This window comes from Anolis sagrei, chromosome 5, assembly GCF_037176765.1.
Source record: "Anolis sagrei isolate rAnoSag1 chromosome 5, rAnoSag1.mat, whole genome shotgun sequence".
Classification (NCBI taxonomy): Eukaryota; Metazoa; Chordata; class Lepidosauria; order Squamata; family Dactyloidae; genus Anolis; species Anolis sagrei.
Window position 1 is genome coordinate 122,122,543 of NC_090025.1, and position 144,179 is coordinate 122,266,721.

A 144,179-nucleotide genomic window follows, 5' to 3' on the forward strand; every position below is an offset into this window, starting at 1 on the left:
TGAGTTTTTTCATATGAAGGCAGCCTCCTTTCCTACTTTGCCCCGGGATAGGCCATTTTCTGAGATGTGGATGAAGATCATGAACCCTGTCCGCCCCATGCTAGGGGACTGAGCTCACAGTGGCCATTTGTTGGCAAGGACTAGTTTTTCCCCTAACAATGCTAGCTTCAAACAAGGGGAGCAAAATAAATGCTGCTGGGAATTTGGGATTCAAGGTAGTTGCAATAGAAAGATGTGTTGATTTAAACATGAGTGTTCATTGTGCAAAGGACCACATTCCTTTTGTAACTGCTCAAAAGGATGCAGCAACCCACAAGTCAAGAGTCATTCAGGCAGTAGGAACCAAGGCAATCCAAGTTTCCTCCTAAAGGGCCCCAGCCCAATTAAATTGGAAAATATGATGGGCTGGTTGGCTGAATACCCGGATCGGGTTGCTGCCAACTATTTGCTATTGGGTTTTTCTGAGGGTTTTTGAATTCCATTTCACGGGGATAGGCGGCCTTTTATGTCAGGTAACCTCTGGTCCATTGTTGGAATGGAGGATACAGTTCGCCACAAGATACAGAGAAGTTCAGGAAGGACGTGTGGTGGGTCCCTTTGAGACCCCCCCCCCGTTCCAAACTTGAGGGTCTCGCCACTGGGGATTGTCCCAAAGAAGGCCCCTGGAAAGTTCTGCCTCATACATCACCTCTCATTTCCTAAAGGTGACTCTGTGAATGATGCCATCCCAGGTGAATTATGTTCAGTGCAGTACACTTCATTTGATGATGCTGTCTTGAGAGTTAGAAGGCAGGGACATGGGGCGGAGCTAGCAAAATGTGACATCAAGTCAGCTTTCCGCCTGCTCCCAGTTCACCCTCATGATTTCAAATTATTGGGGTTCTGTTTCACAGGGGCATATTATATGGATAGAGCCCTGCCCATGGGTTGTTCTGTTTCCTGTAATGCCTTTGAGCAATACAGTTCATTCTTGGAATGGGCAATTAGGAAGAAATCTGGCCTGTCAGGGGTAGCACATTATTTGGATGACTTCTTGTTCATTGGCAAAGCAGGAACAGGACCATGTGGATACCTACTGCAGCAATTTCACCAATTGGCCGATCACTTTGGAGTACCTCTGGCACACGAGAAGACAGAGGGGCCAGCCATGGTACTCACTTTTTGAGGGATTGAAATTGATACAGTGGCACAGAGCTGTCGACTGCCGTTGGATAAGTTAGAAAACCTGAAGGGCAAGTTAAATAGTTTTTTAAGTCACCGGAAAGCAACACTCAAAGAATTTCAAGAGCTCATGGGCATCTTAATTTCGCCTGTCAAGCAGTTGCTCCAGGTAGAGCATTTTCACATCGTTTATGTGATGCTACTTGTAGCATCACCAAGCCCCACCACAGAATAGCTATATCTTGGGGCATTCGGGACAATCTGATTACCTGATCAGAGTTCTTAAACTCTTACAATGGTGTCTCATTCTGGAGACATGACTTGCAGTTGTGCGATGCTCTGAAGGTTGCAACAGATGCTGCTGGGTCTGTGGGTTTTGGAGTTTACTTTAATGGCCAGTGGTGCACAGAGTGTTGGCTAGTGCAGTGGTCCTCTGCCGGAGTGTTATCTGATTTAGCTTTTCTGGAATTCTTCTCTATAGTGGTAGCTGTTTGGCTATGGGCTGCTGACTTTGCCAACAGTGTAGTCCACTTTTGGTGTGACAATGCGGCCACAGTTCAGGTCATTAATTCAATGACATCATGGTCACCAAGAACAATGCATTTGGTTCGAGTATTTGTTTTGCAGCGTCTCTGATACAATATTGTGTTTTTTGCCCATCACGTTGCAGGAATAGATAATAGTATAGCTGATGCTCTCTCCCGTCAACAGATGGACTAGTTCAGGGAGCTCGCTCCACAAGCGTCTGTGTCCCCCACGGTGCTGCCTTACAACCTATGGAGCCTTGGCGGGGTGAGGTTAATCGGGCCATCGAAATCACTCTAGCTAACAACACCAGAGTGGGTTCCTGTAAGTCTGCAGAGGAATTTGAATCCTTCCGGTCTACACATAACCTTGGCAATCCTTGGCCTATTCCAGTAGAGCAAATTCTTCATTTCTGCATTTTCTTACACAGCAAAGGTTTGGCCCCCTCTACAATCAGGAATAAACTGTCCACATTAGCATTTGTTTCACAAGCACAGGCGTACCCAAATCCAACCAAAAATTTCAGGGTTAGATATTAGAAGAGTGGTCTCGGGAGCGTGGCACGGTAAACGATACCTGGGTGCCACTGGGGCCAGCCACCTTTAAGGGTTTGGTAAATGTTTGGCCTGGAATTTGTCATTCTCACTTTGAGGCCTTGCTTTTCCATACTGCAGCTCTGACAGCTTTCTTTGAGGCTCTGCGGGTAAGCGAATGAGTGGTAAAATCATGCAGAGATGGCTCAGATAGGGCACTAATGATGCAGAACCTGGAGCTAGGGCCAGAACAGGCAATTTTGCATATTCGCTATTCCAAAACACATCAAACAAGTAAGGGAACGAAAGTGCAGTTACTTTCCTGTGCGGATGAGACCTTGTGCCTTATGAGAGCCCTTCATCGATACATAGAGGCAAGGGGAAGAGTCTCGGGTGTCCTTTTTAGGCATGTGGACTCCCTCCCACTTACAAAATATCAATTCTGGAAAGTTACCTCATAGCCCCAACAAGTTTTGGGCTTGGGTGGGGTCAATTTTGGAACTCATTCCTTTCGGATTGGGGCAGCCTCTATGGCAGTGGCCATGGGATTTAAAGACCAAGATGTTCAGTGCATTGGGAGATGGCACTCAAATGCATTTTAGCATTATGTACGATCATTCCTGACAACGACTCAGTGATGATTGACCCCCTTCTTTTGTTTAGTTCACACATGTAGATCGCTTCACAGGCGTGTCCTCATCTGTGGCCATAGTTTGGTTTTCTGGGCGGAGGGACATGCCCATCGGAGTCACTTTGGGACCCAGTTGGGTCTGAGCAACCAGGTTATAGTGGAATAGTAGAATGGGACTCTGATGGGGGGGGGCTTCTACCAATGTTATTCAAGGAGAGGCGGGGACCTCCTCCTGATGTGTTAATTGTACATTTGGAGGGGGGCAATTATTTGGGTCTATTAAAGGGGAAAGCATTCATTATTCAAGCCCAGAAACATTTCAATCTCATCAGGCAACAGTGGCCTGGAGTTCTGATTGCATGGTCAGTACTGTTGCCATGATTATGGTGGCTAAGGGATTGTGATCCCAAGAAACTTGATTTGGCCAGGAGGAAGGTCAATCAGGAAATGAAAACTGCCATGGGGCAGATTGGGGGCTGTTTAGTTCAGCACTGAGAAATTGTGTTCAAACGATCGGAGTTGTTCAGGCCCAATAGAGTTCACCTCTCGGATGAGGGGAATGTTTTGTTTGTGACTGATTTGAAAGAGGGAATAAAGGAGATGTTGGCCAACCTAGTAGGAAAAAGGGACTAGCCAGATGCCTGCCCCTTTTTGTGGCATGTTAAAGGTTAAATGGTTACGGCAGGCCCCATGGCACCCCCGCCTTAGGGGGTGAAGGGTGGACTCCCACAAAAGTCCCCATACGTTTTCATAAAATGGGAGCTACCCTTGGGGCTGGATTGAGGGTTCTCACTCTTGAAAAACTCTGAGGTTTGGGAGGGAGCGCCCTCAGGATGGCCTTCCAACTATGATTGGCCGAGAGGTGCAGACAAAGAATTTTGCTTGGCCCTCGGGATCCTTAGTGCATGCTTGTCCTTGGAGGTGGTCAGAGGGAGTGATACCTGGCCCAGGGACTAGGCTCACTAGGTGGCCATTAAGCCATGAGTTATATTTTGCATTTTTACAAATTTTCCCTCTACAGCTTATTACAAGTTATTTCAATAAATAGGTCAGAAAATGGCCCTTTAGATCCATTTTCTTGTGTCTGGCTCTTTATTTCATGTTGGGGGTTCAAACATCTTGTCTTATGTGTTATAAGGATTTCTATTCAGATTGTGATTAAGGAAACCTTTGTGTAAAAAGAATATCTCCCATGTCCTTTCCCTGGCTGGAATGACAAATAGCCAGTCTTACAGAAACAATCATTGTGGAATTATGTTTCTCACTAGGTTTTTGATGGAAGTAAAAGTTCCTTTATATGGCTGTCATTAAAAGTGTCCCTACAATACAATAGTCAAGAAAATGCATGGTTCAGAGATGACAGGGCATTACATAAGGTTTTACTTTACATGTATTGATCTTGAGATGAAATACTGGTAAAAATAGAACATATATCTGTATATCAGTGAACCACCATCAATAACGTTTAGTAATAAAAGGGGATATTGATGTTGCATGTAAGCTACCTGAAATATTTACATAAATGAATTTTGTAACACTCTGATTATTTTAATGTCACTACAAAAACAAATCCTCTCCTTATATGCTTTCACACTGTCATTTCTTGTCCATAATATTATAGGAGAAATAAGAATGAGCTGCCTATTTTACTTCCACCTTTTCTCCCACTCCTCAACAACATAAACCAGAAGTATGAAACAAATAGTCTATAGACTTTATACTTTGTCACAAACCCATCGATCCCTGCCACATGAGATATTGTAAGAAAGAACATCATTCAGGAAGGAATTGCCATCTGGTTTCCCAATGGAAATACCAACCCATGAGGCTAGCATTAGTAAGAATATGCTGAGAGAGATTGTATTTGTGTGTCCTGTTTTCTAGAGCAATTGCTTCACTTTTGCCAACAGTAGTGGAGACAGTAGCAGCAACAAGGATTAGCGCTGGTAACAATGCATTAGTGAGTCCCTCTGTTATCTTCCCCATGGACCAACACAGGTCCTCAACCCAGTAAAATTATCCAACCCTGGAACTCAGGCAAGATAAACTGGAAGCCTCTCATCCAGACACTGCAACTATTGATTGGCCTCCCTGCTTGTCTCAAATATTAATGCAGATGTGGAAACCTGTTTCCTCTTTCATTAATCAGAAGGCAAAGGAAATCTTATGTTTTATATTTTTGGAAATGCTCTTTTTGTTTATTAATTGGTTTGCCACTATGAATTTGCTATAACACTGTGATAATATTGATGTATTCATATATTGTTTAGATGCACAATATGTTAGGTTTAGAAATACTGATTTTGCAAATACATGGTTTATATTTTATTGACACACTCCACCTGTCCATTGTAGGGTCTTGGCTATTATCAGCTACTTTCATTTGTTAGGAAAACAAAGAATATTTTTTTAAGCTTTTAAGGGCATGGTACAGACTGCCAAGTAGTTGTTTATAATGCAAAAAGTTCACAGGTTCAAACTTCAGCATTCCAGATAGATCTAAGAAGTTCTGATTAGAGAAACAAGTGCTGATACAACCTTATAGATCTAAGAGCACATGTCCCATGGTTATAAGTTGGTGGTCATTTATAATGAACATCTTCAAAAGGTTGGGTCTCCATGATATACAACTAGCTGCTAGACCAATATTTAGAAATTATTATATGCCTCCACAAAATGCTAATTAAAACCACAGCATCCAAAAAGTCAGCATAGATTTCAAATATGTTACTTTATTGTGAAAGAAAAAAAAATCCCAGTGACAATTCTGCCATTAGTTGAAGGAACAATAAAACAAAATCCTAACTGAATGGCTAACTAAGAATTATTATTTTTCATTAGAGGCAAGAGGAAGCATTACATGAATTCATGGGATTTAAACTGCAGCATTTAGATATTCTTATTGTAAATGCAGGCAGTAAACTAGAAAATTTGTCACTGAGAAAGCTTGAAATTAGCTTTGTAAAATAATTTCCATTTTGGCAGAGACAATATAGCATGTACAAAGGCTCCATAAGAGTGTCAGAAACCACAAAGATAGCTTATGTGTTTTTAATCCATTATTTTGACACACAAAACCCATACTAGATACTGGGAAAATAATTAAAATTCAGTATCAGCCACTGTCAGTTATAGAGAATGAATGGGGAAGAGTCTTTGCAACTGCAGACACTGTGACAAGAATATAACCCGCCATCCAATTACGGCTTGCCATAGGTTGGAGAGGGGGGAGACATTGAGATCTCTACAGTTATTTCATATTGTTTCTTAGCTGTCAGGGCAGCATATCCCAGGCAGTGCCATTGTCATCTCTAGAATGGTTTATGCAGGTTCAGGTCCCACACCAGAAGTTTGTTTTTTGCCTACTCTAAATTTATGCAGCTGGTAGAACAGTATCTGAACTATACAAGTGAATAGCAAAATTAGGGGCACATTGTTCTATAAGGATGGATCAATTTTTAGATGATAGAAATAATTGAAAATTTCAAGTCAGTTCATCTTTATTTTTACAAAAATTATATAATTCAGACTTCTCAATGAGAGTCTGGTAAGAAAAAAATACTATTAAAATAAATATGAATATTTGTCAAGGTTTACTACACACATAGAAAAATAAATCAGATATGGAAGGAAACAAAACTGACAGATTAACTCACTTATGCCCAGCGCTTTGAAAATTTGGCTTAAAAATTGGGTTCCATGTAGGGGTGTAAATTTTTTTGCTAGTCATTATAAGTAGTAGGGCTGGGCGATTTTGTTCGTTAATTTCGTAATTCGTTAATAATTTGTTATTTTTCTTGATAACGAAGCGATAACAAACCATCCAGGAGCAACTAAAAAACGAAACGAATTTTTAAAGCTATTTTGTAATTGTTTTGTAATTGTTTCGTTATTATTTCAGCTCCCGGGCTGCAAAGGGGCCCGAGCAGGGGCAAGGAGAAGGGAAGGCAGGCAAGAGAGAGAGACTGAGCGAGCAAGCTCCCTTCCCGGCCTGGCTTCCTCCCCTCGCTCCCCTGGCTCCCCCCGCCCCCTTCTTCCCCCTTTTCCTGGCTCACCTGGGCATGCACATCCCACACATGCCCGGCCCGGCGCAGGGGTGGTCCGGCGTGCCCGCTCGGCGGGGCCCTGGCATCCACCGCCCTGGGAAAGACCCCCGCCCAGCAGCAGTGGCAAGGCCGATGACGCTGCGGTTGCTGACTCCCCCGATCGCCTCCTCCGCCGGGAAAAGGAAACGCAGGAGGAGGCGCAGCAACGAGACGGAGGCGACCGCGCGGGTGGGAGGGAGGGAGGGGGAGGGAGGGATAGAGAGGGGGCGGACTAAAACTATTATTAAAAACTATTATTATTAAAACTATTATTTAAAACTAATATTTTCATGTTGCGCAACCGCGTCCGCCATTTTAACGAATTGATTTGTTAATAATAACGAAATTTCGTAAATACCGAACTTTTAAAAAGGAAAATTTTGTAATTATTTTAAATATCGAAACGCAAAAACCCCCAAAAAACGAATCGATTTTAGAAACAATTTTTTGCGTTGTTACCCAGGCCTAATAAGTAGTATCAAATTTGTTACATTTGTACTTACGATGTGATATCCAACATGAGGATATCTGACATGCAGGTGTGGCCTCCATCAAAAACTTAAGAATCTTTTGTTTGAACTTTGTAAATCTTGGAAGCTTTGAAAAGTCAGTCTCATTTTCAGTACAAGAAAGCAAAGCAAAGCCAAAAGGCTGCCTTTCCTCTTTAAATGAATGGCCTCTCACCATTAGGAGAGGGAAGCAACAGGGAGAAAGCAGAGTTCAATAGGGAAAAGGCTGAGAAAAGGGAATTCTGGGAAATGTAGTTTGGGTAGATGAGGAGCCCTATGGCAGAGAACTCAAAAGGCTCTTCCCTAAATTGCACTTCCCAGAATTCTGCTGACCATCAGAAAGACCCGATCAAGATAGGAAACAGATTTGTCCTTCCATAGCAGCAGCCAGATTTCCAATAAATTGTTAAATCTGCAAAGAGGACTGACTTTTGTTTGAACTTTTACTTCTACTAAGTAAATCCCTGTGCTGGGCTGAGAATAAATCTCTAAATGGAAATTCTATTGGTTAATAGACATTCAATGAGATAAGTGGTAGATTTTTAAAAAATGTTTTTTGTCAAAACTTTTTTTAAAAATCCCCAAAATCAGTAGATGCATGAATATTTCTGAATCTTAGGGGGAGTGATCCCTTGTTATCTTGTGTCAAATTAAAGGACATAATTCTTGTAGTTTTTTTTTTAAAAAAAAACAAATGTTGTTGATAAAAACTTTGAAAACTCCCCAAAACTCCATGAATAAGTGAAACATTCTGAACCTTAATGGGCTAACAGTGGTAAACGTGTTCTACCATTGTAGCAAGTTTCACCACAATAGCTCTAAAAATGAGGGAGAAAGGAGGCTCTGAAGTTCCCCCACTTTTGCATTACTCTAACAAAAAAGTAACAATGTTGTTACTCTTGTTATAGTAATGAAATTTTCACTAATGACACTGTATTAGAACTGGAACGCCAGTGCCCTCTAATGTTGTAATGAGTTTTGTAACATTTTTTTCATTGATCGCACAGCCCTAGTAGTCAGGTACAGTGCTATATCAGATCTCCCATTTATCTTTTTTTCTGAAAGGTTCCCATTACCTACTTTTAGTAAATGAACACAAAGTCTCCATCATAAGCTTTCTCCCACATGTCCCAATTAGTCAGGAGTACTACCCTATCCATCAAATACCTTTCCTAGAGATGCTTACCTTGTGCTAACATTGTGGTCAGGTGAAAACCTCAAAAATCTCTCAATTGAACAACATTTTTCAGTGCTCTTAGATCAGAAATAGGAAATATATCCTCTAAGAGTCTTGTGTGGCAACAGCCTTTCTTTTTGGACCAACACCCTCACCTCACAGATCCCCCAATATTTCATTATTTATTCTGGCAAAAGATAATGCATACAAAACTGTTAAATTCCATCCGGAGCGCATAACATTATATTCATCACATTAATCCAAGTACAGTTCACACAGAACACTGTCATTTGGCTTCAAATGACCCAAACACTTTAAAAATACAGACCAGATAATATGATTTCTAGGCACATATGAGTTGCATTTTTAGTATTTAAGTGACAGGAATGTGGGAGCAAAAAGAAGCCTCTTCCACCAGAGCAGCTTCCCTTCTCTTTCTTCTGCTTCACTACTGGTTTTGCTCTGTTTTTTATTGAATATACTGCATTGGTGAATTGTTATTGCTGCTTTTATTTTGCCTTCCAGTCATTGTTTATGGGTTCGGTTTGAGAGACTTTTAACAGATTTCAAACCAAGTTTTGTTTCATTCTACCTCCAGTATTCAGTTATCTGCAATAGAGATTTGGTGGGAAAACTTTGAAATCCTTGCAACTGTCTCATATTTCTGGAGGTCTCAGTAAAATTAGATATTTTTGAATGCATTTTTCCTCTGTTTTTGAAGTACACTAACCCAAATACATAATCAGACAAGAATCAGACAAGAATCACTCTTTATTTCTGCAGACAATTATAACCTCAAAAGACTGAAAGCAAGGTTTTTCCTTTTACAGTTGGTGAGTTTTTGGGTTTTTTTTTTAAAGTAGGCATAAGTAGACTATAGGGGACCATGGTGGCTCAGGGGATTAAACCTCTAAGCTGCAGAACTTGCTTATTGGAAGGTCAGTGGTTCGAATCTGCGGGAAGGGTGATCTCTCATTGTTAGCCTCAGCTTCAGCCAACCTAGCAATTCTAAAACATGCAAATGTGAGTAGATCAATAAGTACTGAGTCAGCGGGAAGGTAACAGTGTCCCATGGAGTCATGCTGGCCTAGGAGGTGTCTATGGACAACACTGGCTCTTTGACTTAGAAACGGCACCATCCCCCAGAGTCAGACACAACTAATGTCAAGGGAAAATCTTGATCTCTAGCTTTAATTAGACTATTCCCAGTCAGTTAATTACTGACATGTTGTTCTTTGATTTTAGAAGCTCATCAGGGTCAGGCCTAGTTAGTATTTCAAAGTGAAAATTCCAGAGAATACCAGCAATGGCAATCCCTTCTGGGTATTATTTGCCTACGAAAACTCTATAGTCCCATCTAATGCAGTTTCAGAATGCAATTTAACTGCATTATATGCCAGTGTAGACTCATATAATCAAGTTCAATGCAGTTAATATGCATTCTGAAAGGGCATTGTATGGCAGTGGAGATCCAGTATATGATAGTAAGGTTGGTCATGGAAGCCATACACACATACACACACCATTTTATTAATTCCTTTCATTCAAGAAATTTGCTCTTTTTGTGACTAACAGATGGATTTAGATTATGATTTCTAACAGAGCTGGAAATAAACAAATGCTTAGTGTACATGAAGTAAATGCTTAACTGTGGGATAATGTGTATGACATGTAGTGATAATATTTATGTGGTAATAATTAGATTAGGAAGAAGAAGAAATAAGTATGGTTGCAACTATTGATTTCTGAATAAAAGATCCCGATAAAAAGACTTTCATTTAAGAGCAGCTGCAAGAAACAGAAAGGAGGAGAGATTTTACACCACACTATAGGCTAAGGTACAATTTATATAAGTACTAAAGGGAAGATGAAAGCCACAACACTTCTGAACTCGAGAGATCACTGGTTCAAAACGAGCAAGTAATCAAACACCATCAGACAGCTTCTTCTTTAAATGAAATGTGTTGATGTTTCAAATATATCTTTCACAGATAGGTTCTCCAAATCTCAAAGACAATGAGAGGAGGTGCTGGTGGGAACTTGTGAAATGTCTACTGAGAGTTAAGAATGAAATTGAGACCAGGCCAGGAAGAAAAACAAGGTTTAAAAAGGTAGTAAATGATGTATCGCATTTAAGAACCAGCCAAACTGTCACTGTGTGACAGACTATGCTGTGGCATGTACTATGTGACAATGTGTTGATGGCTCAATATACTCCAGAGTGTAAAAGATGGCCACATTGTAAAAAAGCAAAATAAATGAAAGGTTGCTTGCATCAAACAACCTTTGGCCAAAGTTGAAAAGAAACAAAAAAAAAAAAGCTCAAGATCTGGAATGCGATCATAAAAAGTCAGTATCAATCAAAAAATGAGGAAAACAGTTAATGTAGGGGTATGGATGAGCAGCATACAAATGAGTTGTGGTATTGTAATAAGCCACTAGATTTAAAAAAACCCAAAAAGAATATGTAATGAAAAATGCTATTAGGGTGTCTTACAAAATGTGAGAAGAAAACTAGACTTTGATTAGTCAATGAGAGCAGATTATTGAACACTCATCTAAACACATATAAAATAATAATAATGAAGTTACATCTGAAATATTTTCTGATTGATATAAATCCCAGCATTCAGGATATAAAATTGTTCCCTGAGTGCCGGATTGTTATCAGTTTAGAATCAGTGATATTTCACAATTTTCATAATAAGCAGATATATATGTAGCAATACAATACGTGAAGCAGTGTACTGTGTTTTTATGTTCTATTAATAATTATGTTTAAAATATATTTTAACTGTTTAAACATATTTTAAAAATAATATTTTTGTTTAATTATTTAAACAAAATTCTTCTATTAAATTGTTATAAGCCAACTTGGGTCATATCCAGGTGGAAAGGTAGGTATATATTCAATAAATACATAATACATGCACAGTTGTCAGCCCTTCATTTTGCTAAAAAATGCAAGAATAAAAAAATTAAACTTTTTTTCATAAAATATTTACTGCTATTTACAATTCAGGATAATTGCTTTGTTTTGGACTCAAAATATTTGAAAATTACCATACATCTTAAAGGAAAACAACTGCTGTTATTTCTTTGCTGGAGGACCTAGCATTATCAAACATAATTTTCAATTCTCATAATCTCCACTGAGTGGAATGTTCCTAAATAATACATCTACTTTTGTTTCTTCTAGCCATTTTAGAGACAACCGGAGTTGGTCACTTGGATGCAGAAGGGATCCTTTGAAGCATATGTTCCATGCATGGTGAACCATTTGCCGAGTTTCATATTGCTGCTGTACTAGAGAAATATTTCTTAGGGTTATATTGTTTTATTTTACTTAATGGTATCAACATTAAGACTTCAGTTGGCAGAGGTATCTGTTCTGCATTGATTGAAAAGATGTCCATAACAAGGTTTAACTAATTTTGTTACCACACTGTAATGAACCTGGCTTTCCAGAATGGTGTGCCAGACTGACTGCCCATAGAAATGTCTTCATATTTCTCTGGATAGTCATCTGGTAGACCCATCCTGGAATTCCAAATTGGTGAAAATGTGTTATAACCTACAGAATCAAAATAGTACACTTTTACACCATACATTTTTCAGTTTCTCTGTCATAAACGTCCAGGATGGGTATTTGTTTCTTGAACTGAACCATCAGTAGTCTGAAGCTACTCAAAAATACAATCCATGGATCCTGAAAAATAGATTGTATGAATAACATTTGTTTACCTTTTGTTTAACCTCTTAGTTAGTATGACTTGGGCAGCTTTACACAAACCACTAATTCCAAGGCCAATCTGGAGTGGCAAATGCCAGATCAGCCCCAGGATGTTTTCGATCCCCACCCCATGACCATTGCAGAGGCAGGAGGAAGTCTTGTTTATTCAGTGGCACTGAGTTCAGTTTGGCACTGCCAGATGGCCACTCTTACTGCCCCCTTTTCTACTCATTGTGGCAGCTAATGGGTGCAACATAGTCACTTATCATCTGAAGTGATATCAGCTGGGACACCAATAATCACACTCTTCTCTCCCTCTCCCTTCTCCAATCACCTCATTGTTCTGGCCAGCATTACTTCAGGCAAGGATAGCTCAACAGGAGCTATGTTATTCCTATTGGTTACTGGCTCACATGGCCCAGAGGTAGGGGGTGACAGTAAATGTCATCCCATGCTTCCAGGCCACCTGAGCCTGATGATTATGAGATGACTGTGTAAATAGCTGCAGTCCATTCCATTTCAGCACTAGCCCAATTGTTTACATGAACCAAAAGCCATAGTTTGCTCCAGATTCTCAGGGTGAATCCAGAGAAACCTGCAACTTTGGTTAACACAGTTCAAGCTTGTGTTAAGATAACTTTGGCCTGGACTTCTGGTATGTGGTGATGGAGGCAGGCTGGGGAAGTTAGGAGCTCCTGACTCCCAAATTTCTTTTGAGCCATTGGGTAGAGACTAAGCTCCCCTCCTCCGATGGATCATTAATGGGGGGAACGCAGAAGTCTGACAGGCACTAACCCAAAAGTTCTAAAAGCTGTCTCTCCCCTCAAGGGAGGGGTACCAAGAGAGCCTGGGTGTGCTGGAGGATGCACAGATGGCTCCATGAGAAACAGACCAAAAAGGCTGTATTTACTGCCAGCCCCCACTACCATAACTTCAATGGGACAATGCTAAACATAGGTGAAACACCAGGAAGGTGAAATGTAAGTTTCTAAAAGGAAAATTCTAATTCCAGGTGGTGGAAAATCATCCCCTCCTCATCAGAAAAAAACAAAATGCTTATACCTAAAAGACTCTCTAAAATGCGTTAAAAATAAATAATCAAGGGTAAGGGAAGTTAAATAGTTTACTCGGTATAAAATAACAACATTGGTATACAGCTTATAATTTGTAATGAAAATAATGGATTTAATGCTCTGAGGTGACAAGATGGATTCTAGCTCTCGCCCAAACCTGAACTGACCTTGAAAGCAAGTTTGTTTTGTCTACTGGAGTCCCTCTTCATAAACAAGGCCTCCAGCCTGATCTGCAGAAGGGAGGAGTGAAGCCGGAACAGGAGATATAATCACCAGAGTTCCAAGAAGGCTCTGGAGCCCCAAAGGAGAGGAGATAAGAGGTGGAAGAGGCGGAAGTGACGTGGCGCATAAATAAGAAGCCCAAACATTAAGGGTGAATGAAGGGCAAGTAGGGTGAAAAGAAGGGTAGAAGAGGATAATAGAAGTGACAAAAGGGCGGAATTAGCAGAACAGCGATGGCAGGAAAGCAGAGAAGGACAGAAGACACAGAATTGGGTGGAAGAAGAAGGAAAGACAACAATAAGAAGAAGATGACAAAAAGATCACAGAGAGGCAATTTGGACACCCCCAGAGGAAGAGAAAGCACAACCCAACAGGAAGGAAAAATAAATAAAGAAGGGACTGAATTAAAATATGTTTTAGAGGGACTATTAACCAATTAAGGTATAAATTATAAGAACGGGGTGACATTACATACAGTGGACGCTGGAAGAGAATAAGGAAAGGACAGTGGAGGAGACAGGGAAGGAGAAATAAAGGTACAAAAGAGGTACTAAAGAAACAGCCAAGAATAAAATAGAGCAGGGACAATGGCAGCACATAAACTAAAGCTAGACAAGGAAATGAGAGACTCCAGACTTCTAGTGCGAAGAAGTTCTGGACCAGACAAAATTAATATGAAGGATATAATGAGAGAAGTACAAAAAATAGCAGACAGACAAAAAGAAAGTCAAAAAGAATTTAAAATAATGAAGAAAAAACACAACCAACATCATGTGCAAATGGGAGACAATTAGGAAAGAGCTAAAAGAGGATATTGGCCAGATAAAAAATGAACTTGCAAAAGCATTTAATGAAATTAAAGATATAAAGATTGAGAGCAAAAATCTGGAAAAAATAAAAAAAAGCTCCAAAAATATTTGGATGAAATACAAAATAAGAGTGAGAAGATGGAAAAGAATTATGAAAGAATGCAACAAAGTGAACTGGAACATCAATTAAAGTTCAGAAACTTACAAGAAGAATTAAAAGTAAACTTAAGATTGAAAGTAATAAAAATACTAGCTGCTCAACTAGATAGACAAGAAGAAGATATTAAAAAGGAAGTGGACCGAACATACTGGATCCAATCAAATTATGCAAAACAAAACATTTCTCGAGAAGTAATAATCTGCTTTGTCCGAAAATCAACAAGAGATGAAATTATCAAACAAACAAAAAAAACCTCATGATTTACCAAGGGAAAAAGATCATTGTCCTGAAAGAACTCCCACATTCAGTCTTAAATTGATGTAAGATATATACCTTCTTGACACAAGAATTAAAAAAACTTAAAATTAGATATAGATGGGGGAAAAAAACAAAAGGCATAATGACAACCTACAAAGAACATAGGTACTGGATTACAAGTGAAGATAAAGCTAGAGAGTTTTATAAGATGATAAAGAAATAAAATAGCCATGGCTGTCCTGAAACACCACCTAGAAAAGGTAAAAAGAAGAAAAGACCTCAGTTCCTCTCCTCTGATGAGGAGGAAAAGAAAATGGATCAGGCAGCTGCAATCACAGACGAAGCAGAAATTGGGGACGATGAGATAGATGAAGAAGAAAAAATAGAAAACGAGTGATCAACAAATGAAATTATACTCTTTAAATGTAAAAAGACTTAACGCCCCTAACAAAAGTAAAAGAATATTTCAACAAATTAATGAAGGCTATTACCGTATCTCCCACAAGCACATGGCACACCTAACACGAAAAAATGGTAAGGATTATTATTATTATTTTATTTATTTTTATTTTATTTGTTTCTATTATTATTATTATTATTCTTTTTCTTGGTCCCCTTGTTCAGTTTGCTATGCTCCAACCCCCCTCATTCCTTCTCCCTTTCCTCATCTGATTTCAACTCCTCTTTATTGTTTATATTTGAAAAACATTTATAAAAATTATATGTTTTTTAAAAAGATAACTTTGGCCCATGTTAACCCAAATCATGTCTGTGTGTCATTTAGCCAATATGGAGCTGATTAGCCTCTACTTCATGCTAAACAGTCAGTGTAGATGTGTCCTTAGTTACTCCAAGATTTCATGTTGACTTTCACACACTCTCTAACAGGGACAATAGATCATGGCCTCTCAATCCATTGTGTCTTGTTTTTAATGATCATAATGTAAAGAATGTATTCTGAAAGAAGTTTGAAAGCTTTTAATGCTATTTATTTGTATCCTTCAATTGACTTGGGCATATTAAATTATGTCAAATAAATAGTCTATGCCTTTCTTAACCAGGGTCAACCATTCTTGCCTCTCATTATATCAAGATTAAAACCTTTCTGAACAGGTTTAGACAAGTACAGTCTTTTGAACCTCTCTTCCATGTGTACTCCCTGGTTTTTTCCACAAACTGTTCTTTATTTCTGTTTGACCTTGACAAATTCCAAGCACATTTACTATGGAGCAAAGTATCTCCATCTTCAGATTGCCCTAAGAGTCATTCTGAAATTGCTGTTCCAGAACTTCATTTGAGATAAAACATTCTGATTTCATTGCATTTCCAGACTGGAGATCATGAAATGGAAAAACAGCTATGACTAGATGTAAAATGTGCCTCTTTTTACTCATAACTACCTATTATTTGGAAAATAATGTCTGTTACCCATCCAAAATCACTATTCTGGAATCACATTTACTAATCTCACTCATCCCAATTAATGCATAGCAAAATCATTTGGAAATGTATACATAGTACAAACTTTTATTATTGCTAGAATACCCATAGCTTTAGTGTCCAATGACATTGGACAATATTGCTTCCTTCAAAAACAAATTAGCACATAACAGCATCACCATGAGAGATCCTTCATCTCTTGAACTAAAAATAATAATAGTTTAAATTGCAACTACCTTGAGAAGGAATAAAATCCCACATTTCACATTTTAAGCATTATTTGAATGCTTAACAACTGAATAATTATATTGGATTATGTGTGTTCTGCTCCCATGCTATCTTAACTACTTGGAAGGTGAACTGGCTGCGCAGGGAACAGATTGGAGACTATATAGTTGAATCAAACAAAAGTTTATTAACTGACAAGAATTTTAGACTTTCTCTCCTCCTGAGTCTCACTACAAAGTTTTTATGAGAAGAGGTAAAGTTTTTGAGAGATAGACACAGTTCTGGCCAAACAGAGGCTTTTGGATCTTTATTTCTACTTATTGTCTCTTTCTTATATGGTGTTCAACCAACTCTAAGATGGTCTCAATATTTAATTCTGACTGGACTTGAATATAGATCCAACTGGATATGCTATTTGTAGACCTTACAGCTTTCCTCTTTCTTCACCTTTCAGGCATGAAAAGGCTGACTATTCCAAGAACCAGAAGTGCCTTGCCTGAGACTCTGCCCCTGAGGGGATTCTTAAAGGTGAAGCAACACAGGGTTCAAATAAAAAGACGCTGTCTGGACTGAATCCCCAGAAACTGTACATAAAATATTAATCTCTGTAACTAAAAAGGGCTTAACTAGGAGTAAACAGTGAGGATCTTCATGGAGCATGACAACATTAAAACTCTCATGCTAAAATTACAAAACCAAGCTGCCAGATTATTTGGGATTGGCAATTGCATCCTTTAGTCTAGCTACAGTTACTAATAAGTAGGCCCATGAAATCAATGGCTAAGTCAACATTTATGGAAATCTTATTGATTCAATGAACTTACTCTATTTAGGAATAGCAATTGACTTAACAACTTAATATAATTACATCAAACTAAGTCTCATGGATTAACAGTTGAATTTAATTGAAAATAAACATGTCTTAGATTCATACATATGACATCTTGTATTAAAACTTGACTATCTATATGTAGTATTGGATCTCCAATACAGCATATGTAATTAATTGTCTAATTAATAATGTCTCTAAACTTTTTCAGAGGGATGAGGAGTATATGCTACACATGCTCATTAGAGATAGGAGAAGCATTTTTGGATTTGCATTTCTTCATTAAAATATGTACTGTACGTTGCCTAAATATCAATTAGACTGGCAGTTCATTGCCTCAGAAATCTTTGCCTGCACTAGAAAAATGTGTATGAAGCAATAGAATATCATAAAATATACTTAAATGTGCTGCAATTCAAATCAGAAACAGGACAAAGCAAACATTCTTGTGAGCAATAGAGAAACTCTGTAAGAGCAAGGCTGACACATTTTCACATCCCTTATTCTGATGTGAACACAATATCTACTTTTGAGGAGAGGTGTCTCAATTACATGGCAGAGTTGTGAAAGGAATCAGTGGTGAAAAAGCAACACTTAGACTGTTGGACAATCCAATTTCCAACTGTTGCTGATATGAAGATGATTTTTTTTTAAAAAAATCCAATGCTTATACTATATGAGGATATTAATTATATCTTCTTATTATGAATAAATATTATAAAGTTTTAATGTAAATTCTAGATCATGATGCATATCCAATGTCTCATAATATGATCGATCATATTGTATGTGGATGCATTTCAAATGAGGAGAATCTTCCAGATTTGTAGTAATGTTGGCAGAATGGATGAGATTATTATTGGAATTTAGCCAATTTTGTATGTGAGGCAAAATAATTTTGCATATTTTACATTTCTTGTATATGCATATCCAGTTGCTACAATCTCTCTCTCTCTCTCACACACACACACACACATGCGTGCGCGCGCACTTATTCAAGTCTCAGTGGAGAATTACACTGTTTCATATGTACTGAGATCAACATATGCAAAAGTCAATTGATTCACAACAATTAAGGGAAACTGTTGTATTTTTTTGTTCTGCATCATTTTAGGTTACAATTTTAAAACACTTGTGGCTAAAGTCTTCTGTGTCATTATAGTGGTAGCTAAAGGTGCATCTACACTGTAGTATTAATGCAGTTTAATGCAACTTTATCTGCCATGCTGAACTCTATGCAATCAAGTGAGTTGCACTTGTATGGGGTCTTTAGCCTTTTATGGCAAAGAGTGCTGGTGCCTCACCAAACAAAAAATCTCATGATTCCATTGTAATTGAGCCATGACAGATACAGTGGTGTCAAACTCTTGGTACTATACAGAGATGTTGCAGGTAATTTGAGGATAGGGTACCAAACTATCCATGAAAAAGCAGAAAGGAAGCAGAATGAATGTAGCAGTACCTTTAAGATTAACTGGTTTTTAATTTTGCATGAGTTTTGTGGCTATAAATCACTTTCTTTGGATGCAGTACAGAGTTATATTATGTTTATCTTTCCCTCCTTTTTATGCTACAAAAGACTAACATAGGCATTTATTTAAAAACCCTATCCAGTAACAAAACCCCATCCCTCAAATATGTGCAGCCTCTTGGATAGCTTCATTAAAGTAATTACTTGTCCCAGTGGCATGAAAACGACCAGCTACCACTTCTGATGCCCATTTTTTAAAATTCTTTTTTAATAGAAATATAATTGGAAAAGGTAGTTTTGTATAGCTGATACATAAAGGATGGCACTTATAGTTGGCTTGACTCGCATTTATTTTTTGATGCAGTCAAGACTCAAGTACAGTATGTGATAAGGAAAAAAGAGAGAGAAAAGAACAGAAGGGGAAAAAAACTTTGCAGTATTGAACTCCACTTGCACCTTAGTTTGAATAATTAAACTCAATGCAATTCTAATTGTAGTATGAGCAACTGCAGTATGAGCAACCAAAGAAAACAAGGCAATTTCTCCCATTTAGTGACCCAGAGGAAGAACAGACATCTTATTCTCTGCAGCTTCTGTTTGCAAATATAATTGAGAAGGGAGGTACAATCCATCCACTCTTGATACTTAAGTGAAAAATAAAATGCTAAAGAACTCAGGGAAATTTGGCTGCTGCAAAGTGATTATTTTGATTAAAAAAGAGACTGAATGATCCACTGTTTGCCTGTAAGAGGGAAAATACTTCTTCCCTACCATTTCTCTGCCTTGTATATAGGCAGCTCATACAATTTTTTTATGCATAAATGAAGAAAAGGGGTTATACTTTATGAAGATCAAATAAATAGAACAATGGTGTCTCATATGTAAGAACCCACTGCAGCTGCAGCCTGGAATCACCAGATCTATTTTTTGCTGTTCCTTTGAGTGAATCATTTTGGATCCTGGCCATTATGTACTTTGAGAACAGTTAATAGTTTTTCCTCATCATCAAGCAGTAGCTGCCAAGGTTGGGTCAAAGACTGTACAGTAATTGTGTTCTTAAAATAGAAACACAATGTGGAGAATCTTTTGGAACAGTGCCCATAGATAACTGATTTTCATTGGTTCTTAAACCTTATCCTCATTTGAACATAGATGTTCTCTAGAGAGGGGTGGGATCTTTGTAATACACTATTCCACATATTTTTAAAAAATGTCTGGAAGGTAATCAAAAATTTAAACTTAGAGGAAAGACATTTTTCGTCCTTGGGAATACTTGTTAGTCAGATATTCTGATATTCATGCACTTCAAAAAGGAGACTATATGTATTTTGACTATAAAACTTGGTGTATTACCAGGTGGGAGTGAGAGTGGGAAAACAGTTTAAAATGTACTGTCAAAATACTGAATGCGCTACAACTTTCCTAAGAATTTTTGAGAAATGCAATTAATTATAGTATCTCTAAACAAGAGTCCCAACATCTCAAACATGATCCCCAGAATATTTTTTTTTCAAATTGCAAGAGCAAAATTAGGGGAAACAATGGCATAGCATAGCTTTGGCAGTGTTTGATAGCTGTCATGTTCACTTCAGTTCCCATAACTCTTCCAGAAGCAATGCCAGTACATTACTCAGTGTTGTTTCTATAGGATTTATAAGCAACAAAATCTTGCACATTCGAATTCACACTCATAAAATCACAGAGTAAAAAAATATATATAGTGTAATGGCAACTGCTAGTGGTGGCATCTGAAGCCTGAGAATACCTTCAACTCCTTGTGTCTTCATATCCCCAAATCTCCCCAAAGACCTGCTGGAAATCTTTAATATTGTTACTCTGATGTTGTTTCAATATTGGTACTTAGAAATCCATGCCACTGTGGGTTATATTTCAATTAAAAATGAAAATAAATATTTTAAAAGTTTGAACTAAAATACTCAAAGCTCACCATCATCCCAGTTACACCTGGAAAGGTACAACTGGCGGACACCTTTCTCTTTATAGATGGATAAGAATGAAGACTATTGCTCACAGGTAGGCCCGTAGCCAGGATTTTGATTCAGGGGGAGCTGAGTTTGATTCGGAGGGGGGGGGGGCTGAGTCTGAGTGAAAGAGGGTCTACCCTAGCATATCTTTTGTATCATTACCCCAATACTCCCATGCATATGGGATATATTGAGCATGGTGATCAGATCATGATATGAACAAACATAACAGTTTAAATAATGTACCAGTAAAGCCTTCTCAGAGACCACCATGGGAATTTAGGGGGGGAGGCTGAAGCCCCTCAAGCCCCCCCCCCCCCCCGCCACATGCCTTCCCACAGGCAATCTTTCATCAATTTACGCTTAAGCATCATAAAGGCCTGAAGAAAATATTCATCCTGCGATGTAATGTCTTCAGAAAACAATTTAAGAAATCTTGCAGCCATGTTACACTTCACCTGCACAGACTTTTTCATTTCAGTCAGGCAATTCTTGTACACAGCAAATCGAAAGCGTAGTGTAAGAGGAAGGAAACTACATGCAGAATAAACATTGAATTCCAAACTAGTTAAGATTTGACTTTCTGACTATAATATAAGACTTAAATCTTTATTTAGAGTCAGCGACCAGTATAGAATCCCACCTTACAATCATCCACCCACATCAGTACAGTGTTTACATTAGGTTAAGATATAAATTACAATTTAACACAATTTAAAAGATACTGGCAAGACCTTACACCAACTTTAGTATAGATCTTAAAACTATATCATGTTAAAATTACAAGATTAATGGCCCGCTTCTGTGCATCAATTTGTAAAAAGTGACATCCAGCAGTCAGATAGTACATGGCGAGATGAGTTTCTGACTATATAATGCTAGCTCTGTACATTTACTAATGATGTCATAAACTTTGACCAGGTAATTTGACTATGATACTGCATAGATCAAGCAACAGAAATGATGAAGACAGAGTTTGACTCTATAGCCCTTTTGAGCAGAATTAAGGACGGCATGCAAGAAAACTACTTAGGTTTAGAGTCTCTCTCTCTCTCTTTATCTAAGAATAAACTAACATTTTCCCTTCTTTAAATAGATAATGGAAACCTACTGAGCATGCAGGTCCAGCGAACATGAAGATGAGATTATGCATTGCCAAAAATTTCCTTTCTTGACTGGTAGTATTGTGAATATAAATTCCCACATGCTTAACGATTCATATCAACAACTCAGTTTTAAAAAATAGGCTGCTTGTTACAATGATATAAATATGTGCAGGAGAAAATGTGTAACTTCTTTTTCTTGCAAGGTTCACAACTGCTATAACACCTACCAGGCGGCTGTAGGGAATCCATACAACATTCAGGAAATAATGACCAAATCAAACCAAATGTGGGTACCAATTTCAATGATTTCAAACTATTTCAGAAATGTTGATTACCAATATGAATACAAAAGGGAACAAAATACCAGCTACATTGAGTCCGCAGAAGACATGGGAAACACAAAGAAAGGTCTTTCCAATCATTATCAAAATGCAGGTAGATGTTTCTTCATCTGTTTCAAAGAAACCCAATCTATGTCAAAGCACAAAACTAATTATCACCCACTAATTTACCATATAGTAACAATTTGTTATATTTTCTTATGAGCTCAGGCAAAGTTCAGACTTCAATATGTATAGAAGATTTCGATTCACCTTATGTGAGAGGCTATATTATTAATGGTATCTGCTATTCATCAAGGGGATTTGTCTTTATTTGTGTTACCAGGCATCTATTAACATGATAATCCCAGAGCACAGCAAGTTAAGCAGGTCATATAATCAACATTTGGAAAAAATTACCTAAAACCAGCTCATCTATCATACCCAGGATGCATTTGCCAGAATCAGTCTCTGCAGAAAGATGGCACCACATGAATGGCTTAATGGCTTTAGAATGCTATTGAGAGCCTAACATGAAAGCCTTAGCTACAATGAACTTATTTAATATTTGCCATCATTCGTTTGCTCTGCTTGCATGGAATAATTGAATAATCTATTTGCTATTTACTCTAGCAGCAAAGAATCCTATGGCAGAGCTGTATTCTGTGTGAATAACTGTTTTTGATAAATGCTGAATGGGAAAATGCACTGGAGTGGAACCAATGAATTGGAAAAGCTCATTTGCTGCCTTATCCTGCACAGTAATTCTTCAATTGCTTAGTTTCTCATCCCAAGCAATAGAGGGCTGTGGCTCAGCACGAAGGAAGAATCAGACCTCATAATGACCCTCAAGTCATAGTTGATAAACAATGCTTGTGGAGGAAAAATGAGAAATACTTGATATTAAAATGTTCTGAAAGGCAAAGTTTATTTGCCTTTTTCTGAATTGTCTCTCAGTTACAGAGAGTTCGAAAACATGCCGTGAGATGAGAATGACTCAAGACATTTTGAACTCAGTTCTTATCTCTCTACACTGTTAGCATTCAATTTCTCTGTCAGTGCAGTTAGATATTCAAGATGCTACTGTGATTTGTTGCTGCTTCACTGACTGTTTTATTGTCTTAATTTTTAATTAATGAAGGGAAGGAAAAAATAACTATAATAGAGCATATTTCAAAGGCAGGATATTAGATACATCAATCATGCATATTTTATTTCATGAGTACAGCCAATTTTCTAATTTCCCAAAGTAAGATTTGCATACAGGGGTTCAAATTTAATGAGAAGGGAACTTTCTTGTATTATCAGTAAGTTAGTTCTATGAAATGCACACAGAGTGTGTCTGAATCCTTCCTTTTATATGCAGTAAGTTAAACTCATCTCAGGGATTTTATGTAGGTGTTGTAGAATATTTCTAAATGGTGCACTGCAGTGAAAAAACTTAAAAGATCGTCATGTTTATCAGAGACAATCCTACCTAAATCACTGGTGTGTGTGTGTGTGTGTGTGTGCGCGCACATGCATACACACACGTTTTTGTGGACTCATCTCTTCTTTTAAAAAAACTGAAACATCTTTCCCTCCTTTTCTCATTCATTTACAATTTCCTGAAAACTCCTGAGGTCCCACTAGAAAGGATGAAATGCTGTTTGTATGATATATAGGCTATGCAACTGAACCATATGTCAACATAATGATGCAGGGATGGGAAGCTTCCTGAAAAAAAGGAAGGGACTGTGTTGTATTCTCCCACCCTAATCATCACAACAGCCTGATGATATTTGTGATTCTGCTGAATTTGGGCACTGTAGCACCAAAAATGACACAATGTCATTGCTAAAACAACACATCATGTTTTAAAGCTCTCTGCCCTGGAGTGAACTCTCTACCCAGGAGTGTGGTGGAGGCTCCTTCTTTGGAAGCTTTTAAACAGAGGTTGGATGGAATCTGCCGGGGGTGCTTTGACTGCTTCCTGGCAAGGGGTTGGCCTGGATAGCCCATGAAGTCTCTTCCAATTCAATGATTCTATGATAGCAAAATACTAGGGCTGGGCGGTTTCGTTTCGTAATTTTGTAATTCGTTAAAAATTCGTTATTTTTTTTGATAACGAAGCGATAACGAACCATTCAGGAGCAACTAAAAAATGAAACGAATTTTTAAATTCGTTTCGTAATTGTTTCTAATTCGTTTTGTATTTGTTTCGTTATCGTTTTGAAATCGTTTCGTTATTATTTTCGCATGTCTGGGGCAAGTTTTATAGTTGTTGTTTGTTTAATCAGTGAAAAAAAATTATAAATATCACACCAACAGTCAACAACAGAGGGAGAGGGAAGCTTCAGAAGTTCCCCCTGTCCCATTTGGAGGTTTTTTTAGCGTATTGCGCGGTCGCGTCCGACATTAACAAATCGATTCGTAATTGTTTCGTAATTGTTTTGTATTATTTTGTAATTTACGAAATTTCGTAAATATCAAACTTTTTAAAAGAAAAATTTCAGAATTCTTTTAAAAATCAAAACGCAAAACCCCCCAAAAAACGAATCGATTTTAGAAACAAATTTTTCCGTGGTTGCCCAGCCCTACAAAATACACATATAAAAAGCAATATGTGCATCACAAGGCACCTAATAACATGATTCTGCTTGAAAACAAGCTGTGTGCTCACTTTATGTGTAGTTTTGCTGCAGAAATTCAGTGCTGGGGCCAGCAGACTCATCAAAACCAGCAGGGCTACACTTGACCTATGGATGATGTTTTAGTTTCCCCCCTGAAGACCTATCTTTTCTGAAGGCCTGCCCAGCTGATTTTAAAATATGAATTTAAAGTCACATCCCATGACTACTATTTTTAAATCTTTGTTCCATGTTTAGAAATGTTTTAATATGTGAATTTTACTGAATATTTTTATGATGATGTGTTTTAATTACATTGTGCCCCACCTCAAGGCATGAGGAGAGGCAGGTAAGAATTATGATTATGATTATCTCTAAGAAGAAGAAGGAGAAGGAGGAGAGGAAGAGGAGGAGGAGGAGGAGGAGGAGGAGGAGGAGGAGGAGAGAGTTATAGATAAAGATTTTTGCTGAAGTCATTATCAACCTATTGTTTGTTTGACAGTGGTATGGGGCGCGGAAGGGATAAAAGCATTACAGGTGTATAAGTCAGTCACCTGTCAACCTATCGCAACCCTATGAATTCTATTGCACTCTTATTGCAACTTCTCAGTGACATCAAGCATATATTTCTTTAAAAAAAGGTTATGCCTACAACAAACTTATTTAGTATTTGCTTTAATTTGTTTGTTCTGCTCAAAGATGTTACCATGCCTAAATAAGAGAAGAAGCTATATGTGCCTTCAAACTAGTCATTCATCTACAAACTTTATACTTCTTTTGTATTCTGTCTTAAATCACCATATGATTCCAAGAGAAGAGTCAGTAGAGGCATGGGGCAACCTTGAGGTCAGTTCTCACACAAGAGCTTTTTCAGCACACATGGCTTTTTTTGGCAGCTGAGGAAAACCAAGTTGAGCAGTCTTGCTGATAAACAAGCTGCTTACTGAGTTTTTTAAATGAACCAGATGATAAGCCAGCTCTAAGCAGTTGGCAAGGAAAACTAAAATGAGTCCTAAGTGAGTACAAAAATGTCCATGTCTGCCTACTTTCCCAGAATGGTAGCCCGTCTGTTTCTTCCCTATGAAAAAAAAAACCCCAAGACAACAAACACTCATAAGTAAAAAAAAGAGAGAGAGTTTCTTTAGGAGCCAAACCAATATGGATTGTTTCTGAACAGCTTTAACCTTCAGTCAAGTTTCAGTATTGAAAAGTGCTTGAGGGTAGAAAACACAATAAATTGAAGAGGAGATTGAACTGATTAGATGATTGGCATCACGGAGATCAAGTATTTGTGTTCAAATTATTTGAACGTGCCTAGTTGTAAACCAGAGCATGCTGAAAAAATGAGATAATGCCAGTTTTTTATAGGATAAGGAAAGAAATGGGGGACAGAATCTAGAGGCATGAAGAGTATTACTAGGATGACACACTTCTTTAGAATAGATCATTTTAAACATGCTGCTACTGGACAGAGGGCTTAATCAAATTTCCAACTCATTTCAGAAAAAAAGTTTACAAATATAGATCCCCATGCTGTAGTATAATAATGACCATTTTTCATATTATAATATGAGTTCCATATTCCATATCCTAATCAATATCCTGTACTTAATTGCAGATCACACCTTTAAATTTATGTTCAATTAAACTGATAAGTAAAGTGCATTTAGAACAGACAATAAAACAGGAAATTGAATGCAGCAGAATGTAACCCTTTGACTTCTGTAATGTTTTGTTTCATTCCCCCCCCCCCCCCCCCCAGGAATCAGTGGTACATTCAAAGGAGTTGGATATGCCCTTTGGCACTGATGTTTTGAGGATGACATAACAGCAAGGGTTACCCAGTTCATATATGATAAGAACAAATGAGATTTCTAATCTGAGAGCCCTGGTGGTCCTTTTAGGTGAATAAAAGTATTTGGCTACTGCCATGATTGACTGGCTCAAAATTTATAACTTTTTAAATTTGTGTTTATGTTACAACATGGCTGCTAAAAATTATGATGTCCTTTTGGTTGCTCTCTGGAAGACTTATAGTCCTTTGTGTTACAGCTATGAGCTTGGGAAATTAATAGGATAACTTCATTGGGGATAGAACACCTGGTAATCTACTCAAGAGATGTTATGCCATAACTAAGAAGCTCATTAAAAACAAAAGTGTTTACTTAATTCTTAATCCTGTACTTTTTTCTGTATTCCGCTGTCCAAGGAATTTCTGATGACCTTGCTCATTTACTGTCTGGTCATCTATTGCTATGGTTGATAGAATTTTCAAGTTATGATTTCAGAATGAATGAGGAAGCTAAACTGGTTTACTTTGTTGAGATCCATTATCAGGACTGGAGGGCTAGTAGGATACTTTCGGATGTGCTGTTTCTGGTGGCTTGATATAATATCCATGGGGAACTAAGGGAAAGTTATTGTGCTGTATCAGAACTCCATCTCTCTTCTTAGGCTTCCTGTCCATTTACCTAAGAAATCATCATGAGTGTCTGTATTGTCTGCCAAGCACTTGAGATAGCCTGAGGAGTCCATCTATTTGAGCTGAAAGAGGTGCCCTGAGACTTAGAGTGCATTTACAGTGTAGCATTAATGCAGTTTGACACCACTTTAACTGCCATGCCTCAATACAAACATGGAAGTTGTTGTTTGGTGAGGCACTAGCAATATTTGACAGAGAAAGCTAAAGACCTTGTAAAACTGCAACTCTCATGATTCCATAGCATTGTGCCATGGCAGTTAAAGTGGTATCAAACTGCACTCATTCTACACTGTAGATGCATTCTTGATGCTAATGCCATCTAGATTGGTGGTTCCGTGCGACCCCAATATGTGTCTGCTAGAGCGGGAATACCTGAAGATTTCATTAACCAAATTCATGAACAGGATATATTTTCTTGATTTGTTTTTCTAAGATGATTAGAAAACAGAGAACTGAAAACGGGAGGAGTTAACATCATCTTGTTATGGCCAGATCAAATCAAATCTTTATTATAATCATAGACCAACATATTGTGGCCAGATCATTTCCAATAGTACTTTAAGCTTATAGCAGACTATAAGATTAAACTTTTAGACAGATCCATTAAAAAGGCCTAGTCTAAAAGACTAATGGAGCCAGAAGTATTCTACAGGGTTTCCTGCCCCACAAGTTTGGGGTTTACATTGTTCTTCTGGAATGCATACATAAACTGGATAGTTTACATAGTTATTTCAAGGTACTTTCTATGATGCACAGTTGTAGCACTGTGGTTCCAACTACTGTCATGACTCCATCCAATCGAACCCCCAAGATTTTCAGTGGGGAGTAGCACTTTACCCATGGAGTTCTAATGACTTACTAAACTACAGTAAGTTCAGTGAAGTACCTCTTCCTAAAATAAAATAAAAATTCCCAGGATCCCACAGATGAAGCCATGGCAGCTAAAAGAAAACCATAGTACTATAACTGTATACTGTGAAAAGGCTCTTGTTCTGTTTTTTGATGTATGTCTGAGCTGTGACAATGAAACAAGATGGAAGATGGCTAAACTATAAATGGATGAAGACACATGCTGAGCACAGGTTAGAGCTTTTTATCAACCTATTGTGTACATGGTAGTGCTGTGGTGAGGAATGAAAGCACTATATTTCACTACTATTGCAACTTCTCAGTGTCATCAAGCAGAAGGTTGCTTTTCAAAGTCAGAGGCAAGTTATAATCTGGCCCTGCGAGCAATATGGTAGAAAACTTGCTTGCATGCTGTGACAAGTTTGAAAAACACTTTGAAGATAAAGATGCTCGAATCCATCACAGCTCTACCATTTATTCATTTATGATTTATTTATTAAATGCATTTAAACCTGTCTTTCATCCTAAAATATCAGGATGATATATAAAAGGCAACAATGAAAATACATCTCTAAAGAGTACAACTTTCCAATAAAAAACAAGCCAGGAATTGAAAAACAGCAAGAAAAGAAAACAGCATCCATGAATACTTTAAATGTCTGGGCAAATATGTCAGTTTTAGCTTGGCACTGAAATAACAGTAGCTTCAACCCCTTCAAGCTGCAATATAGAGGCCAATCCCGAGGTGGGGTGCCATCACATTGAATGCACTAGTTAATACTTACTTGGTAATTTGGGGACAGCAGTCTGGACAGTAATTACAGGTAAGGTGTTCAGATCCTTATGTTATCAATTACAAATGTATCTTGGTAGCACATATCAGGCCGAGCTTGAAAAGTTACTTTAAATATAATTATTGTTAAAATGTCACTCCTCTCCAAGTAATTAATTACATTCTCTCTTTTTAAAAGTCTCAATATTCAAAAGAAGCTTAAATAGATATATTTACATTCTTCCTTTTTGTTATATACAGGAACCAGAATGCTATAAGATACTCTGGTAAAAATCAAACCAAAATATGTTAAAATTATTAAAATGGCACAATATTTTTGTATTTCAGTAAATAATATTAATTGGGACAAAAATATCTCTTAAAGGGAGAAATAACCCCTAGAAATAACCTAGAGTATATACCATAGGTATTTCCCCTTGATGCTTGTAATAAGGTTAACTGATGATTCAATTATGAATTGCTGCCAATAAATAAAAAAGGAACACAGATATGTCTCAACTCCAAAAAGCAAATAGGTTTGGTCACATTTTCTCCTTTTTTATTTATCTACAGTTTTAGATATACATTACAGACAAATAATTCTTAGTCGCAGGTGCAGTGGCAGAAGATGTCATGTATAGTGATTGCTAGCATCCTGTCAGTTCATTTTAATGCTGTCAGAGTCAATTATCTATAGTGAAGATGGTTGGTGCAAGTGTCATTGTCCAGAAGTAACTAGATTGAACAATATGACTGTCTGACACAATAATGTAAAGCCTTGAGCCAGTTTGCAGATTGTGAGACCTTCATGCTTAGCTGAAAGATATTTCTCTAAATAGTAATAAACCTAAAGCCATGTCAGTCACAGAGATCGCTCAAGTATTCTATGCAGTATTAGACTGAAATGCCTGTTAGGTGGAGGGCAATGATACTTTGCTTTAGCACATACCAGGATAGTGACTCTGTCTTTCTGTCTGTCTGTCTGTCTGTCTGTCTGTCTCTCTCTCTCTATGTGTGTGTATACACACACACACACACACACACACACACAGTGCCCCCCCCCCCCCCGGTAATCCAATAAAATGATTGTGAAATACTAAATGAGTTTTTGAGACAGAGAGCCAAAAAAATAATAGATATAGACAAATTCAAGCCACTCAAAACACATTGTTCGAAGGTCAACAAAATAATTCTTTCCACAAATAAGACATGAACATGAATTTCACGGGGTGCATGAGCAATGCACAGATATTTCTATCTATTTGATAGAAAAAATGTGAGCTATTAAATAAAATAAATGAAGTGAAAGCAAAAGTGATAAATTCATCCATCCTAGAAAATGGTGTTTTTTTTTGGGGGGGGGGGATAAAGAAAAGTGGGTTTAAATCCCATATGTACAGGAGCAACAAGTTCTCAAGTAAATGTGGAAATCAGCATTTTGTTTACAATAACAGACCAAGACTCACATGTTGGATATAATAAAGCCACAACTTTATTGTTTATAATATAATTGGTTAGCACATCACATGAGTTGAGGATCCTAAAAAGTATGTGACTGGCAAACTTGGTCCTGGGCAACTGCTGGGTCTGTCCCATGGTCACCACCTATCCACGTCAGGAAAGACATAACTGCATCTACCTGTCCCTTTAAAGCTTCCATAATTTTATTCCCATAATCATCTGAATGCTGAAGCATCCTGGCATATCTTTCAACATTTTGCAAAGGAAAACCAGGACCCATGTAGATCAGAATGTGAACAAGATGACAAAATGAATGAGAAAGAACACATTACTTCCTTGAGAAATGAAAGGGGAAGTGGTTTTCCTCTTTCCCCTTTCATTTGTCAAGGAAGTTTGCAATTGAAGTAAGCCAAGCACAAAAGAGGCAGTGGGGAGATGAGAGAGAAACATGCATTTTTTAAAACCACAGAAAAGGTAGCAAGACAGATAAATTATCAAGACTGGTCCTGCCACTTTCAGACCACTGTACGGTATGCCCCCTTGCAATTTGTGTTGAAAGAAAAAAAATGAATACTTCATACTTGTGTGGAAAGATGCCTTCAGTATTGTTGAATGTCTTCCAATAGAATCCACCCAATGTTCACAACTCCTAAATATCTGGAAGTAGATCCTAACAAATATATGGGTCCTCTGGACAATTCAAGCACTTTAAATGTTTGTAAAAGTATTCACATATTTAACACATTCCATTTTATATTACTGTTTCATTTCAAATGATTTATTTGTTTTTTGTTTTAATGTGTGTAAGTTTCCTTGATTTTAACTCAAGGGAGTATAAGCCTGAAAATAAGATTGAGTGTCGATTCTTTCAGATAAAAAAATTAAAAGCTGTCATCTCAATATCAAACTTAATAATGGTCTGAAACTAAGAGAGTCCATAAGGGAGATAGCCAAACATGTAGTTTTGAGTCTAAAGCCAGCCCAAGGAGAGTACAATAAGAAGATGCTTTACCTTTAGCCCATGGAATGGCTTTGGTAAAGGCAGTGCAGGGCAGCCAGCTTTTCACTTAAGCCTCCTTTGCTCCTTATATCAATATTTCATAAGCCCTTCAAAGGAGAGGAAGTTTGAGAAAAGTCACTTCTGGAATGCTCATCTCTACCACATACATTAGTTTAAGCCTACAGATAACCTGCACTTAGCAAGGGCAGGATGGGAGAAGTGTTTAGGAAGATCCCAGAGAAAATCTAGCCCAGCAACCTGTGGGAATTAAAAGCAGTGCTCTACAAGCTATTGAGTTCCTTAGCATGTAAAATACAGTGGTTATTTGAACTTGCAACAGTTTTGTTGTTGTTTTGTGTTTTCAAGTCAAATCTGAATTAGAATTTCCTAGACTTTTCTTGGCAAGATTTATTCAAAGGTTTGTCATTACAATCTTCTTAAGAAAGTGAGGTTTGCCTCAGCCTGGGCAGTGGCAGTTGGAATAGATGAAGGACCTTTCATCTGTTTCTGGGTTTAGTCATGATGGAGCTGTTTGTCCTCCCACACCGAAATAACGAGACCACACAAAGCATTTTGGGTTAAATATGGGCAACTTTATTTTGTTACCTAAATTAACTTTAACTAGTTTTGTCTCAAACTGAATTTGGTGAGGGAAAGCCGAGGCAGCGTCCCTGCTCGTCCACTCCTCGGCAAGCTGGGGAAAATTCTGCTAGCCCTTTAATAAAATCTGGGCAAACTCCAATTCAAAGTGCAGGGAACCAAAATTCAATGTAACGAAGGCCATAGTCTCCCCTCTCCTTTACAGGCATTTCTTTATCTCTGTTGCCAAAGTGAACCTCCTGAGAGAGTTTTGTTAATAGCCTCTTAACCTTGAGAGGGGGTGCCTTGCATGTAACTGTAATATCAAACTTTTATCTATCTATTTACCGTGAACCCTATTTAGAACCGCACCATCCCAATTTGTCCAGTGACAGCATAGGGTAGGCGAAAAAACCCCCTAGAACATAGGGGGGAAAAAATTCCTACCCGGCCCCCTATTGGCAACCATTATGCTGTGACATAAAGGGCGGGCGTGGTGGGTTGACGATCGCCGGCGGAATGACTGGGAGGGCTGGATGGGCCAGCGTTGGCTCCGCCCCCTCCCAGCACTTCCGCCGGAAAAGGATCTCTGCTTCGGCGAAGGGGACAACCGGCTTCACCTGCCCAGCTTCGCCGGTCAGGTAAAGCCTCTTGTCCTCCCACACCGAAATAACGAGACCACACAAAGCATTTTGGGTTAAATATGGGCAACTTTATTTTGTTACCTAAATTAACTTTAACTAGTTTTGTCTCAAACTGAATTTGGTGAGGGAAAGCCGAGGCAGCGTCCCTGCTCGTCCACTCCTCGGCAAGCTGGGGAAAATTCTGCTAGCCCTTTAATAAAATCTGGGCAAACTCCAATTCAAAGTGCAGGGAACCAAAATTCAATGTAACGAAGGCCATAGTCTCCCCTCTCCTTTACAGGCATTTCTTTATCTCTGTTGCCAAAGTGAACCTCCTGAGAGAGTTTTGTTAATAGCCTCTTAACCTTGAGAGGGGGTGCCTTGCATGTAACTGTAATATCAAACTTTTATCTATCTATTTACCGCCACAGATTGGGGGCAAATGTCAATTTAGTCCCCATCCCCCACCAATTTGCCTATACTGTTGATAATCCCTGCCTGTAAATTGGCCAGAAACATGTCAATACCTGCGTCTGAAAGGTGCACCCCATCAGCCCGATAGAGCGAAATGTCTTCGTGAGTAATTTGCTCATGCGGTATGTAAGAACCGTTAGTTTGTGTCAACAAGGCTCTAATGGCCCTATTGACCCTCTTTCTGGCCTTTTCCAGTTTACGTACATCACCGCCACCAGGCCACCTCAGGCGCGGGATAACAGCGGACCAAATAATGTGCGTATGGGGCCAACGCTCCCATATTTTCGCAAAGTCCGTCCGTGCATGCAAGTATAATGCCCTTCCTTTTAGGAGACCCAAATCATTTCCTCCCAGGTGAATCAACAAAATATCCGGTGCTGGGCAATCACCGTGCAACGACAACATGGGGATCAACCCATCCCATCTTAAACCTCTTAAACCCCTCCATTCAACTGTGGCTAAGGAGGCAAGCCCCAACTGCTGGCCATAGGGACCTCTTCGTGCGTGGCGCTCTGCCCAGTGAACTTAACTGTGTCCACAAATCAGCACCCTTCTTCTATGGCGCAGCAAAACACCATCTGTAAAACAAAGAACAACGTTAACGGGGAACAGGGCGAACGTAGCCCTTATATGCATCCGATTTCCATCTCCCTAAACTTTTTATCCTCTCTGTGGCATAACCAAGGTTGGCTGCTGTCGATGCCGCACCTATTCGAAATGAATGAGTACCAAATTTAAGGTGTCCAAGGCCTAACCGCTTCAGCGCTTTGTCCGTGATGGACCAAAATTGGAATTTAGTAAGCGGTCCACCATCCTGGTGACAAAAGAAATAACCAGAAGTGGGGCCCCTCATAACTCTGAACTGGGTAATGGCCAAAACTGGGCAGATGTCAGCGTCGCTACATGGTGATAATGAAATTAAAGAGCCCTTGCCCCGTTGATCTGTTTTGGAAGATCTAACAAATATCTGTAACTGATGATCGCTGATGGTGACATCAGAGAAAAGCAGCGCCCGCTGAGAGAAATCTTTCTTGTTTGCTGGTATTAACTCACTTATTCTCATTGCTCCAAAAAATGCGGTCAACGCCGCTGCATGGAACAGCCGTTGCTCATAAACTGAGGAACACACCTGTACCCAAATTTGTTTTAGGCCTTTTAAAATATCCGGAGTTAGGGGTTGCCTATCATCCGACGGGCAACGGCTTTCTCGTGACCAGCCTGTGACTAACTTGTGTAGCCTAAAATCATTAGTATAATCTGGAAGACCTTGGGCTTTGAGCCAGTATGCTAAAGCAGCTAGCTTGGATCGAATAGTTTGGGGCGCTAACCCTCTTCGCCTGGAATATACACAATATTTGGCAATGTGATCATAAGGGACGGGGCTCATGTTGGGAAGGCCGTAATCTAGCCTAAACTCTTCGAACTCCTGAACTGTTTTAAGATAAGACTTCCTGGTATTCGGTGCTAACGCCAGTGACATCCCCCTCAATATCTCTTCGTTCCAACCTGCCAAAGATGGTCTGGCATGGGCTCCGGTCGGGCGTCTGCTGCGGGTGCTAGCTGTCGGAAACGCTCCATCTGCATACGAGACAGAGCGTCCGCCAGTGAGTTATTTACGCCCGCGATGTGAAATGCGCGAAAGAGTATATTAAAGTTCAGGCAGTGGAGTGTGAAAAAACGAACCACCTCCATCACCCTGGGGGATCGGGATGTCAGTTTATTTATGACTTCAACCGTGGCTTGATTATCGCACCAGAAGTGGACCGTCGAATTTTGAAAACTTTTATACCAAATTGACACGGCCACTAATATTGGGAAAAATTCCAGAAAAGTTAGATCAGAGGTCATTCCCAACTCATGCCATTGCGTTGGCCACGTCTCGGCACACCAGTGTCCGTTAAAGTAAATTCCAAAACCCACTGATCCTGATGCATCTGATGCCACTTGTAGTGCGTCTTTCAACATCAGATCATGTCTCCAAAAAGATATGCCATTAAAATTGGATAAAAATTTCAACCAGATAAACAAATCCTCCCTGATCGAACGTGTTAACCTGATATGATGATGAGGGGAAGAAACCCCCGCAATGGCATCGCATAATCTGCGCAAAAAAGCCCTACCCGGAGCAATTACCTTGCAAGCAAAATTTAAATGTCCAATTAGTTCTTGAAATTCCCTCAGGGTAGCCTTTTTCCGCTGAATGAAGTGTTGAACTCTAAAGGTCAGGTCCGTTAGTTTGTTAGGTGGCAGGCGGGAAAATTGCCTGATAGTGTCGATTTGAATCCCTAGGTAAGTTAAAACTGTAGTAGGACCCTCCGTCTTTTCTTCAGCTAATGGCACCCCGAGTTGATTTGTGAGGTCTTTGAATGAACCCAGCAAGAAATTACACTCGCCAGAGCCGGACTTTCCAGCGAACAGAAAATCGTCTAAATAATGAACAACTCCCTTGTTATTGGATTTGAACTTTAACGCCCATTCCAAAAATGAGCTAAACTTTTCGAAGGCGGCACATGATACCGAGCACCCCATGGGGAGAGCCCGGTCCATGAAGAAGGCACCATCAAATTGAAAACCTAATAGCTCGAAATCTTGGGGATGAACCGGGAGTAAACGAAAGGCAGATTTAATATCACATTTTGCCAATTCGGCTGCGTGCCCACGGTTCCTCACCATGCGGATTGCTGCGTCGAATGACGTATATTGTACAGTTGAATGATAATCCGGTATTGCGTCGTTCACCGAGCTGCCCTTAGGGTAGGACAGATGGTGAACGAGGCGGTATTCACCTTGAGCTTTCTTTGGCACTATGCCTAGTGGGGAAACACGCAGCTGCGCTGTTGGAGGTGAGTCAAATGGACCCAGGACCCTCCCTTCTTTAATCTCTTTATCTATTTTGTTTTTAACTACCTCTTCCATGCCAATTATAGACCTCAGATTACGTGCCCAAGAACTAACTCGGGGGCCATAAGCCGGGATACGGAAACCATGAGTAAAGCCATCCAGCAAGTAAACGGCGGCTGTCCTATCGGGATAGTGTTGCAGCCATTCCTTCAAGGGTCCCAACCTAATTGGGCTGGGGCCCTTTTGGAAGGAAGGTTGAGGCTGGGTTTTTTCTTGGACCTTGGTTATCGTTTGTGTTTGTTCTGGGTGACTTTGCCCTGTTGCAGTTTTTTGAGGAATGAGCTCCAGCGCAGATGGAGCATGTGTGCTGGAACTTGCAATTTCGACGTGAGCATGCTCCCTGGGCCACGAAATCCCAACACATGGCCTTTTGGCGCTGGGGCTGTTGTTGGGTGGCCCACTGCCGAAAGGGCTGTCCACCTTTGTTGTTTTGTATAGTGTGACCGCTATCGGCCTTTTCGCCTATGTTTGGCCTAGGGGGAGTTATGACGTCCAACCATAGCTGATCATCGATGAGGTCCCATCGACTAGATGGATAACGGGCCGCATCAAAGCGGAAACGCTTGTCGTAAGACAGCCATGCGTTGCCCGTAAAATTGACATAGGCACAATAAATTATATTTTGATATTGTAGCAAGGATTTACCTCTAAAAGGGTAGGCTTCCATAAGGACGCCCGCATAAATCATGTAACATGCTAGCCAATTTTCCCAGTTTTGAACTACCCTTCTTTTCTTAATTTTTTCCTTTGTTTCGTCATCGAGGTCATCCTTGTCTTTCTTGTCAAGCTCTCTAAAGTACAAGGAGAATATGTCTACGTACTCATTTTTTAGGATTTTATCAATCGTTTTCTGGGCCAAATGTGATCCCAGAGCAATTGAACTCATCTTTGGGGGGGATGGCAATGGCCATTTAGCTGTGCCCCAGAACTGGTTGGCGTCCTCAGCTCTGACTAGCGCCGAGCTTGTTAGACCTTGACAGGGTGTTTGTTGACCTAGTTGTGAAGCAGGGTGAATCGTGGCGGATGCGCCTGCTTGTGTATGTTGAGTCAACGGCCCCCCTTGTGCCTGACTGTTGTCCCAAGGCCACCCACCCGTGGTGTTCATACCTGTAGATGTGGAGGCTCGCTGCACCGATAGCGTGTCAGATGTGACATCAACTACTGTATCTCGTTGGCTGACTTCATCAGACTGATGCTGTGCTGTTAATTCTGCCTGCGTCACGGCCTGGACCTGGGGCTGTTGCGGCTGTGCTGTTGGGAGCTCTTCGTGGATTGGGCTAGCCTCTTCGACTCCTTGAAACTGTTGTGCCAGCCGGCCAGCCTCTAAATTGGAAACACGAGAAAGAAGGGCTTTAAACATTGCCGCTTTACTTGCACGCCTTGTTGGCCTAGGGCTGGCAGATGCTGCCAACCCCCTTTGTTTTTCCAGCCCATTAACGCGCATGAGCAATGCGTTGAAATCTTCAGCCGATACGCCTTCGTCTTCTGATGAAGTAGTATCTGGTGGAGGAGGGCGCTTGGTCGGCGCCTTTTTAGCGGGGCCTTTGCCCTTGGGGCCCCCAACATTCTTCTTAGCCGGCATCCTGTAGAAATAAAGCATAGAATAGGTCTCTTAGTTAGCGTTAACGTAATATTGAGTGAACAGTGTCCTATGAATGGCTTTATAGCCAACACAGCATGTCCATTGGAAAAGTTGCCTTGTATTAAAAGAATAACTTATGAACAACCCGTTCAGCAGTGGGACTCTCCGCCCGTGATGTAGCGAGGGCTCTTTCTTTGGAAGCTTTTAAACAGAGGCTGGATGGCCCTCTGTCAGGGTTGGTGACTGAATTACTTACTCAAACTATGGCATTGAGGTTGGCCTTAACTGTTTGTATGTGACAATTGAGTGAAATCAGCATCTTCCCCCTCTTTTATTATTATTATTATTATTACTATTATTATTATTATTATTTCATTTATTCATTTTAAATATTGATAATATTGTATATAGCATCGTTATTAGTATAGTTTAAAACACCTTGTAATTGATAATGGCGCATGTGAGAATGGAGCCCCACATGTAAGGGAGGGAGGGGTGGGTAAGCTTTATCAAAGAGGCTCCCACTGTGTCGATACAAGTTTTAAAATGGCCGCCAAACCCAGCAATGAGGCTTCTGGCCATGTGTTGGGCTCTAAGATGGCCGCTGCCACGTGGCCAACATGGCCGCTGGGAGGAGGGGAGGGGGGGGGCGGGGCGTGCAGCAGGCAGCCGCCATTACTGGGCCGGCACTAGATCCGCCTGCATATGCCCAGGAATGGGGCCGCGCCACAAACGCCAAGGCTTGGTGTCCATCCCGAGGCACAACCCGCTTGCCAGGGTTAAAATATAGCGCTGGGCCGGAAGTGAGGAGCGCCAAGCATAAAGGCTTTTCAGGCCCCAATCGTGCCGTAAATTAAGCTCAAGGCTGAAGGCCCACCCAAACAATTGGCGCCTCCCGACCCCATACGCCTAGTCGGGCAAGCAACCAGCCAACGCCGACGAGCCGCAGGGGCCGGCGGTACCCAAGCGCCAAGGCGCCAAAGCCCCGAGAACCACCCGCAGGCGCAACGCTGCGCCACGCGGCAAACACCGCGTGGCGCTGCGGACCCAGCGAGAAGGGACGGAGAGCAATCCCCCGCGGCTCAAGGCCCACGCCTTCCCGCAGGGGCCAGCCGCTTCTCCGAAGGATGGCGCGAGGAGGGGGGAGGAGGGCCCCAGGCCCAGCCTCCCACCAGCCCCGAGGCAGACCTGGAGCCGCTTCTTCAGGTGCTTGTCCCTCGACGATCGCCGGCGGAATGACTGGGAGGGCTGGATGGGCCAGCGTTGGCTCCGCCCCCTCCCAGCACTTCCGCCGGAAAAGGATCTCTGCTTCGGCGAAGGGGACAACCGGCTTCACCTGCCCAGCTTCGCCGGTCAGGTAAAGCCTCAACTGTCTCTTCTTCTATCGAGAATACATGTAACTCATATTTAGAACATTTCCTGTTCTGGTGATTGCATTATTTCTTACATTGTTGAGTATGACTTAGGGCCCTTCCACACAGCCATATAAGACACCCTATAAAGGCAGAATAACCCACAATATCTGCTTTGAACTGGGTTATCTGAGTCCACATTGCCTTATATCCCAGTTCAAAGCAGATGATGTGGGGTTTTATTCAGTTGTATGAAAGTGGCCTTAGTTCTCCACTAACTTTTTCCTTCCAGAGCAGAGTTATCTCATTATGAACTATACTTTCTATTTAAATCTTTTTTTGTTTCTGAAAAGTACATTTCATTTAATTGCATCATCATTTGATTATGATAATTTTATTTTATTTAATCACTTTCATTCCATAGAATCTACAACAACATTTCTCAACAACACCCAAGAATACCTACCAATCTGGACTTTGAAAATACTGTCTTTTGCATTCATATGTTAAAATTCACTGAGGTGTTCATTCCCTCCAGGATGAGAAGAGAAAAAAATTAGATAGACTTATTTCTGAATGTTGAAGAGACATTGTGAATGGTACCCCATTTGTGTATTAATATATGACTGAAATCCAACATCCCCTTGTAGCTCAGTGTTGTAGCTCAATAGCAGTCACAGCAGCCAGAGGATGATGAATTCACTGATGACACAGAGTCAGAAGGGATTGTGGGCTTTCCTGGGATTCATAGTGATTCAGGCCAAGAGAATGATACAGGACAAGAAGATGAAACTGCTTCAGATAGTGCTACTGGGCCGAGAGAATATCAATGGCTCTGAGCCTCAAGGTCAGTCTCAAAATTTGAAATTATCCTCCCTAGATAAGGGGTCGAGCGAAGATGAATTGACAGGAAATTCTCATGGGCAAGCACCTGATGATATAGACCTAAGCAAAGAAGCATGTTTGCAGATTAGGGCAGATAGCCAGCTTCGTAAATCAACATGGCTTCGAGGGAAACAGAAATTCTGTGGCAGACATAATGATTTCACATCGTTTATTAAGAGCTAACACACAGCCTGACTTCAGTTCTGGCAATGTGGCATTCGTTAGAAGTTAGGCTTGAGTTCTATGGTTCTTGTTTCAAGCCTTGGTTCTGGGTTTAAGTATTCTGGGAGATTTCCATGTTCTTGTTTTGTATTCTTATTCTAGTTTTGCTAAGCATACCTTTTGCTTCTGGACTTAATCTGCCTTTGCAGTTTGGAACTATCTTTAGACTGTGTTTACTTTAGATTTATAAGAGGCATTTGAATTCTTGTTTGGTTATCACCTATTGGTGACATATTTGGATTTAACACCTTATTTCCTTATTTCTGATTTTTTTTTCATATGTGTTTTTACAATAAACTGTTTGCTTATACTCTGGACTCTTGTGTGATGCTGTAGTCATAGGTGGCTTCAGGCCTGGGGTGCAACACATAGCCTAAATATACATAAAGAGATGCTATGCCAATACAGTTGTGCCTCCTTATTTGGAAAGGTTAGGGATACAAAGTCCCCCTGAAAGTGGCAAACACACATAGATTTCAATACAAACAATAAACCTTTTTTTCATTTTTACTGAAAGAACACTTCTCTATGCATATCTAGGTCCACTAGTATGATGATCAACTTCTGTTATAATCACACGGGAGATGATCTAGAAATGGCTAGGGAAACAAATGAATGGGGCAGCAGCTAGCATGAGGGGCAAAAACAGCAACCCAATAATAATCAAATCCATGAAAGTTTAATCCATAAATCTGGATGGATGATACTACTAATTTATATATTCATATTTTAACATCATATGTACATGGCACTTTACAATAAAACAATGAAAAACATTGGGTTCTGCCAAAGGGGTGTCATCTAAGACGTATGTGTATATACATACATACACAGCAGGTAGGCGGAACAATAAATCACAACAGGGTACAATACAATTGCAAAACAAATCATCCAGATTGTACTATTCAACAGCAATGTAGAATGGTAATATTGTGAAACTGGTTGTCTTTACAAAATACATAGCCAGTGTGCAAATCCAGTGTGCAAATGCAGTGCACGGCTGTATGCATAACACCACTTCTTTTGTTATCAGCAAAATATGGCTGTTGAGGTACATTAAACAATTTGTCCCAGGTGCATAGTACCACATTGCTTACCCATGTGCATTTCACTAAAAGGATGTCATTCTATGTGTGTAGATTCTGGATGTATAAGCAGGGATAGCAGTTTTCAGGACTCTTGATCATACGGAAGAACTGTTTCCTTGGTTCCGTGATTAACCACTTATGGTCAATGCAGGAGAAGAGGATTCAGGAGCAAAAACTATTATGGGGGGTGGGGAGAGACTGGGATGTGTTGGAGGTGAAGGATTGCCAAATCATGATAGTGTGTTAGACTCAGTCTGGGTTAGTTGCTTTTAGGTATTGGATTTATGTCACAACTAACTTGTTCATTGATTTCCATGGGACTTGAATTCAAATAACTTAGTCTCAATCGATGAAAGTGAGAAGAACAGCAATTAGACTATTGTCTCCTCCCCAATGTAAAATTAAAGTAAGTTCCTTCTTCCTAACCAAAGTCTGTACATGTTGAAAATCTATACCAGCATTTTAAAAATTCATACAGTTTCCCACTAAAACTGTCTGCTATTTCGATTTTCAGCCTCACAGACTCATTGGATTAGGCAAGGTTGGGAAAATGGTATGTAGAAAGCAAGATAAATGGCCTAAAATGCTCACTTTCATTCCACAGAATATATCTAGTGTGTGTGTGTGTGTGTGTGTGAGAGAGAGAGAGAGAGAGAGAGAGAATGTTCAAAAAGTCAAAAAGAAATCCAAACCATTTCCAAATAACTATATTTTCCCCTGCAAATTCACAACCTTACTATTTATTTGGTTCATGCAACAAAAAGAAAACAGGGATTGTATTTAAAATAGTCCCTCCAGTAAACCAAATTGAAGTATTGTGTATGTGAGAGAGACATTTTTCAGCATTTCACCTATTAGGGCAATTGTTTTCTACATCTCTAATAGTCCAGATGGCTGTGTTACCCTAATACAGACCTCGTTGGCTGATGCTCTTCATGCTGCCAGTTCCAATGAATGCCTAAAAAGCTGTCGCTTCAACAGGTATATCCTTGCTATTTTTTCTCTCCTGCTTAATCTTGTGAAATAGGGCACAGGGATTACTCTAAATCTCCACATGACAAGATGAGAAAAATCTGCTTTCGTGCCCAAAAGATAGAACTACTGATGCAGAAAATCACTAAACTGCCAATTTTTCAATGGAGCTGAAGGTTTGGAAAGAGTGAAAAATCCCAGCAAAGCAGGAGGTGGACGGGGGGAGAGCTCATATTCCAGAGCTAACCCAGGATAATATATAAAAAGGAACTTTGGTAAAGTACAACAGGACAAATTTGAAGGAGGGAAATTGAGGTCCCAGGAAATTTTTATCAATGCATTTTAGACTAAGGAATAACAGAGTCAAGTCCTTACATATTATAGGGAAGGGAGGAGGGAGAGGTTTAAAGAAAATAACGTTTATTCACCCACCTTTACTGTCAAAGACAAAATGCCAATTTCAGGGATTTTGCTTAACAAAGACAAAAACATAAGCTATACATTTCTCTCTCTTTGAGCTACTCTTCATTCTGCTATGCTATCAAAATTCTGGATAATGACACTTTCTTTTAACTGATGCCATTAGCATGCATATATTCACAGATCATCTCATTTTCTGTTATTTATTCTTTATCCCCAGGAAACTTGGGGCTGAATGAAAACATGGATGCTTTTTCAATGGAAATTAACCAATGTATTTCCCACAGCACACATAACCCAAAAGGTTAGTTCCACTTACAACCAAACTTATTTTTCCCCTCTCATCCAGGGCATGGGTCATATTGTCCCTAGGGGATTGGATAATGTGATCCTGTTTTACAGAAATGTTTCAATATATACATTTTACTGAATTTTTACATGATTTTTAAAAATTATGCTGTGTCCTGCCTTGAGCTGTGAGAAGAGGTGGGTAAAACATATATTATTTTATTATCATTACTCTATCAAACCAAGACAGCTTGAAAAATAAGTCACATATACCCAAACTGGAAGGGGAGGAGAGAGTGTTGATCAAGTACCGGTTCAGCGCTGCTCAAGATTGCTCATACCACTATGTTCCCATTTTTACATAGGAAGATTCCTCCACAGGTCAGTGTTGGTGTCCTTCACGTGATGCCACGTGTCTCCAGCCTCTCAGCTTATAGTGGCCTCAGCTATTGCATACTTGGCATTGCTATGGTCCCTTTTCAACTCAACCTTTCCACACACCAGCTCCCACAAGTGATTCGCTACAGTGAAAACAGTAAAAAATATATGCCTGGAGTGATTCTAATTCCACAATAGACCCAGACATAAATAGGCTGTAAAAGCCTTGAACTTCCAATGCCCAATCTTTTTATAACTCCAGTCAGGACTCTTTTAGCAGCCACTGTAGTTGCTGACCTGATCCTGAACAAGTGGCCCCTGAATTCTGCTTGTGGCAAGCCAAGCACGCTGAGTGTGCAGAAGAAATTGGCCATAAATTCACTGGTACCTGAATAGAGGGTTCCCATCCTGATGTATAAACAGGAAACCAGGGCTAGCCCTCCCCACCCCCACTTCTTTTTCTTTTCTTTTTTTTTTTTTTTTTTTTTGCAGATAGTACAAGAGGGTCCTGACTGGGCATACTTTGCCCCTCCCTAGACTGTGCATGGAAATACAAGTTCTCCTCTCTGTTTGATCAAGTTTTGATCTCCTGATTAGAGAGTGCCCGATTCTGGAAGGAAATATCCTGATACTGCAATGCCCTTTCTGATCTGTCCTTTTTTGAGCCAGTCACCAGGCTCAAACAAGTTAGCTTCATAGCTGGAGCCGCAGATGCTCCCAAGCTGCTTGGTAACTTTCTTAAGGACTGTATAAGAAACTGGTCTTCTGTTATCCAGTTGCCGAGGAAAGTTGCAAGCAATCTCATTGTTCAGGCCTGAAACAAAACACGCTGAGAAAGTAATGTTTGCTTTTAAACATGTCAGTACAGATTGTACCAGTCTCATAACCCTGCTGGACTTAGAGGATTGCTTGTTAATAACTCTTACAACCACCTGGTTGTTGTTCCAGAAGAGTACTTGATTGTTTTGGAACCTATGGGTTCAGATGGAAAACAGTTCCAGGAAGGTAAGATCCCAGAGAATGTTGTACTTTTTCCAAGTCTCTGGGCATTTTTTTTGGCACACCAGTGTCCTTGCATGTAGACCCCAAAACCTATGCTATGAGCTTCATCAAAGTGGACTTGCAGCTCAGACCCAGGCTCAAACTTGTTTTGCCAAATGGAAATCCCATTGAACAAGCCTCTGAAGGAAAGCCATACCAACAGGGCCTCCCATATACTTTGTGAAATCTGAATTTTAAGGTGTGGTGCCTGTACTTTTGCTGTGCCTCTGGCCAATTATGCACTAAATAGTCTCCCAGGGGCAATAACCTTGCAAGCAAAGTTAAGGTGACCTACGAAGGACTGCAACTCCTTTAAGGTGATCTTGGGCCTGCCAAGGGCAAACTGAATGCAAGATTTCTTATGGGGACTAGTAAGATTCCTAAATAATCCATCTAGGTGGTAGGACCCTTGTTTTTTTCTTGTGCTGATGGGATGCCAAATTTCTTGGCCATTGAAATAAAGGATGCTAGATTGTGAACAAGTCTTGGATGTCCCTCTTAACCACCAGAAGGAAATAATCCAGGTAATGCACTATCATCCTGGAGTCCGTACTACATATTGCTATCCATTTGAAAAAGTTGATTAATGCTTTGAAGGCAGTGCAGCTTATAGCACACCCCATAGGCGTGGTCGTATCAAAATAACGATTATCATTGAACTTGAAACTCAAAATATTAAAATCTGCCAATTGAGCCTATCCACTCTTGTACTCTTCCCCATTCCTCATATCTTTGCAATAAACATTAAATTGAAATAAATTACAGAGGGTATAATTATTTACAAATTATTATTATTATTATTATACTACATTTATACCCCACCCTTCTCACCCCAGTGGGGGCTCAGGGTGGCTTACAATCCATGGCATACAATGCTGCATTACACATATAATAATAAACATAACATATGAATTTAAACAATAAACATATCAATTTAAACATACAATAATAAATATGGGATAATAATTCAAATATAAATACAATAACAAGCTTAGAAGTAATTCAAATAGAAATACAATAAAAAAGCTTAAAAGTAAACATTTAATCCCAACCAAAGTGGGCTGATGGAAAAAGTGGTCTGAAGCAACAGGAGAGGCAGGGGAACCCCCCGAAAATGAGCACCTGCACAGGTGTTCCAATGTCCAAATGATGGGCAGTATGGCTATGGAAGCACCCAGCGCAGGTATTCCAGAAGACGGACAATGGGTGGCGCGGCCATTAAAATAGCAGCGCGGCGAGGTTGCGGGGGCCATGTTCTCTCCCTGCTGGGTCAGCTGGCTGGAATGAGGGTGTGGCTGTAGGTCTCCTCATGGGTAAGCCCAGGGCTGAGCAGGCAGCAAAGCTAGATGGCAATACTCAGGCCCCAGGGTCCCTCTTGGAGCAGAGCCCAACACAGCTCTTCCAGGCCTCTAGGTCAGACCTTTTATGTTCTCTCCTTGGAGGCTGCTGGGACAGCTAGCTGGAATGAGGGTGTGACTGCAGGTCTCCTCGTGGGTAAGCCCAGGGCTGAGCAGGCAGCAAAGCTGGATGGCAATACTCAGGCCCCAGGGTCCCTCTTGTAGTAGAGTCCAACACATGAAGAACAGCTTCTTGGCATAATCTGAATTTTCATTCAAAATATTCTAATTTTATTTTATTTATTTGGAATAAATATTGTTATGATTAACTTGTACTCTAAATGATGTCAAATTATTTCCAAACCAGAAATCAAGACAGATTTCCAAATATCTCATTAGCTGACAATCCTATTGGATAGTACTGACTAGAGTAAAGTCCTTAAATCAATCGTTGAATGGAGACCAAAGTGTAGGCAAATCCCATTGATTCAAACTGTCTACTGTAGCACTAACCATGGGATTAAGGCTTATTCTAAGAACAGAGTACATATGGTTCTTACTGGATTTAATGAACATGGACCAAAACCATGCTGTTTAAAGAAGAGTTTAAGATAAGTTCTGAATCCGGAATAGCATGTGCTGACATATCCACATCTTATTTCCTTGCCCCCCCCCCCCAAAAAAAAAATTATAATAATTTTTTTACTAATGCCACACTCCAGAGAACACCAGCTCCTGGTGCAAAATTACAGAATTACCCTACTTTCTTGCAGACCTGCCTTGGCTCAGATAACAAACATGGTCTGGAAATATCTTTCAAAACAACTTCTCGTTTATCCTCCAACTGCCATTTCCCAGCTGCATTTTGTTTCTATGCATGTGGATATAGCTTTTCTATTGAAACTAAGAAGCAATGTTTTAACAAACGAAAGCACACCACACACAGATCAATATCAAGAATGCATTTCTTTCCTACTGAAAATGTTATTGTTTTTCCAATTCCTAAATGCCATTTGGGCATTTGAATTTCCTCTTTCTTTCTTTCTTTTTCTCCAGCCTTTCATACATGCATAGCATATCTCCTTTTATCTAATAATACTGTCCAGTAGTTCAGTACAACTGCATTTTACACTTCAAATATCCTTATATCTGTTCCTTATCAGCAACTGCTGTTTATAAGCAGGGATTTCATTACTGCTAAATGTTCACACTCTCTTGCTCCTTGTTAGATGCAGCATTTACATTCAGCAGATCAGTGTCCAGGTATTCATGAAATAATGTTTATTTCCTTCTTCCCTTTTCACTCTCTCAAAACAACATAAGTATGATTTTCTTTCACTCTTGTCTCCTGGTTTCCTTCCCTGTGGAACAATGCATCTCTTCATTTTTATTCATGTCAGGAGCTGGAGAAATGGGACTCACATCTTTCCCTGGACTCCTTTTAGAAGACAGATACATTTATCACAGGTTTCATATACTACTTAGCAACCCCTGTCATCACCTCCTCTTCTGCCTGCTGTGCTTTGCACCTAAAAGGTCTGTTCACCACAACAGGCAGGGGAGATGACATGACCCTCCCAAGGCATATTGCTTGAGGCAGACAAGATGGCATCCTCTTGCCTTCCATGTTCAGAAGCTTTTCAAACTGGCAGGTGAATTTTGCTCCAACACTTCAATAAGACAAGTCCCCCAACAGCAACAGGTTTGCTGAGAAGAAGTAGAGCACATATGTCAAACTCAAGGTCCACAGGACGAATCCAGCAGACCATGTCATTTTACTTACCTGCCCTTTAGATGCGCAGATGCTGGACTACAAGTCCTGTATTCCTCCTCATTAGACATCATGACTACAGCAGATGGGAGTTGTGATACAGTAACATTTGGAAAGCTGTAGTTTGTTCTGTTTAGTCAGGATAGTGGAGTATGAATTTAGACTCAAGACTTGTGGATATGATGTCTGTAACATGTCCTTTAATATTTCCCAAACCTCAGAGCCACAAGGGTTGCAATTCCTATTATCACCAATCCACATGATGAATAATCAAAAGTGTTGTCAATCAATAACATATGGGGATCCAAACTGGACTCCCCAGATGTGACTACTAAAGAGAAAACAACCAAAAACTAATAGTTGGCTCTTTGTGTCTACAGATTCTCCATTCATGGATTCATAGGTCCTCTGAAGGTAACATAAGGCGGATGCGGTCCTCCATGAAAATGGGTTTGATACCCTTGAAGGAGAGGAAAGTTATATGGGGTATTTTCCATCACCTCACTGCTTCTTTCTGTTACCACCACCTGCTGAATGAGGCACTGCAGGTCAGTAAAGAAAAAGGACTCATAAAAAGCCAAATTGCAATTTCCTTCACCATATTGGTGTTTAAAGGTTGATTAAACATCCTCAACCCTTTCATATGTTTGAAACAGTAATCACAGACAAACTAATTGATCCCAAGAAGGTTACCGAAATTCCCAACAGAATCTTGTGATAAATTAAAGACTAAGGCTTTCATTAGCTCTAGCCCATTTCATCAAATATATCTGATAAAATTGGTGGTCCCCACAAAAGGTTCAGTCAAATATGTAAGTCCCACTCACAGAAGGTCTGCTTGGCCCCCTCCCTGTTCTATTACTCCCAGCAGGTGAAAACATTTTTATTTGTGTAGGCTTTTGAAGTGTGAGTTTAATAGGCTTTAGAAGTGTGTGTAAGTGGTTTTAATTATGCTTTAAGCATTATAACTGTTTTGAATCATATTTTAATCATGATGACATTTAATTCCTTTATAACTTTTGTATCTTTTAGTTGTTTCTTTTTGTATATAAATTATTGTAAGCTGCCTAGAGTTTTATTTCATGAGAAATGTGAGATATACATTCAATAAACAAATTAAGGTGCCAGAAGACTGTCTTCTTCTTGCTACCACAACCTAAATATATATATTGAATTTCTCCCTCAATTAAGGCAGGCCCATTGAATGATGAATGGTTAAAAAAACCCACTATATTAATGCATAGATTTAATGGGTCTGCCCTTTTAATTGGATGTAGGCCTAACATGGCTATGTATCCTTGTAGATCACAAAGGTTTCAGTCCATTTGCTTCCAAATAGTTAAAGGCAGAATAGCTGTCCATAACAGCCAGGCCTCTTAACTTTGTAGAAAAATTAGTTAGCTAGTAGGCATTAATCTCATAGGTGCACAAAACAGAAAATACGTTTAACAACACTGACTGGCTTATTTTAGAAACCTGGGGTGGCTTTTGGGAACATCCCATTGCTTATGATACAGTACAAGAATATATCCTGGCAAGATATTGAAAGTATTGAATGAAAGAGATATGGATTTTACTTTTATAAAAGCCATACCTGTCATCTAGTACTTTCAGAAGAAGTTTGGGCTACATCAGAAGGAGGATAGTGCCTAGACTGAAGGAAGTCATGGTGCCTGTCTATTCTGCTTTGATTAGACCTCACCTGGAATGCTGTAAAGAATTCTGGATGCCACAGTTTAAAAGACACATTAACAAGCTGAAAGGTGTCCAGAGGAGGGCTACTAAAATGATCAAACATCTGGAGACCATGTCCTGTGAGAAGCATCTTAAAGAGCTGGGTATGTTTAGCCTGCAGAAGAGAAGTTTGAGAGGAGACATTATAGCCTTGTATAAATATGTGAAAGGATATCAAAAGAAAAAGGGAGTAGGCTTGTTTTTTGCTGCCCTGGAAACTAGGACTTGGGGCAATGACTTCAAATTACAGGAAAGGAGATTCCACTTGAACATTAGGAAGAAATTCCTGACTTTAGGAGCTGTTCAGCAGTGGCACTCTGCTTCAGAGTGTGGTGGAAGCTCTTTCCTTGGAAGCTTTGAAACAGAGGCTGCATCGATCAGGGGTGCTTTTCCTGCATGGCAGGTGCTTGGACTAGACGGCCCATGTGATCTCTTCTAACTCTGTGATTCTAAATTCAACCCTGTTAGACCATGGGCATCAATTTCTATAGAGTGAATATGAATATACATTACCTCTCTATGTAGTATTGGGCATGATCATTTTTAAACTTATTCCACGGGGAATTTAATTTGTTGCCTGCATTTTTACCTTTTTATATCCAAGTGAACATCACTTTTTAAATCAAAAATACAGAAAATGGAACAATTGTCTTCTTATTTTAATGGAGGGACAAGATCACACATATGCGCTTTATTGACCCTAATCAATGTCCTGGGAGAAGTGGAGGGAAACAAATGCATGAAAACTAAATTGCAAAATCTATTATATCATCTATCCAGTACACAGCCGTTATATAACAAAATCCTAGTTCTTACTTATTTATTCATTCAATGGAACATTTGAAAAGCATTATAATAGTTCACTTTTTCAAAAGAACAATAGAAGAATGAAATAAAAGTAATATTCAAAACAAACAAGTAAATGGTTTCTGCTAGAAAATACACTTTTCCAGTACATATAATATTACACAACTGGCTTTCAATGGAACAAGAACATGGAGGTCTATACTTGACCTTCTTGCAGGTAGAAAAACTAGTGACAGAAATTGCTTTCAGAAGCGAACACTTGAAACTTTGTTCTTCTGAAAGTGTTAAGCCTTTAGGCACTGTGATTCATTTCAGGTGAACTATGAAATGTTCTGGCATGTTTGTGAGAGAATATTTGGCTCGGAGACCGATTACCTTCTGGAACATTCAGATGAACCGTACTCCTGGGGGTTAGTACCATCTGTAGGTAACAACTCCTGGCTAAGCAGTGAAGAATAGGGACTTCCAATATAATCCCGCGCAACTGCCCAATTATTCATATAATCCTGTGGGAAACCTGTCTGCAACTGAGGGCTCTGTGCATTTTCCCGTTATCTTTTTGAAGCATGGTTCTTTAGAGAAAGTCATATTTTAGTTCAGAGCAGATATCAAACGATAGATAATGACCCAGTGGTATGTGCTTGAATCTTAAAGCTTCTAGTATTGTCAAAAGGATAGATGTTCTAATGATGGGTAGAAATTTGCAAAGAAAAAGAAAAATATTGGAGAATTATAAAGAAAATTCATTCCAAATCACTATTAATAAAACTAGATACTTATACTGGTAAAGCAAGGTATGTCCAGAACCTTTTTCTTTCTTAGATATAAAATAGGAGACTCAGACTTGGATGGGCAGCTATGAAGAACTCTGAAAAGTTTCTGAAAGGAAAGATGTATAACTGAATACTGAAGTCAGGATTATGCATGCCATTGTCTTTCTCGTTTCTATGTTTACTTGTAAAAGCTGGACAGTGAAGCTAAAAAAATCAACTCATTTGAAATGTGGCGTGGGAGAAGAGTTCTATAGACACTGGATTTCTGAAAAAGCAAAGACATTAGTCATAGAGCAAATCAAGCCTGAATTCTCCCTAGAAGCCAAGATGACTAAACTGAGACTGTTATACTTTGGCCATATCATGAGATGAGACATCACTCATTAGAAAAGACAAAAGGTAAGATATAAGGCAATAGGAAAAGAGAAAGTCCACATTCCAGGATTGATGCACTCAAATCAGAAAGCCACAGTTGTGAATCTGTATATCTTAAGTAGAGGTGTAGGTCTTTCAACCATGATGTCGCCATAAATCCAATTGGTGGCAATTGACAACAACAAAAACGTAGTATAAAATTGTGATATACTATATGTGACTTTTCCTACTGAAAAAGGTTTTTAAATGTAACTTCACTTTAGGCTGAATCTACATTGCCATATAATCCCATATGTGATCCCAGATTACCTGCTTTGAGCTGGATTATATGAGTATATATTGCCATATAATCCAGTTCAAAGCAGATAATCTGGGCTCAGAAGCTGGATTATTTAGCAGTGTAGAAGGGACCTTAGAGAGAAGATCATTAACACACACATATTGCTGATAGTTAAGTAGTTGCATAGATTGCAATGCTTCACTCATATAGGAATCCACAGTCACGAGGGATAAGAAATTTAATCATAAATTAGAACAGCCTGCATTCATATCTTATCCCCTATGACTGAAAGAAGCAATGCTCTGTAGAAAGCATTTGCACCCTTTCCTGTGCAGTTCTATAAAAAGAGTACCCATTAGGTTAGGGTGATCAAATAAATGGTTCAAAACTCATTTCGGATGTAGGGGGCACTGGTGGTTCGATTCTAAAGTCACTTTCAATTTTTTTCCATTTTTTAAAAACTTTCCAAATCTTCCAAATTGATTCATTAATGCGGACATGCATGTGCAGTAGGAAAAAAAAACAGCTCTGGCACTGGGAAAACTTCAGGGGATTCTTCCTCCCTCATTTTTAGACCAATCCTGATGAAACCATGGATTTTTGATGAATTTTTAAAGTTTTTTTTATAAAAAGAACATTTTTAATAATAAACAAAATCTGTTCCTGGTTTGAAAGTGTTATTTCCTGTTTCATTGGGTGGTCTTTACTTTGAAAGTAGTTGTTCTACTCCAGAAACTTTGTTTGTATGGCACAAACTGTGTTAAATTGGTGGAGAATAGAAATAATAGTACAGACCCCATCAAAGGACATCTAGACTGACCCCTTCTTTTCTGGGCAGAGAGGCGCCATCCAAACTCTCCTGACATCCAATTGCTTCCTCTAGTGAGTCGGAGGGGACCCTCAAGACACATCCATCAATTTATTCCTTTTTTTGCAGATGCAATCAATCATTTTATTTTATCATTACTTACTGATGTAAAAGGCTGACTGGCTGGCTGTGGCTGGCTACCCCAGTGCCTTGTCCATGGCAATCAGGCAAAAGTAAAATGATTGATTTTAAAGTGGTTTATGTTCTCTTGGTTTTGCAAAATTTGCTTGTTGCTTTGCTGCCTTCTTTAGACAGCTTTGTAGATTCAATCAGTTTATTTTGTATTTAGATGAAGACTGCTAAAGACAACAATTTTTGGATCCTTCAGACATTTTGGCTAATGAGCAGCCAGGCAGTGTGGGAAAATGTAGTTTAACAGCAGGGCCTTTTGTAATCTCTACCAATCTCTACCATCGGGACCCTGGCCTTCACAAACTACAGTTAAAGATGACTGTGATTAGCAACACCCACCTCATCCCTCCTTGTATCACTGGCAGAAAGCATGAAACTTTACCAAAGCTGCTTAATTGTTGTGAAATTTAAAATAAACTTGGGAGACATCCGAACATTATAGGATATTTCCAGGGGGAAAAAAGGTAAGTAGTTCAAATTCGGATTCCCCCCCCCCCCCCACCTTACCTGCATGGTTCAAAACTGCACCAGAAGTCTAAATTAATGTTTTCTTTCAACTTTCAGGCTTTTCCAAACAAACCTATCCAACCCTAGTACCCATCTGTCTCACTGCAAAATTGGTGAAATGCATAGTTTCAAAGATAACTTAGTTCCAATTCACATACTGTTCTGGAAGTGGAAAGTTTGGAAAGCAGGCATTAAAATCTGAATCATTTAAATTATAACAACCTAAGTTGGCTCCTAGCTGTCCCCATGATGGTTCTCTACATCCAGTAACTATCACAGGTTGAACAACGTTAATCTAGTTTGGCCCTATGTCAGGAAAATCAGGGGTTGGTCTGGAATTTGCCTATAACTCAGCCTGCCATTCACATAGGGAACTGACACCATCCTCCTTTTCCTATGCTTATCTGCATGGGAAAATGGGGGTGGACAGTACCCATGTCATTGCCATCACAGGTGCCCAGTTCTGATATCAATAAAGGCACCTATATGACCAGGAGGAGATTGGAGAAATTGGTTATTTCCTGGTCATGCAGATGTCTCTGCTGATATTAGAATGGGCACCCAAAATGGTCAAGAGCTCACCTGGAGCTTTGCAGCTAACTGGGAGTGGTGACCATGACATAGATGGTGAGGTGACAATCCAGTGAAGCAATCTAAGGCTGACGAGACCATGTACATTCTAACCCATCCCCACAATGGGTTCAGGAAGGTGAGTGTAGCATTTATTGGACAGTGTAGACACAGATGTTGGGAAGGAAGCTGTAGCTGGCAGGCTAACAGTGCAAGCAACAAACACAAATGTAATATTGCTATTTATTTCTTTTATTTACTTTGTTTTATACCCTGCCCTCTCTCCCTCATTGAGGGACTCAAAGCGGCTTATACTCGGCTTATATCATCTTCAAAAGATGAGAAACAGGAACAGACCCAGGAATTTGGGAACAAGGGCTGTCCCTTATAAACAAACATCTCTGAGTTGTATGTAATCTCATTTTGGATGCATCCAAAAATGTAACACAAGGGCTGGATCATTTGCACTATCGTTAATCTATTACGTTTAATTATGTTATTAAAACTGCAATTACTGTTAATGTCATATCTATAATTGTGAGGGTGATTAAAATAATTGTTAACATTATGTGTATCAGTTTGAATAGTATCATTTTTTTCTTTGCCCTAGTTTGAGGACAAGTTAACACTGGTACATATTGGTTGCATGGGGAACCAATGTAATAACAGTGTTGCTCCCTCAGCACTACAACTTTGCTCAGCTTGAACATTAGACTGAATCATATAATCTAAAATGTGTTATGGAGCAACTCTTCATGATTTGCTAAAAAATGTTTCAACCCTCCTCTCCCATTTTTTTCTGGCTATAGAAAAAATTGTTGAGAGATTACACAAAACTTGGACATTATTTTAATATTGTTGGACTGTATACATTTAAATGAAATTATAAACAAGGGAATAAGGGCAGGATTGTTTTCCATTATAGTCAGCAGAACATACAATTCCACTTAAATTAAACTTCATTTTTAATACACATCATGCTCATTGGCAGATTTATGTTATGCTATCTTCTTTTGACAGTTGAGGCATTCGTTAAAAAGGCAAAGCAAACACACACACACACACACACACCTCCCACCCATGATTTATATAACCTCTTATGGTACTGTTGAGAAAACTCTTTTGTATTTTTCAACAATTTTCAAAACATACTGACTTCAGAGAAAACCATTTTGAGGTTGCTCCTCCCATGGGGTTTTTCTCAGGAGTGTTGGGTGTCATGCAGGCTATAGAGTGACAAAAAGGTGAATAATGTCTAAGAAGAAAAGTAAAACATATTGACCCCTAACTACATCAAGTGATGTAATAATCTTAAAGAGAGAGCAAAAATACATTCAAAAGACTATACAAAGCACTTCAAGAATGAAGTAAAGCTCATACCTATATGAAGATAGAGAGGTTTCAACATTTCCCTCTAACACGTAAGCCAATCTCTATGCTGGGCTGGAAAAAAAAAACCCTAAATGGATAGCTCTTGGGTGTCCCCTCCAACTCAATAGGGAAAGCATATTAATTGGATATCAGGAGAGTTTGGATGGTGCCTCTCTACCCAAAAGAAGGGGGTCAGTCTAAATGAACCTTGATGGTGTCTGTACTATGATTTTTTTTCCTGGGTTATAAATGGCAGTTCCTAATTGGTTCTGTCATATAAATATGTTGAAAGGTTATTACACTGCAAAAGCTTTGCCTTTGCACAAAAGCAAAATTTCTGGAATAGAACAACTACTTTTAAAATAAGGACTACACAATCAAACAGGAAAAAATATTTCAAAGTTGGACAGATTTTCTTTATTATTAAAAAATTGTTTATAAATTACTTTGAAAATTTTCCAAAACTCCATAGATAAATGAAATGTTCTGAAATTTGGTGAGCTAACAGTTGTAAATGTGTGCTGCCATTGTAGCATTTTTCCCCAATAGCTTTAAAAATGTGGGAGATAGGAGCCCCTAAAGTTTCCCCAATTATAGTAATTATGAACATGCACAATTACTGTAACAAAATAGTAATGGAATTTCATTAGTCTCATTACAGTAACAAAATTTTCACTAAGTATACTTTAGAAACACTTTAGAAAAGAAGCACCAGTGCCTCCCAGTTTTGTAATGACCTTTGAACCATTTTTAATGGATTGTACATCCCTAGTGTTCAGGATGTCACCAGGGTAGACCTGCTGGAAGAGATAGGTCTTCAGTTGAGTCTTAAATTCTGACAGCTGATTTAGCCATTGAAGGACATGATGGGTGGATATTATCCTTGAAGTGGTTGGCTTGAACTTGAAGGAGCTAGGTGTGGCGATGACTGACAGCCAACAGGGAGCTCTGGCATGGGCTCTTCCATGGGGTCATGAAGAGTTGGAAGTGACTGAACAAATAAACAACAAAAGGGCACATTTATGCTGACTACTTAGGCTGGTTTAGAACCAGCATGGAAGAATCTGGTTTTGGAGTATGGGCGATTAAATTGGTAATCCTGAAACACGTTCAAGGCCCAGATGGTGATTACACAAATTGCACAGGCTGGCCTCATAACAGTTCCAGGATCTGCAGTGTTTATGGCTTGTATGCTGTGGAAAACGTGGCTTTTACAGTGTATGTCATATAGCTGCTGCATTCTGAAGATGACTTCAAGCTGCATCAAATGTTCAGTATAGATGTGTCCAAAGTTTGTGTACATTGAACAAACAGAAAGTAAATGTGCTACTATATCAGCCACCAGGTGGACAATTTGGGATGTTGGACTGTTTTGGATTAGCAAATTCTGGATAAGAGATGTTCAACCTGCACAATGATGTATTTCCCTGAAAGTCACACACTGGAGAAGAACTCATTCAACACCTTAAAAATAACTTTAAAGTTACATAAATGCAAAAATCTAACATGATCTGAAGTTTGCAGACCTGGTAAACCAAGCAGCTAGTTCTCATACAATAAAAAGATGAACCTTCAAAAGATTTTGAGTCTTTGCTTCATTAGATTCCCAGCTTGCACCTAATGCCACATCTGCTGTGCTTGTGCAAGAATTCTAGGAATGACTCTCATTTTCGCTGTAAATGATTTCTTAATCTATTGAGGCTTATTAACCAGTAGAAATGCATAGCCCCTGATTCAGCAGCTTAGCATTTTCATGAAAGGTAGCAATATTTGTTGAGATATCTTACAGGGATGTCTGAGAAAGTAGCCCTTTCATGATAATGGATACTGGAGACTCAGGGAGCGTTAGATTGGTGTACCATGGCATTGAAATAAGGCAGGAGGGAGAAAACCTACCTGTTTATATCCAGTCACTGAATGCATGCACAAATAGGAAGCATTTTACAATGTTTTGAGAAGCTACATGAGGCTAGGTTTTGACAAACTGTCAGATGGGGAATGATTTTCTTTCTACCTGCATTGTACAAACTTACTATGCAGTCAGAATCATCAAGAGAATACTCTTCGACATGGTGACACTGTGTTGCAGACACATTCGCTATTGTTATTTTTGAAATAGCAGTATGCTAGAGTTTGAAATATTTTTTCTCTCTCTGCTACTGTGTTGTTTTTTTCCTTTTTTGTTGTTTCTAATTTAGATTTCAGTCCATTTAATGCCCAGTTATCCTCATGTTTGTGTTATTGTTGTTGTTGTTGTGTGCTGTCATTTCCCACCTATGGTGACCCTTAAGTAATCTGATCATTTCCCAAGGTCATCCATTGTGTTTTGTGGGTAAGTGAAGGTATGAGCCCTGATTTCCACAGTCGCAATCCAAAACTCAAACCACTGTCTCAATTTAATTATAAACAGTCATATAACATTTGTCAAAAGGGGGTTAATTGACTTTCACTAACTGATCATTCTTTTCCTTTTTCTCTCCAGTCACTCTTACCTAGTATCTTTCCATTTAGGAAATATAGTTTTTCCATAACAGCTAAGATGTCTTGCTATAAAACTGGAACATAATGAATAATACATTTTGTAGTTTTTGAGGAAGAGAGGTATAAATGAAGTTTATGATCATCAACAGCATGATCACCACTAACATACATGTAACTCATTACTTTTTCTTTGATGGTAATGAAGTTGCATTCTAAAGTAGCAGAAAAGGCATTGAGCATGTTTTTGAGAAATGAGAGGAGCAATGTTTTCTAGTTAATTTTATGATTATTTTTAAAGAGGCATTTAAAGATATTTTATTTCAGGTTTTATGCTATTTTATGAGTTTCTCCCTTTAAAAAAGTTAGAAAATAACACAACGATTTACTCCTTAATGAATACTTTACATTAGTTTTTAAATCATCTGTAATGCTAATGGCAACACATTATTTCTGGAAAGTTGTGATGAGATATACAATTGCTTATAGGTTCAATACTCTGGACTGCTATGACATGTGAAGGGATCTTTTCTCTGACCAGGTAATTAATCTGCTGGATGTTTGTGTGCAAGAGTCAATACTGTAAGTGTCATGCTTAGAATGTTGAAGGAGGTCTTGAAGAAATATGAAGCTGCAACTGATGGAGTCTATAAAATTATGCTACCATTCCTTCTCTCCGTTTCAAAGGCCATGCAAGATCACATAATGAACCTCACTGGATAGTCTACTTTAACCTACCTTTGAAAACTTTTCAACTACATGATTATGGTGCTATGGTTCCATTTCTCCAGCAAAGGATCACTGCCTTGTCGTGGCATTGGAGCTTGAGCACCTCAATGATGTCACGAGCAAAACCGTGAAGGGCCACCCAAGATGGGATGGTCATGTCAGAGAGGTCAGATCAAGCATGATCCCTGGGGAGGGAAATGGCAAACCACCCAGTATTCTTCCCAAGAAAACTAAATGGACCAGTACAAACAGAGATATGTCGGTATGCCATTGGAAGATGGGATTCCCAGGTCAGATGACCAAAATGCTACTGGCGAGGAGCAGAGGATAAGTTCAACTAGCCCCAGATGTGATGACGCAGCTAGCTCAAAGCCAAAAGGAAGGCCTGTGGTCAACAGTGCTGAAGGTGAACAACGAATCCGATGCTGTAAAGATCAACACACCATATGAACCTGGAATGTAAGGTCTATGAGCCAGGGCAAACAGGATGTTGTTATTGGTGAGATGTCAAGACTAAAGATAGACATTCTGAGGGTCAGCGAACTGAAATGGACTGGAATGGGCGACTTCACATCAGATGACCACCAGATGTACTACTGTGGACAAGAGGAACACCAAAGAGATGAAGTAGCCTTCATAATTAATAAGAAAGTTGCTAAAGCTGTGCTTGGATACAACCCAAAAAATGACAGAATGATCTCAATTCGAGTGCTAGGAAAGCCTTTTAGCATTACAGTGATCCAAATGTATGCTCCAACCACAGCTGCTGAAGAAGCAGAAGTAGATCAGTTCTATGAGGATGTGCAGCACCTACTGGATAAAACACCAAAAAGAGACATTATTTTCATTACAGGAGACTGGAATGCCAAGGTGGGAAGTCAAATGACAACTGGGATCACAGGCAAGCATGGTCTGGGACAAAAAAATGAAGCGGGACACAGGCTGATAGAATTATGCCAGGAAAACTCACTGTGTATAACAAACACTCTCTTCTAACAAACTAAAAGATGGCTTTATACATGGACTTCACCAGATGGTCAACACTGAAATCAGATTGACTGCATCCTTTGCAACCAAAGGTGGTGGACATCCATCCAGTCGGTGAAAACAAGACCTGGAGCTGACTGTAGTTCAGATCATGAACTTCTTATTGCTCAAGCTAGAATAAAACTAAAGAGATCAGGGAAAACACACAGACCAGTTAGATATGATCTCACTAACATTCTTAGTGAATATGCAGTGGAGGTGAAGAACAGATTTAAAGGACTAGATTTAGTAAATAGAGTCCCAGAAGAACTATGGACAGAAGTCTGCAACATTGTTCAGGAGGCAGCAACAAAGTACGTTCCAAAGAAAAACAAAACCAAGAAGGCAAAATGGTTGTCTGCTGAGACACTGGAAGTAGCCCAAGAAAGGAAGAAAGCAAAAGTAAACAGCGATAAGGGGAGATATGCCCAATTAAATGAGTAATTCCAGAGATTAGCCAGAAGAGATAAGGAACTTTTTATAAACAAGCAATGCATGGAAGTGGAAGAAGACAAGAGAATAGGAAGTACAAGAGACCTCTTCCAGAAAATTAGAAACATTGGAGGTGAATTTCAGGCAAAAATTGGCATGATAAGAAACAAAGATGGCAGGGACCTAACAGAAGCTGAAGAGATCAAGAGAAGGTGGTGAGGCTATACAGAAGATCTGTATGGGAAGGATAATAATATCAAGGATAATTTTGACGGTGTGGTGAGTGAATTAGAACCAGACATCCTGAGGAGTGAGGTTGAATGGGCCTTAAGAAGCATTGCTAACAACAAGGCAGCAGGAGACGACAGGATCCCAGCCGAACTCTTTAAAATCTTGAAAGATGATGCTGTCAAGGTGTTGCATGCCATATGCCAGCAAATATGGAAAACACAAGAATGGCCTTCAGACTGGAAAAAATCAACTTATATCCCTATACCAAAAAAGGGAAATGGTAAAGACTGCTCAAACTTCTGCACAGTGGCCCTTATTTCTCAATCCAGTAAAGTAATGCTCAAGATCCTGCAAGGAAGACTCCAGCAATACATGGAGCTAGAGTTGCCAGATGTACAAGCTGGGTTTAGAAAAGGCAGAGGAACGAGAGACCAAATTGCCAATATCTGCTGGATAATGGAGAAAGGCAGGGAGTTTCAGAAAAACATCTATTCCTGTTTTATTGACTATTCTAAAGCCTTTGACTGTGTGGATCATAATTAATTGTGGCAAGTTTTCAGTGGTATGGGCATACCAAACCACCTTGTCTCTCTCCTGAGGAATCTGTATAAGGACCAAGTAGCAACAGTAAGAACTGACCACGGAACAACAGACTGGTTCAAGATTGGGAAAGGTGTATGGCAGAGTTGTATACTCTCACCCAACCTATTCAACTTGTATGCAGAACACATCATGCAATGTGCGGGGCTTGAGGAATGCAAGGCTGGGGTGAAAATTGCTGGAAGAAACGTTAACAACCTTAGATATGCAGATGACACCACTTTGATGGTTGAAAGTGAGGAGGAGCTGAGGAGCCTTCTAATCAAGGTGGAAGAAGAAAGCGCAAAAGCTGGGTGGCAGCTAAACATAAAAAAAAAACAAGATTATGGCAACAAGAATGATTGACAACTGAGAAATAGAGGGAGAAAATGTGGAGGCAGTGACAGACTTTGTATTTCTAGGTGCAAAGATTTCTGCAGACGCAGAAATCAGGAGATGCTTACTTCTTGGGTAGAGAGCGATGACCAATCTCTATAAAAGAGTGAGACATCATACTGGCAACAAAAATCTGCATAGTTAAAGCAATGGTATTTCCCATAGTCACCTACGGATGTGAGAGCTGGACCATAGGGAAGGCTGAACGAAGGAAGATAGATGCTTTTGAACTGTGGTGCTGGAGGAAAGTTCTGAGAGTGCCTTGGACTGCGAGAAGATGCAACCAGTCCATACTTCAGGAAATAAAGCCCGACTGCTCATCGGAGGGAAGGATATTAGAGGCAAAGTTGAAGTACTTTGGCCACATCATGAGAAGACAGGAAAGCTTGGAGAAGACAATGATGCTGGGGAAAATGGAAGGAAAAGGGAAAAGGGGCCAACCAAGGGCAAGATGGATGGATGGCATCCTTGAAGTGACTGGCTTGACTCTGAAGGAGCTGGGGGTGGGGGGTGACAGCCGACAGGGAGCTCTGGCATGGGCCGGTCCATGAGGTCCCAAAGAGTTGGAAATGACTGAACGAATGAACAACAACAATTGTTCCATTTTCATTGCTGCAGCAACATTTTATGGAATTATGGGGTTTGTAGTTCAGTAAAGAGTAGAAATGTTAAGGCAGAGAATTCCAAATAGACTTCAAATCCCAGGATTCCATGGGATGTTGCCATGCCAGTAGGTGGAATGATATTGCCATAACTATTGACTTTATCACAAAGCGATAAATTTGGTGGCATGTGCTGTTTTAGCCCAGGTCACCCATGGAGTCTGTCAGCTTACATCAAACAATGTGAGCAGGTTTCTGTGCATGAAGGAGGATGAAACATGTGCTGGAGGCTTCCCATGTTGTCATTACAAGCAATGGGGGAAGGCTGTGTGGTCCATGCTTCCCCCCATGGGATCAACTTACGAAGGAGCTGGGCAATGTGGGGTGTGGGGCGCTGGGTTCCCCACACCCCCCAAAGAGGTGAATTGATTCTGGTGGTCGTGTGACAAGGCTGTACATAAAGGATTACCAAGTACTTTGTACGTATGTGTTAAAGAAAATTGAGAGTTTGTAGAAGCTAAGATTAAGAGGATACATGATAGTCATGTTTAAATAATTGAAAAGATGTCACATTGAGGAAGGGGCAACCTTGTTTTTTGCTGCTCTAGGGGATAGAACATGGAGGAGTAGATTCAAATTGCAGTAAAAGAGACTCCACTTAAATATTAGGAAGAACTTCCTGATAGTAGGAGCTGTTTAACAGTGGAATATGCTAGATACGTTTTATTGATTGGCCTATTGGCCGTATCAAAACATTTAACACATAACACAATTAACACATAGTCATACATAGTCATACATACAACATACAACCCTCGGTATAAAAGAAGTTAAAATAAACAAGCTGTCAACAGGATCTCGTTCAGATCAAATGTCTGCGTCACCTCCACAGTTTACCCCAATTGATTCTAAATGTGCAATTCTCAGCTGTGTTGCTTTGAATAGAAAAAGGGCTGTTTTGTGTGTTATTTTAGGGTTCTGTCCGGCCAACAAAAATGAGGTTTTAATATATGGGTCCCAGTGTGTTTTTTGAATAATGTATGGTCCAAGGCAATGGTCTCTCTCTTTCTTATACAGCTCACAGTTGAACAATACATATGTGATATCCTCCACCTCTGGTGCTCCACAAATACAAAATCGTTCGTTGGATGGGACTTGATTAAACCTTCCGTGCTTGTCCATTGTATCCAGCTGTTCAAAACGAGCTCTGGTAAATACCCTCCTAAGGTGTTTAGGCATTTCTGTTTTTAGATATCGAGCTGTTTGGAAAGTATGTTTAAAGCGGCCTAACCATTTCAGTGAGCCAGCTTTACTGAGGGTAGCGATGTCTTTTTGGCCTTCTATATCCAATACTCGTTGAGCAACTATTTTTGGGTCTAACTCTTCTAAGAGATTCGGATACCGAGTCGGAAGTCCACAGCTCCTGATGTATTTTGTCAGGAGAACTAACCAAGAGGTCTGATGTTGATTTTCTATCTGCTCTAACAGGCACAGTTTGGGGAGTCTATCATTTTCCATGGCCATCAGTTTTGCCCAGTAGTTGTAGGCCCTGATTTTGGATAAGCCATCCACTGTGTGTACTCCCAGTTCTGCTCTTACGAACAGTGGAATATGCTGCCTTTTAATGTGGCGGAGTCTCCTTACCTTAAGGTTTCTTTTTTTTAAAAAAATGGCTCAATGTGCTTTGATTTTGTGTTCTTACCTGGTAGAGAGTTGCACTGGGTGGCTGTTGTGGATATTCTCTAACTGTATCATTCAAATGAATGTCATAATCAATTAGAATTGGAATGCAAAAGGAGGATGTTATAGATATGCTAGTTCATGGACCAGGCAGGAAATCAAGGCACGGAAAAAATGTGCATCCCTGCAACTCATTTCTGCGAAAGTAAACACAAATAATTATTGCAGGAAAAACCAATAACAACTTAAATTATATGACACAACACATGCTAATTAACAGAGTGGGGAAAGCTTGCATATAAAGAAGCTGAGAGGTCCTCCTTTAGAAAAAGAAAACAAAGGCAGAAAGGGACAGATGGCACAATGTAATAGAACATAATCTAGGATGACATTCCAGGAGTGCCTCTGCTGTGACATCTACAGTACCATTGAGGTATTTAATGAAACTCCTTAAAAGGATAGTTTAAAGAAAGATGACAGCTTTAAAAAGGAAGACACAGTATGCCTCTGTGGTAGAAAAGCTGCCAAGACACATTGTTTTCACAACAAAATTGTGAAGTTCTATGGGAATTGTCATGACAACATCTGGCAGTGTGGATGGCTTCTGAACAATGTGGCAGCAGGGAGTAAGTAAGCTTGGGTTCTTCCCCAAAAAAGCAATGGTGACAAGATCTACAATGATTTGCCCATTGGTAAATTCAGACACATGATGGACAGCATGCTAATCTCACCACTGCAGAGGCTCAGAAAAAGAATGAGCTCAGAGTCAATTTGTAACTTTCTTAGCAGTTAGCTTGTGAAGACAAGAGTGGATCCCTAAAAGCATTTTTAAAGCACCGAACTGCCAAGTGGCCTTAAGATAAGCAAACCATTTAAATAAATAAATAAAACCTAACCATTTAAATAAATAAAGCCAGTCAATTTGCAGATGCTGGGAGAAAAACGTTGGCCTGAGAGAAACATGGCAGTAATACATCCTGCAACTTAGACCCACTGGACTTCCCAACAACATGTAATTTCCAGAAATATACTAGAAAGCAAAACAATTCTGAACGGACGCTGTGAATATGAGAATTTGGCTTTTTCATTTATTCAAACAGTTGTTGATGTATATCTACAGGGAAGTGTTCAGGTTATGTGCTGGTGTAAATTATTGTCTTTTTCATGTCCACAAGCAAAAACAAACAATTCTTGCAACCCTTCTATCTACTGGATGAGTACCTTATATGCTCATGTATAAGTCTTAAATCTTTAGTCAAAATGAACCTAAAAAACTGGGCTGACTTCTCCATGAGTCACTATGATAACTAGACCTTAACTCTTATTTTAAAAGGAACCATTTCCTCCTGGTAGTGAAAGGCAAGAGCTTAGTCCGTTCCAAGATAACCTAAAAGAAGCACTGACCCTCTCAACTCTTTCTGCTGCAAGCCACTTCTGGTATTTTTAATGCCTGCGTATGTATTGTACATAAGGTTTTCTGCATTGCTCTTGGTCACTATTTCTTCAGAAAGTATTAGTGCAGAAATGCAAGGAGCTTTTTTTCTGGGTAGAAAATATATTTTCTTTTCCCCTCTTTCTAAGGAGATAAATGCACCATCTGTTGGAAACACTCAAACTGCAAAGTCTATATGCTCACAAAAATGGAGTTAATTCATTTTGATCATGGCAGGCATGATCCTAGAAGTGTGCACTCAAATTTAATCCAGTACTTCCGAGCGTTTTTTTTAAAGAAAACAAACCAAAACAAAATTACTTTCCTTCTGAAATGGGCACAAAATGTATAGCACAAAAATCACAGCATTTCTTTATTTTCTAAAGGTTTAGGTCTTCACTGCCATATCATCCAGATTATCAAAACAGATAATCCACATTATCAGGTTTGAACTCGATTATACGAGTCTATACTGCCATATAATCCAGTTCAAAGCAGATAATCTGGATTTTAAATGGCAATGTAGAAGGGACCTTAGTGTCCCTCCAAATTTGGTCCAGTAAAACAAACAAAAAGATAGATCAAAAAATAGTTACTTATTTTTGGTTTGTTTTTTCAGTTCCAGACAGCAAAATTTAGATGATAAAATTTATATCTTGATTCATATTATAGATTCAAAACCCATAAGATGAATCAAGCTGCTTCCAAATCCGTCTGAAGACAAATCAGGCTGTTTTTTTAATCACAATTTCTTGACAGTGTATACCAAAATACATACACAGAATATTGTAATGCTAAATTCTGATGCCTAAGAATATATTACCATGTTAGCTTCAGCAAGACAGACACTAATTTAAATCCCCCAGGGATTTTATGGCAAAAATTGGGTTAATTCCACTAATTTTCTCAAAAACAGATGGCTCAGATCAACACTTCACATATGTTCCCCTGCACCTGTGAAGTTTTAGTGTGCATAGAATGCCCCTTTCAAGTCATTACATCTTGTGGTAGAGTATTCCACAGTTCAACTATGCATGTTTGAAGTACTTCTGTTTCCTACACATTTCATTAAGTATACCTAAAATATTTAGACCCTGTAAGGCAAGCTGAGAAAGTCATCTGAATAATCCAGCCCCACAGTACTCATGAGATAAGTAACAAGAAAACCTATTTCTACCTCGAGTCTGATATATGATTGTCACTATGTTTTCCAGTGTTTGGAAAATATATACTTTGGAATAAAATTCATAGAATCATCCAGCTATCATAGCCTATGGACATGTTGGTTGTGAGATTCTGTATGGACACATCAGAGGCACTTCTACACAGTCAGATAAAATCTAGATTAATTGATTTGCACTGGATTTTATGGCAGTGTAGACTCATATAATCCAATTCAAAGCATGTAATGTAGATTCACTGCTTTGATATCTGGAAATAGTTTGGGGTGATCCAAATAAGACATTTTTTTAAAAAAAAAAACTTTATTTTTAAATCCTGCCACCATCTCCCCAAAGGGACTCGGGGCAGCTTACATGTGGACCAATCCCAGCATAAACAAAATTTACTAGCAAAAACCCAGTTAAAAAAATTAATAATATGCAAACAATCTAAATTAAACAATTAAAACTAGCAAAGTATAAAATATCATAGAATGTATCAAAACCAACCTCAACCATCAGTAACCAGAGTATTGTGGGCAAAATCAGATTTAAGAGGGATAATTATCATGCCACTGCAACTGTAATTTTAAAGAGCCTGTATATAGAATAAGTTTTAATGTTTATATTGGAAAGTGCTTATTTTACCTTTAAAGGTTGTATATTATTTGATGTCATGGCCTATGACTGGTACAATAAACAATGCATGCATTCATTCAATACTGCTTTGATAATCTGAATTATCAATACAGAAGGGGCCTAAAATGGAATGTTGGCCTGTGATTCTAAAATTATCATTTAACCTCCTGTATGGTTTTCAACATTTTTGCCTGATAAAGAAGCTAGTTAAGCTTCAGAAGTTTGCATAATGTATTTTATGTTTTGGAATTGAATGAATAAAAGCACTGCTGCCTTGTGCATTTTGGATTCTGTTGCATTTTTTTTGCATGACCAACACAGCTATGATTGGAAACATGTTCACTTCACCAGCATAGGTACCCACTACTGGGGATGAAGATAGCAGAAGTCATAGGATGAAAATGTCATGGATGTAACAATGGCAAGGAAAGTATGAAAAATTCATTGCTGTTGTGATGGCCCACTCTGAACCATCAACTGTCCACTCTGAACCACCCATTTCCAAATGCCTTGCTTTGGAGAAAGTATTTATTTATTTATTTATTTACAACATTTATATGCCGCCCTTCTCACCTTCAAGGGGATTCAGAGCAGCTTACAAGATATATATACATACAATATATTATTAGCATAGTATAATATCAGTATTGTATATTACTATAGTGTACTATACCATTATATTGTAATATTATTAGTAATATTACATGCAATATAAAATATATAATTTTAATATTGTATTATTATTAGTAGTATTATATTGTATTACATTATAATATTATAAAGTAGATTCTTAGAGCTGAGGATAAGCTTGAACAATCGTTTATGCCATAAAACAAGCAATTGTTTAGGGCACTTCTACCTGAGCTCATCAACTATTAAGACCTCACTTCCTCCACCACAACCCAGAAGTCAGGCATTCAAAAATATATGTATTAGAGCAAACACCCATGGGCACCTATTGATGGCTACCCTACCACTACTGCCTCTATTAGAAAGCACAGTCTCTGGAATAATAAACCTTCTGCTGGCAAAGTTCACCAAAAAGTTACACTGGACCAGCCCCTGGAATAGTCTCCACAGGAACTCTCTTAGATGCTGTAGAGGTGGAAGTGATTCCTCACTGCCTAGTGTGATCTAACATAGTTCAGCACTACTGAGTGGTCCTAACTGTCATTTCTGCCCTCCGTGACACAGCAGTCTCCATCTGTGACATAGGTCCTACATGTTCTCCTGTGGGTACCATGATGTCAGCTGTGGTGACATCATGGTGACAGGGAAGGGCGGGGAGGAGGAATCTTTCTGCCTCTCGCCCTTTCCTACGCAGCACTCTCCATCATTCCAGCTGATGTCATGGCATGCAACAGAGAATAGGTAGGACCCATGTCAGGGTGGGAGACTACTGTGACATGGGGTTGAGAAGGTTGTTGCCATCCCATATCCCCAGGCCAACTCAGCCCAGGAAACATGGGTTGACAGTGGAGAAAGTTGGAAAATTGGTCCATAAATTCCCGATGGCCCTAAATTTGGGGAAAATCCAAATTATGTGGCAGACTTCGGACTTTCCTCTGACTTTGGATAATAGATCAGCCCTGTGTGGCATTTGTCCACTGCAGTGGTGATTCTCATCTACACAGACCTAAGTGTAGATGGGCCAAATGCGCTATTAGATTTGTTTGCATTCTGCCTCTGACTGACTGGATACGCATACAAATAAATAACTTATGCCTTACAAAGAGTCTTGGTAGTGTAACTCAGATGTTATGGTAAGGATATCTTTCATGGTCAGAGATCAGAAGGTTTTGCAATAGGTCCAAGTGTCAAAACACTGCATGTGTTGAGAGCAGAGCCTGCAGCCTATTTAAGACCTGACTACTCCTCAAATGCCTATTAAAGTTCCAAACATGGCCCATCTTCTCACTCTCAGTGCAGTTTAAGTTTATCTGGTCACTTTGGGGTTAGTTAGGAATTTTCTCCCCTTTTCCTTTTTTTTTAATCTACCCAGGCAAAAGGGTAGAGGATTTTGATGATTGGCTGGACACCTCAGCCTTAGCTGGATCTGCATCAGGTTGCTTCTCCCCTGGCCCCGGCTCCTCTCTGGTTCAAATCAATTAAATAGGATATAGGAGAGATAACATGTCCCTTATTCATCAGTTTTTGTGTTTGGGCTTGTTATTCCATGCTTAGCCAACAAAGATACTCTGAATTTTCTTGTAAAAGCCTCAAAGTAAGTACATGTAAGTCAATATGTGCCTTCTTCAAAGCCTGCATTTTAGCCCTAATTCTTGTCTTTTGTAATTAACTCTCCACTAGATAAAGCTTCTGGCAAATAGTTTGCTATCATTTTGTGTCATCTAAATTAATTGACATGTTTTCTGATCTTTTAAGAGATGCACTACCTGGAAACAATAAAGATAATTTTTCCACATTATATCCGAAACTGCAAATGGGTTGGGATTCAAACATCCATTACATCCTGAAATGATTTTATTACCAATGGAGAAATCTCAAATATACCTAGAAGTTTATCTGTAGACTATAAAATTGATATTTTGATTGATAATACCTGCTGAGGAAGAGCAGGGATGAATTTATTTTTACTTGATCTAAGACAGTGTTCCATTTTTCAGGATGTCTCCAGCACATATGAAGGGAATGACAAGACTTCAGTTGATTTGGGGATTTTTTTTTAAAAAGAAATAATGAAACTATTCTATATTGGTTGTTTCCAATAGCTTGAAAAGGTAAAACATGATTTTATCAGTGCATATATTACACTATCATAGTACTTTAGACTCTCTCTGATGTTCTTATCTCTGGTACAAAGGATTTCTGTGGATCTGAAAAGAACATAATGCTTTTTATACCTCTGTGTATAAAACCAATGCATGTTTCTTTCATACTATAATCATTCTGAAGTGGATTGGGGCTCTAGTAAATAATGACTTGCAACCTCTCTTCTCATTTATTTTAAGGAATTCAGATGCAAAACTTGTAAGCTGTATTATTGCCTTCTCCTTGCAAGATTTCAAGATTCATGAAGTGCAATTGGCTAAAGCTAGATTCCCTTTGGTGACTTATGCTGCATAAATAAAAATACATGTTATAACTACTTTTAAAGCATTATTCAAGAAAAAAATACAGTGTCACCTTCAGCAATGTATTTTGCTTTGGCGGAGCAGTGACATCACTACACAGCACAGCCCTATTTCCCACTGCTTGAATGAGGGGTGCACCCAGCTGCCATTGCATGAGTAGGAATGGAAATTCAGCATTTGCCATAGTGTGTGTGTGTGGGGGGGGGGGGTTCTTCCCAGTTTAACAATAAAGGCAAAGAGTTTCCAAGCATGGCCTCTTAGCTAAGCAGTGGTTAGAAGCACAACTGCACGCAGGAGCCTTCCAACAGTTCTTTCACTTGACATAGTTATAGCCATATTATTCTACTATAATTGCCATGGATGTATCCTGAAGAACCCTGGCATTTGTAGTCTGAGAAGCAGTGGAGCTTTCTGGATAAGAATTCTAAATACCACTCCTCATTGAATACTATCAGCATCTTCAATATCCCAGCAAAGGTTTATACTCTGCCAACAATCCAATAGGATTATTATCCAAGAAAGGAAAGGGTTATTCCTTTTTAAATATATATATATATATATATATATATATATATATATATATTTCCTGCTTTTCTGGTAAGAGACCTAAGGAAGGCAAGTAACATTCACTTCTACACTAGCTTTACCACTTTCAGCAACATCATGTAGAAAGCCTTCATGAATTTGGGGTGTTTATTTCTCTACAAACATTCTCCCTTGTGTTGATGACAGAAAGGGCCAGGGCTAACACACAGCTCTTGTCAAATGTTTAGACTGTCTATAATGTACATACAAAGCTTACAAGGAATCTGAATGACAGCTCTTTAACATTATATCATTATAGCAGAATGATTCAAGTTTAATTGCCATGGTTTATAGTTTGGTGAGACCCTTGATCTCGCTAAGAACTCTTAATTTCCCACTTTAAATGGCAAGGATTCTAAGCAAGGAAACTCTGGTGTCTCATCAACTTGCAAACCCTAGAATTCTATAGGATATTGCTATGATAATTATTTTCAAATATGAAGTATAATTGTGAATGGACCCCCCCCCCACACACACACACACACAGTGTTACCCACTATTGTGAGAGGTACCCCCCTTTAAAATAATAATAACATTTTAAAAAGAATGTATCTCCACCTATAAAAACATCAAGTGGACATTTAATGCAAGTCTGTCATCTTTTTGATGACACATAAGTAGCTGCCCTCATAAGAAACTGACCACATATAAACAAATGGAAGAGGTGTTACTGGCTATTGAGTGTCTTGTGAAAAGGAAAATTGTATCCAGGTCCAGCTTTATTCACTCTTGCAAAATATACCTCATTTGTTAGTCATACAAATGCTTGTCAGTTGCACATCCACATTTGTGGATTGTACTTTTACAGATTTGATAATTATTTGCAGATCTGATAAATATCTTAGCTCTAGAAACTTTTAAGTCATATAGTGCGACACTACGATTAACATCTGCTGAAAACCCATCTAGAGTTGTGATGTAGGGCCTTGAAATGCCTAAAGAGGTTTCTCTTAGGTTACAAGTGTTTTATTAATTTTTTTTGCACTTTCGCAAAGGGCCTTCACCCCTAACCCCAGCAAATGTGGAGGATTGGTTGTATTTTCTATATCCTCCTATAATTTTAATAATCTTGAATTGTGTCTCTCTTTATTTTACTATGAAACAAGACATTCATGCCTTCTGTCCTTCTTTTTTTGTCAAAACATAAATATGTCTCAAGGAATAAGTCTGGTAAGCTACAGCTTGGCCTTTTTAAAAGCTTAAAACATTAGTTATCTCCTGCCTTTCTCCAAAGCTGGTAATGTTTGAGTTTGCCATATGTGATTTCAGGTGTAGCGAACATATTACACAGAATACAATTATGTACTCTGTTGAAAAGAGCTCATGATAAGTATCACTTTAATGAGTCAAATAAGGAACAAATTAAACACTTGAAATACATTAAAAGCACCACAATTAGGATTCTGGCATGCCATCCTCACAGTCATAAGGGAGGGATCCAAGCAAACCACTTTCTGAATCCAGATGCAATTCTAACAGTGAGAAGACTCGGAGAAAAGCTTAACATGGAAAATGCAGCATACAAACAGGTTCACAAAGGAAGAAACGGCCCACCAGATAACATGGTACCAAGAAATTTAGAGTTTTATCTATAAACAATTATGCCTGAAAATGAATCATAAGACAATGGGGATGAAAAACAGCTGATGTGACCTGCCATGAAGCTGAAAGACTTTTCTGCCTACTATGTTTGGCATTAGTTATTTTTGTTAAGTTGTTGAACACTGCAAGATCAAACTCACATAGAGCATAATGTAGGACTCTATTCTAAATGTAACCAGAATATGAAGTATTCTGAATATATGATTGCAGAAAGGATGTATTAGGCAAATATCAATCCAAGAAAGGATGTAGCTTGTATATGAATGGAAGATTAGTAAAAATATTGCTGGTCAAAACTGTTGTGTAGCCTAGCCATATTTTAAGAGGAACCCTATTCTATCCAGCAAAGAGTGGAATTTCAAGCCCAATTAGATGAAATGTCGATTTAGATAACTACTTGTTGTGTAGATTAGATGTTGTTGTAATTGCCTTTTGTAAATTGTCTTCTATATGTGTGTACACCGCCATGAGTCGCCCTGTAGGGCTGAGAATGGCGGTTAATAAATGCATCAAATAAATACTTACCGCAATTGGGAATTTAATCCCACTCATGATTGCAAATGATATAATTTGGCAGCAACAGTGGAGCATGTGAACTTCGGATTTACACTGATTTTAACTTGGAAACATCCTTCTAATATTTCTGATACTAATACTTCAGTCAGCATCAACAACCAATATGAAGTAATAATATCAGTAAAGCATCAGATATGACAAAAAAATTGAACAGTTGCTGTAGACTACATTTCAGAGGAAGAAACTAGAAAAATCGTTCCTAAGAAAACACTATGAAATGTATGAGGCCACTGAAAATCAACAGGTGATTTGAAGGTGCTCTCTCACTAAGAGAGGTATAAATCTAAAGGACATGGATCCTGTGCAGAAGGGGAACTGCATTTTTGAACTAGGAACATCTTTGCTTTCTGAACACAGAAAATTAATAGGAAAAGAAAAGGCTAGGCTATATTTGAAAAAGAAAGACTAGGGTATATTTTGATCCTGACAGTTGAGAACAGATATATATATATATATATATATATATATATATATATATATATACACACACACACACACACACACACACACACACACACGCACACACACACACACACAAAATAGTCATATTTGCAAGTTGAAAAGAAAGGGTTGAAAAAGGCATTAATTAACATGCTGTTTGGCCTTCGATATTTTCCAGGGCTAAGATTATATAGATTCCGATTTTCAAAGCTTAATTTATGAAAAAGAACAATCTCCTATAATGTTATAGAGTATAATAACATGGGGGCGAACAAATTGAAATTGAATCCAGACAAGACAGAGGTACTCCTGGTCAGTCGCAAGGCCGAACAGGGTATAGGGTTACAGCCTGTGTTGGATGGGGTCGCACTCCCCCTGAAGACGCAGGTTCGCAGTTTGGGTGTGATCCTGGACTCATCGCTGAGCCTGGAACCCCAGGTTTCGGTGGTGACCAGGGGAGCATTTGCACAGTTAAAACTCGTGCGCCAACTGCGCCCGTACCTTGGGAAGTCTGACTTGGCCACGGTAGTCCATGCTCTGGTTACATCCCGTTTAGACTACTGCAACGCTCTCTACGTGGGGTTGCCTTTGAAGACGGCTCGGAAGCTCCAATTAGTCCAACGGTCGGCAGCCATGATACTAATTGGAGCAGAGCGCAGGGAGCACACAACTCCTCTGCTTCACCAGCTCCACTGGCTGCCGATTTGCTACCGGGCTCAATTCAAAGTGCTGGCGTTAGCCTTTAAAGCCCTAAACGGTTCTGGCCCAACCTACCTATCCGAACGTATCTCGGCCTATCAGCCCACCAGGACCCTAAGATCTGGGGAGGCCTTGCTCTCTATACCGCCTGCTTCACAGGTGCGGCTGGCAGGGGCGAGAGACAGGGCCTTTTCTGTGGTGGCCCCTCGGCTCTGGAACGCCCTTCCCATGGAGGTAAGATCAGCCTCCTCGCTGATGGTATTCTGAAGAAGACTAAAAACTTGGATGTTCAAGCAGGCATTTGGTTAATTCGGTGCAATGAATGTGTTGATTACGGATTGGTAATATGGATGATGAAATTGGACCAGGATTTTAGTTAGGAGATGTATTGGATTGTGATTTACGTGTAATATTGTGTATTATGTTTTTATGGTTTTAATTGTATACTGTGCACTGTATATTTTGTTGTAAACCGCGTTGAGTCGCCAGTTAGGCTGAGAAACGGCGGTATACAAGGACAGTAAATAAATAAATAAATAAATAAATATAATCAAAAGCAGTCCCACAAACAATCTGATACTGGTACATTCTAGGTCTGATATTATGTCCAGATAACATAATTATTAGAATATCTCAACACAGAGCTGATAGCAACTCCCCAAATTGCCTTTATTTTAGATATATGTACAATTTTTAATCAGTGCACCATTTCCCAGCATCCATATTGATATTCCTACTTTATGGTGAATGCATAAATGGAGAAAGAATTTGCTTCTGTATGGTGTTGGTTCCATAAAGTTGAAGTAGGCAAAGTTATTCCTAGAACATCACAGGAGAATAATCAGAGCTTTTCTCTTATTCTTATCTCCAGTCAGAGATCAGAGATAAAAACTGCAACTCCTAAGCCATGAAGAAAGAGACCTATTTGCATAACCACTGAGTTGTGGGAAGGATTTTGGGAGATGGAAACAGTGTTTCAAAGATTCCAGTGTGCCAGACTTTTGGTCCCAATCTAGCCTTGATCTTATTTCTGAGAAAAAAGATGTACAAATCATCATCATCTTCACCACCACCATCATCATCATCATCATCATCATCATCATCGAACATTCATGGACCATATTTGTTAGAGAAAGGATTGTTTTGACCATGAAAAAACATTCTTTTAAGATTAGCTTCTTAGGGATATTACTTTTTAAAACCTAATTAAAATCCCGCCTTTCATCTTTTAGATTAGACCCACTTTGTGCATTTTCTCAGCTTCTTGCTTCCCGTTCCTTTGTGTTCCCTTCATCATTATAATCAGGTTTCATTTCCAACATATGTTATAACAAACTAACACAAAGTATACATGTTAAAAAAACATTTTGCACATTAACTTTAATGACACTGGGTCTATAGGATTATCAGCTGAAAGTATTAGGCGGATGCAGTGCCAAGTTCACATCAGTGCAAAGACAACAGGATAACATTATTTTAATGGAATTTTAATTGATGCTTAATTACATAATGGGATTGTGCATGGCATCCAGTGGAAACATCACGCTCTCTCTGAAGTAAATTCAAGTGTATGTGCTAAATTGCATTCCCAGCATCCCACTGCTTCTGTTGGTAAGAAAAGGCACAAAGGCTGAATAAGCATAGGTATAATAATGCAGGACTAACATTTTTCTTCCTTGCTGGCACTTTAGGATAGTAATGATGAAGCGTTGAATGGATTCCAAACCAGCTGGATTCTACTGTTCAAATATATAATCTAAACAACTCTATCTGATACATAACAACAAGCTCTTACACTAGGCAGCTTTGAAAGATTGTTGTGAAAAAATATAATACTAGTGAACAGATATTTAGAAAGTAATTCAAAGGATGAAGATGAAGGAAGAAAATATTAGAGGGAGACATCCATGGTAAAACCAACTCCTGGTTCCTACAAGAGGTAAGAAATTGGTGTTAGGCTCTTAGGGAAAGTGATCTATTTGCAACAAATCAATGCCATTACTGGAAATATAGTTCACTTGTCATACAGCATTCTATGCAATCAGTTTTAGCTTAAGTAATAACTTGAAATATATGCATCATCCCTCCTCCCCTCATCACATGGTGGGGATGGGAAAGGGTGCATTGGCACACTTTCTTTCCCTCATCAGATGGCAGGAAGGGCAGCAATATACATTGTCCTACTGCCCTCTTTGCCATCACACAGGGATTTGGGGAGAAAAGTGTGGGTGGCTCTGTTGGAGTTACCCGCATGGTGGAGGACAAAGCAACTTTGGGAGAAAAGTGGGTGGAGCCTGCCATGCATCATGTGATGGCACATGGCAAGCCCCATCTAAGTCGTAAAATTAATCAGCAAAATGGGGCATTATTGCCCCATGTGAACAGATCCTTAGAATTAGGCTTGTGTGATCTGGGTAAATAGCAATCAGTTTTGGTGTCCCGGATTTCGGTGGGGGTCCCAATCCATTTTTGGGAGCCTCCTGAATTCCATTTTTGATCCGGGAAGCGCAAAGATTTGTTTTCTATTTGGCTAATTATGGGGGACTCCCCTTCCCATTGTTTTATGCATTGTTTGTCCTTATACCCTTCATTAGGACCTGGATTAAAAGAGTTACGATACCACTCTTTCTGTGATCCTTTTCCTTCTGTCTGTAGAGGAGACCTGAATTTAATAAAGGGCTTAAGAAACCTCGCTTCCTGGGATCCTTTTCTTTCTAGTGGCTGCCTCCCTCCCCACACTTAATGTGTAACTGAAAAAAGAAAAAAAATGAAAGTAGCTGATCAAGAAGTGTTAACATTGCAACAGATCCAGCCTATCAGCAGAGTATTCCCAATCCTGGTCTACCTTAACTCCATACAGGGCAGATGTATCTCATGCAGTCATGGTTCTGCTTTCCATATGGACCAAGCAGTCGGTAACAGCAAAGCTGGATGATAATACCAGAAAGGGGGCAGAATGCTCCAGGGGTGATGGAGGGAAGGGATGGAGCAAGGTGGGGGAGATGCCACTCCAAGGGTTCCCATGGCAAGAACCTGACTACCATTAGTCCAGCAGTGGTGGCCTATGCACAGTAGAGAGGTGATAGGTGATCAGTTGCCTGGTTTCTCTGGGATGTCCTGCCCAACAACAATTCCAATTACTCAACCACTCTGATGTCCATGCCTAGGCCAGTCAGCCTGGCACCAGGGGAAAGGTGCAAGTGGGGTTGCACTGGCAAGGTACAGGTGAAATCACGCTAATCACAATTATATTCAGGAACATTGAATAGTGCTGGATGGCTATGGGTGGGATATTACAGAGTCTACTTAGCAGAGTCTTAATAGCAAAGCATTAATAGTAGCTAAGTCTTGATAGTAAATAGTAAATAACAGTGGTTACTGCAAGGTATGACACTCTTCACCCAGCCAAGACCAACCAAATCTAACCAGCCTAGTAGCCAGCTTTTGTGTAGAGGCTAGGTTTGGCAATAGAGGTATCAAGCTCCTTGAGCTTCACTAGCAGCTTTTGTTGAGAGAGTGGGAGTTATCCCCCTCCTTTTCGAGCACAATTCTTGTCAATTAAAGCACCAGCAAGATCCCATGAGTACTGTAATGCCCAGTGTCTGGAGTTTCCTGTTTCTGAACTCTTCCTGTTTTCCAGAGTAAAGAGTTATTATTTCTGTTTCCAGTATAAAAGGTTGCAGTTGGAAACTCCTTCATAATAAATGCTGCTTATCGGGTAAACGGAGATAAGTCCGAACTACAAGAGTCAAGGGCAAGGCAAGGTAAGCAATCTAAGCAATGTGAACAAACCCCTGGAGTTCCCAAAACAATATTGCAGACAACCAAGGTTACCAAAATTCCAAAACAATGTCTCAGACTGTTCAGGGGATCAGATTAGAGCAAATCAAAGTGAAATAATCAAATAATAATAAAAATTATATAAAGACAAAATACCAGAGCTCAGTTCAATGCTTCTTTCCCTGCCAGCAGCATCTTAATAGTCTAGCTATGCGCTCTTTGGAAAGTATGCGTAGTTTATACGTTCCATTCTATTAACAGTCTCAGGAAGTACACAATGAATACTTCCATAGAGGAATCAAATCCCATTATTTTCTTTGCTATCCCTGTTGTTTTGCTTAACAAGTGCATTTTCTTTTATAGCACATAATTAAGTTTGTGGCACATACCCTTCAAACTTCCTATGTGGATTGAGCTTATAAGAAATTTGTATACAAAAGCCATTGTGTGTATTCCCAGTTTTAAGAGTCTGTAATTATAAATGAAAGTTCTTCTGGTGGTAACAATGTTCCAAACTCAGTAGAAGGAACTGGGGGAAGGAGCTTTAATTTATTGTAACTTTTATGATTATTTTATCATGCATTGGTGGAACTTTTCAGCTTTTTTCTGTTTATACTGTGGCTTTAGCTACTGTATACTTTTATGATCAATATTTGATTGTCATGTTACTTCCCTTATTGAAACCTTTGGTGGATACAGGTATTTTCCTTCTTTTATTTTGGCCATCACTTTATTTACTGCTGTTGTTTATTTATGATAATCCTGCCACCTTCTGAAAGGCTTCTGAAAGCCTGAAATCTCTACTGCTGTCTTTTACCCAAGTAAATAATTGAGAAAGCTCCGTATTGTCCAGAATGCTGCAGCCAGGTTACTCACAAAAACGCCCATGAAATGCCATATAACACCAGTGCTACGGCATCTACACTGGCTCCCAATTGAGTATCGTGGTTTGTATAAGATGCTGGTCCTGACCTTTAAAACTTTATATGGCCAGGGACCATTGTATCTTAGAGACCGTCTCTCCTTCTCCCATCATCGAAGGTCACCACGACCATCCCAACGCGATTTGCTCTATATGCTGGGTCCTAGGGAAGTGCACTTGGAAAGCACCAGACTCAGGGCCTTCTCTATTTCTGCCCCTGCCTTGTGGAATTCCTTGCCTCCCTATTTGAGAGCCATGCGCGACTTGGGGCGTTTTGTTCTGGTGCTTAAGACCTGGCTTTTTACTGAAGCATTTGACTCATGTTAATTTTAATATTTGTATGTATGTGTTTTATCCTGTGTAATTTCTGCAGTGTAAATTTCCTGGAGCATCTTGGATGGAGGGCGATTAATAAGTAATTAAAGATGAGATAATGAGAAGAGAATGCCAGTTATAGTATGGAAATTGTTGGGTTTTTTTTTTTTTTTTACTTCTCTCTTTCGGTAGGTCTATTTGGGGTAGAAATGCCAGGTCTAGATTGTTTTCTGGGGGAAAGTTTAAAGCAGCATCCCATCATCATGAGGGAATCACTTTTGTGAATAATGGAGGATTCATCTTTTATATATTAATTTGACAATAGAAGATCAATTTCCTTTATAGTCTCCCTCTAGGTCCAATTTCAAGTGGTTGAGAGAGGTTGATCTATTTTTTTTCACACTATGTCCAAATTAATATGTTCCTGTTAGCTTTATTTACTGTTATGGATCTAACCACTACATAGTTAATTTTTGATGTTTATGTTTGTATTACATGTTAGAACAGAATATAGAGAAACAGTATGGATTCCAATTGGCAAGAGAGTCAGGCAATGCTGCATTTTTTTCACCCTATGTGTTTCACAATAATAGGAATTAGATTCATGAGAAGGAAGTGTGAAAATTTGAGGAATAAACAGCAACAATGTAAGATATTCAGATGATACGATGCTACTAACAGAAAATAGTAAAGGCTTGGGATGATTATTGAAAAAAGCCAAGACAAAAGCTGCAAAGGGATATTTTCTGCACAGATAAAATGTGCAGTTATTGTTTTCTATGCAAAAACCAATATATTACTTTTATGAATGAATACTGTACTATCCCCAGCATTCTCAAAACAGCATCCTCAGCACATTAAATATTTCAGCACATAGATTTTTTTCTTCAAGAAAAACATTCCATTACAAAAACCTTGTTTTATACACAAATAAGCATACTAAAATTTGGCATAGAATGTCCTTAATTGTGAAGATTCGCTTCAGTCCAAACATCTTCTTGAAAAGGTTTCTTGACATTCAAGAAACATTTTTGTATCCTTTAGTATTCTTTTCATACATAAAATGCACATTTATTTATTTATTTATTTATTATTCAAACTTATATGCCGCCACTCCCCTAGGGCTCGGAGCGGCTTACAAGAAACAAACTTGAATCTAACACAATTTAAAACAACATATCAAAGATCGAAAGCCTGTCAAAACAAATATGTCTTACAAGCTCTGCGGAAAGCTGATAAATCCCGCAAGGCACGGACTTCTGCTGGCAGAGTGTTCCAGAGCGATGGTGCTACTGCTGTAAAGGCTCTGCCTCTAGTTGCTGTTAGATGCAAGGTTTTAAAACTGGGAACTTCCAATAATTCTTGGTCCTCGGAGCGGAGAGATCTCTGGGGTTGGTAGGGGGTGAGGCAGTCCCTCAGGTACATCAGCCCCAGACCATGTAAGGCCTTAAAGGTAAGTACCATCACTTTAAAAGTGATCCGGTGCTCAATCGGTAACCAATGCTGCTGCAGTAAGATTGTGGTTATGTGGCATCTCATTGGAGCTCTCGCGAGGAGCCGAGAAGCTGCATTTTGTTTAAATTAAATGAATTTGGAGAGCTGAGGGAAATTTGATAATCCAGTTGTGACTTTTGACTTCTTTTTTGTTACATCTGAAAAAGGGGAAAGAGTTAATTCAAACTAGTGATGAAAATGCATATTGTTTTCTAATCTGGATTTACTATGGAATTTTAGCAGATTGGGTTACTTCCTCATTTACTCTCTATCCCTCCATTGAATTCACAAGAAAAACAATCAATATAATTCTGCTCATAATGACTGTGCTTTTTTGGTAAGTCAACAGATCTCCTATTAATTAACTGGTGATTAAAGTCAGCTTGTGAAAATTAATCACAACCTAGAAAGTCATTTGTCCATGTGTGCCTGATTACAACAGCATTTGCCCTTCAGGCAAGAAAGCAGCGAGTAAATGCCAGGGAATGAGCAGTTTAAACTATCGTTATGTAGCTCTCTTTGCCAGTGATTCTACCTCTTTCCTCTCCTAGGTTATGGGCTCCATGAAGTGTTTCTGTTCAGCTTCTTCTATGAAGGAAATGAACATTTTTAACTGGCTTACAAGAATGTGCCATCTTAATTGACCAAGCACATGCTCTGAGAGCTTTAGAAAAAGAATCATGAAATTCACCCAAGACCAATAGTGTATGACATTGTTGGAACCAGAACATCTGACAAAGATTTGAATATCCTTGTGAGCACTATCCAAATTATTTCGGCCAATTTGCATACTTTAAAAATGCATTCTAACTCCACCACAAATATCAACATATGTTGAATTCTCCAATGGGATAAAGGGGAGCTTAAAAATATAAACATAACATTAAAAATCATGTTAATGAAAAAATCAAAAAGTTGTTTTTACCATAGATCGATACCTCATCATCTTCAAAAGCAAAGCAACACACCCACACATATCTCAATATGACTAAGTACAGATGTAAGGGGCCCTAAACATATTAATTACTATGTTCCACAAAAGACATACCTTAACATTACGATATGCTATATCATTGTTGCTCTCAGTCAGCTATGTGGTCAATAAGATAAACGTGAACTAAGAACTCAGTTCCTTCACAATCTCAAAAAAAAATGTAAGCATAATTGTTTTACTTTATTTCTGGAGATCTTCCATATTTGCTCCTCATCACAACTTTTCAAAATGACAAGTGCCCTACTGCTTATTTCCAGTTTTGAAAAGAATGACGTAAATACCATACATAAATGTTCTCCTGGTGATGGACAATGGGCCATATCTGGCTACTGGAAACATGCAACTGCCCACTTGTTACCTGCAATTATGCAAATTGTACAGGAAACATATTTCTGAAAGCATGTCATACTTTAACGACAACAACAAAAACAGAAGGATACTCACACATTTCATTGACTTTATATTATCATATACTTTCTCTTTACTAAAAACAGCCATATTTTCTTCTTAAAATGGCCTCAGAAATTATATTATGATACAAATTTCATTAGGAGTTCACACTTATGAAAGAATACAGCCAGGCTGCTGAGTACAGATGAGCCATCATTTGCAGGATCACTTGGCATTATCTGAAGATGCAGGGAAGAGAATCCTCAGCTTCCTTAGTGAATCTCAAAATACTTTCAGATTTTCATGTGAACAGCTCAACATGTACAGTCATCCCTCCACATTCACAGGAATAAAATTAGAAAAAAAACCACCAATTAAAAATCTACTTTTTTTACCTTTGTAGGAATCTCTAGGAGTTGTGCTGTAGAAATCTCTATTTCCTTCAGCGCAACTCTAGAATCAACATCTGGTAGTTGACCATAGATTCACACTGGAGGACTTAGAGATTCATTGTCCTATAGCATTTACTACTGAGCATCTATTTAGGGGATCATAATTTTTCCAAGATGATACTCTAGATGTAATTCCCCATATTGTTTACTCCCCTTGGCTCATCCTGTCTCTGCAGAAGCCACTTTGAAATGCAAATATTTTTTGGCGTACAATAGAGACACATTCTTGGATCACAGTACTGTTCGTGGGACCAGTCCAGCTGTAGTTCTACTCTATAGCACAATGATTAATTTGGCCTTCTGTTTCCTCCACAGCATTTGATGGAAAGTTGCAGCTGCTATCCTCACTGCTCTATACTGAAAGCCTTCCAACAAATGAAACAACATAAAAAGCAGGGAAGAATCCCTCTTTGTACTTCAAGTCTTGCCACATCTCTTCTGATTGATGTATTCTATCTAAAGTAGGTTAGCAGGGTACCACATTAAACTCACCACTTTCTGTTCCATCTGTTAATCTTTACAAACACACTAAACCTAGAATAGGTTTCCTGTACCTATCAGACTACTCCTGCCTCAATAAGACAGCTTTTATTTAATAATAGATCAGTGATTATGGATCATTTTATAAATATGGTTTCCTAAAGGGGTTAAGGGGGATCTGTGGAACTTGTGGAGTCTTTGTAAAAGTGATACACATAGGCAAGAAGGTGATTAGGATCAATTGCCATGAAGCCTTGTGATCCATTAGACAATGGGTAAACCAATCAAGAGGAACCCCAGGGGTACAGAATGTCACCCAGGGAAGCAAAAGGACTTCTGTATGCTAGAGGTTTTAAACTTCATTTCCTCCACTTGTAACTTTTGTTATTTGTTTCTTTCCTTGAGGAAGAGAAATGCCTCTTCACTATAGAAAGCTGATTCCTCATATACAATTATCAATACAGGGAAAAGTCCAAAGTTTAGGAGGAAAGCTTCACAAAAGAGTATGAAACTGGCAAAGTTTATAGAATTTTTGACCACAGCTCACAGACAACAGGCATATCACTTTGACTACTCCTTTACTGACATAGCCAGAGAGGTAGATTTTTATGCCTTATAGTCTCAAAGTTGTTATTTTAAATGCAAGACAATTAAAAGCCACACATCAACATAATAAGGAAAAAAATGAATATTAGAATGCAGAAGCGACTTGTAAAAAAAAGTTAAATCATGTAACCCTAACCTATAAAGAGACAAAGAATAAACTTCTGGAAAGCAAATTGGAAAGGGAAAAGATGAATACATTTAGAAAATGGTGTGGACAAATACCAGAGATAGAAGGTCTTCCCTAAGTATATGGAAAGCAAAATTATACAATGAACCAAGATGTATAAAAACTTTCTTGTAAAACTTGACTAGATAGTTAAGAGCATTGTATAGAACAAACACTGGCCACAGAAGAGCAACATTTTCTACAAAAAAAAGGGTGAATATCCCCAGTAGACTCAATTTACTTTCTGCCTTGGATGTTAATGGGAGCCACTCATTCCTCTATGAGACAGTTAATCTGAATGTGGTTTCACAGGTCAAGTGCTACCCAATGTTGGCTATTGTAAAGAGCACAGAACAGATGTTTCTCCTTATCTTCATGATGCCACAGACAGCTGGTCATGCCATTAATTCCGATCCCAAAATGTAAAGCAAGGGGATCTTGGCAAGAAACAAATAAAATGTTTCACTCTGGCATTTAAAAAAAATGAGGTAGTGTTTTTTTGGGGGGTGGGGGTGGGGAGATAATACAGCTTTTGTCCCAACTCCATCAAAATACACAGATCAAAACAGATGAAAGTATTGATGATGCCATAGTAATTCCTTTGGCTAATAAAACACAACATTTTGAACAAATGGTTATAATAAAGAGAAATGGGTGAAATCTGTTCAATATTCATGACTCTTGTAAAAAAGCACTACGAACAACAATGTTACTTATTTCTCAGTTCTTGTGGGTTTTTTCGGGCTATATGGCCATGTTCTAGAGGCATTTCTCCTGACGTTTCGCCTGCATCTATGGCAGGCTTCCTCAGAGGTCTGCTGGAGCTGGGAAAAAAGGGGGTTTATATATCTGTGGACTGACCAGGGTGAGACAAAAGGCTTTTGTAAGTTGGGCTAGGTGTGAATCTTTTCAACTGACCACCTTGATTAGCATACAATGGGCTGACTGTGCCTGGAGCAAACTCTTAATGAAAGGTGCTTAGAAGTCCCTGCCTGTTTTTCTCTCTGCTGTTTTAATTTTAGAATTTTTTAATACTGGTAGCCAGATTTTGTTCATTTTCATGGTTTCTTCCTTTCTGTTGAAATTGTCCACATGTTTGTGGATTTCAATGGCTTCTCTGTGTAGTCTGACATGGTGGTTGTGAGAGTGGTCCAGCATTTTGGTGTTCTCAAATAAAATGCTGTGTCCAGGTTGGTTCATCAGGTGCTCTGCTATGGCTGATTTCTCTGGTTGGAGTAGTCTGCAGTGCCTTTCATGTTCCTGGATTCTTGTTTGGGCGCTGCGTTTGGTGGTCCCTATGTAGACTTGTCCACAGCTGCATGGTATACGGTAGACTCCTGCAGAGGTGAGAGGATCCCTCTTGTCCTTTGCTGAACGTAGCATTTGTTGGATTTTCTTGGTGGGTTTGTAGATTGTTTGTATGTTGTGTTTCCTCATCAGCTTCCCTATGCGATCAGTGGTTCCCTTGATGTATGGCAGGAACACTTTTCCTCTGGGTGGATCTTCATCTTTACTCTTGTGGCTTGTTCTTGGTCTTTCAGCTCTTCTGATGTCTGAGGTGGAATATCCATTGGCCTGGAGAGCCCAGTTGAGGTGGTTCAGTTCATCTTGGAGGAGATGGGGTTCACAGATTCTTTTTGCACGGTCTGCCAAGGCTTTAATGGTGCTTCTTTTTTGACTTGGGTGATGGTTGGAGTTTTTATGTAGATATCTATCTGTGTGTGTGGGTTTTCTGTAAACGGTGTGACCCAATTGTTGATCTGGTTTACGGATGACTAGGACATCTAGAAAAGGCAATCTTCCTTCCTTTTCTTTTTCCATAGTGAACTGGATGTTAGGGTGGATGCTGTTAAGATGTTCCAGGAACCTGTTGAGTTCTTCTTCTCCATGGCTCCAAATGGTGAAGGTGTCATCCACATATCTGAACCATATCGTGGGCTTTTTGGTTGCTGTCTCCAGGGCTTGTTCTTCAAACTGTTCCATGTAGAAATTAGCTATGACCGGGCTGAGAGGGCTCCCCATAGCTACTCCATCTTTCTGTTCGTAGAATTCATTGTCCCACTGAAAATAGCTGGTGGTGAGGCAATGGTGAAACAGCGCCGTGATGTCTTCTGGGAACCTCTGGTTGATGAGTGCCATGGTGTCTGCAACTGGGACCATGGTAAATAGAGACACCACATCGAAGCTGATCAGTATGTCATTTGTATTTAGCTTGAGATTGCTGATTTTTTCAATGAAGTGGGCTGAGTCCTTGATGTAGTGTGTTGTGAGCCCAATGTGGCTTTGTAACTGTGCAGCAAGAAATTTGGCTAAGTCATATGTGGGGGACCCAATGGCACTCACGATTGGTCTGAGTGGGGTGGAGTCCTTATGGATTTTGGGGAGTCCATAAAGCCTGGGTGGAAGGGCTTCCGATTTACATAGCTGCTGTCGTATGTCGAAGTTGACTGAGGAGTTTTTAATTTGACTGCGAGGAATTTGCTGCCTCACCACCAGCTATTTTCAGTGGGACAATGAATTCTACGAACAGAAAGATGGAGTAGCTATGGGGAGCCCTCTCAGCCCGGTCATAGCTAATTTCTACATGGAACAGTTTGAAGAACAAGCCCTGGAGACAGCAACCAAAAAGCCCACGATATGGTTCAGATATGTGGATGACACCTTCACCATTTGGAGCCATGGAGAAGAAGAACTCAACAGGTTCCTGGAACATCTTAACAGCATCCACCCTAACATCCAGTTCACTATGGAAAAAGAAAAGGAAGGAAGATTGCCTTTTCTAGATGTCCTAGTCATCCGTAAACCAGATCAACAATTGGGTCACACCGTTTACAGAAAACCCACACACACAGATAGATATCTACATAAAAACTCCAACCATCACCCAAGTCAAAAAAGAAGCACCATTAAAGCCTTGGCAGACCGTGCAAAAAGAATCTGTGAACCCCATCTCCTCCAAGATGAACTGAACCACCTCAACTGGGCTCTCCAGGCCAATGGATATTCCACCTCAGACATCAGAAGAGCTGAAAGACCAAGAACAAGCCACAAGAGTAAAGATGAAGATCCACCCAGAGGAAAAGTGTTCCTGCCATACATCAAGGGAACCACTGATCGCATAGGGAAGCTGATGAGGAAACACAACATACAAACAATCTACAAACCCACCAAGAAAATCCAACAAATGCTACGTTCAGCAAAGGACAAGAGGGATCCTCTCACCTCTGCAGGAGTCTACCGTATACCATGCAGCTGTGGACAAGTCTACATAGGGACCACCAAACGCAGCGCCCAAACAAGAATCCAGGAACATGAAAGGCACTGCAGACTACTCCAACCAGAGAAATCAGCCATAGCAGAGCACCTGATGAACCAACCTGGACACAGCATTTTATTTGAGAACACCAAAATGCTGGACCACTCTCACAACCACCATGTCAGACTACACAGAGAAGCCATTGAAATCCACAAACATGTGGACAATTTCAACAGAAAGGAAGAAACCATGAAAATGAACAAAATCTGGCTACCAGTATTAAAAAATTCTAAAATTAAAACAGCAGAGAGAAAAACAGGCAGGGACTTCTAAGCACCTTTCATTAAGAGTTTGCTCCAGGCACAGTCAGCCCATTGTATGCTAATCAAGGTGGTCAGTTGAAAAGATTCACACCTAGCCCAACTTACAAAAGCCTTTTGTCTCACCCTGGTCAGTCCACAGATATATAAACCCCCTTTTTTCCCAGCTCCAGCAGACTTCTGAGGAAGCCTGCCATAGATGCAGGCGAAACGTCAGGAGAAATGCCTCTAGAACATGGCCATATAGCCCGAAAAAACCCACAAGAACTGAGTGATTCCGGCCATGAAAGCCTTCGACAATACATTACTTATTTCTCTTTTAGGAAAAGATTCAGAGGATATGATTTGTCTAAGTGTGTTCCGTATTACTTGCTGGGTTGGTATCCTCCCCAAATGTAAATTTCTTCTTTGGCGGGCGGGCGGGGATCACAGAGGTTAGAGGCCTTTCAAATCCAGGAAAACCTTCTCAATGTTGTCTAAGAGTTCCAAATAATTTTTTTCATGAGTTAACAGATTTTTCAAAATGATCACCAATTTATTCATTCATAAACAACTAGGAATGGTGATACACTCTATGGAAATTTAGACTGGAATCATGTAGGAGGTCTTATATCAGTGTAATGGTATGTCATGCCAGCAGGAGACACTTGTTGAAGACACTTGCTGCATAATGTTGAGCAGAGACAGCTGCCCCCATCACCAGGGAAAGTTGCCCTTCTTAAACATGTTAGGATTTTGCAGGGCAATTTCTCATGCTTAAAATTACCATAAGTCAAAGTCAACTTGAAGGCAGTTAACAGCAACAAAAGAGATGATTTTCCTAACACAGAGTGTATCCACATTACACAGTTGCATGGGTTCTGTATCATTTCATCCTATAGGATTTTTAGTTTTGTGAGATATTTGCAATTCTTTAGTAGGTAATTCAAATGCTGCTGTTGATAGCACTACAGTAAAGAATTCCAAGTCCTTCACTAGATTACAATCCCATAGGTTGAAGCCATGACAGCTAAAGTACCTTTTGTTATAAGCTGCCTTGAATCCCCAATATTAGGGGAAAGGTGTAACCTATATCACCACTATGACTATCGCCAACTGTCAACTTACCACTGGTCCCAAACTAAATGTCCCATACACAACAAATGAGCCATCTTGAGTCTCTATATCAGGAGAAACATGGGATGAAAGTTAAGTAAATAAAATAAATAAATGCAAATAGTGGGCCTCTGTGCAATTTGGCGATATCTGAAGGACCAAAAGATGAGATAAACCAGAATGCTCTCAGCATCTCTGAGTGCACTGGATGGAATAATCTCCAAGTTCTACCATACATTGCACAATAATCTAAAGGTAGACACTTTTGATGGTGAAAGATGGTGCTTTCAGTAGTATCAAACATGAAAGTAAATGAGAAATAACAAGAAAATAAAGAATAAATGGACACTGGAGAGAATCAGCTGAAGAGTATTGGACTCCTTTGGATATAGGCAATTCTCACAGAAATTTTGTCAGCTTCTTGTACTCCAGAGGATTTTAGTGACCCCTGACTAATGTTAAAACCCATCTGCAAAATCTGCAAGCTGTGGGTACAACAAACTCTCTCTTTCTTGGCAGGGTGCTTAGCAATAAAAACAAGAAAGAGGAAAATGTGGTAAGAAAAAAAGAAAGCGAAGAGCAGGAAAAGAGGTGCCTTACCCATAGGGGTGGGTTTCTTCTTCAAGGAAGTAACAAGTAATTTTGACAATTTTATTCCTGTGAGAAAATCTTTTTTAAAGTGTATTGACAAACTGGAGCATGTTTGGAGAAAAGTACCCAAAATGGAAAAAACACCTGAAAGAGCAGGTTAGGGAGTTGGGTATGCTTAACACAGATAACAAAAGATTACAAGGTGACATGATAACCATGTTTGAATATTTGAAAGAACATCAGTTTGAAGATTGAGCCAGGTTGTTTTCTGTTGGTCCAGGAACTAGGGCACAAATCCAGGACATCCCTAAACATTAGGAATAACTTCTTGGTGGTAAGAGCTGTTAAACAGTGGAATAGGTTGCCTCAAAATATTATGGAATCTCTTTACTAGAGTTTCTTTTTAACAGAGATTATTAAAGCACTGTATTGGGAGTGCTTTCAGTGTAGATTCCAGCATAGCAGAGGCTTGAACTGGATGGCTCTTGTAGTCTCTTCCAGGTCTATGATTCTGTGACTCTATGACACCATTTTCTAATTCTTTTTGCAATTTGAGATTTATTCTGTCCAAAATATAATTTTGTTTTATTATAGAAAATAGCCTTTTCTGCATGGGAAGGAGCATTTCTGCACAATGAAAAAAAAATCTAACACTGACAATGCAGAAGTGTCTCCAAAACTGTCACAGTGGCAATTTTGGAAAATTACTTGAAATAATTTGTCATTGTGTCAAAGTAACTTCCTTCTTATTTTTATATTACTTTTGAAATGCAACTTTGCTAATGTTCTTTATAAAAAGGCATTTCATTGCAGATGACAGTGCTGCTTGTAACACATTGCAGCTTCTTGCAAAATATTCTAGTCTGACTTTCTTTTCACAAATCCTGTGATATTTTCTCACAGATTCCCCCAGAATTTCCTCACCAAACTCTTCCCAATTATGTTCAGAAAGATATCAAATCTTCTTTTTCCATTGCCAAGAACCACAAAGGGCTATGCTTCAGACACCCTGCAAAAACAACATTCTAAAGTCTTAACACTAAGTTTTACCCTCCTGTTTTACTTTCAAATTTATGTCAACACACCGTAGAAGGGCAAAGGAAAAAGATTCCTATAGAAACATTGAATTCTGGTGAGAATCTTAATCTGATCAAGAGAAACGATGCCAACTGTAAAAGCTATTCTTCTCCATTAATGTTTGGTACGATTGCCTTTGTTCTCTTTGATATGTACTCACTATATCCTTCAACTTCAAACAAATGGAATATTTAAGATATTATTGTTCTCTCTCCATTTGAATCTTTTAGACTACTTTATTTTCTAGAAGAACTGCACACAAAAATTGGTCACACCGATAAAAGAACTAAATTACTTAGAATGCAAAGATAAGAATGATTTTTTATTCTGAATTAGTCATTTCAATCTGTCAAATGATATTTTAAAAAGAAAGCAGAAACATGAATAAATCCTGCTGGCCAGAAACATCATAATCACCAGCAAATAATGAGTTAATAAAATCTCTGCTTGTAGCTAGACAACACATGTTATCTGTTATACAGAAAATGTTGAACAGGTTAGGGAATAGAAGATGTATTTTTTTAGTAGAATCATAGGATTATAGAGTTGGAAGGCAGACCAAGGGCGCCCTGTCCAGCCCCCTGACATGCAGAATTATGCGATCAAAGCACCCCTTTGAAAAGTAAGGAGAGAAAAATACAGGACAACTGGGAATCTTTATGATCTATTTATTTTATTATCTATACATTTCTACCCTGCCTTTCTCATCCCAGAGGGGACTCAAGGTGGCTAGGCTCTCTATGATCTATGGTTTCTCCTTACTTTTCATTTCCAAATATTCCTGGATATTTTTCCACAACCCTGCTAAATGGCTTAAACTTCACTAACATTTTTCCTTTTCTCATCTATTCTTTCCATTTCATTTATTTGTCAACTTGCCTTCTGAAGAATTCTTTACAAATAAAAAGTTTGCACACTAAGATTTCATTGTATGGTATAGGACCACTTCATACGGGAATATGCTGCACTTCAGTGTGGAGTCTCCTTCTGTGGACAAAAATCAGTTAACCAGCACCCATGGGGATTGGCAGGCTTAACTAAAACTATACCCCATACTATACCATATCATAAAAAAATGTATTGATTTGATATTAATATTGAAATACAGTAATTAAAAGCAAATAAAGGCAAATAAAGGCAAAATAACTTAACGTTACACAATTTTACTGTATTATAAAAACAGCTTTGTGAATGCATGATTGTTGCTTTGATTTTTTTTTGCCAGTTGCTTGAGAGTACTGGTTGCTTGAGTTCCAGGTAACAGAGAGTCTACTGCGTGCATTGGTGTGGATTTTTCACCAAATAAATCAAAGCCTGTGAATAACATCTGAAAAAAATGTAGTTTCTGACATCAAAGAAAAAAATATTAAATTAGATGTTAATGTGCCTAGGAAGAAAAACTGGTAATCATTTACACCCTGCTATAACTATTACTGATAAAATCCTATAAAATTAACAGAGTTCCATAAGTCGACAGATGATTTGAAGGCACATAGATACACATGTAGTTTGCATTTAGTTATACATTCAAGGAGGAATGTGATAGGTGGCTAGAGACAGAGCTTCTGGTTTGCAAGGCATTTTGTGAAACTGGCTTTTGTACAGGAGAAACCCAAGAAGTGAGCAGACGTTAGGAGCTATAGTCAAATTAATAAGCAGAGGAACAGGTTGGTGAGGATACAATAATGCAAAAGAACCAGAAAGTTTCTCTAAATACTGATGCTTCCATTTATGGCACTGCTATTTTGGCAGCTCTGGTACCTCTTCACTCTAATCATAGCACCTTGACACCATTTCAAATACTATGGTTCGATTCTACAAAACTGCTGAATGTGGAGTTTCATGAGGCATTGAGAATTGTCTGCTGGAGGGTTTTCATGATTCCCTGTACTACATATCCCATGATTTCATAGGATGCATCTTGAGTGGAATCAAAGTACTATTTTTGTATAGAAGGATGTGCTAAATGGGTGTAGGATTTGACTCCAGAATCTCTAGTTAACTGCCAATAACTGTGCAGCAATATTCATTTGGGATATTGGAAATTCAAAATTAAAAGGCAATGTTGTTCTAGGACAATAATGGCCTACAGTCAGGGGCAGCTCAACCCATTACGCAAAGTAAGCATTTGCAGTATAGTTGATTTTGCCCAGGGGCATTCTTGAGGCGCTCGTGGGGGAAAATAGACCTTGACATATGCGAGTTGTAGTTACTGAGATGTATAGTTCACCTACAATCAAAGAGCATTCTGAACTCCAACAGTGATGGAATTGAACCAAATATGACACACAGAACTCCCACGACGAACAGAAAATATATATCAGTGATTGGTTGGGGGGGGGGGGGCAAAATACTGTTTGCTTACCATTGAAAATTACCTAGGGCCGCCTCTGCCTACAGTCCATATGAGATTACAATTTATGACCTTAAAGAGTGTTGGATATCAATATTGCATACTGAAATAAAACAACCTCAGAATTGTTCACATCTATAGCAGAGATTCAAATGGCTTCTGTTAAAGAATCTTTCTACATTTTCTCTTTAAATTAGTGCCGTGGAAGATGTAAATTGGACCAATGATTGCTAAAGAATTGCAAGATTTGGACCTGACATACTGAAATTCAAATGCTTTGCTCTTATCATTGATACATAGAAAAAGCAGTGTGAATTGAGGCAGGTGAATTAAATATGGAGAACTGCGATTATACAGGTAGAAATTCGGTGGAATGACTTATGCATATAGAAACTCTTGAAAGTTATTGAAACAGGTCACATCTCTTTCCACACCAATTCTCAATGAAAGTTCCATTTTAAATATGCATTCTGTTTTGTGATTCCCTTCCCTGCATGCAAATTTGCAGTTTGATTTTGTTGTGCTGCAAACTTGTTCAAGCAGTGTTTATAAATGCTAAGAAGTATGATTCAGAATCTCATAAGCATACCATTTGTTTAAGGTTCTGGAAATAATTTCTAACTTTGATTGGTTTCCTCTAACTCCTTAACCTAAGAAAGATGTCCCTGTCATAGTGTGTGCTAAGTATAGATGGCAACACTGAATATGATTCAAATTAATTTTAATAAACCAGTGCTGCCTATGAAAATTCATGAAAAATTATGGCTTGGAAAAAAAGTGGTATATCAGGATGGAAAGGTACTGACAGTAGAAGAAATTTAGCCTCCATTCCTCTTTTTTCTTTTCTTTTCTTTTTTCTTTCCTTCTTTCTATCCTACTTCCTTGCACTCTCCTCCACTCAATATCTCTTTTCCACAGTAACGTCTTCCTCAACATGGACATCATTATCATTCAAAATACATGACCACAGAAAGCAGCAAATTGTTGCTTGAAAAAGGTAGAAAATTGTTTGGTATTTAATTGTTACGGCAGCATTTTTACCATTAGCAACAGGGCCTTCTATTTCAAAGATATTTCTGCCTCATCTGTGATTTCCAGAAGAGTTCCTTCTGTGTTGCTCCAGTGGACCTAATCTACTGGGAAACGTGTCACTTCCATCACAGTGGAAACTGGTGGTTCTGATATCAGTGAAGAGGTGAATACATTTTAAAGTATGGGCTGTAAAGGACCTATCCACCTTGGATAATTCATTCAAATTTTGGAATAAAGTATGTAACAGATTAATTTCCTCACTGAATCTACCAGCTTCCACCACTTTAGTGTCCTGGTGGAGTAAGCAATATGTAACAGAAGAAATCTGGTCAAGGTGAGGTGAAGATGATTTAGATTTGGCTGAAAGCACGGAGAACAACATTACTCCTTCCCATTTGGGAAAACATATAACACCACAGTAGGCCCTCCACTTTTTCAGGGGTTGAGGTGCAGGACCCCTGCAAAAATAAAAAAAAACTGTAAATAAAAAAATCCCCAAGAGAACAGATTTCTAGATCCTCCATAAATCCAGAAGTTTTGGTCAACTTCCAGTAGAATCACACTTATATTAGAATTGTGCTGGAGGACACCTCTAAAACACATTTTTAAAAAGTCACCTGAATGACATAAAATTCTTAGAAAGAATATCATAATCAAATTCAGAAAAATAAAACCTACAAATGGGCTGTTGATATATTTCTCACCTCACAGCCAGAGACTGGCCTTTTGCTCATTTTAAGGCAATCCTTAAATTGATACATGAGGCTATCCCAGCTCATTGAAGCAGCATGCTGAAATTTCCCAGAACAAAGGGTCTAAAATCAGAGATTCCCAACTTTTCTTTTTTGGCCATGCCCCACTAGAGCAGTTCTACAATCCCTCCCCTCCCTGTGTGACATATAATTCTTATTATTCAGAAAGTGAATTATTCACATGAAGGAAGCCTAGAAGGCCATTTATTTATCATGTCAGTATCAACCAGACAATTGTATTACATTTTAAACAAATTTTTAACAAACAGACATAACAAAGTTTGCAAGCTTGGTAGTTGGTTAAATGTCCTTTGACCAGTAGCTGGCCACTTGGAGTGCCTCTGGTGTTGCTGCAAGAAGGTCCTCCATTGTGCATGTGAAGGAGCTCAGGTTGCATTGCAGCAGGTGGTCTATGGATTGCTCTTCTCCACACTCGCATGTTGTGGATTCCACTTTGTAGCCCCATTTCTTGAGGTTGGCTGTGCATCTTGTGGTGCCAGAGCCCAGTCTGTTCAGGCCTTCCAAGTCGCCCAGTTTTCTATGTGCCCAGAGGGGAGTCTCTCATTTGGTATCAGCCATTGATTGAGGTTCTGGGTTTGAGCCTGCCACTTTTGGACTCTCGCTTGTTGGGGTGTTCCAGCGAGTGTCTCTGTAGATCTTAGAAAACTATTTCTTGATTTAAGTCGTTGATGTGCTGGCTGATACCTAAACAAGGGGAGGGCTGACTTTGAGTGAAAGCAAACCTTTTGTATTGTTACCCCAATACCCCCATGCATATGGGATATATTGAGTATGGTGATCAGATCATGATATGAATAAACATAACAGTTTAAATAATGTACCAGTAAGGCCTTTTTGCAGACCACCATGAGAATTTCGGGGGGGGGGGGGCTTCATGCCTGGTCCACACAGTAATCATTATGTTTTAAAATTTAGCTTTAGTTACAGTTCCTGACTTCCTCTAGCCCACTGGTTCCCAACAGGGAGCGATTTGATTTTTAAGGAGGCCAATTCAAAAATATGTGTACCTCACAGAGAACCAGGGGACTAGATGAAGATAGGAACTGTAACTAAAGCGAGATTTTAAAACATTGTGGATTCTGTCTGGATAGTGTTTCAAACAGCAAGTGTCTTAAGTTAAATCTGTTGGTGGAGAGTTTTAATAAAGCCTTAAAAAGGTATCAGAATCTAACATATTCACATTATCACTATTAGAAGCTGCACCTATATGGCTGCTGAACAGCCATGAGATGAGGTGAGGAGTCAGGTTCCCTACACTGGGCCCCACTGGATTAATCCTTAGTTTTTATTGGAATAGGTTCTTCAGTTGACCTGGTTGTCTAGCTTTATGATGTTGTGGGTTATCCATGAAAGACAGGCAAGGGAGGATAGGTCAGGACATATATATCTCATGTATTCATGAATCTATGTGAACACGCCAGTGGTACTTTCCCTCTGTGGTAGTTGAAGCAGGCTCTGTTGTAATATATGTTTTAAGTTTTAAAAAGAAGCAACAACTATTTAAATAATAAAACATAGCACACCAAAAGTGAGCAGCAGCAAAGGCAAAGTAGAAAAACAACCACACCCAGGTACTCTACTGAGATTTGTAAAATAGGGAGAGAAAAAATCTCCTAAGAGCAATTAGAAGCCTGGTAGAACAGCAATGCCTGTACAAGGTAATCCGAAACCTGATCACACACCACACAGAGGGAGCATTTGGTAGCCAAATAACAGTTTCCCTGGCAACAGGGATGCATTCTGTCTTCCCTCCAATGCCCCCTCTCTGCCAGGAACAGCTTCATGAACTTTCATGAAAGAAAATTACCACAGGAGGCTTTCCTGTTTGAAGGGGAGGTGAAAACATATCCAAGATGCACCCATGCCATTTCAGTTCAACATTACTTCTGATAGCTGAAGCAGACTGTCTGGGTGCACTATACTCCTCTGCTTAGAAAAGTTTACTTTTAACTAAGGCAGAGGTAAAAGTCCTCAATAGAGATGTTTCAGTTTGAAAATAGAAGGCATGGAAAGACAATAAAATGTCTAGGTATGGGATTTCCAGTTCTACAGGCATCAGGAATCTTAAAGGTCTGATGGCCTTACTTTTTGTTATCAGTAGTCAATTTCCCTTTTCCATTTCTTAAAACGTATCTTCCATTCATCTCTTTGCTGAGATCACTCACCAGACTAACTGCTTTTGGAGTCATGTTATATGAAGATATAGGACTTTTTTGCATGAATGTGGCATAGTGGCATTGAAGCGGGACTAGCATCTTTTTTAACAGTTTCTATTGTGCAGTCTGAGGATATGAACAGGATCCTTGTAGAGATGAGAGCTACCATATGTGTTCTAGATCCTTGCACCTTCTGGCTGATTAAACAAGCCAGAGGGGAACACTGGCAGAGTGGGTGAAAGTTATGAAAAATGCCTCTTTGGAACAAGGCAGAATGTCAACTTGCCTAAAGGAGGCAGTTATGAGGCCCATATTTTTAAAAGAACATCCCTGAAGTCTTCCATAATGGACAACTATTGGCCAGTGTCCAACCTTCCCTTTCTTTAGCAAAATATTGAAGTGTGTAGGTTCTTGTGGGTTTTTTCGGGCTATAGGGCCATGTTCTAGAGGCACTTCTCCCATTTCTCTCTGGGAGAAATGCCTCTAGAACATGGCCCTATAGCCCAAAAAAACCCACAAGACCCTAGTGATTCCGGCCATGAAAGCCTTCGACAATACATTGAAGTGTGTGGTGGACTCTCAATTCCAGGGGTTTCTGGATGAAATGGATTATCGAGATCCATTTCAATCTGGTTTCAGGCATGAAAGTGCTGGGAGAGGTCATCCAAAGTTTTAGAGTTCGGTGCCATCTATATGTAAATATTATTCCTTTTCACTTAATGCCAAGGAAGATGTTCTAAACCAGTGTCTGTCATCAGTAATGAACTGGATGAGGCTAAACAAATTAAAACACAATCCAAAAAAGATAGAGGTGCTCTTGGTCAGTTGGAAGGCAGATGGGGAATAGGGATGCGATCACACTTCCCATGAAGACACAGGTCTGCAGCTTGGGAATACAGGATTCAGTGTTGAATCTGGAAGCCCAGGTTTCTGCATTGGCCAGGAGTACCTGTGCAACTGTGCCTATTCCTTGAGAGGTTGAATCTGGCCATGGTGGTAATGCCTTCATTACCTCCTGTTTCAATTTTTGTAACACACACCACATGGGCCCGTTTTTGTAGAGTGTTCTGAAACTTCAGCTGGTACAGAGAGCTGCACCCAGGTTTCTAACTGAGGCTGGCTACATGGAGCAGACAGCTCCCCTGTTGCAACAGCTTTGATGGCTACAAGTTTGTTTCCATGCACAACTCAAAGATTTGTGGCTCAGGTCCAAGCTATTTGGCTGACTGTATCTCCCTGTATGAACCTGCCTGGGCTCTGAGATCCTCAAGAAAGGCAGTTTTCTTGGTCCCATCTCCATTGCAAGCTTCGTTGGTCAGAACAACGGAGCACACCTTCTCCCTAGGTGGTTGCCCTTCAACTCTGGAACTCCTTTTTTTCTAGGGAAGCCAGAAGGCCCCCTTCCCTGTTATCCTTCTGGCAGCAAATTAAAACTTTTTATTCAAGCAGGCTTTTCAAGAAGGAGGTTTTTAAGATCAAGTTAGGGGATGCTGTGGTTGTAGCTATAAATAGGTGTTTAATTGGTTTAAAATGTTTATTTTTAATATTGTTCATGCTTAATTCCATTTTAATGTTTGTATATGTTTAGATTTTTAATGTATTGTACTTGGTTTCATTGTGAGTTTCTTTTTAGAGTAAAAAGTTAGATATAAATTATGATAATGCTTTGCACAACCCATTAAAAGTCTGCCAAATTCCCATAACAAACATGTCCCCTGTTATTGACAGGTAAAACCCATCAATAGCCCCTGATTGTGCTATGATGCTGTAATTTACCTAATCCCCAGATGCTTCTGCATCACAATGTCAGAACAGAAGTGATGCCAGGGGATGAGCCACATTTTTCAGAAGTGGGCTGGATAAGAACAGGCTAGTGTGGCCCTACTGGTTCTTTCCTTTGCACTGCAAAATGCTGTGATTATGATGTGAAGTTGTTGCCATTGTCATCTGATCATTTTACCTCTCCTACAGGATATCCTTTATTCAATCCAAGGATGAAGACTTCAGTTTTCTCTCTTTTTGTGATTCATTTTCTGTTCTCTTTTTGCTGTTTGAATAAAGATGTAAATGTCACACAAATTGACAGTGGCCTTTGCTGTTATCTGTGTTGTCATGGGCACTATCTGCACTGTTCTCCAAGCTACATTGTCTTCTTTGGCTGGCACAATTACTATATTATACTCCGTAATGATGTGTTTCTCAAACAAAAGTACTGATGCCCAAGCAGTGATGCAAGAAATGTACTCTATTGATATTCTAAATGATCAGTCTGGAATAGGCATTTGAAATCAGGCTCACTTTCACACTGTACTAGTATGGAACTATGAATCTACTTTCAATGGTCATGACAACATTCTACAGAGTCCGGGGATTTGCAGTTTGGGGAGGGGTATTTAGAATTCACCCCCAGAATGTGTCACCAAACTATAAACCTACAGATTCTCTAGAATGTAGCTGTGGTGGTTAAAATGGAAGTATAATACAGTGCAATTATGTATACAGTTGTCCCTTCACATTTGCAGTTTCAACATTTGTGGATTTGACTGTTCACGGATTGGATTAAAATATTCTCTAGGAATCTCTAGGTCCTTCAGTGTAAACCTATGGTCAATTTCCTCTTATCATGATGGAGGACCTAGAAGTTTCTAGAGAGAACCCCTCTCAAGGAATCTCTAGGTCCTCCAATGTGATCCTATGATCGGCTTCCAGTGGAAGTGACCATAGATGCCTACTACAGTAACTAGAAATTCATGTAAAGGTATTCTCTCAGGTTAAAAAATAGCAATTCCTTTATTCACAGTTTTTCACTTTCAGGGGAGTTCTCTGCCCTAACCTCAGTGAATGCAGTGGGCTGACTGTAAATTCCAAACACCACTAAATTGTAGATGATTTCGATTTGGGCACCAGTTACACATGTGGCTGGCTGGTGCAGCATCCTTTGGCATAGTGCAGTAATAGCAGTGAGGCCATGAAAAGCTGAAGATACAGCTGGAATAACAATGCCTCTTTGATTTAATGCCAGTTCAATAACTGAAACAAAAGCTATAAGATTTTTAATAACTTGATCCCTAGCCAGCCTTTCTGAAAAGACACTAAAGAGAAAGAGATATATATCCCTATTTGATGGAATACTTGACACCAGTAGTTCAGCTGAATCCTGTCTTTATTTTCTCACCATGAACTAGCAAAATCACAAAAGAGTGGAGCAGAGGGGAGGGAGATGAAATGATAGAATCCCACATAATAAGAGTTAGGAAAGCGAGCATGTGGTTACTTTTATTCTTCCCACTGATTTATTGAGGGGAGGATACACTAAGTGCATACCAAGCAGATTTAACTGGATAGATTGAGCACATGTTTCAGAATCTGACAATCCTCAAATTTGAGATTGATGGATTAGTGCCTATGGGTTAACGTAGCTGGCATAAAATGGCTGTCGGCTGAGAAATCTAAAGAGAGATGCACCCGAAAATGAACCCAAAGACGCCCTGGGAAACAGGATACTGGTTTTCCATTATACAGCTCTTCCATTCTGCTGTATCCACAAGATATGTATAGAATATCATTATGAATGGACCTTCGAACATTATGAATGGCATTTCCATGCATGGAAGTACCCCTTTTGTTCTAACCTTTCACTCTGCAGTCACATGGTTAGAGGGATAGAACGACTGCCTTGTGGAAGTCAGGAACACATTACAAACCTCATATTCATGGGACTGGCATCTATGATTTCATTCAAAATATGTCCTCTTTAAGAATTTTCTAAGTCCTCTAACAAAACTCTATAGTGTACTTGGGCCAGAGCTCCTGTATTTCAGTAGGTCTCACTATTAATCACAATTTTACATATACACACAAAGTCCAGAAAATATATCCACTGAGGATGAAGGGATAGTATTACATATCTATTTTCAAGACTACAAGCTGTGTACACACACACACACACACACACACACACACACGTTTTTGAAAGGGAAATGTTTTTAATGCAGTTTCACACATTCGAAAACCTGGCCAATGGCAGACGTTCTCTTGCAATTTCCAGATGAAGCATTTAGGTCCTCTAAAAGGAGAAAACCAGCATACTAAATATCTTAAAATTTCCAATTCAACAGAATAATTCAGACTAATGTTAAGCAACATGTTCCATATTTTTGTGTTCTGCTTACTTGAATTTTGGAATGCAGGCTACACAACTGAGCCAGATGTACTGATAAATTGTTCATTTTTAGAGGTCTCCCTTTTCCATCTTTCTGTGAGGTCTATATATAACAAAAGCCTTACTTAAGTGTTTAAAATGGACGCAATGTTTTGAAGAGATATCTGGGTTTTCAGTGTGTTTTTCTTTAATAAAACTTCCCTGTGCACCTGTCTGCGTTGTGCTTGTTTTGGGATTTCTGGAAGCAGATGCTTGACCTTTGTCAGTAGGAAAGCATATGGCCAACCAGACTCTGTCATCGACTAAATCCATTCCTGTTAGTAGCTCTGACATTTGCACCTAAATGGAAATAATGTTACCACAATTAGGAGTGAGGGGGAGTCTTTGAAATAAAGGGTTGAAGACACATTAAATTGAGGTTAATTACAAAATGTGCATAGACTGAAAACATTTCAAATGCATAAGACATTGGTAATGTCAGTGGTGTGACCAGCCCAGAAAACATTTAAATCCCTTCTTCAGTAAAATTTGATTAAGCAAACATGAATATGTTCTGTAACAGAAACCATGAGATCCACTTCCCAATGACTATTTTGTTTGGTCTCAGTGGATATTAGACTGTGATACTGTGGGAGAAAATGCTGTGGGCCTGCTGTGCTTGAGAATACACTTTGTTTCAAGGTCTTATAACAAAGGTAAATAAAGGTAAAAACCACCTGCCATTTTCATGCAGCTTGTTTCTCCAGCACCATACTTTCTTCAAGGTCACTCTCCCTTGTGGATTTCCTATTCCTGTTGTCACCCCTATGCAGATACATCTATGCTGGTAAAGTATGGGTGGGGACAATGGAGGAAGGTATTCGTTATTAATGTGTTTTACTGTTTACATATTATATCAAAATATAACATGTTACATATGTCCTTGAAAGTAAAATACTTTGGTTATTGTGTTTTTTTCAAAAATATACGTAAAATAGTAAAATAGAACCCTTCCCCCCCCAAAAAATGAGACAACCTCTTTATCATTCTGAAAAAAATTCAGAAGTAACACAAACAATTTTAGATTGTATGATAAATGCTTTAACTTATTGTTTCTGGGAGCTGGCTGAAGTCCTGCTCTGGGAGAAAGGTGGCATATAAATGAAATAAATAAAAAAACATAATTATCTTTACAGTAAAAAAGCAAGAATATTAACTGATGTCCTATTGCCAATCATGTTATTTTTATCATGTTCCTTTCAATATGAATCTACAAGAGGTAAAGGTCTAAAAAGTGGCATAGATTTTTTGTACATCTCTATTGGTTCTCAAAAAAGTTTCACATTGATGCAGAATTGGAATGAAGGATTTAATGGGGGGAAAATGATAGACATGTGGAATCCAAGGGAAGCATATTAAGTCACCTTTTTGAAAAGGAAAAAAAAATCTACATGAAATGATGGCTGAGACGTGACAGTATTATTAACAGTGTGTGAAGATCTGCCAGAATACTTATGATGTGCTTCCTTTTCCCTAGCTGTTGTTACTAGGTATGACCTCAGAGCATATGCTTTAACTCAAGCATGTTTTGAGTACTCATGCCTACAAGGAATCCTGTGACCTTGGCAACTTAGGTCAATTGGAATCAATAAACCACATTCATACAAAATTGTCTAGAAAGGGAAAGATATGCACAATAATTTCACAGGGGAATAGCAAACACTATGAGAGAACTTCACAAATATCAGATAATACATAGAAGTACAAACAAATATCTAACAGAGTACAGTTGCTTCAACCTGTTAAGATTTAAAATTAGGTGAAAGAAAGTACCGAGACAGCTAAGAAGAAGGAGAAATGAAGATAAAAAAACAGTTGGAAAAGAAGGACAATATAACATTTGCCCCAATGCACACATACACCAGGGAGTAAGGAGTTCTCTTGGAGAATGATGATGTGCAAGGAACAAGAAGGAAATAAAAGTTGAAGAATGCAAGTTAGCCAAAACCCTCTATGCCAGATCAGGTGTTTTAAAGCAAGAATAAGCTAACAAGATTAGTTGGCCAAAATCCTGGTTTCTGAGGTCTAAATGGAGGACTTCACTTAAAAAGAAGTCAATGATTTCAGTAAGAGGTCTCCAGATGAAAGAGTAAACTCAGTTAACTGTTATGGAGACAGTCTTACCTAAGTAATTTTATCTTTGACATAACATTGGATCTTAATGGTATTGAATTTTAATAGGCAAGACCTGTATGCCAATTGTTTTATGTGGTGCCTTTACTATGCTTTAGATTGTTGCTTTTTTTTTTTTTTTTACAAATTGTGTTTATTTGTGGGAATGAGAATGACATGTGGTATATGCATTAATAAACGAATGAAACTGGTGAAACTGGTGCTTTGTTTTTTATATAGATGTGGTCTCCAGGATCCCTCTCATTATGAGTTTGGTTACAGACAGGGTGTCAATGGTGACAGCATTGAGGGTGGAAGGGTTGAGTTCTGTTGGGGACAAAATTGGGAGTAGCGGTATACAAGTTGAATAAATAAATAAATAAAAAGTAGTATAAATCTTCATAGAAACTTCAAGGGTATTTAGATTGGTATCATAGTTGGTGTCACACAAGGGTGCCAGGAGGAGGTTCTCACACAGAGGTGGGGAGCAGGGAAAGGCCTCACATTGAGTGCTTGCAGAGAATACAGGGAAGGTTTCACATTTGGTGTGTTAAGTGTAAAGGTTCTCTGCCTCTTGGCACATTAGTGGGTTTGAGAGGAATTCTCAATGTTTGTGGAGCTAGTAGACTTTAAGAAGATATTTCCCACATTTTGGCAATCAGTAATGGAACAGTAGTTGAAATTCTCACATTACAATCTGTTTAACAAAAGGTGGTAATATCTCAAAGAAGCATCCACTTAAGAAGGATATCACATAAGCCTTAAGCTGATCATCCTTGTCCCCAAAGTGACATTTTGTAAAAATGTCATTTCTGCTCTATAACACATTGTTTGCCAACTTCAGAATGACATACTGGAAGAAAATTGAGGTTTTCAGTTTTTCAATAGTTTTTAATCTGTAATCTTAGCAAACCCAAGCATTAATGGAATAATGGAATGTAGTATAATCATTACTGGCTGCTTCAATAAAGGCCTTTGCTGCTAACCTTGCTTTCCTAAACCAGAAAGTCAAAGAAATTCCATTTTGGAATAAATGCATGTAATTCTTGAGTGTTGTATAAGTATGATTGTCTTCTCACATTATGGAATGCAGTTTGATAATCTACGTGTGTCTGATCAGTAGCTTGAGGAAAGTTGTACATGCCTAGACACTGAATTGCTACAGTTCAACAGCTTGGGGAGGGGGGGAGGATAACCTCTACCCACCCAGAACTCCAGTAAGTATTTTGGTTGCTCCTTTTTCCTCGCTGTATAACTGCACCAAGAGGGTGCACTGACATATATCCCTGGTTGTTTATTGGCCAAGGAGGTAGCCCTGGTGGCATCAAATGAACAGAAACAATAGCCAAAATAAATGAGTTTTGAAGAGTAAAAATATGGTAGACAATTGTCTAAAAATAAAAACAAATGCTATAGCAACTGTGAATAAGAACAATAAAGTTTATGCCCAAAATTCCTGTTATTCTCTTTCACACTGAAATTGTTAATATTTCATGCTTCAAAGACCACTCTGTATGAGAGAAATATCTGTAAACAGAAAATGTAAGTAATTGGATTGGCTTCAGATACCAACACAACCAGTTTCATTTGCTCAAGAAAATCTATAGCTTGTGTGTCTCAGCTTTCCATGCCATTGTTATAAATTGCTCTTGTATCTGAGAGGACTTTCAAAAGTGCTATTGTATTTGGCACGGAGCAGCATTTTCCAAAACAAAAAAGAAAGAAAGAAAGAAACTTAGGAGACCTTCGACAGCACAGCCTAGGAGGTCTTACCAAGGCTCCTGAGTTTAGTGAAAGTAGCACACAAAATCCAAGTCAATGAACACATTCAGAAGTTGAAGCAACATATCGCTAACATGTGCAGTCCAAATAATGTTATTGGACTGGCTTCCAGTATTACTTAGAATTATAATCAGATAGCAAACATCTCTCCCAAGTGAAAAGAATACAATTTCTTTCAATATGTGCTTATTTTGAAAAGAAAAGTCATATTTCAGATGTGATATCTCTTTTGAGAATGAACATTTGGGATACATAGGTGTCTCTTTTAAGAATAGATAAAACCTGGTTCATATTGCTTTCTGGTTCATATTGCTTTCATTAAACTTTCTTTTTCACTTATTTCCAAATACTCACTAGTCTTCTGAATCTGGCTGTGGCACAACGATCACTTATTTTTTTTCTGCACTGACTTAGCACAATACTAATGAATTTAGAGCATGAACATGCCATCAGGTTTACATAACATTTGCTTTTCCCTTTTCCATATTCAACATATTTCTACTTCTTATTGGGTTACATCTAGTCTGAGAATGGATAAGATAAGAGAAAATGCATAAAAATACAGCCAGGCCAGATTCTTCACGAATCTATGAAAATGGGGAGAAGGACAAGGGATTTGTCAACACTGGCCTTATACACATTTTTGATTATTTATTTATTTATTTATTTACTGTATTTGTATACCGCCTTTCTCAGCCAATTGGTGACTCAAGGCGGTTTCCAACAAATCAGTACATATAAAAACATAATACAGATTAAAACATTAAACAATATAAAACACCACAGAAGCAATAAAAAATCATTAGTCTCATTATTATCAAGCATTGTCCTGTTCCATTGTGAAATCGTTCGATTTCCTATATTATCTAGTCTGCATTTGTAAACGCTTGCTTGAACAGCCATGTTTTAACTTGCCTCCAAAATGTTAAGAGGGAGGGAGCAGGTCTAATCTCCCTAGGGAGGGTGTTCATTAGCCGAAGGGCCACCACTGAGAAGGCCCTGTTTCTCGTCCCTGCCAAATGTACTTGAGACAAAGGCAGGATCGAGAGCAGGGCCTCCCCAGATGATCTTAGAGTCCTTGATGGTTCGTAAGGGGAGACACGTTCGGACAGGTAAGTTGGGCCAGAACCATATAGGGCTTTATAAGCCAAAGCCAGCACTTTGAATTGGGCCTGGTAGCAAGCCAGCAGCCAGTGGAGCTGGCGCAACAAGGGGGTTTGTTGCAACCCAGAGCAGGAAACGAGACCATAAGATAACAATCCATCACACTTGACTGTGGGAAAAAACAATCCCTTTTTATTGATGAAAAATGGTTACAAAATAGAGGAAAATGCAAAGTCAAAAAGCCACAGTAAAATTCAGCAGTCAGGAATATCCATGAATTAGGTCAAAATTCCAAAAGCCACACTGTAAAAACCTGGAATCTGTTAGCAATTCACTAACCATACTTGGAGCACTAGAAGCCTCTTGGGATGTAGGCCACAGGAAACAGGGAAATCTGCCAAGGTAATGCCTCGGTCTAAACAATGCCTGATCTAACGAGACAACCCGGCGAGAGGTACTTAAAACCGAAGAAACTGTTTTCTGACATGCCTCCTGGCTTTGAAGCCTGTTTTTCCTTTTTCCCTTAATCTGCTTGACCTTCACAGACTCTGCAATTCACTCCTGTTTTTCCAAATCTGTCCTTTTCTATCCTCATTAAGGAAGCCAGGTGTTAGCTCCACTGGAGAGCTATCACCGCTTGGCTCTGCAACATTCTCATCAGAATGTGTAGTTTCACTTTCCAAGCCACTGACCTCAGAATCAACATTTTCATTACCATCAGGGAAAAATACATGTTCAGTAGCATCAGGAAATACAATCAGAGAATCAGGTTCAGGTTCAGCAATCAGAGAATCAGGTTCAGGTTCACACACAGGCTGAACCCCAACAGGGTTGTATGCTCCCTGCGCACCACTCCTGTTAGCAACTTGGCTGCTGTTCATTGGACTAGTTGAAGCTTCCGGACCATCTTCAAAGGCAACCCATGTAGAGAGCATTGCAGTAGTCTATACGGGATGTAACCAGAGTGTGGACTACCATGGTCAAGTCAGACTTCCCAAGGTACAGGTGCAGCTAGTGCACAAGTTTTAACTGTGCAAATATTCCCCTGGTCACCGCCAAAACCTGAGGTTCCAGGCTCAGCAATGAATCCAGAATCACACCCAAGCTGCTAACCTGCGTCTTCAGGGGGAGTGTAACCCCATCCAACACAGGCTGTAACCCTATGCCCTGTTCGGCCTTGCGATTGACCAGGAGTACCTCTGTCTTGTCTGGATTCAATTTCAATTTGTTCGCCCTTATCCAGACAATCACAGTGGCTAAGCACTGGTTCAGGACTTGGACAGCCTCCTTAGTAGTGGGTGGGAGGGAGTGACAGAGTTGGACATCATCTGCGTACAGATGACAACGCACCCCAAAACTCTGGATGATCTCCCCCAGCAGCTTCATGTATATGTTGAACAACATGGGAGACAGTATTGAGCCCTGAGAAACCCCACAAGACAAAGGTTGCGGGGTTGAACAGGTGTCCCCCAACAACACCTTCTGGGTGCGACCCTCCAGCTTAGACATTGCTCCTGGATATCCATGGACATTCAATCAGTTACACTGGGTAAAAGTTTTACCCCTCATTAGGGAAAGTCGGGGAGTGCTGTGGGGTTTTGCCAAGGGTAGAATGGACAGTTGGGCCAGCTTTAATTGGAACCAGTTCATAATCCACATGGCCTGGCACTATCATTCTCTTTCCCTAGTACTCCATTGTGCAGGGAAAAGTGGACAAATGAGAGCCATGTTGCCTCTGTTGACACATCAGCCAGCAAAAAGAACTGGAGAGCTTCTGACCATTGGTTGAATGACTTTGCTGGTGTCACTAAAGGAGCTCCATACCAGCTGCTGCAATGTCAAAATTAATATTTCAGGTAAGGGCAACCATCCAGCACAACAAACCAGATTTGTCCCAACTGGATGGTCTGGACTCCACTTTCCTGCCACTTTGGCTTAAGGATGGAACATGTAAACAGATCTGCTGAATTCAGGGCTAGTCTGAAGCAGCAATGATCCATACAGTCTCTAAATTATGGTGTATCTGTAGCTGAGCCACATGCGTTTCTGTTGTATTGTCATGAAATGCCTCTGTTAAATAATTTTGCTTTCTTGTGAAATATCAGGCTGGATCTGTTCTAGGACCCATTGATCTAATTTTTTTTTGTGGTAAATGAAAGCCCTAGAACATTCCTGGTATATACTTGTATAATTTTAAATATATCGGCTATTGGACTGCTATATTTTTTCTAAGATATTTTCCTAAAAGAAATCAGAACTAGATAATCATCATCCCAGAAGTTCTCATGGAAGTGCAGAATCCATAAGGATATAGGCCAACAGAAAATGAAACTGCTGCTTCTTTTAATCCATGCAATAACTATTCAGTGGGTGCATGCCTGACAATCTCCTATGGAAACTGAAACTGATAGTGCACAACATTGTGGCAAATAAAAAAGTAGTTAGGAAATATGTTCAGTCATGTTATGGGTTAACATGTTTGGAAGCCCCCAAATTATATTATTCAAGAAGTAATTACACTTATATATCATGGTTGCTGTTTTACATACAAAAAAATCATTGAAGTGTTTTCTGTATAATGAAAAGATCATTCACAGAGCTTTGAAACACAGCATAGAATGAGTTGCTCATTAATTACACAGAAAACTTTATGTTCTCAGGCACAATTTTGAAAACAAGTCTAACTGCGGTACCTACTTAGTAATTGCTCCCAGTGAATTGAAATCTCATGTTCCAGTGGCTGCTTCTGTGTTTTTATGTACTGAAAAATATCTGTTAATCTGTTGTAGCAAATACAATAGAGAGTCCTGAGGCATCGTAAAGATTAGCAAATATATTGTGGCATAACCTGTCATGGACTTAAGAGTCTGCAGACAATTGTATATAAATGGAGCAGGTAAGATAAAGAAGCAAAGCATTAGTGGTTCTTGGTTGGCTTAGATGGTGATTTTTTTTGCTGCCTCAAAAAAGGCAAGATGGCACTAATGCTGGTCCCAAAATTCTTTCTGTGTCTGGAGAGTTGGAATGCAAATTTGTGTTCTGGGGAGTCTTGACTGTATTATTTGGAATCGAGTATATATGTATATGTTTAGTGTGAGGTGCATGCTCTCCCCAGGTACATGGACCAAGCATGACTGACTTGGTGAGGAACAGCCGATAGTTGCTAATTATATAATTGCTGAGTTGGGTACATCTACATTAACCAAATGCTGCATAGAGCTGATCCTGGGTAAAGTGGGACACCTTAATGAAGACTTACCCCACATTCACTGAAGTCAGAGGATAGTCCAAATTCTGGTTCAGAACTTTGGGCCAATCCAGAGAGGAACTAGCCATGACTGTTCTCACTGTCATTCTATGTGTCCTAGGTTCAGGTGGCCCAGGAACATAGGATGGCAGTTCCCCTCGCCTCCAATCCCGTATGTTGTAGTAATATTCAGCTGTGACATGGGTTCTACCTGTTGACTATTGTCTGCAGAAATATTGGTCAGCATGAAAGGGAAATCAGGGAAGGGGGGGGAAGGGGAGGAGAGAAGTGAGGGAATCCTCCTGTCCCACCTCCCCTTCCCTCATTACTCCATCACCCCATTGACCTATCTGATGCTACTATACATGACAGACAAAGTGTAGGTCTCAGTTCACAACTGTTAACTGCAGCAAAATGGAGAGCAGGAGGGGGTGGTAAGAATGGCCATCCAGCAGCACCAAACTTAGGATTCACTCCCACCTCTGCAGTTGCTAGGGGAGTGCCTATGTGACCCATAAAGAGATTTATATGGCATACATCATGCTGGATAAGCCCTGGTTTATCGCTTTAGTGTACATTTGCTCTCAGTCTCCCTTAGAGACAGAAAAGAGCGAGCTTCTGGTTTGGAAGTAAAGATTGGTCATTTGCCTGAGTTGTGTAGATGCTTCTATTTCTCTGTTATTATATATATAGACCATATGCTTGCCTTGATCACAAAATTTAAAAGGTTATGAGAGTCACTGACTAGGTTGGGGGCAGACCTAGCTCTATGTAGTGACTACCTGAATCTGTTGAGTAGGATATACAGCAGGAGGAAAACAGGCACTTTTCGGAGTCATTTTGATATTTTAAGGAGAGCCCTTTTGTGCTGTGTTGAACATAGAATAACACAGCTGGAACAGTCCATGTGGGGCATTTAGTCCAACCCCCTGCCATGCAGGAAAAGAACAATCAAATCACCCCGACAGATGGCCACCCAGCCTCTGTTTAAAAGCTTCCAAAGAAAGTGCTCCTGCCACACTCTGAGGCAGAGAATTCCACTACTGAGTAGTTCTCATAGTCAGGGAGTTCTTTCTAATTACACGAGTCCATGTTTCACTTTATTTCAGTTCTGGGAATAAAAACAACAAAGACATTTGCATGTGTGTGTGCAGGAAGGTTCAAAACTGTAAAGATTGTCATCATGGGGAAATATTCATCATGCTTCCTGAAACCCAGGAAACCCCATTTCCATCAAGATAGAAAATAGTTTTGAATATTACTCCATCAGATGATTCAATGAATTTGAATTGGTTTCAAAACAGGATGCATATTCCTTGCTTAGCTTTTTTTTAAAAGGTGAAAGTATGGGATGTATCCATTTTATCAGTTGAGAGAGTGTGAAAGTGATAGAGCCTATAAAAATGAAAAGAGCAGAGTTTACCTGTCCGAATGAATCTCTCTTTACAAACCACCACAAAGACCAAGATCTTCTGGGGGGGGGGGGGCTGCTCGCGATCCTACCACTGTCACAGACACATTTGGCGGAGAATAGAGACAGGGCCTTCTCAGTGATCCCCCTCCCCCCGGATATGGGACTCCCTTCCTGGCAATATTAGATCAGCCCCCTCCCTCCTGTCCTTCTGAAATATAGTGAAGACCTGGCTGTGGGACCAATCCTTTGGGGCAGTGCAATGAGACAATAATAGAATGATGTCCTGAGATGGTTTTTAAGCAATTGATTTTAAAGTGGATATAAGTGATTTTAACGTTTGTGTATATTTATGGTTTTATGTCCCAGCATTGAATGTTTGCTGTATGTATGTTGTGCTCTGCCCTGAGTCCCCTGCGGAGTGAGAAGGGTGGAATATAAATGTTTCAAATAAATAAAAAACAATATTTTTCCATTCTCAAGTAGAACAATATACTAAATTGCTATGATATTCTAGAATATAAACCATCCATTCATTCATGTTTACATATACAAAAACAGTTCACATGTTTATTTTTGAAATAACACGTTCTGGTCTCTGCTGAATTGTAGTCATGTGCATAACAGAAGCTTAATGGTTCACAGTTTCCTATTGTATGGCCCATGTGATTTTTAGCAAGAGGAAAATGGGAAAAAATCTTTAGAATTTTTCAAGGGCTCCATTAATTGGAGTTGTTTTATTGTGTATCCAGGCACTTCAGTCAAAGCACCCTTTTCACAAGATGTTAACCTGAAAACCACAGTTTAATTTACCGGCTTACCCAGCAGAATAATTTATTGCTACCTAACCAGATGTCATTAGGCAGGTGTTTTGCAACTTTAGTCATTCTTCATGGTTAAATTCTAAGCTTAAGGAGGGAAATAAAGAAGAATAAAATATGGTGCAAGTAGCAAAGTCATAGCCAAAAGAATGCTTTGACTCTTAGAAATTTTGTTTATTGTTATGATAGTAATAATATCATTTCCAACTTGTGGCATTTTTTGTTTTGACATGATCTGTTCAGAGAGGGTTTTGCCTTCCTCTGAGGCTGAGAAAGAGATCACCCAATGGGTATCTATGTTTGAATGGGGTTTTGAACCCCGATCTCCAGAGTCACAGGCTGGATCTACACTGCCACACAATACAGCTTTCACTGCATTATACAGTTGGTGTAGAGTCACATAATGCAGTTCAATGCTATTTAAACTACATTATAAAAGCATATACTGACCATATAATGCAATTCAAGCTGCATGGTATAGCAATGTAGCTCCAGTTGTAGCCCAACACTCAAACTATTATGCTACATTGGCTCTTTGCTTTCCTGGTTTTTAATAAGGTCAACATTCATTGCTTTACTGGTTGTATGCTTCCTTTTTTCCCCTATGTCAGACAACAAAGGATGAGAGCATGCCATCTTCAGCATCTGGAGCCTTTGCCAACTCCTATTGGACATCAGAGCCCCTGCATCAAAAAAACTGACTTTCCTTGGGGGATGAGTTATGACAGTGTGATTCACTGACATATGATCTTATCAGACAAACCAACATTTGGTGGTATACACTGATTCCTCTTCAGTTTTGCAATGGAGCCCATTGGCTCCTATTCCATGATGTACAGCTACTTCCAGTGAGGTTCTGTAGTAAAATTGAACAGAAATTGATGTTTGCCACAGCAGTAGGAACACAGGAAGCTTCCCATATTGCATTGGCAACAATGGGGGGAAGCTGGGTGGCAGATGCTTCTCCCATGGAATGGGGTTAGGAGTATGTTGGACGATGCATGAATCGATGAGTTCCCCCTGTCAGGCACCACCAGATTCAGCATAATCTGTGGCGATTCCAGTGGCAAATGTGATGAGATCCTGTGGAAAATACTACTGTTATAGGAGAATGTGTGTCTTCACTTCAGTTAGTCCACAGGAGAACACAAAAATTAGTTTGATTTTCTTCCTACTTGGAGCACTTTCAAGCATATACATAAAAACAGCAGCAGCAACAACATTTTCTTTATTACCCACCTCTACAAAAGGCTCGGTCTTGTGATCACAGAGATACACTTGCAATCCAGCAATCTCCTCTTATGTTGCATTGTAGCCCTGGAATACTTTTCCACCCAACACCACACAATGTTCAGATAATCCAATAAGTAAAAGTTTATTAATTAATAAGTATAAAAGAAAAAAGGCAAGTAAAAAAAAAGCAGCAAAGGTACAATAAGTAATTCCAACAAAATCAAGAGTTCCTCAGCTTTCAAACCAAGACATCAAAGAGCAATCCACAGAGACTTCAGGTAAAAAAAAGCAAAAGAAACCACAAGCAGGATATTGTTCAAAACTTATATCCATAAACATGAAAACAGGAACACAAGAAAAGCAAAAACCCCAAGAACATGGAGTTATAAACAGGAATCAAACCAACTAAGTTACAGAAACCAGGAACTTAGGTCAAGAAACTGGGAGCTGTTTCCCTTTTTTACAACGTTGTTCCCACTAAAAGCCTGAGAGCACAGACACAAACTGAAAAGGCCTCACTCTCTCCCATGACATCACTTCACTCATGCCTGCCTTTTCTTTCCTTATCTATAAGCCTCTCAGAAAATTGAGTTTGTCTTTGTTTTACATTTTGCCTCCTAATTTCAAGGTTATCTGTTCTGGAAAAACTTTTGTCTCCCGTATTCTCCTATGAAGGCCACTCTAGTCTATTCTCATGGAAACTGATATCACTTTCTCCCATTGCCTATGAATGGCCTGGAGATCCCAAAATATCTCTCTCTAGCCCCTGCTATCATCCACACACATTACAGGTTGCAATCCATCATCCACTTCCTCATCCTTTGAACACTCAGAAAGCTCATCCATGCTTGCCAGGCTACAACACCTCAGCGCCTTGAAGACCCATCAAGAGCAATCACTCCAAATTAGGGATGTTGGAAGTCAGAAAGCAAGGATGGAATCTCCTCACAGCTTCAGACTGCAAGCCCTTTCCAGCAGTCTGATCTTGAACCTTGCTTTTCTCCCCAGTCAGGCAGGCTAGCCTCTCATTCAAGAAGACTAGCTCATTGCTGCATTGCTTTTTGATTATCCTCATCAATTCCCTTCTACAAAGCTGAGTTTGCTTAAACTCACCACCCAAGGACCCTTCTACATATGCTGCAAAACTCAGAAGTTATTGGACTAAAAGGTGGGGGGGGGGCTAAACATTTTAGCCAAAAGTACGGGAGGAATTGAGTTAAGAGCTAAAAAGGACATGTTAAAAAGGTGCACTTAAAACCCAATTCAGCACGTTTGATGACAGTATATTCCTACAGTCATGCAAAACATGTGCTTTAAAAACAAAATCCAGCATAAGTTTTTTTTCAAAAAAAATCTTGTTTTGAGCGAACCTCATATGCACACATACAACTCTGCTTGTGTTTATGTTAAGATATTGATATGTGCTCATATATGATCCAGCCATAACAGAGGGATTTTTTTCTTTAAAACAATCTTCTGCCAGATGTTCCCTACTGCCCCCTCCCCATCTTGATCCTCTTCAAATGAAGACTGTGAGAATGGCAGGGGACCATATCCAAGAACTGACAGGTTTGCATTTAGAGCTGCTGTCAGTTCCTGGGATTTTTTGTCCTAGATTTCAAACATGGATTCTGGCACAGTCTGGAAGTGCCCCCAGTCTCTTGCAGTGTATTCCAGTCTTTCAAGTCTTGCAGAGAATCTGGGAAAGCTGGGAATGAGAGTGTAGCACATGAGACTGTATCAGGTAATCTGCAAATAATTAAATCATCGAATGCCAAAAGCATGGAATTGTTACTATGGTTTCTTTATTTATGTTAATTTATCAAAATTACAAATTTCCTTGGAGCTAAAATGATTTAGGAACTTCTAATAGGGAAAAGATTGCAGATCAACCCTTTAGTGAACATTAAAGTTTAGTGACATTACCTCGATATAAATACTGTATAAGTTTGTTCCTTTAATAGTGTTTCAGAACCAGTTTGTAGTAGTCTATGTGAATTTAAAGGAGTATCTTTAGGAATGATGAGCAAGCAAGATTTTATTATGGCTACAGCAGATGTCAGAAACAATCCTATTTGAATAATAATCTGTTTTATTAGAACATAGCCCCCACATAGCTGAAAGGTAAATATACCCAAGAGAAAATTGCAGAGTAAATGCTTTAATATCTAAAGTCCCAACAGCATTATTCAGAAATAAATAAGGAATAATATTGCCATGCTAATGTATGGGAAAGGGAAAGTAGTTAGCCTGGTGTTTATTATGCTACAAGGCTGGTAATGAAAAGAAATAATATTAAATCAATAACTATGAATAAATAATATGCTCCATCTCATCAATAATTCTTTTAGGAAAAATACTGGCTATTATACATGTTCATAATGAGTACTTGCTTCACATGTTGAAAATACATTCATGGCAACTCTGATAAAAAGGGTTGAACTGTATAAATCTTGGGTTATTTGTCATTTGGAAATATATAAGGAAAACGCTAACCTGCTATATATTTCCCTTGATTTCTAGCTATTATATGTTTGATTCAGAGAAGTGCCTTTTATCATTTCATTACATTTTAGAATAGAAAAACACGAGAGAATCTGAAATATATTTGGGATAGATCCAGAGTCAAATATCTCATATTTTACATGAATGCTGATTTGTCTTGAATATCATGACCTATATGACAATCCAACCACAATGACATATCACAGAACCTGTTTTTAGGTTGCATGGCTATGACATATTTTTGGTTTACCATTGGAGATAATAGTGAGTGAACCCTTATGATTGCAGAGGGACTATGTAATGGACTGGCCTACTCTGAAGGGTTGGTGTGTAAAAGGGTTGATTTAAAAAGCAGAAGCCAGGCCCCAGCTTGCTGAAGCTTAAAGCAGAGCTCCGGAGTGGAACAATCTATGCAGTCCTTAAGGCAGAAGTGCAGTTTGATAGACTGATCTAAATTGGAGGAAAAAGCTGGAGATGGACAGAACCAGAGCAAAAAGAAGACAGCAGCCATTTTAAGATCAGTTAGGGAAATGGTAATGAAGAAGAAGGAACTAGGAGACTGAAGGGAAGGAAGAGATTTGGGAACTTTTCTTTGTAATAGGGAAAAAATCCTCTTTGAGGAATAATAGTTATTAGGCCTCTAAAGTGTTTAGTGTGTTCTGAAGGAAGGGAGAATTCAAAAGGGTTTAAAGGATCCCTGTTTGAATGTGTCTATGTGTGGAACTTTGTTTAAAGGAACTGAAGAATATAAGTACCATTCCTCTGTTTTGAAGAAAGCCTGTCAAGTTATTGCAACCATTAAGCATATTGACTGTTCTAAATAAATAGCATTTTCCTGTTTTAATCCAACTGAAGTCTCCGTGTGACTGTTGAACATTTCAGTAAAGGAGGTGGCTTATGAAATAATAAAAAAGTGGGCAGCTAAAGTAATCTTTAATAAATACTCAGAAGGGGCAAAGGCAGAATAAAAATATATAGTGGAGTTTTTTTCCACTGACTGGCTTACTGTGGAGTGAAGGTGCATATGTGCACTGATTTCTCTCACAGCCTCGCCTAGGGCCAAGTCTTGTTGTTTGCCTTTTATCCTCCATCTTGTGTGGGAATGTGCCTGAGGCAGTTACTCTCCTCAGTCCTCCATTGCGTAGGATCATTGGTGGGCTGATTCCTTTACAACTGGTGGCATCTGGTGAACTATTCCTATATTAGGTGGCCAATGGCCATTGTTCTCCATAATTGGCGTCAAGCGATGGGATATCCCTAATTGGGTGCACAGACCTCCATAGAGCACTTCCCATTAACTTTATGTTGCTGAAAGAAGACCCATCAGTAATTCAAACCAGATTTCCTTTAGTTGCTTGAAACTATTCTGAAACAGATCTTTGGTATTTTGGTTCCCTTGCGCAGATGTTTTATTAGGAGTTCATATTGGGTGTTGCATCTGGAGACTGGAAAATCTACTCACACTTACTTCAAGGGAATAGGACCAGTTGTTACATAGAGTTATCCTTAGCAACCCCCATACCATCAAAAGCCCAAGCAACTTGATATGGCACTAAACAAATATTCCCAGTGCTTTAGTTTTGCAAGTCTTTACACAGTGGCTCTGTGGACTTTGTGGTTCACATGTTCTGCTATGTAATATTTTTATCAATATTATGTTTGGGGACCAGGCTTTCAGACAATAGATGTAGCAGCACTTCAGAGGGACATGACTGGAATCACGATATGGCTGACGAGACTGTTTTACTGTTTTAATGATTGCTTATATATTGTTTTAACTATGATTTGTGTCCAATTGTGATTTTATTATTGTAATTGTCATGTAGCGGCGTCTTAATGGGGCACATCGTAAGCCGTCCTGAGTCCCCCTTTGAGGGTTGAGAAGTGACAGGATACAAATACAGGAAATGAAGAAGAAGAAGAAGAAGAAGAAGAAGAAGACATACTAGAGGTCTAAACTTAGATATCTGAGATTGATTATTATATATATTAAAATATACAATATCTATCAGATATCCTAATATTTTATTATTTAATGATACTATTGTACTTGAAGTCCTAGCAGAAAGAATCTAAAGACTGAATGGGTCCATATGAGTTAAAAATCTCCATTAGATTTGCTGCTGCTAGGCAGTTTCATATTCATGTTTAGCACCACTGTGATGGTTTAATATGCATGCATAGCACTCCTGGTTTGTTGCATATTCCTGACCTTTATCATTTGTTTGACAGCTAGTTGAATTTGACAAATGCAATTTCACCATCTGTGATGCAGCATGAAAGATGGAACAGAACTTCTTTCAGCCATTTGGCTGTTACAAAAACAGTGTCCAAGTATTCCACACTTTAAAGTGAAAGCAGGGATGGTACTACTCCCATTAGATGTAGAGGAGTTGACCACACCAGCAGTTCTATCTTTGTTCAATGTGAGTTGCTTTCATTACATTTCAAGATAAAGGCTACTTTAGGGAAAGAAGTAGAGAGTGAAGGACACAATGACACTTCTGTCTATCAAAAATGTAGACCTTCTTTCTTTGTCCTGGTTTATGGTGCCCAAGAGTGATAAAAGGTTATGAGACTGCCAAACATGAAAAATCCCATTATTCTGCTCCTTGAATGCAGATAAAACGAGATAGAATGGATTTTCCATAGAAAATACTGTTTTTCATTAATAAGAAGTTCAGACAGAAGGATATTTTCTTGAAGTATACAGTATATTTATCTTGTTTACTTTATTTTAAAGGGTTTTTTTATTTACCGTATATACTCGAGTATAAGCTGACCCGAATATAAGCCGAGGCACCTAATTTTACCACAAAAACTGGAAAAATGTTTTGACTATAGTATAAGTCAAGGGTGAGAAATGTAGCTGCTACTGGTAATCATCAGGAGGTTAAATGTTTTGAGTATTTACATAAAACTGTAATTTAAGATAAGACTGCCCAACTCTGATTCAACCAGTATTCTAACCTCCTTCAATGTAAATGTGCTTACCTATTACCTATAATGATAGAATAAAATAATAAATGTAATAAAAATAATAATAAAGTAAAAAATGGGAATTTAATTTAATAACAATAGTAATAATAATAAGGTAACAAATGTAATAATAACAATAATAGAGTAAAATAGTAAATGTAATAAATATAATAATACAGTAAAATAATGTAAATGTAATAATAGAGTAAAATAATAAATGTAATAAAAGAATAATAGAGTAAAAATGTAAATATAATAATAATAATAATAATAATAGAGTAAAATAATAAATGTAATAAAAATAATCCTAATAGCAGAGTAAAATAAATAAATAACCTTGACTCAAGTATAAGCCGAGGGGAACTTTTTCAATCTAAAAAAGGGGCTGAAAAACTAGGCTTATACTTGAGTATATACAGTATTTAATGGATTTTTATTGTTCGATTGTTTTTAAGATTTTTATTATTAGGTTTTCAGTTGCATTTGCTTGAATTAATATTGTAAGCTGCTGTAATTAGCACATTGGGAGTAAGGTAGAGTGTAAAAAGGATGGATGGATGACAGGTCAAATCACTTAAGTTAGGGACAGGTCATACCCAGATATCTGAAACAAGATCTGGTGTCTTGAAAAGTCAAAAAGCTGTACCTGAAGTCAAAAAGCTGTACCGGAAGCTTTGGAAGGTAGTCAGCTCCTATGTTTTGCTCATCAAACTTGAGCTCACAATTTGAAGCGTTCCCTTCAATGGAGCATAATTTTACACACTAAAAACGTTTCATGAGAAGATGAACCCTTTTTGAACAGCTTGTATGCTTTAGAATGACTAACTAATTGCCATGTGAAAAATTACAGCATTTCTGATACTCTACCTAATTATCACTTCTGGGCTATTTTCATTAAAAATGATTCTCATAATTTATTAAAATAACGTCTCTAATTGTGTTCATGCATTAGTAATTACGATTTTTAGGGTTTTATTCATTAGATCTGAGCAGCTGAAAAAAAGAATAGAAGAGGGAAATAGCTCTGTGGCATAGAGGCGGTTGCAGTGCAGGTGAAAATGAAAACAATAAAATCTTACAACAGATTGAAATGTCACCATTTAATTGCTCACAATGCTTAAGGTACTGTAAAAACAACAACAGCAACAACAATTTCCTACCCAATTGCAAACTATAATATTCTGGGGCTTCATTTTTGGTCAAGTGGATATGGTTTGCACCAGCAATGACGAATTCCACAATTCTCCATCTTTTTGTCTACATCATAAATGCTCAGCATTGGGATTCTCACTGGTTCATCAGTCTCCAAAGATGCATTCCACATGTTGCACTTTTGAAGCTCATCAAGAATTGCAGGAACAAAATGAGTCATTTGTCACTCAACCTATTCCTACCTTATTCATAGAATTATAGAGTTGGAAGAGACCTCTTGGACCATCCAGTCCAACCTCTTGCCAAGCTTCTATTGTCTTGCTTCTTTCTCATAGTTTTATGGGTCATCAACGGATGTCCATGTCATAATAGCTGAATGAAACAGTGGATCAAAATGGATGTGAGAAACTGGAATTCCACATATCTTACTACATCTGGAGTATGTGTTCATTGTTTGGACAGGGCAGGTCAACTTGTATAGTCATTCTGAAACTGGAATAAGAAGGATGGTGGTAGTACAAATTATGTTAGCCCAAAGGCATGGAAGACAGTTAAGGGCCAAGTTACATGTTTCATATGCTTCTGTTTTTGGCATAAAAGAATCCCAAATCCCATATTTTTCATCTTGTAGAATAAGGAATAGCAAATGCTATCTGTGCTCATGACAGACCAACCTTTGAGCATTTCACACACAGAAAAATGCTAGGTAAGCCTGCTCTCTCTTCTTCTGCCAACACAAAAAGTCCTCCCATTTAGAAAGTCCATTTCAAGATTCACTTGCTATTAGCCTTGTGCATGGATTCATTATGGACACTTGCCTTCAGCTTATCGGTTGGTTCGGAAGCCCGTAACAACATGTATTCCTCCACCACTTTTTTACCTACTGCAACAGAACCGTGACTTTCGAAAACCAGCTGCTTTCAGTTACACATGGAGTTCAGGGAGGGCGGCAGCTGCTAAAAGGGAAAGCATGAGGGGGGAAAAAGCATCACTCCAGTGCTTCCAAATCAAGAGAGAAGAGAGGGCTTTTTAAAGAAAGCCCAGGGTAGTATACCTCCAGATCGATCCCCTTTCATCCCCGGGAAATGGGAAGCCTCCTTCAAGTGCCTTGGAAAACTGCTTGCTGCAGGGAGAGAGCAGGTGAGCCTACTTCTCCTTTCTCCTCTAGAGTAGAAACAGCATTAACAAAGTATTAAACCCAGTCTCCTCTCCAAACAGAAGGGAAAGGATCGCAGAAAGAGTGGTATCTTAACTTTGAGGCTTTTAATCCAAGTCTTAATGAAGGATATAAGGACAACATGGTGGGAAGAGGAGCTTGTGGGAAGTCCCCCCCCCCCCATTGCCAATAATGGGCCAGATAGAAAATGATTTTTTTGGTTTCCCAGATCAAAAACTGATTTCTGTCCTCCTGAATTCAGGAGGCTCCCGAAAAATGAATCAGGATCCCCATTGAAATCCGGGACACTGAAATGGATAGTAGTTTACCCAGATTGCACAAGCCTACTTGCTATACAGTTAATTTTTCACTTTTTATCTTCTATATTTTAAAGCTTTTAAGGTGTTTCAATCAATGTTTCTTACTGTATATTATTTTGTATTTGGTTTTTTTTTAAATAAAAAAGACTAATTTGATTGATCCTCTTCTACTAGTGTTGTAAGCCATCTCAAATCTCATACTGAGACATGGGATGAAAGACAGAGATGAAATTCATAAGCAGAAATAAGTAAATAAATCATCATGTGTTATCTACTAGCAGCTATTTTACCTGACTTCAGGAAATGGAGTGATGACCCAGAAGATCATATTCTACCAGCTCTGCTGAAAAAGCAGTTCTCTTAAGTTTGTATCCTTCTTCATCAGTCAAGTATAGTATGACTACCATATCCACAGGGGATACATTTCTGTACTTCATATAGTTAAGTGAAAACATTAATAATAGTGAACTATATTGAAATGAAAGACTTAAAATTGATGATGGGGGTATTTATCAACTTTGGGATTCATGAATCAGAGTGTTATTTTAAGGAGAAGTGTGTTTACTAATAAAACATAACAACCATTTGGATACAGAATGGAAAGTGTGTTTTTATAGTTACTCAGTTGTAGTATATCGTATGTAGTTGTGTATCCTTGTTTGTTTTATGTATTAAACATATCTATTTTTGTTTATGTTGTGTCTTCTTGATATTTTTTTTTAAAAAAGACAAAAAATGGAGGATTTCCAGTCCATGAATCTCTATCTATCTATCTATCTATCTATCTATCTATCTATCTATCTAGGGAGGGCATTGCTGGAAGCTCCTCTTTGATTAAAAACCAAGTGCTAACAAATCTATTGATATTTGTACCTTTCCCACCCTGGCAAAGCTAGGGGGAGAGCAATTTGCCTCATCCCCCAAAGGAGAAGATGGTTGGTTCCACTGGAAATGTCTGGAAGGAAGGGTGGGGCTGACACATGGCCTCAGCCAGCCTCCCCTTGTCAATTGTTTCCAGCCGTCAAACGAAGAGGACACATGTAGGTAGCTGGGCTGGGGGATGTGGGGCCCTGGCTCGCTGCTCCCCCCACCCTTTCATCCCTACCCGGATGCTCAGAGTGACCCCATCCTTCTCGGCGCGTCGTCATCCTTCCTTTTCCCTTGAGCCTAGTGGTCTTGGGTAGGCCAGAGCCGCCTTCCTCCCTGCACGAGGGTGGGGGGTGCTGGCCAAGCCCTGAGCGCACGCGCCTCACCGCCCCTTTTCTTGGGTTTTGCGGCCTCGATTAGGCCGGTGCCACCTTTCTGTGCTGCAGATGGGTTGCTGGCTGGGCCCTGCGCATGCATGCTTTACCTCGCAGCCTTGAGTAGACCGGTGACACTTTCCTCCCTGAGCTGGGGATGGGGTGCCGGCCAAGCCCTGCGTGTGCACCACGCCCCCCCCCCCTCTTTCTTGGGCCTCGCAGTCTTGGATAGGCCAGCTCTGCCTTACTCCCTGCTGGGGAGGAGGTGCCAGCCGGGCCCTGTGCACTTTGCCCTTCCCTTTTTTCTCCTGGGCCTCGGGGCCTTGTTTAGGCCAGCACCGCCTTCCTCCCTGTGTAGGGGAGAGGGTGCTGGCTGAGCCCTGCGTGCGTGCCTTGCCCCCCTTTCTCCTTCAGCCTCGTGGCCTTGGTTAGGCCGGTGCTGCCTTCCTCCCCACTCAGGGATGGGGGTGCTGGCCTGACCCTGCATGCACACTTCTCCCCCCTTTTCTCTTTGGGCCTTGCGGCCTTGGTTGTGCAGGCATTGCCTTCCTCCCTGCCAAGGGAGGGTGCTGGCCGGGACCTGTGCGCTTCGCCCTTCCCTTTTTTCTCCTGGGCCTCAGGGCCTTGTTTAGGCCAGCACTGCCTTCCCTCCTGTGCGGGGGAGGGGGTGCCGGCTGAGCCCTGCACACACGCACTTCACCCCCTTTCTGGACAGGCCATGTTCTATATAGTTACACTGTTTATCTTTGCAGAAACCGGGCATAGCTACATCCACTGGGCGGAGTGACAGGTCCGACGGACTCCCTATGGCCACCATCTGGGCCTTGCCTCTATAGCCTCCATCGAATGGAGAGGAAGACACAGTTTACGTTGGGACAGTTTGATCCCTTTGTTATTTGAAGCCAGGAGTGCTTCAAATAACCTGGCCAATGATCAGTTTTTAGCGGATTTACAGGGGGGAATTAGGTGTTTTAGAGGACTTGGTGGGGATGGGGGCAAAATAGACATTTGCCCCAATCTGTGGCAATAATCCAAGAAAAAGCCTAAAGCTGGTGGACATCCAAGGCACTCCCCTACAAGGTGAAGGCCAACAACTAAAAACACTCACCTGCTATGTTACAGCTTGAGGTGAGGCAAGATTTAAAGGCCTTCAAGTAGGGAGAGTTGAGCCTCAATAACCTTGAGGAAAACCTCTTCACATATTTACCTTAGTGGTCGCCCGGGTTTATGTTGCCAGGAGACCCAGGTGTTCCGCTCAAATAGTCAAGGGTTAGGCCAGAATGGACAGTACCTTGACTTAGTTACACCAAGTTCTATACACACACAAGTTAGGTCAGTTGAAAGTAAAATAGGTAACCATTTAATAACGTTGCCCTAAAATTAACCCAAATCAAATGTTGTGAGGTCTCGTTATTTTGGGGGTTGGAAGGAAAATATTGTCATCAACATTTTGGTGTTACTTGAGTAAGTAAGTAAAAATGCACAGGAACAGATTGCAAAGACTGCATCACATTGAGGCCCTTGTGGTTCAGCCAGATGAAGATGAGGGGTTTGGGGGTTCAAGACCTTTGGAGCAAGATGTTTCTCCAGCAGAGGAAACAGAGGGGGGTTTTGGAGCATGATGCTGTTATTGAGACAGAGTGTGAGAAGCCTCCTCCTGGAAGCCAACAGGCCAGGAGGGGAGGATAACAATAGCTCATCCAAGGAAGCACCTGGCTTAGAGATACCAGGCTGCTTCTGAGGGGGAGCGAGGGGGGAATTCAGGTTCAGGAAAGCCCATGAGAAAGAGAGGCAGAAGCAGGCTTCTCAAGGCCAAAGGAATGTGTTCATGTTTACAGTCCTTAAATTAGTGAGAGAGTTGTTAGGATTTTAGATCAAGCAACATCACTACTGGAGTCAGAAACTTCTGCCTTGTCCCTGGTTCATGACTTATTTGAAGGGCCTTTGGGACTTGCTTCTTTAATAACGTTTTGGATGTTTACCTTTCTATATGCTTAAGCTGCCTTTGGCCCTTTTTATATGTGTTTTATCAATAAACTGTTTATTACCACGTCAAGTTTCTTGGTGAGTAATGTGAGCAAGATGAACTCTTGCTGAGGTGCAACAGTCCTTAAGGCTGGGAACAGAGGGGGAAATCATTGAGAAACTGGAGAAATCCATCAGGCAGTGGGGGAAACAGGCATTAAGAGCCCCACATTGCCCCTTCCCCATCACACAGGGGAAACCATCACTGCCCGGCTTCCCCCTGTGCTGTCCCCGGCTTACCTAATGCGAATACAGGTAGCCACCTATGTTCTCAGGGCTCTCTTCTGCAACACTTCTAGGATGAGCCAGGATGGAGTCCTGCCAGAAGTATCCCTGCTTTATGTGATGGTTTCCAGTGGGCTATGTCCTGGCTCCATCCTGGAAACATTGTAGGATGGAGCTGAAACCCCATGTGATGAGGTCCCTAATTTCACTGAAGTTGAAGGGATAAAATGGATCCACATATAAATATTTCAGTTCTGCTGTCTTATTGGATTTTGTAATCATCCATGCATTAAACTTCTCTACCACCATTCCAAGAATTCATCACAAGGAGCTACCATTTTTGAAACTGCTTCAGGGCAATAAACATATCAAGTCAGCCTTGTATTGCAGAAGTTATTCCATTGTCTGGGAAATCAGTTCTATTTGTCTCAACCTCAACTTGGCTTTTTTCCATTCAAGTAGTTTAACAATAAATTTTATCACTTTACAAACAAGTACCTAGTGGCTTTTTTCACTACCCCCTTTCCTCCTCCCCCCGCCCCAATTTGTATCATTCTTTCAAACTTTGAATCAAAATAAAGGAACTATCTTATTGATATTGGTCTTATGTGGGATTGTTTTCAGCTTTTCAATAGAGTAACAGTGTTTGCAAATGGCAAATAAACACATGTTTCCTCAAAAATAAGTTTATCTCCTATGTGCATAAGAAAATGGTGTTTCAAAAAAGATGACTGATATTAAGTGAAATGGTTTGAATGCTCCAAAGTGCTACGTAAAAGCTGCATTAGAGTCAGACAAGTAATACACCACTTAAACAAACAAGGGCATATCTAAAGGAGCAGAAAACTGTGACAAGTCTCTATAGCAGGCTGACACTACAACAGAAGCATTTGCACTATAAAAGTTTTGCAAAGCCCCTCTTATAACAAGCTTGTGGCTATGGCTTCAGCTTAAAGTTGTTTATTTCTCTCATAGTCAAATGAAGCAGTAAAGTTTAATTCATATTTAGAAGAGATGCTCTCTCAGGCCAAAAAAATAGCATCAGTTTATCATAGCATATGATTGATCTCACTAACATATTTTGCATTTAACATGCTTTGTTTTGTAATTGATTATTGAGAGGTAAATAAGAGCTTACTTTGCAAGACTAACTTTACTGGAATGAAAATGCATTATTTCTAGGCAATATGTATCCCTCTTAATGTCTGTTTGACCCAAGCATTACAAGATTATGAAAGGCAAGTAGGATTTAAAAATGGAAAACAGTACAAGAAGGGCTACCATGAAATGTAGTTCAAACTTCACTGTGGCAGATTGAAAAGATTTAGAGACCATCAGACCAGCAGTAATTATTGAAACACAAGTCATTGTGTCTTCCTTTGCTATTCAAATGAAATAACAGACAGCTATATTGCTCTTCAGATTTGTACCCCTAGATCTGGATGAAACACAGTTGGACTCAGAATTATTCTTATTAGGACTGTTTTATTGTTTTTATTGTTTACCATAGAGATGATCTATATTGTCTAGCATTATATGATTTTAGCAGCAATATTGTATTATGTTCAAAAATGGAAAACAATACTGATGTCCCAGCAACAACAACAGCAACAGCAACAACAGCAACAGAAATCAATAGATTGTGAAAACTTTGGAACTAGCTGGATAAACTGTTCATATTGATTAAGAGAAAAACCAGTGAATAATGTAATCAAAGATTGGAAAGCTGTTATTCTATATATGGCAAACTGGCATAGAAGCAGATTGTCGCCAAAGGTTCTAAAAATATCTTGCATTGCAGACATAAATTGAGGCACCATGTCGTGAACAGATTTTGCCTATTAATAGCAGAGAACCAAAGATAATGATCCCTATCACATAATGTTGTGCACAACCTGTTGTTGGTTTGCCTGCTGTCTGCGGCTAATGTGTCCTTTGCTATTGATTTGCAAAACCCATAAGTAGCCTATGATCATGCCACAATGCTGCAACGTATCTATATAATTATCTCCAGTTACATTTGTAGCCCAGATACAAAGAGATTTTAAGGAAAAACATCAAAAGCTACACCCTGAAGACACAGGAAGAAATCAGAAAATCATATGTTATCATGGTTTCAGTATAGACAGCTGAATGAGGCCTTCAACAAAAATTAGAATTTGAAGCAGGAGATAAACTATGGAGCAAGATAATGGCATCAGAAAGGAAGGTGATCACCAAATTATACAAAGCCCTATTAATCTGGTCAACCAAAGGGCCAAACAAAAGACTTCATGACAAAGTGGGCAGCAAACATTGGACATTCTACTAGAATTACAGATTGGGAAAAGATTTGGAACAACAGAATAAAATACATCAGCTTCTACAATTTGAATGAAAATTGGATCAAGATGATGTACCAATGGTACATCGCACCTAGTACATTGGCAAAATGTTATAAAAATGTATCTGATAAATGTTGCCAAACAAAGATAGGGACTTTCTTCCACCTATGGTGGACATGTAAGAAGAGCAATACATTTTGGAAGGAGATCCACAAAACACCACAGAAGGTGCTAGATCTAAAAATGGAAATGAAACCAGGGTACTACCTCCTGAGAATGATAGACTTTGAATTAAAAAAGAACGAGGACATTTTATTTTTCCACATGGCAACTGCTGCAAGATTAGTTTATGCAAGAAAATGGAAGACTAAAGAGATACCAACATTAGAACACTGGACACTTAAGATACTTCAAATTATGTACATGGACAACAACACAATACCTGAGAAACAAACAGAGGACTTCAATTGAAAAGGCAGATTGGTCTCCAATTAAAAACTTCATCAATATCAATTAGTTCCAGGAATAGGATGGGGGAGACAGGAAGACATTGAAGAATATATTATTACTAATATGGCTACATCAGAAAAAAACAAGTGGCAAACTTACAAATCCTATTTGGGCTCTAGCTTATCTATAGTGTCTATCTCCTCTTTTATTATTTCTATTACTAACACTACTATATTTATTTTTGTTCTTTTTTTAACTTTCTTTTTTTCCTTTTCTCTTTCTCTTCTTTCTTTTCGGTTTTATCTCTGATTGTATGATCAATTAAAATATTATGCTTACCTAAGATGTATCCCCAATCCCCCAATAAAAAGAAATAGAAAAAAAATGATCTCCAGTTGCTTCTGTGCCAGTATAAGTGACATCAGAAGGAAGGATTGTCCTGCTCTTTCCCTCTTCCCCACTCCTGCTCCCAGAAATGAAACATAAGAAGAATTTTTTAAAAAACTTTAATGTATAAAGCTAAGAAACTGCAGGAGGGCAGAATCCACTCTGCAAGAGGAAATCTTGGTGCAGGACAATTGAGCATTCAAGTTTCACTCTTGCACACTCAACAAAGATGAGTGATGCTATGAGTAATTGTTGCTGTAAGTTGCCAGGATCAATGATTACACAAGTGCCATGGGATGGCATCTTTGTATGATAAAGTCCCAAGTAAGGGGTCTCATTATAACTTAAGTAGCACTGGACTTCCTTTGACCTAAGTCTGGCATTGGGCATACAGTATTCTTGAAAACAAAATAGAGCAATGGAGAAACTTTATTAGGGAGCCTGTGTAAAACTTCAAAAAGAAAAGGCTAGAATTTTGTATAGAAGAGACTTATTCAAATATGTTTGCAATAGAAAGATGGACCTTTCTCCTTAAATGAAGGAGCATATGTCATAAAGCTGCCTACACTAGGAAACTTAAAAAAAACAGAAAGTGTAGGAGAGTTGTGATAAATTATAAACATTTTCAGGACTTACTTTTTGTTGCTTTTATCAGTTGGGCACCATAGTTACAGGAAGTACAACAGGACAGGGCTGAATGATAACTAGGGAGCATACAGTGATGGAGAAGAAGGAGATATTCATCTTAGCAAGCAGCCCAATGCAACACCACCACTTCCTATCAGTTCCACAAAACCTCTTTTATATGTATCTGTTCTTGGGAAAGAGAACTAGCTTAAAGCAATGAACACCAGATCATTTATGTTATATATTGTCACAATATTCCACTTCCAAAGTATTGGGACCGGGGAGTCCTGATAAAATTATTAATGATGATCAGGAATGATTACTGTTGCTAGTACCTAACTACTGTTCATTAGTAACTACTTTTCCCACACTGATCCATGTTTGTACTTTTTGCAGTTTAGTTCCTCTACGTCACCTACTTGCTCAAGTGTGTATATAAATATCTACAAACTGAGACAACACTCCATGCATCTGATGAGGTTGGCTGCAGTCTACAAAAGTTAATGCCAAATAAAACCTGATGGTCTTTGATTTGCCAGCAGACTCTGTGTTGTTATTGGGTTTTTTTCTGAAAAAGACAAACACATCGGTTTTTCTGGAAATTAATGAAAGACAATCAGTTAAGCTACACAAATGCATATGTGAGTGAAAACTTTGAAAATAAATAAAGAGGGTTTTTAAAAAAACACTCATATTCTGTGTACTGTGCATGGATTAAAACAAGAACGAGGACATATTCGCAACAATAGTAATCTGACAGAACTGTAAGAACAGAAATATAATTATATGACAGTAATTACTGTAGATTGCTAGCACTTTGGTATTATTCTTCCAACACAGTAGAATCATAAAAATGCTTGGCAATATGTAGAAACTGCTGGGAATGTTTTTCTTTAAAATAAAATTAAAACGACAAAAGAAAAGGATGTAAAACAATGGGATCCTGTCATTGAGAGAAGACATTTAAAATAATGCCAAAAGTTGTTTAGAAAGGAGAGATGTGGTGGTTAAAAATGTTCATAGGTAAACAAAAAAAAATGTAGATTCATTTAGTCTGTATGTGTGCCATATTTTCCTTATGAACATCTGCTAGGAAACTAATAAAAGAGCCATAAAATAAATATTTAAAATCCTAAAAATAGCGTTTACAGACAGGTAAAATAACATTATCCCTGTAATGCTCAACATTTATTTGGTTTTATATGATCTTGAACCAGGAAAGCCCTATATTTACCCAATTTGACCTGGACACATGAATGAGGAAGCATAGGGGCTGCCACATTTGTCATCTTTACCATTAATAAAGTGATGAATCTGAAGAGGAGAGGTTCAACATCAGCAAAATCAATGGGAAATCAGTGTTCTTGCTCAAGTGGAGATGAGGTACTTGTCCTGCTAGTCATCCAGTAAGTTTTATGTGAAACAGTATTGGAGCTGGAAGGGAGATGAAAGCAAAAAAAAAAACCAAAATAAATCTGTTTTTGACTTTCCTCATATTATTTTTTGATCCTCCATATGAAGAACAAATCTTCTTCATCTTTTGCCTGACATCTTTTTAGCTACTACGTATCTCTTCAATCATGCCTCCTTTGGATTATTTATGCCCTCTTATTTAACCATACACTCTTTATCAAAGCAAATAAAATGAATAATTTGGGATCTCTCTCTAACCTGTTTGTACTAATAATTCATTTGGATTATTTGCCTATTTGCCATCTCCTTGATGTCCAATAGTGATAAGATATTAGATATATTGTTTCTTATAACCAAAGGCTATAACCAAAGGCTATAACCAAAGGACTAAACTCAACTTGTTTTTGTTGTTGGCTGAATGACTTCTTAATCTGAATATGTAGGTATCATTCAGATTAAACATTTGGATTGAGGTAAGCATACATAACACTAACACCTTGCCATGAATGTTTTATACTCTTTGTGACATTTCACTGAAGACATTGCAGACATATCTTCAAAAATATTGTTTAATCCATGTGTGCTAAAATTAATAATAATTAAAAAAGAAATACCATATCACATGTTGAGGAATTATACATTTCTAAACAGGCATCTGTGCACTCATAGACATAAATTGGGCATTGTTAAACCAAACAGCATCTATTAAATAACTAAATAAATATCATCTCCACTAGAATCAAAATCAAAATATGTTTATTTTGGCATAGCATATTCATAACCATATTTGTGCAGTATATCAGTTTCTCATGAACAGCATGGTTTGATGGCTATGTAACAGCCATCTAGTCACATGTTGCCAAAGCAGTCTGGATTTCTATTTCGTATTTCCTTCTATCTTATTTTATTTTCTCCCTCCCTTCCATCCAGACTGTCTATCCAATGCAATCAAAACAAAGGTGCCGATGCTGCCCTGTTTACATAATCCAGTCAACACAGAGATCTTAGATATGTTGTCACTCCAGGTACAGTTGCAATGTTTGACTGTCTGCCCTTCTGATTGTGTCAACTAGTACACCCACCAGGAGGTTTATTATTAATTTCAATTATTGATAGAAATAAAGGCATTATCCGCTCTTCGTTCACATCTGAATAGATGTTCTGCCCAGCATTAACCTGTTTCTTTATTCCTAGTAACAAATATGCACGCGTGCACACACACACACAAAGCTTTCTATATTATATCTTATACTCTATAGGAATGATGCCGAACCCATTTTCACTGAGGGCTACATCAACCTTATGGTTATCTTCAAAGGGCTTTTTATCATTGTAAGAGTGTATAAATGTAACTGTGTTTCCCTAAAATGTGAAGCACATAAAATGATACAGTGAGCCAGATTTGGCCCACAGGCCTTGACTTTGATACATGAGCTCTATGGATTATACTCTGTGTTCTATATGTATATTTCCAGAGTCCCAGTGTTGGCAACTAAATCAACCCATCTTCTAACAATTCAACATTCATATATCAACAATTAGAAGATCCTATTTCATTGGCTAAACATTAACATATATCCTAGAGATGGCGATAAAAATTGAATAAGATTTTGAATATATTGGCCTCTTATGACTGCAGTTGGAATAGACCCATTGAATAAAACTTGGAATAGTAAGTAAATGCATTACCATCTTGTCAACATAGACATCAGGAGGACTTTGTCAAGACTTCATTGAAAACAGCTTATGCCACATCCACAACTTTCTTCTGATTTGCCAGACCAAAAAGGGAGATAAAATGGACCTGACAGGGCAGATTCTTGATAAATCATGTTGCTTCCAAATAATCAGCCAAAATTGCCCTAAATGTAACTATACTGAATAATTATTTTTTTTATTTTGCCTAGATATCTATGCCAGCTACAAGGCAAAAAGATGAGATCATAAAAATTGATTTGTCCAATATAATCCAACCAGTCATAGCAGAAGGTTTATACATTGGAATCATTGAAAAATCACCTGCATGTTTCCATCCTCTCTTTTTAAACACATTACATTGATCTAAGAAAAAGCTACACTTAACAGTTCATATACTTAACAGAAAATTCTTATGACTGTTTCCCAGGAAGACATTTCCCTGTGCTTATTAGGGCTTACTCCTTTGTAACAGTATTCAAGGCAGCAGTGTTAATTGAAAAGCTCTTATTGACTTCAGTGAGAATTTGGAGCACAGCCTGGAAACAGGGTCTCAGCACTGAATGCCTTTGGAGTTTCAGCTCCCTTTTCAAGAAACTTTCTGAAACTAATCTGCATTGAATTAGCATGCTCCTTCAACTTTATGGGTGTCAAACTTTAAAGCCAGTGCCTTGTGCCCCCACACTAGTGATAATGGGCTGGAAGCTATTAGATTCACTGTTTAAGTTGGAAGAGAGAGTTTGATTTCTGTTTTAAAACAAATTGATATTTAACCTTTACAGCTATTCAGGGCCCCCAAATGCTGACAGTTGCATTTGTCCCACGTCGGCTGAATTTTAAGCAAACCAGCATTTTATTATGGCTTTTTATTAGTGCAGTAACACTGACCTCCACATGACACTTGTGGAAATGCAGCTCTGAAGTAAGGTGAATGATCAGGGCTGTGTTTGTCTTCATTTTTGAATCAATTTATTTTAAGGATAACAGTCAGGAACATAGATTGGGTAATGTTAATGAAGAATCACACAATGTTGACTTTGATTTTTTAAAAAAAGATTAAAAAGTAAATGAAGAACCTTTTCTTCCTTCTCTATGTAGAGTTGGACTCACAGAATACAAAGATAAAGAAGATTCATATAATATACTGGTGCTGTGAAACAAAGGCCAGCATCTCATATTCTACATGTTTATCCAATGAAAGTAGTATTCCCTATACACACATATACTCTAGTCATCTGTGTGACTGCAAATCTGTTTCTGAAAATTTCCCAGCTCTCAAGGTTTATGGAATGTCTTCTACAGGCAGAGGATAGAAACAGAAGTAGTAGGACCCAGCAGAAGTATAACATATCAGATCATTTCTAAATTTGAAAGTTAAGCAGAGACAGATCTGATGAGGATTTTTGGATGGAAAACCATTAGAGGAAACCAAACTGTATGATTTTCCCACATCTAGAAATGACCAATGATAGGACTGGGCATAACTTCAGTGATTCATGCCTCAGAGATTTCTCTATAGTTTCCAAATGAATGATCCAAGCAAAACTGGTGCAAAAAAAAAAAAAGCAGAAAAATATTCAGAGAGTATTCCTGGAAGTATATAAGCCCAAAGTAATTAATCATGAAGATATGATATGGGAGTCCATACTATTATTACTATTCATACTCTGCACTGGCACTGCTACAGCAGATTTGCAGACTATGCATCTCTGGACACTCCTATATGCAGATGACATAGCATTTGGCCACCAAAAATATGCAACCCTCCAACAAAAGCTGCAGACATGAAGTGACAGACTCGGTGAAAATGGACTTCAACTGAACATATTCAAAACAGAGACTCTGGAATGTGACCTTCAAACTGGAAAAAACAATTGGCAAGCACCAAAGAAGGCCACCCAATTTAAATACCTAGGGTCACTGGTCTCCATAGATGCTGCAAATACAGTCAATGAAACCTGGTTGAAATGGTGGCAAGATACTAGCATTCTGTGTGACTTAAAATGCCTGAACAACTCAAGGCTAAGATGTACTGCTATTTGCCTAGTAGCCTTCTCCAGGGCAGAGTGCTGGCTAGCAACAAAGAAACATGAACAAGCCCTCAACACAATAAAAATGAAAATGCTGAGATAAACACTTTGCTTGACACTTCTCGACCATGTACCAAATGATGAAATCTGTCAAAGACTAGGAATAAAAGTGACTGGCAAGAAAATACAGGAAGCAAGAATATGGTGGTACAGCCATGTCATGAGAAGAGAACCAACAGCAGTAGCAGAAACAGCACTACATTTGGAGACTGCAGGATGACAACTATGTGGACAGCCAAAGAAAAGATGGATGGACACCATCAATGAAGACATGTGTGCTGCCAACCTAAGACCTGAGGATACCCGAAACAAAGACCTGTGGAAATGACAGTCACAATGCTAACCCCTCCATTGGGAAAATAGCTTAGAAAGAAGAAGAGGATATGAAAAGTCTATATTGCACTCATAGCACATTTCAATTATTTACCTGATGATGACAACAATGATGACTATTTCAATTGGTGGTGAAGCAGCAATAGCACCAGAGCACACATTATACAGTACCAAATATTACTGGACCAAACTCGGGTTTTTGAGTTTCACAGAGGTCTGTACACATTGTGCTGTGTGAAACGGAAAATCAACAACCTTTTCCTTCTGCCTGGCTTGAGATAAGAATGTAACTCCCAAATGTCTATCGATCTGCAAGACATAACAGGACATTCTGGCTTCAGTTCAGCTGAACAAAACCAACACTAACCTGAAAAGAGAATTTATAGAATTTATAGAAAATAGAATAAACTTTTGAGCAAGCACTTGGATCTGATAACAAGTAGTTATCATATGTCATCTGCTTAACATATTGCTAGTTAATGCATACCAGTTCATCTTGGCCTATGTCACTTTCTGCTTTCAGTTTTTCTCTGAACCCATCCACTACCAGGTAGCCTGAACACATGGGCCCAAGCACTCTGCACTTTGGATGTAAGAAATAATATTGATAGACTGGGAGGGACTATATCTCTTTTTCCTAGTCCAGAACTCAAGGAGGCTCACAACAAGTTAAATCAATGCATTATGATGAAACAATCAATACAAAAGTTAAAGGCAATTAAACAAACAATTATCTTAAAATACAAAGTGAAAATCATTGAAGGCACATATATTAGTAAAAGGACAAAAAAGCACAGCACATACCATTAAAAGACTCTTCTGCTATATTCATAACAAGGATACACACACACACACACACCCTCCCCCCTCTCTCCTCTCCCCCCTTCTCTCTCTCTCTCTCTCTCTCTCTATATATATATATATATCCACTGTCAGAAGCACAATCCAGAATCAGATTCACTCATCATCCTCAACAAACATGCCTGTGAGGAATGGGAAAAAGCCCTCCTCCTCAAAAATGTAAAACTTGGGCAGGGTGCTATTAAAAATCAATTGCAATCCATGAAAGCTCAATTCAAAACAAATGCATTGGCTTCAAAAAAAAGTAACAAAAACAGGTGGCTTTGGGTAGTTTTGCTGATTTGAAAATCATATAGTGATGAGTTTAGCCATATTTTTGTGCAACCTGCTACATTAAATGCATGCTTAATGGCTTGAATGCCTTGAATTATAATGTAAACTTCCCTGGTCACCCTCTTTCCACACAACAATAAAGGGAAAAACTGTATAACACTTTCCACTGTATGACCCAGGAAGCAGGTAGTAGCTTATCTATTTTTGAGCAAACAAAGGGTGACGAAAAATTATTATGGGAAAGAAGTAAAGCCTTCTTCCCTATTTCAAATGCACTCCTAGCTCATGCAAAGCCTGAGCACAGAGTAACCAGCAGTTGTAGTGTGGTCTCGGCAGATTTTTTTTCTCCTTTCAGAACAGAAGATCACCAGTTTGTTCTATTGTGAGTTTGAGGTTTCAGCTAATTTTCACTTGTTAGAGTCAAAAAGCTTTTAGCAGAGAACATTAGTTAACAGGAGGCCATTCATGCTGTGAAATTTCTCAGTAGTCAACTTAATTTTTGTGTTATCTCCCAGAATTTCTACTCTACCATGTCATGTAAATACTACTTCAAATACTTTATTTAGCAGGAAGATAAATGTGTGAAAAGGTCAGTGACGGGTTTTAAATACTTCTTTTTCAGTATTTCCTTTCAGGCACTGACTGATGAGCTTCAAGGAAAATTATAAAGGAGCAAAAGAAGAACCATATACAGTTGATACAGCATCTATTAAGGGCTATACTGTAGTAAGCATGGGGTCAAAAGAATAACTTTTTCCTACCATGGCACATAATTGTCCAGAAAAAAAAATCTAAGTGGCAAAGCCCTTATTCGGGCAGAGTTGAAAAATGATACTTGATTATTTAGGCATTTTGTAGATAACATTTCTAGGATTCACTCTGGTGAGCAAGCCAAGATTGTAGCAGATGCTTGTGAAATAACTTTGCTAGAGCTTGGAGAGTTGATTTTTAAAAGAAAATAGTTAAGTTGCAGTACAATGTCTCCAAGGTAGTTAATTCATTTTATACTTACAATCTTAAAAAACAAACCACAATAATTTCTCCATAGTTACTTAAAAATTACAATGTTACAAGGCACAAACATATACATAGTTATATACCCATGCTTGGAACTCCCTTCTTGGAAATATTACATCAGCCTTCTCCCTCCTGTCCTTCAGAAAGATGGTGAAGACCTGGATGTGGGACCACGCCTTTTGGGGCAGTACAATGAGACAATAATATAATGGTGCCCTGAGATGTTTTTTAAGCAACTGATTTTAAAGTGGATATAAGTGATTTTAATGTTTGTATATATTTATGGTTTTATGTCCCAGCATTAAATGTTTGCCGTATATATGTTGTGCTGTGCCCTGAGTCTCCTGCGGGGTAAGAAGGATGGAATATAAATGTTTTAAATAAATAATAATAAAGATTTGTTCTGTTAATAATAACAAAAATCACTGTATTTCAGAAAAGGTATACTTATAAACTATCATTATGCTATAGTCATAAGCCTTTATTATTTCAAAAGAGCAATTAACAATAAGTAATCTATTATTAGAAATGAGATGCTTCCTTGTATTTGGCGGATATATTTGAATGTGTTTATTCTGGGGGACAAACTCTTTCATTGGGATCTATAGATGAACAAATTAATAACACTGGCCCGGTCATATTGTGAGCAAGAATGGTGTGATAACTTGTGAATTCAGCAACCCACAACCAAATGGTTATGACATTTTAAAAAATCCAAGATCTTCTTCACATCCCTGATGTCAAAGCAAACAAAGGAACTCTGGTACTACTTCCCTATTAAGTAAACCAAAGTTCCATTAAAATAGAGCAGTAAGTCAGTCTAAACTTCCATGTTGGCTCTTGCCTCAGCTATAACCCTAAATCTATGGTGGAATTGGGAGGAAGGCCACACCAAGAGCATTTAAAATTAATATGACCAACTAACTCCTGAAATTCTTGTAGGATGCTTTTCCTTCATTCGTACAATTTTCCATTTGTGACATATTAATTTGCATACCCAAGCAAGTAAACGATGCATTGATTTTTCTAACAGCAAGACATGAGAGGCTAACACCCCCAAGATGCATGGTTCATGTAGATGCCATCATCCAGTGAGAAAATCAATAGGTTATTTTAGGTTTTTCGGGCTGTATGGCCATGTTCTAGAAGCATTCTCTCCTGACATTTCACCTGCATTTATGGCAAGCATCCTCAGAGGTTGTGAGGTCTGTTGGAAACTTGGAAATTTGGGTTTATATATCACCCAGTGATTCCAGTCATGAAAGCCTTCGACAATACAGAAAATCAATAGTTCAGAAAGTTTCACACCAAAACAAAAGACCAACTTCTTCTTCTTCTTCTTCTTCTTCTTCTTCTTCTTCTTCTTCTTCTTCTTCTTCTTCATACCCTGCTTTATCTCTCCCAAACGATACTCAAAGAAGCTTAACATTAAAAAATTAGCATACAATTTAAAATATACCAATAAGCAAATTTTATAACAAAATTAAACATAAACGGTATTAAAAATTCACAATTAAAAACCATTAAAACATATTCAAAGTTAAAAACTTAATGTCACTTTTTGGGCATTCTGCCTCTAAGCCAGTGTCTAATAATCTCTTCCCTATTGAACATTCTTGTTAATGTGCTATCTAATTATAGATTTTGGGTGCTTAACTGATTTTGAATTACCATGTAGAAAAAAAAGTAATGTGTAAAATCTGCAAAGAAACACTAAAGCTGAATGTAAAACCATCACATATATAATGGCACCTAAATCCTCCTAACATGGTTTCTGGTACTAGCATTTTTAACTGAATTGGACCTGACACTTTTAGGAATTGACTAGTAAGTTGAGCTCCTTAAACCTTGCATCCTATGTGCTCATTACTACTGTTAGCTAACTGGGCTGTTCTCTTCTTCTTTTGGCAATTCCAAAAGGAACAATGACCACTGAAACCGGATCACTCATCCTCTAATTTGTATGGGTTTTGTGAACTTAAAACATTAACAATCAATTAGTCAATACAGTAGGAGCTGTTGTGAACTCTGCATAGGCTTCCCAGCTTGGCCTCCTGATGTTGAGATCCTATTAACTCTCTGCCAGCTGTGAGATGCATCATTCTATATGCACCAACTTGTGTAGACTCTATCTCTAGAGGCCACCAAGCATGTAATTTCCCACTCAGTGCAGTTCACTGCACAGTTACAGATAAGTATTTTTATAGCCTACATAAGATTATGATATAGTTGCATCTGGCTTTAGAATGGTTGTGCTAAGGTTTTTGGTGAGAATGCCAAACTTGGAGCCCAAAGTGTTGGATGATTTCCAGCTAGTATCCACTTCCTTAATTTTGGCAAATTCTAAGTATTTGTATTCAAAACATTGAAAGACATACTGCTCCAAAGTGGTTAATTTGGACTCACATTTTTGTTTTCCTTGCCTGATAGTTGATGGGTTCAAAATGTGGTTCTTCATTTGCAATACACATCCCTGTACTGTTTTATATTAAGCAGCTTTATGTAACAGTTATCTGTTGGCATCTGCCTTCAGTAGAAGAACAGGTAGGTACAAAGGAAGGAAGAAATGCATTTAGGAAATGCAACTTATAAGGCAGTTCTGATCACAACTACACCATACACTAATTTGAAGCACATTTTGGTGTGGCAACACCATAAAAAAAACAATGGGATCACATGTTCATCAAAAACACTCCAGATCATATCAAAATATCCTCTTGCTTTAAGAAAGGCATGGTCTCTCCCCCCCCCCCCTTTCTCTCTCCACTTCCTCTTTTCATCTTCTTGATGCCCACGCACTTCTGTTTCATGCATTTTCATATACTTTCACTTTCATATTCAGTTGGTTTCCATATTCAATGATGCAGAGCAGTGTTTTGAATTCTGGCACAGATGGATGTCTCCACTAACAGGATAAACATTTGAAGTGGCACTTGCTGAATGATTGACATTGGTTATATAGTAAGTTCTTATTCTGTCAGACTTTGGCATGTCATTAGCTGTCAGAGTTAATCTACTGCCAGCCATTTGACAGGATTGTACTTAGTGCCTGATGCCAGTTTCTAAAAAAGCATGCATGATTAAGGCTGCACACAAATTACATTTGTTCAGTTGAATAAAATAACTGGTGTCACTGGAATGAAGTCAGAAGAGTCCTAACGATGGGTCTATATAGTCTTTGCATGGGGAAATTATTATTTATTTTTAATATATGCTATTAAGATTTATAGCCTACTTTTCTTCTAGCAAGCTCAAGGAATGATTGTTCTCCACCTTTTGGTTTAACAAAAAAACATGGAGTAGATCAGGTTGAAAAACTATGACCACTCCAAGATCACTGAATGGGTGTCATGGTTCAGTGAAGTTGAGAATATAGATCTCAAGGTCCAACAAAAACTGTAATATCTATACTACACTTGCTGTCTGATTTTCTACAAAACATAATACTGTAAGTACAGTATGAGCCACTAACCTAAGATGATACATTCTTGAACTTACCATTGAAACAGGAAATTGTGGGCAATAGGAAACCTGACAGAAATGAATTATTTCTGCTGAAAATTACCATAGAGACATCCTGGGGGACCTAGAAAACTCCTGATTTCATCACACAGGCAAATTTACCGATCAGATGATAGTGTCTCCACAGTTCAGGGGCACAGCCTGCTGGATCCCATCAAATGCAGGGCTCTGTCCCTGGACTGTTGTGAAATCATTGTATGATGGGCAATGAAAACACGGGAGGCTTCCTGTGTTCTCATTGCCAGCAACAGGGAGAATCCAGAGAGAAGCTCAGCAGTGACACTTTCTGTAGTGGGATAGGGAAGGGGGAACTGTGGGGTGATTGATTCCGCCACTGCTCACCAGATTTACTACCCTGCCTGGAGAACACCCTCCCCCTGCATTGGGCAACTGAATGTGATGAAGTCCCTAGAGAGCTTATAGTTTTTCAGATGCTGATGGGTGAAATTGTGGGTATTAAATATATCTTTGCAGAGAAATTTTATTTTCTGTATGGAAAATGCTATTTTCTGAGCAGAAAATAATAGTTTGAGCCTAGTCTATATAAAATTGTTGAGAGTGGTGTTGAAGAGAAAACTGCATTTCCTCGACAGAAAAAAAAATAAAACAATAAGTAATTTTGAAGATACTCATTAGTCCTGACTTCTCTTCACATGGGTTTCCCAACACTAAAAAATGTTTTTGTTTTTTGTTGTTGTTGTTTTTTTTTAAAAAAATGGCCCAGAACTCTTTGCTGCAACGTATGCTCTGCCAGTGTTGAGCCAGATCTTGAGCCATATCTTGGCCTCATTCTCAAATTCTAGCACCCTGAACTTGGAGAAGAAGTTGGGAAAAGGTATTTCACAATCAGCTAGGCACAAAAACAAAACTTCTTTTTTCCTTCTTGCTTCCTATGTTCATCCTGACTACTATCTATAAAAATCATTGTTGTATACCCCTACTCATTTCTGTCAAAAGAGGATGTAAAGTGGGGAAAAACAGTTCTAAGGAGTTCATAAATGTTCTAGCCTTTAAGACTGTGACATAGTCATTGTCTCTATCCACTATCTTTGAAGAAGTCCATGATAGTTGAAAGTGCATGTTGGTCTTTATATCAACTTTATAAACTTCATTCTCCATGTTTTCAAGAACAGCTTCAGCCATGGATAGAATGAATGCCCGGAGGAAGTAATAGGCTATACAAAGAACAACAAATTGAAAATGAATCCAGACAAAACAAAGATGCTTGCCATAAGGGGTCCTAATCTGGGTGTTGCAGCCCAGCCTCCTATTTGATTATTTCTTTGCCCAAACACCACACAGATGAATAATAGTAAATTTATTAATAAAAGTATTTAATATAAAAACAGTTTCAACATACATCCTTGAGATAATTTTCCAGAAGCTTAAAAAAGCAATGACCAACTCTGAACAGGAATTCCAAAAATCACTTAAGGCAAAAGCAATAAACTATAATCCAAGGTTTGCTGCACTTAAATTACAATTATATCCAAAAGCTTTAAAGCATGAACATGACCATAATCCAAAGGCTTGATTGGAATTCGACTATAATCCAAAATATTTGAAACTTGAAACAAGATTTGTAATCCAAACAGGAGGCATGGAATTTAAACAGGAAAACAAGATACAGACCCAAGAACAGAACTCCTAACTGGGAGCTCCCAAGATAGGCAACTTGACACATGAAAATCCAATGTTCATCTCCCCACTGAACATTGACTCCAATTCCTTAAGAATACTTCCCCTTGCCCGTGACATTACTCTTTCTCACACCTGGATTCTAGGCTTGGGTAACAACGCAAAAATTTGTTTCTAAAATCGATTTGTATTTGGGTTTTTTTTTGTTTCGATATTTAAAATAATTACAAAATTTTCGTTTTAAAAAGTTCGATATTTATGAAATTTCGTAAATGGTAAAAAATTAACGAATCGATTTCCGAAACAATAACGAATCGATTCGTTAATGGCGGACGCGACCGCGAAATACGCTAAAAAACCTCCAAAAACTTCTGAAGCTTCCCTCTCCCTCTGTTCTTGACTGTTGGTGTGATATTATAATTTTTTTTCACTAATTAAACCATAAAACTGGCCCAGACATGCGGAAATAATAATGAAACGACCTCAGAACAATAACGAAACAAATACAATAACGAAATACGAAGCATTTACAAAACGTGTTTAAAAATTCGTTTTTTTAAATAATTGCTCCAGAATGGTTCGTTATCGTTTTGTAATTGGAAAAATTAATGAATTATTAACGAATTACGAATTAACGAAACGAAACCGCCCAGGCCTACTGGATTCCCTTTGTTTGTCTTTCAGTCTCTGGGAACACCAGATTTCTCTCTTTTTCATACAATCTCTTCTGATCTGTAAATGCTGGGTAATCTGTAACCCTCCTGTCTCTTCCACAGAGTCAATCCCTGGCCAACTCTTGTGAGAATCACTGCCTGTTTCCCTGTTGACATATCCAGCCAAAACATTCCTTTCTCGAAAAACAGCAGACTCAACCAGAAAATCCTCATCCTCATCCTCAGAGGCTTCACAGGCCTCAACGCTGGGGATAGACGTGTGTCAACTAGGGCTGTGCACAGATCCATTTTCAAAACGGGCTCTGGCTGATCCCGCTGTTCTGGCTCTTGACCAGCTGCAACAGCACAGGCTTTAGCGTCATTTTTTCCAGCTGCAACAGATCATGTGGCTGCCTAAAATGAGTACTTCCAGTTTCTTTCAGCTATTTTTCTGTTGTGAGCAAGCTTATGAGAGAGACAGGTCAGTGATGTAAATTCTGTGACAGCTCTGCATCATGTGGCTTGCTTTTTGACTCAGTTGCAGTTGACCTTCTACACACTTCAGAAACTGCCACCAATGTTGCCCTTCACATGAAGCTTCAAATCTAGGGAAGAGGTATCATGACATTTTAAAAGCTGCCATAAAACGAGGAGGTCATTTATGCTTTTAATCCAGGTCTTATTGAAGAATATAAGGGGAACGAATCACAGAAAGGGTAGTTTCTTAAGACTGATGCCCTAAAAATGATGAGGAAAGGGGAGCCTGATAAGTGGCCCATTGCTGCCAATGGGCCAGATCTTCATGGATCTTTCACTTGCCAGATAGATACATGGATGTTTTTCCCCCAACCGAATTTGGGAGGTGCCTGAAAAATGGATCTGGAGGTCCACCAAAATCTGGATAGTGGAAACAGAACAGGGTTTAACAGATTTTTTCTCTAGTGTGATGAGGCCAATTTTTGACTTGATGGCAAGTAAAATCAACAGTTTATATATACATAATCTATGCTTACTCTCCACATTTATTTGTGGATAGGAATTCCCCCTAGGATTCTCTAGAGTCCCATTGACTTCAGAATGGTCCAATCAATGTATGTGCACGTAATTCTTCCTCCCACTTTCATAAAATTGCCAAGGACATGAGCCTTGATTATAGAACTTCTCTGCACTCAAAGCTTCTCCATTCACTTCTACAGAAAGTTTTTCATTCCATCTCCCTGTGTGCACTTGGACTGACTTGTCCATAAAAGTGAATTGGTTATACTATATAGAACTATGCTTCACTTGTACTTTGGGAGGCACAGATAACTCTGTAACAAAATTCTGCCATGGTATAAAGTGGCAAGATGTGATATTGAAAGAAAGAAAAACAAGTTGACAAGTTGAAAAAAAGAAACTAGGAAAAGAGAGTGTTTGCTTTATATAGATTTGTTGCTAATACAAGCAGCAATGCTTCAGGAAGACAATCGGTTTAATTAAATGCTCAGTAGTACAAAATAAAAAAACAAAAATGGTCCTAAATCACCATGAATAGCTTTACATCTGGTCTATGGTTTTTTTTTTCAAGTTGTAGAAATGCACATCACATCTTGCCACTTTATACCATGATGAAAGATTTGCAGAAATGAATGCCTGGGAATATAAAATCATACTAACAGGGAAATAAAGCAAATAAGAATACTCCTAATTACTTGCATGATGACAGATGTTTTCTGAAATCGTTTCCTATCCTTCCCAATTTATATAACACTGAGAATGTGTAAAACAACAATCTTCAATCTGAATAGTGAAATGATCTTATTTGAAGTTAGAAACAGAGCATCATTTTAAAAAGATGGCTCCATTTAATTTAAAAATAGCAATACATCAAGATTCACCCATACAGAGTTTGTACATGAGGAAGGAAAGTTCCTTTCTTCATTGTCATAGATACATGTTCCTGGGTGAATTGAAATTCACTAGAGAAAGAAGGTGAATTAATATCATCAGAATCTTTAACATCCCCTTTTAAAGGTCCTTTGCTGTATGGTAATTGGTAAGTATACTGATAAGTAACACTTCTTTAATGCAGAGGGGCATCTCAGAGTACCAGAGAAATGCTGCAGAGATTACTAGGGCAAGCTATTTGCATGGCTAATCAGGAGGAGAATTTAATTTTGATGCTAGAGCACTGACAGATGCTCATTTTCAAATATCTATCATATATGGAAGGTAAATGTCAAGCAGTACTTATTCTAAAATTTGCCTTCCTCTCGAGAATTAGAGCGAATTCCACAGGAATAAAGAAAATACACAAGGCCAGGCAGACGTGTTGGCAATGAAAAATACTTCTATTTCTACTAATACTTGTATGTGTAATGGTACCTGCCCTTCATTGGTTTCAAGGAGTTTAGTTTTCTGTCTAGTGGTGGACACTAGTTTTGATTTTATCTAAGATCTCGAGACAGTTCAAATCCCAGAGATCTCCTTTCTGACTTGTGTTGGTAGCCACTACTCATAATCACATAATGAGATTCCTCTCTCCACCCTTAAATTGTGAGGATTTCAGGCACCTATTAAAAAGCAGTTTTCCTTTGGGGTATTATCTGTGTAAATAATGTTGTTGTTCATTCATTCAGTCATTTTCAACTCTCTGTGACCTCATGGACCAGCCCACGCCAGAACTCCCTGTACTTGTAACAAAATGTGAAAAATTTTCTGCTCCTGTTTTGAAAGTGTCATTTCTTTTTTAATTGTGCAGTATTTACTTTGAAAGTAGTTGGGTTTTTTTTCTCCAGAAACTATGTTTTTGTGGCTGCCACAAACTGGAGGAAGCAAATACTACCAGCACTGAAGCAATTCTCCTACACCATCAACTCTGCTGAACTGGTCACATTGTTCGAATGCCTGATCACCGCCTCCCAAAGCAGAGACTATACTCACAACTCAGTAACGGGAAACGTAATGATAGTGTTCAGGAAAAGAGATTTAAAGATGGGCTTAAAGCCAACCTTAAAAACTGTGGCATAGACACTAAGAACTGGAAAGCCCTTGGGTGCTCTCACACGAAGTCAGCAATGACCAGCAGTGCTGCAGAATTCAAGCCGGCACAAATGGAGGGCGGTAGGGGGAAACATGCCAAGAGGAAGGTGCTTTGAGTTGCTGTGAATGTTTTGGGCTGTATGGACTTTTTCAGTAGCATTATCTCCTGATGTTTTGCCTGCATCTGTGGCAAGCATCATCAGAGGTTTGTTCAGATGTCTGTTGGAAATGAGCTATGTTGAATTGATTGAGACTCTATGAGACATTCATTGAAAAACTATTGCAAGATGTGCTGCAGAATGTCCCATAAAAACAAAGTTTTTGCAGTTTAATAAACCTTTTCCATTTTTAAATGAGGGAACCAATTAGGAAATGACATTTATAACCCAGGAATAAAAATCAAGTTATGTAGTGTAATCATATGAATGTTATTCTAGTGACAAAGTACTTTAGATTAAAGCAGGACTTCTTCTCAAATATGCTTTGTTATCTCAAAAGAGAAGCAAAGGCTCTTAAGACACGCTTACTGGTCTATTCATACTTAGATTAAAATGAAATATGCTTAAGATGCTCAAGGAAGGTAACTATGAGTTAAGAGATTCTTTCTCTCGCCCCTTTTTACATTTTTCAGCAAAATGTCTAGAAAAGAGTGTCCTTAAAATGTAATACATCTGTTCTAACATTATTTATTATAAAGCACATATACTCGAATATACAGTTATAGAATTGCTTTTTTTAAAAAAAAATTATCCATCCACAGCTAGATCAGCTGATATAGAGTTTTTGAAAAGAAGCTGCTTTTAAAGTGGGCATTTGTGCTTATTTTTTGGCAACCATTAGAAATAGATACAGAATTATGTGGGAAATATATTTTTATTTACAATTTTTCATTAATGTTCTTATATTTTTCATGAAAAAATGTTATTTGATGTGAAATATTATCAAAGAATGCACTCAGTGTTTTACAAT